The 143,185-nt window shown below is 33.5% G+C and overlaps 11 protein-coding genes and 1 long non-coding RNA gene across 19 annotated transcripts; 4 read left to right on the top strand and 8 right to left on the bottom strand.

The window, feature by feature from the left end:
* Positions 1–2,775: 2,775 nt before the first annotated feature.
* On the bottom strand, positions 2,776–4,940 carry LOC115993807 (desiccation-related protein PCC13-62-like). The gene is made up of 3 exons (XM_031117781.1): positions 4,621–4,940; positions 4,109–4,334; positions 2,776–3,147 (listed from the first exon to the last, which is right to left on the bottom strand). Exons 1-3 carry the CDS (start codon positions 4,938–4,940, stop codon positions 2,776–2,778), a joined length of 918 nt encoding a protein of 305 aa, XP_030973641.1.
* A 19,238-nt stretch (positions 4,941–24,178) lies between these two features.
* On the bottom strand, positions 24,179–30,608 carry LOC115995048 (condensin-2 complex subunit D3). Its single transcript, XM_031119458.1, has 9 exons — positions 28,904–30,608; positions 27,589–28,332; positions 26,713–27,189; positions 26,248–26,339; positions 26,013–26,100; positions 25,796–25,910; positions 25,574–25,700; positions 25,320–25,494; positions 24,179–24,973 (listed from the first exon to the last, which is right to left on the bottom strand). Exons 1-9 carry the CDS (start codon positions 30,440–30,442, stop codon positions 24,263–24,265), a joined length of 4,068 nt encoding a protein of 1,355 aa, XP_030975318.1. The 5' UTR covers positions 30,443–30,608; the 3' UTR covers positions 24,179–24,262.
* A 2,803-nt stretch (positions 30,609–33,411) lies between these two features.
* LOC115950612 lies at positions 33,412–40,736 on the bottom strand. Of its 2 annotated transcripts, none has more exons than XM_031067820.1 (6): positions 40,412–40,736; positions 39,124–39,278; positions 36,301–36,332; positions 34,593–34,618; positions 34,407–34,485; positions 33,412–34,126 (listed from the first exon to the last, which is right to left on the bottom strand). In XM_031067820.1, exons 1-6 carry the CDS (start codon positions 40,536–40,538, stop codon positions 33,769–33,771), a joined length of 777 nt encoding a protein of 258 aa, XP_030923680.1. In that variant the 5' UTR covers positions 40,539–40,736; the 3' UTR covers positions 33,412–33,768. The 2 variants fall into 2 exon arrangements, with proteins under 2 accessions (XP_030923680.1, XP_030923681.1); XM_031067821.1 differs by having other exon boundaries at positions 33,412–34,072.
* A 12,585-nt stretch (positions 40,737–53,321) lies between these two features.
* On the top strand, positions 53,322–56,594 carry LOC115994876 (translationally-controlled tumor protein homolog). Its single transcript, XM_031119186.1, has 5 exons — positions 53,322–53,457; positions 55,219–55,292; positions 55,591–55,719; positions 55,811–55,968; positions 56,243–56,594. Exons 1-5 carry the CDS (start codon positions 53,430–53,432, stop codon positions 56,358–56,360), a joined length of 507 nt encoding a protein of 168 aa, XP_030975046.1. The 5' UTR covers positions 53,322–53,429; the 3' UTR covers positions 56,361–56,594.
* A 2,011-nt stretch (positions 56,595–58,605) lies between these two features.
* LOC115993840 (universal stress protein PHOS32-like) lies at positions 58,606–61,077 on the bottom strand. The gene is made up of 4 exons (XM_031117814.1): positions 60,794–61,077; positions 60,093–60,187; positions 59,395–59,516; positions 58,606–58,746 (listed from the first exon to the last, which is right to left on the bottom strand). The coding sequence occupies exons 1-4, from the start codon at positions 60,969–60,971 to the stop codon at positions 58,665–58,667; spliced, it is 477 nt and encodes a 158-aa protein (XP_030973674.1). The 5' UTR covers positions 60,972–61,077; the 3' UTR covers positions 58,606–58,664.
* Positions 61,078–66,386: 5,309 nt separating this feature from the next.
* On the bottom strand, positions 66,387–69,626 carry LOC115993978 (universal stress protein PHOS34-like). Of its 2 annotated transcripts, none has more exons than XM_031117981.1 (4): positions 69,371–69,626; positions 68,556–68,650; positions 67,964–68,085; positions 66,387–66,473 (listed from the first exon to the last, which is right to left on the bottom strand). In XM_031117981.1, exons 1-4 carry the CDS (start codon positions 69,552–69,554, stop codon positions 66,410–66,412), a joined length of 465 nt encoding a protein of 154 aa, XP_030973841.1. In that variant the 5' UTR covers positions 69,555–69,626; the 3' UTR covers positions 66,387–66,409. The 2 variants fall into 2 exon arrangements, with proteins under 2 accessions (XP_030973841.1, XP_030973840.1); XM_031117980.1 differs by lacking the exon at positions 66,387–66,473 and adding an exon at positions 67,524–67,690.
* A 5,144-nt stretch (positions 69,627–74,770) lies between these two features.
* Positions 74,771–77,620, top strand: LOC115994144. The gene is made up of 2 exons (XR_004093129.1): positions 74,771–75,240; positions 77,250–77,620. It is a non-coding gene; the product is annotated as an uncharacterized LOC115994144 (long non-coding RNA).
* A 12,726-nt stretch (positions 77,621–90,346) lies between these two features.
* On the top strand, positions 90,347–102,545 carry LOC115994039 (kinesin-like protein KIN-13A). 2 transcript variants are annotated; one of them, XM_031118049.1, is made up of 14 exons: positions 90,347–90,595; positions 90,692–90,766; positions 90,923–91,175; positions 91,747–91,968; positions 92,832–93,020; positions 93,719–93,823; positions 94,017–94,094; positions 94,319–94,400; positions 96,109–96,271; positions 97,090–97,419; positions 100,675–100,893; positions 100,994–101,597; positions 101,707–101,772; positions 102,186–102,545. In XM_031118049.1, the coding sequence occupies exons 3-14, from the start codon at positions 90,963–90,965 to the stop codon at positions 102,366–102,368; spliced, it is 2,454 nt and encodes an 817-aa protein (XP_030973909.1). In that variant the 5' UTR covers positions 90,347–90,595; positions 90,692–90,766; positions 90,923–90,962; the 3' UTR covers positions 102,369–102,545. The 2 variants fall into 2 exon arrangements, with proteins under 2 accessions (XP_030973909.1, XP_030973908.1); XM_031118048.1 differs by having other exon boundaries at positions 90,909–91,175.
* A 2,229-nt stretch (positions 102,546–104,774) lies between these two features.
* On the bottom strand, positions 104,775–110,571 carry LOC115994895 (ubiquitin-like-specific protease ESD4). Its single transcript, XM_031119231.1, has 9 exons — positions 109,224–110,571; positions 108,970–109,046; positions 108,796–108,889; positions 108,610–108,708; positions 108,352–108,444; positions 108,134–108,253; positions 106,080–106,183; positions 105,867–105,939; positions 104,775–105,482 (listed from the first exon to the last, which is right to left on the bottom strand). The coding sequence occupies exons 1-9, from the start codon at positions 110,034–110,036 to the stop codon at positions 105,420–105,422; spliced, it is 1,536 nt and encodes a 511-aa protein (XP_030975091.1). The 5' UTR covers positions 110,037–110,571; the 3' UTR covers positions 104,775–105,419.
* Positions 110,572–112,441: 1,870 nt separating this feature from the next.
* Positions 112,442–120,509, bottom strand: LOC115950823 (ABC transporter C family member 14-like). Its single transcript, XM_031068077.1, has 11 exons — positions 118,401–120,509; positions 117,385–117,705; positions 116,924–117,010; positions 115,851–116,462; positions 115,560–115,724; positions 114,967–115,261; positions 114,371–114,585; positions 113,824–114,129; positions 113,559–113,622; positions 113,220–113,459; positions 112,442–112,764 (listed from the first exon to the last, which is right to left on the bottom strand). Exons 1-11 carry the CDS (start codon positions 120,504–120,506, stop codon positions 112,664–112,666), a joined length of 4,512 nt encoding a protein of 1,503 aa, XP_030923937.1. The 5' UTR covers positions 120,507–120,509; the 3' UTR covers positions 112,442–112,663.
* Positions 120,510–122,704: 2,195 nt separating this feature from the next.
* Positions 122,705–130,148, bottom strand: LOC115994741. Of its 2 annotated transcripts, XM_031118976.1 has the most exons (13): positions 129,712–130,148; positions 127,838–128,021; positions 127,622–127,690; positions 127,429–127,527; positions 126,833–126,912; positions 125,901–126,738; positions 124,794–125,488; positions 124,040–124,124; positions 123,874–123,925; positions 123,702–123,751; positions 123,407–123,454; positions 123,117–123,304; positions 122,705–123,024 (listed from the first exon to the last, which is right to left on the bottom strand). In XM_031118976.1, the coding sequence occupies exons 1-12, from the start codon at positions 130,002–130,004 to the stop codon at positions 123,128–123,130; spliced, it is 2,670 nt and encodes an 889-aa protein (XP_030974836.1). In that variant the 5' UTR covers positions 130,005–130,148; the 3' UTR covers positions 122,705–123,024; positions 123,117–123,127. The 2 variants fall into 2 exon arrangements, with proteins under 2 accessions (XP_030974836.1, XP_030974837.1); XM_031118977.1 differs by lacking the exon at positions 129,712–130,148 and having other exon boundaries at positions 127,429–127,517; positions 127,838–127,861.
* Positions 130,149–132,462: 2,314 nt separating this feature from the next.
* LOC115995476 (pentatricopeptide repeat-containing protein At3g06920) lies at positions 132,463–138,390 on the top strand. Of its 4 annotated transcripts, none has more exons than XM_031120055.1 (6): positions 132,463–132,795; positions 133,670–133,738; positions 134,243–136,981; positions 137,257–137,361; positions 137,453–137,518; positions 137,913–138,390. In XM_031120055.1, the coding sequence occupies exons 2-3, from the start codon at positions 133,714–133,716 to the stop codon at positions 136,915–136,917; spliced, it is 2,700 nt and encodes an 899-aa protein (XP_030975915.1). In that variant the 5' UTR covers positions 132,463–132,795; positions 133,670–133,713; the 3' UTR covers positions 136,918–136,981; positions 137,257–137,361; positions 137,453–137,518; positions 137,913–138,390. The 4 variants fall into 4 exon arrangements, with proteins under 4 accessions (XP_030975915.1, XP_030975916.1, XP_030975917.1 ...); XM_031120056.1 differs by having other exon boundaries at positions 137,250–137,361; XM_031120057.1 differs by having other exon boundaries at positions 133,696–133,738; positions 134,243–137,361.
* Positions 138,391–143,185: the final 4,795 nt, after the last annotated feature.

Below are 143,185 nucleotides of genomic sequence, written 5' to 3'. Positions count from 1 at the left end.
AACTCCTTAATAATAGGGGGAGTTATGGGATGAATAACCGTTTACATCGACCTATATAAACACTTCGACTCCTATAAAGAAGGGTAAGTTCATTCTAGACAACATTCCTAGAATCTTGAAATTTCAAATTTCCTGAAGAAAGAAACTAACTCCATCATCGGAGGATTTGTGGCCAGTCACCCCGGTCTCCTCTGACTTTTGTCAATTCTTTTTTAGGTCAAACACATCATCTTAATCCGCATCATCCAACCTATTGATTTTGTGAGAAACATCACTAGATATATAAAAAGATTATTCTAAAGGCCGTCAAGTGGTTCACAAGTTGCACAAGTGTTGAGTAAAGTTTGTTCAAGCAAATTGTGACCGGAAACAAAATTTGCTCTTAGTTCATTATTCTTGAAGAAGTTGCTGTGTTTGTACACCATAGGGTTTTGTGACCAAGCATCTTCTTGATCTTCATCGTTGGGATAAACTGAAGAACTTTGCAGCTAACAACCTTTTCTAGTTGGTGATTGAAGTCGCGTATTGGGATCCGCGCAATTGGTTAGTCACGAACTTGGGAGCCATGCATCGAAAAAAGAAATTGTCACTACAAAACAAGTCCATTTGGGTATTGGGGTAAAGGTTCAACTGTAGGTTAGTATAAAGTACTGGGATTCCTTTACTTGTAACCGCTTGTTGTGATAATAGTGGAATTTCGAGAGTGGTGACCTGAAAATCACCCGGTGGGGTTTTTGCTATTAGGTTTTCTCCATTTGTAAACAAATCACCGTGTTATTTATTTTCTGCTGCATACTTAGTTTATTGGTGATTTGTTTGTGCTACCACATGTTTGCATGTTAATTAACTTAATTAATTCACTTGGCTAAGTTAATTGGTTAATTTATCACAAGAAGTCAATTCGTTTTTGGCCTATCATAGTGACTCCATACCACTTACCCAAAAAGAGAGGTGCCCTAAAAAGGTACTTGAATCTCTTTTTTTGAGGGAAGTGGTCTCTCATAGTGGCGACTCCACCAGGGACACTTCAAATCTCTCTTTTTGTGAGGCACTTTCGGGGTCTCTCACACCTATTATAGGCTCGTAATAAAAGTAAACTATCCCGAGTTAGTCTAATTTTGTCCAAAGATTTTCTAGTACATGAACCATGGATTGAGTTTATTGTAAAAAACCAAGTTCAGTACGTAGCAAAGATGTTGACTTTATTTTCTTTTTTGTCACTTTGAATCACTCAACAACTTAAACAAATGACATATTTTGAGTATAGACTAGAGACATATGAAGGTTATTTAGTACATCATGTTGCCCTAGAGTTTGGCCACATGCATTCTATCTTTCCATTATTGGAAAGAGTTATTTTAGATGGGGTTATTTTCTCTCTCTCTCTCTCTCTCTCTCTCTCTCTATATATATATATATATATATATACCAAACCTAAAAACACTCTTTGAGTAATGAATTGAATATACTTGTTAAGGATTCAAATAATTAAAAACTCTTTTTGGTTTTATTAATGAAATTGTCAACTTTGCATTTCGATATATATATTTTTGCCAATCAAACACAATACATTCTTGCCAATCAAACATATTATTAGGAGGGGATGTATGTAAAGAAGTAGAGGGACGGCAATGGGAACACAAACAAATCAAGTTATTATATAGTTAAGCCTCTGAGATCAACTACTTCACCAATTCTCCTAATGTGATTGTGTGTAATGTATTTGGGAAAGGTGGTTTCCCAGTTGAATGTTCTTGAGAAACCTGTTGTAAATGTTGGTGATGACAAAGATGAGATATGATCTCTCAGATGCTTTCCTATAATTATTTCTAAAGTCAACACTCCAAAACTAAAAACATGACACTTCTCATTAACTTCCATTGTATATGCAAGCTTTGCCAGGGAAAAGAATTGACCAAGGTCATAGGAGCACCATTATTAGTAATAAAAATATATCAATGTTCTTAACATCACTTGAACTTGGTCCAAGCATATGAAAATTGTAAAATATATTAATGTTCTTAATATCATCTGTTTTTTTTTTTTTTTAGCTGAATATTCTGAATATCATATGTTAGGAATATCATATTGCCGAACCATGAGCTATGCCACTCTACCTTAAAACCAATTAGTGATGAGGAAAACACACTTAAATCTTTTATGGCATTCGACATCACGCCACGTGGGCCCATTTTTAGAGTGATTGTAGGGAGTCAAATTGTGGTCTCCCCAACAATCCCTCCCTCACAATGACACTCCCGTGACTCAAACCCATGACCTTGGCTTTGATACAATTTGTCGGACCGTGAGCTATGCGATTCCACCTCAAAACCAATTGGTGATGAGGAAGACACACTCAAATCTTTTATGGCATTCGACATCACGCCTTGCGATCTTGTTTTTAGAGTAGTTGTAGAGAGTCAAATTGTGGTCTCCCAACACATATGTTTGGATCCATTCATGGGACATGTGCTAGATTCTAGTTTAATTTAATTATCTATAGAATCAATGATATATTTCATATTATACATATGATATACTACTACACGGCACTTTTTAATCATTTTTAGAAAGAAACATAACGGGTGATGGTTAGTTTAGTTGGCTATATATAGACTAAATACAAACGAAATGAGTGGTTAGTTTATTTGTCTATAAACAAAATATAGGAGGAACGTGGTTTTATTCATTATAAATGCAACGGGCACATAGCTTAAACAATGAACTAGAAAACACCGAAGCTCGGTTTCTTGTAATAAAGTTGTGTGCATATAATTAATGTAGATGAGATTTGGCAATGCGACCATTGCCTCCTTTTGGATAGAATCCACCGGGTTTTTTCTCATCACCAGAGCCATACACAATCCTCAATATCTCTTCCGCGGTCCTGTCAAATGCAACAGAGTCTATATTTCCAGCAAGCACGTTTCCATTGATCTTTCCCTCAGCACCTTCAGGTATAGGAACCACAAGGCCTTCATCTTTGTGACCTTGATGTCCAAGCCTATCTCTTAGTTCTGAAAAGCGATTTGTAAACTCTCCCACAGTTATTCCATATGGTGACACTATCTCCTTTGCATGCTCATATAGGTATGCTCGAATAACAGCATCTTGGCCTGATTCCACGCCTAAAAGGCCTGCAACAAGCTGAACATATACAAGTCCACATTGTTAGAATAATGGTTTGATAATTTTTGGACAAGTAGTAATTTATTATAATATTAAAGTAAGTGTTGTGAATGTACTCTTGTTTCCGTGCTCTATCGATCTACTTCTCAAATAATAAAAAGGGTTGGGTTTACATTAAATTTGGTGTAACTTTTACCAACGTTACACTACTCAATAACTATATATATTAAATGTAAATTTTGAAAAATCCACTGTTTAATAACTTGAATTACATTGTCTCTTTTTATCTTATATGTATGCAAAACATAAAGATGATCAGAGATTAATTATCATCTCATTTATGAAATGCTTAAAATTCAATTCTTTTTTAACTTCAAAAATAGTTTGAAAAAAATGATACTGCTAATTAAAAAGTAAATTATATCTAGTTGATACCAAATTTGGCTTGTACGTTAAAAATATAGAAAACATATATAATTCAATGATAGGATTTTTAAAATTTTAATATAATAAAAAAATTATTAGGTGAGTTATATGAAGTATAACTTGATTATGGACCATTAAAAAAATTACAAATTTCATTTGTCAAGCTTTATTACTGTTTGTGTGTTCTAATAAGTATTACTGTTTCCTAAAAAAAAAAAAAGTGATGTTTATGCCACATTAGTTGTGTGTGTTAGAGTTTCAGTCCTTATAACCCTAGGCTACTACTACAAAGATTAAGCCATTTTGTAGTAGTACTTTATTTATGTAATATATTATAAGCATATTTAAAGATAAGTATTACTGTATCCTCCAAAAAAAAAAAACAAAACCTTTATCATTTCTTAGCATAAAAAAATATTTTATTCTACAAAAAAAAATGGTAGTATATAACTGTGTATATATATATACACACACATGCGCATAGAAGCAATAGATTATTGATACTATCTATTTTGTAGAACATTACTATGGATCAAGTTTAAATCTTGATTACCCTTCTAGAACTAGGGGCTTTGAGTTTTGGAATTGTTCCAACATAGCCAGTAAGTCCAACATAAGGAATAAGGTAAGATGCAAGGAGGAAGTGAACTCCACTGTAATAAGGATCAAAAGGTGGGGACAACTTTTTCCCTATTGCAGCATCAACTGTTTTTGCAAATGATTCTTTACTTAAATCTAATAATGGTCTTGGAAATCCTTTAACGACTTTTTGAATGGCCCTGCATCAAGAATTTAGTAGTTAGTACCATGATAACTTTGATTATCAAAAAAGTACCATGACAATTGTTTTTTAAAATTTATAGCTATGATAGGATTTAAAATCTATAGTATCTACATTATGATAATTATGATAATTGTTTATCATTATGTTAAGATATCAATGTGCTTCTATTCAAAATAGGTGGTATTCAAACCCAATTCCCTTATTTGAGGCCGAAAATATTTATCAATCAAACTAACAGTAACCCATTAGCCATTAAACCCAAAAGAAATTAAAAGAGAAACCTCAAGTGTCCAACTTCTTGGTAAGCAAATTGCAGGATAACATCTTGGGTAAAATGATCTAAATTTGCCTTTTTAGCACCAAGGGGTGTTGGGCCTCCCTTGGTTAGATTTGGAGCAACTTTATCTAAGCCATAACCCAAAGCGCCATACAAAAAGAATTCAGCTTCAAAGAATTCTAAATTTAGAGGAAATTCCAGAAGATCCACGTCTGCTTTTGCAAAACGTATATGGGTGAATTCAGAAGAATAAATTTTGGGGAGGAAGAAGAGGGAGATTAGTAAAGTGGTGATGGTGGCTGTGCTAGTAGCAGTTAGTGCCATCGTTTTTTTTTTTTTTTTTGGGAAGGCTATTTTTGCTAGCTAGTGGTAGATATGTTTTTTTTTTTCTTTTGTTTTTTTGATGCTAATGTTTGTATTTATATATAATCTCTAGATAGTTATATTTAGCAAAATTCCACATGGCTAAGTAATATTATTGCTTATATTTAGAATAATTCTACATGGCTATCTTACTTATCTACAATCGTATTATTCTAGGAATAATACGATTGTAGATAAGTTAGATTGATGCTGATCATGCTATTGTTTATATTTAGAATAATATGACATTGTCTTTGCATGGTTAGGTGACTGTTGAATGGGGGGTGATTTGAAAAGGTAAAACTAATTCAGTATTATTTGAGTTGTGAACTTATGATTTATTGATGCTAATGTGGACTTTGTAAGAATCAACTCTAAAAGCTAAATCAGCCCTTGCATCATATATAAAGAATACATAATTTCATAAAGGACGTGTATATTCTAGATGCAAATCCTATTAGTAGTAATCTGTTAAAAAAAGAGAGAAAGATGAATTCAAATCCTATTAGTAACAATTTGTTAAAAAAGAGAGAGAGAGAGAGAGAGAGAGATGGATTCAAATCCTATCAGTAACAATTTGTTAAAAAATAAAGAAAAAGATGGATTCAAATTCTATCAGTAACAATTAGTAACTTTCAGGTTCCATACATGATTTGATGGAACAAGTAGGTTCTCCCTTACAGTATAAGTCTAATAATAACCAATTCTACCATATTCAATCAAACCTACTAGATAATAGATTTTGATCTTTTATTTTATTGTTAATTTATGATTTCTTTTAAATGGAACTTAATGGACTTTAGAAATTTGTTCCCATCTTATTGGGACTTAGAGAAATGGACTTTAGAAATAAAAATTCTTAATAATGTAGTATCAGATACAAATAGTTTCTCAAAAAAAAAAAAAGATACAGATATACAATGGGAGTGTAATTGAGCCCTAGGTAAAGGCTTTATAATAATGTGAGAAAAAAAAGAGAGGAAGCGATCGACTCCTAAGGTAACGCTCCATTTATAAATTATAAGCTCGAAAGCCTCGAATATATATTTTGTTATAAAGAATGTAATTACTAAATTAGTAATTACATTCTTTATAACAAAATATATAAAGAATGTAATTACTAAATGACGGAACAAGGAGTAATACTAATTAGGCATTTGTAATTAATTAATTTATAACTCAAATGACGGAACAAGGAGAATACAAAATGCAGTCCGCTGCTAATGCAATTACTGGTAGTGTTTGTCTTTTCTTTTTTTCTTTTTTCTTTTTTTTTTAATAATTATTTCCTTCTCTCTATTAATCTTTGTCTGTATTTTATTTTCTTAGCAAAAACATACAAGCAGTTAAAAGTAATTTAGTTTATTAACTAAACAAACAAACTTTTTTTTTTTTTTTTTTTTGCCAAAAGTTTCAAATCTAGTCCTATTTATGTAAAAAAAAAAAAAAAAAAAAAAAAACAAAGGTGAATTCATCAATGAAACAATCATAGTCCTGTTAGTTGTGGCTGTTAAGAGAAAATTTTTCCTTTCAATTAGGACTTAGAATTTTTGTTTTTATTTTATGGGAATTAGGACTTAGAATTAGTGTATACTTTATTAAAATAAAGAAAAGGAATTAGTGTATGCTAAGGGATCATTTAGGACTCACAACCAAATGAAATTCAAATGCTTCAAATGTGAACACCCATTTCGAGAACAAACCTAAGCGAGAGGACAAAATGGGCTTCTATCCTTTTCAGCCAAATTAATTAACATTTTGCCCTTCTTTCCAAACTAAATAGGGAAATGCCCCTCTTTTGAAACTCAACTTTCTCAAAATCGAGTTAAAAAAAAAAAAAAATTTCTGGAGCCCTATAATGACGTTTTTTAAGGACCTATAGTGACATTTTAAGAACCTATAGTGACGTTTTGTAACTTGATATCCAGGAAATCAAGTTACAAAACGTCACTATAGGTCCTTAAAAACGTCACTATAAATCCTTGAAAACGTCACTATAAGGCTTAACTCGATTTTGAAAAAGTCGAGTTTCAAAAGAAGGACATTTCCCTATTTAGTTTGGGAAGAAGGGCAAAAAGCTAATTAATTTGGCTGAAAAGGGCAAAAGCCCATTTTGTCCCTGAGCGAGAAGACCATAACTTCCAATAATCCTCTTAATGAATTATCCGTATATATATATATATATATATATAGAGAGAGAGAGAGAGAGAGAGAGAGAGAGAGAGAGAGAGAGAGAAGAGAGAGAGAGAGAGAGAGAGAGAGAGAGAGAGAGAGAGAGTTGCACTTTGCCAACTGATTACCAATGTTCCAACTTTGACTAAGAGTAGGACCCTAATGAGGGAAGAAGTGCATGAAGTAATAAAAAAAAAAAAAAACAATTTATTTCTTCAAATATCTTGTATTAATAGGCTATTACTTCACAAAACTTATTACACTAAATTGTAAATAATTGATAAAAATAATTTGGTTCAAATGATTGCAACAATATCTTTGTTGTAATAGATAATTACTTTATATTTGTTATTGTAATATATTATAAAATAATTAATATCAAGTAATTGCAATGATACGTTCCAATTTTGTGTTTGTCATTGTTATAAATTGTAAAATAATTTATATCAAGTTATTGCAATGATAACTTAATTGCAATAATCTATCAACTCAATATTTTCATTACAATAGATTGCAAAAATAACTAGGATTAAATCGACACAATGCTCCACTAATTTCTTTTTTAGAGAAATCATGGCCAAGAGGTTGACAAGAACCTCTTTGTAAACATGCTCTTCTTATCATTAGGATGAAAAGATTAGACATTTTCTCATAGCCTAAGATCTAAAAGATTTTTCAAGTGCAATACGAATTTTCTTAAAAGATGAATATTGCAATATAAGTGATTTCCTTTTAAAAAAATTGTTCATAGTGCTAGCAAAAAAATAAAGGGTAAACTATAAGTTCATTCAATATATTAAACTTAAGCATTCAATCACTTCATTAATCATGTTCAATAAAGTATTTAGGTATTACGTTAGTGCATATGATACATAACTTCAACAAATTCAGTTAAAGACTAAAGTAAGCACTAACAGACTAACAATTTGAAAATGTACATTTTTTAGAATATATATATATATATATATATATATCAATTTTAAAATTTGCCTTTGAAACACAATTTTGAAAATCACAATTAAATATTTGAATTGGGCTTTTGGGCTAATTTGTATTTTTTTTTGGGCAATTTTTGACAAGTGGTATGTCCACAACATTTTCACCACAAATCCTAAATGGTAAATTGTTACTAGTTCTAGTGTGCGTTTGGCATTGGCATAAAAAACCAACTTTTTTGACTATTTAGCTTATTTTTGGTACTATTCATGAATTCAACTGTACTATTTCAATTACTTTTTAGGCTTTTAGGCTTTTAGCTTTATTTACAGTACTTTCAGCAAAAAGTTACAGTTTTAGCTAAATAAGCTATTATCAAACAGACACCTAATTTGAACATACTACTAAAATTACCTTTTTGGCCACTAGTAACCGTTAGTAATAACCTACCACTTAGTTTTTTTTTTTTTTTTTTTTTTTTTTTGAATCAGCCACTTAGGATTTATTTGTAAAAGTGTTGTGAAGCTTTTATTTTTAATGGGCTCAAATTTTTATCTTGGGATGTTCACTTTTTTTTACAGTGGTCAAGATTTTTTTTTAGAATGGTCAACAACCTATATTAATTTAAAAAATATTTTTTTTAAGGTATATATAAAATAAAAAATAAAAAAATTCAAATAAATAACAAGTAGATCCACCCCTTACCCTCAATATTGCGAGAAACTCACCCTTAGGTAATCTCTAATTAAGTACATTTTTACATGATCTCAAAACAAGAAAAATAAAAATACATTTTTACATGTGCTTCTGTTGCATCATTTGTTTTGCTCAATTTCTTGTCTTCTTTTCTCTTGCTGTATTGGATAATTTCTCCGGGAAGAGAGGATTCAAAGCTTCATTTGAGATTGTGATCTCTTTGAAGAACTTCGGCTACTAACTACACGTGCTATCTTTTGCCACTTTTCTCAGTCCACGAACCCAAAGGCCAAAGCAATTATCTAGTGTACTATATGCAACCATATGATTTCACGGTTTGGGGTGCAAAAGGTGTTGTCGTTAGTAACTGGCCGTCTGGCCCAAAGCCATATGTGTACCGTACTAGCGTCGAGGTTAAATTCAGGGTTTAATTGTTCATGCGATATGCCTACTTATATAGCATGTACTATGAGTCAATGGGGTCAAAAGCTAAGTCCAGGCCGTGCACGTACGTGAAAACACTCATGTTATGCGTGAAGTTTCTTAGGATAAAATTAATTTGTGTAAGTTTGAAGTAATTATCCAGGCAAAATATACTTCCTCAAAAAAAAAAAAATCCAGGCAAAATATTAATCAAGCCAATTACAAAATGCCACATCAAAATTTAGTGTCAAATTTTAAATTTTTATGTCATTAAATTAAATAAATCAAGTGTTGATATGTGTCATCCTAGATGTTATCATATTGGCAAATTAAAACTTGCCACAAGTCACTCATTTGGCCCCATAAGATTGAGATAAATATCCTAATTAAATTGGAATGATAATAGTTGATAATTATCTCTATTAAAATAAATAAAAATAAAGATAGTTATCTACAAGTAATAAGTTTTAGTGAGACTCTTTAACTTTATACCAATTAGAATCTACTACTTATCTTCAATGAGATCAATTTAGAGTGAGACTCATCCTTTCAACCATTATAGATAGAGAGCATACATTCTCTCATTCTACACAATTTTTTCAGAAACCCATTTGTGGCAGGATCTTCTACATTGTAAATTCTTTTCTTTTTTTGCTATTTCACAACTAAGAATTTATTTTTTTAGATTTATTACTTTGTCGAAGAGTGAGGAAAATAGAAGACAAGCCAAAAGAAGCACAAAACGATAATCTTTTTGCTATTTGGAGCTATGATGGGAAAATGGTATATGAAAACATAATTAAAGCTACAGTTTAATCCGATTCCAAATATTGTATTGGAGTAAGAGGATATGGAAGTGTTTACAAAACTAATTTGCCAACAGGTCAAGTTGTTGCTGTTAAGAAACTTCACCCACTACATGATGGCGAGACTAACAATCACAAAACCTTCATAAGCGAGATTCATGCCTTAACAGAAATAAGACATCAAAATAAGGTTTTCGTTTACATCCACAACACTCACTTTTGGTATATGAGTTCTTGGAAGGAGGAAGCTTGGTGAAGTTACTCAATAGTGAGGAAGGAGTAAAAAGCATTTGAGTGGAATAAGAGGCCAACATCATCAAAGATGCGGCAAATGTTTTATCTTATATGCACCATGATTGCTTGCCTCCTATAATTCACCATGATATATCAAGCAAGAATATTCTATTGGATCTAGAATATGAGGCTCACATCTCTAATTTTGGCACCACTAAGCTTTTGAAGCTTGATTCTTCCAATTGAACTTCACTTGCAAGTACCTTTGGATACATGGCTCCAGGTTAGTTTCTTTCTTGTTGTCTATAGTCTTTCAAAATAGAAGTTTTCAATTTGTTATTTTGTCGTCTATCATAAAAATTGGAACTGTGGGGTGATGTGTAATTAGAATCTCCAACTTGCTGACAGGATAAGTCAATGATTATCTCAAAGAGGTTGAAACCATTGCGTAGGGAGCACCCAATATCATAGTATAAATAACTAGCTAAATACTCTTTCACCCTCATTTGTACCATTATTTTACACACACACACACACATATATATATATATATAACTCCACAATTTTGATGTGAAAATATCCCCACTTTTAAAATATCTATATTTTAACACATACAAAGTAGATGTGAAAATATCCCCACTTTTAAAATGTCTATATTTTAACACATACAAAGTAGATGTGAAAAAAAAATCGAAATAGCTGATATATGAGAATCAAAGTGAGAAGAACATCCATAGTAGAAGCCCACATGGACACCGAACAGCCAATTGCCATAGTTATACGACCTACGCCCCACTACTAAGGCTTTTTAGCTATTTCATGTTATTACATTTTAAAGTTCGTACTTGTTAATCGTTATAGGTCTCTGTACTCACAGGGTAAGCAATTTAACTTTATTAAAACCGTAGGGTTAGTCTAAAGTTAGTAAAAGACTAATTATTATTTATTATACCATTATTAGGTTCATAGTAAAAATTAATTTATATAGAAGAAATTTAGGATATGTTTGGTAACTGTTTTTTCCTCTTATTTTCTGTTTCTAAAAACAATTTTATATTTTTGAGACTAAAAAACTTGTTTGGTAACCCAAAAAGAACAAAAAATAAAAATTATTCTCAAAACTCAATTTGTTAAGAAACTGAAAACAGTAAAGCTGTTTTCAGCTTCTAATTTTCAAAAATCAATGAAAATACATATTTAATTTAATAAATATATCTTAATTATTTCATGAGTTAGCATTAGAGTTCAAATCCTAGTAACAACATATTTTAGTATTTTCTATTTTTTTTCAAAAAAAAAAATTCAACTAACCAAACATGTTTTTTATTTCAAAAAATACAAGAATTTTTTTTCTTTATATTCCCAAAAACAAGTTTTTGAAAATAGAAAACAAAAATTGTTACCAAACACAACCTTAATCACTCAATGATTTTTTTTTTTTTGTTCAGAATGTAGACCTTTAAATAATTCCAACATATTCTTAATTGTCGCATAATACAAATTTTGCTACATTTTTACTATATAATAGGAAAGTTATTAGGTTGCATAAATAATAAAACCACGTTCCTCCTATATTTAGTCTATAGACATGTAAAGCTATCTGACGCTTCAGAAGCAGAACAAGTCCAGTCCAGCAAGCCCAAGTAGAGCAAGTCTAGCAACCAGCAAACCCAAGTTCAATCTGTCACAAGGAAGAGCAGGTACGACTTGTAGTTTAGGGATTAGAGCATCAATTAAACTGTGTAGCTTAGTAGAATGTTAGTAGCTCAGTTAATTACATTTAAGCACACGTGTCTCTAATCTATTGGTCATTAGGAATCCTGTTAAGCCACTGTTTTAGCGCCTAAATTCTGTTAGAGGCAGTTATGATATGATTAATTGTATAAGAGTCCTAATCACTTGTAATCTATTCGGTGAGGAATATTCATTTTTCAATACATCATATTCTCTCAAAGATTCTCTTCAGAATTTTCTCAGAAATTCACTTTCTTCTTCAAGACAAATGAAAATGGAGCGGTTTTTAGTCAATCTGGCCAGGCTAGGGTAGGTGTGGTAATTTGAGACCATGAAGGTAGGGTGGTAGCAACTTTAAGCAAACAAGTTCAACAGCCACTAGGACCTTGGGAAATTGAGGCCAAAGCTATGGAGGTTGGGGTTTCATTTGCTTGGGATGTTGGTACAGGGGAAGTGATCCTTGAATGTGACTCCAAGATCGTGTTTGATGCTCTCTTATTAGGTTTATGCACATCACATATGATTATCTCAAATATTTTAGCTGGGGTACATCATCAGCTCTAGGATTTTAGAGTAGCTCAAGTATCCCATGTGAGGCGTCAAGGTAATAAGGCAGCACATATTTTGGTTAAACATGCCTTTTGTAACCTGGATAGAAACTAATTCATTGCTAATTGAGTCAGCTATTACTCATGATGTACTAAATTTATTTTTGTTAATAAAATTACAAGTTTCCTATTAAAAAAAATAAAAATAAATAAAAGTCTATAGACAAATAAACTAACCACTCATTTTGTTTGTATTTAGTCCATAGACAACTAAACTAACCATTACCCACTATGTTTCTTTGTGAAAATGATTAAAAAGTGACGTGTAGTAGTATATCATCTGTAATATGTAATATATCGTTGATTCTATAGATAATTAAATTAAACGAGAATCTAGCACGTCCCCATTGCCGTTTAATATGGTAGTATTGCATAATATATCGCCCAAACAATGCAACAAGTTTCTCAAGAACTTTTAACTGGGAAACCACCTTTGCCAAATACATTACACACAATCACATTAGGAGAACTGGAGAAGTAGTTGATCTCGGAAGCTTAACTATCTAATAACTTGTTTTGTTTGTGTTCCTATGGCCATTTCTCTAGTTCTTCACATACATCCCCTCCTAGTAAACCATTTATCTTGTTTTACTGTATTTATTATGTTTGATTGGCAAGAATGTATACATCGAAATGCAAAGTTGAGAATTTCACTAATAAAAGCAAAAAGAGTTTTTATTTGAATCCTTAACAAGTATATTCAATACATTACTCAAGAGTGTGTATGTATATGTGTGTGTCTATATATATATATATATAGAGAGAGAGAGAGAGAGAGAGAGAGAGAGAGAGAGAGAGAGAGAGAGTAAAAATAACCCCATCCAAAATAACTCTTTTCCAGTAATAGAAAAATAGAACGCATGGCCAAACTCTAGGGCACATGATGTACTAAATAACCTTCATCTGTCTCAAGTCTATACTCAAAATATGTCATTTGTTAAAGTTGTTGTGTAATTCAAAGTGACAAAAAAGAAAAGAGAAAATAAATTCTATGTCTTTGCTACTGAACTTGGTTTTTTTGCTCCATTTGTTTCGATGGAAAACCTTGTGTAAAGATAGTTTTTCATATTTTCTAGTGTTTGGTAGTATAAAAAAAGATGAGTCAAAGGAAAACTATCTTTGGTCAACATAAAAAGTATGGCTTATTTTTAGAGATTGTTTTCCATTAAATTTTTTTGGAAAACAACTATATCTCACACAAGCTAAATAAGGGAGGTTAGGAGGTTGTTTTTCAACTCATTTAAAGTTGCTACCAAACATTAGAAAATGAGATAGTTTTATAGAAAATACTTCTTGGAAAATGACTCATTTTCTAGAAAACGTCATTGCTGAGACAAACAGAGCGTTAAATGAACTCAATCCATGGTTTATATACTAGAAAATCTTTGGTCAATGGTAGACTAACTCGGGATGAGTTTACTTTTATTACAAGCCTATGATAGGTTTTGGTTTAGGCTTTTAAGGCCCTGATATGGTTTGGGCCACTTGGACCATGATATCACTAATGGTCCATTTGGTTGGAGATGAAATAAGGAGGATAGAAAAGAAATGAGAGAAAATGGGTGGGAGGGGTGTTTGGTTGGGAGGGGGAGGGAATTTTGTTGGGGCTAGGTGTTTTTCCTTGGGTCCACCAAAATTCTATCTCTTTAATTTTGAGAGAAAATAGGAGAGAAAAGATAGCGTCCTTGAGGCAAAATTTCTCCAGAGTTTTAATATTTTCATAAATGCAATTTCCATTTAAATAGTTGTTAAGAAAACTTGTGTTGTAGCAGGAGATAGTAGAAGTTGAGTGCAACCAAGCAAATCCAATATTTGCAATGGAGAGTGTTTCGTCTGAACTTGACCTTAAGGGGATATGTGTTGGTCATCAATGGTAGCTCTAGGAATTTTTTTAAGGGGGTCAATAGTGGTCAAGTTAGGAATTTTTCATGGGGAACAAGTAAAAAAAATTAAATAATTTTTTTTTTTATATTTATAGTTTCCATAATGTATACATTTAACAATAATCTAAAATAGTATTCTAAATATAATTTAGTATAAATATATATCAGTAAGACAACAACCATAGAATGTATAAACAAATATAATTAAATAACTAATCATATACGTAGTTAGTCTCTTGGAATATGACTAATGGTAAATGTGAAACTAAAAATAAAAATTAGTAACTGACATTATTTTTTTAAAGCATTCAAGGCAATGATGCACATATATGCAAGTATATTTCTATATTCTTTAACATTTTTATATTGATTTATTTTCTCATTTTGTCTTAAGGAATCAAATTACATGTTTAAATTTTAAGTCTTTAAATTATATTCTAAATTTTATTGTAATTGACTACATATTAATTATTTTAGAGTAAACTACGTATTTGGTCTCTATCATTTACACCATATTTCAATTTGGTCTCTAACCTTTCAATTGTGCTATGGATATAACTTATTTCTCACAACAAATTTCACAATTATTGAAGTAGTTGACTGTATAATGTGGACACAACTAATACTCACAAACCCACCACTCACAATCGACCACATCAATTGTCTATAACATTGTTGTGCAAAAAATTCTAAAAACTCTAGTCTCTCCACTAACATTTTTCTCTTCCATCTCTTGACTTTTTTACGATTTCAAACTTTTGATTCAATTGTCTATAACATTATTGTGCAAAAAAGTCTAAAAACCCTAGTCTCCACTAACATTTTTCTCTTCCATCTCTTGACTTTTTTACAATTTCAAACTTTTGATATTTTTTCTATAAACCCACATTTCTACTGCTTCGAATAATAGACAAAGATATGATGAATTCTATATTATTTTTTAAAAGCATTCAAGGCAATGACGCACATATACGCAAGTATATTTCTATATTCTTTAACATTTTTATATTCATTTATTTTCTCATTTTATACTAAGGAATCAAATTACATGTTTAAATTTTATGTCTTTAAATTATATTCTTAATTTTATTGTAATTGATTACATATCAATTATTTTAGAGTAAACTACGTATCTCTATCCTTTACATCATATTTGAATTTGGTCTCTAACCTTTCAACTGTGTTAATTTGGTCCCAAACTTTTCAATACCGTTTTAATTAGACTCTTACGTTATCTTTTGGATGGAAATTGATGACGTGGTTAACAGCCAAAAAATAAAATTAGTTTCCATTAATGTGGCAATAAGCTAAATTTTTATTTTGGCTATTTGCCACATCAACAATTTACATCTAAAAGATAACGACAAAAACAAAATTGACACGATATTGAAAGGTTAGGAACCAAATTGATACAATTGAAAGGTTAATAGGAATCAAATTGAAATATGGTGTAAATGTTAGGAACCAAATACTTTCTTTTTTAGAGAGTTTCAACATATGGCGTCCGCTCCTGATAATAGTTCTTTATCATCAGACTAAGACACCAATCGGTTTTTGATATAGGCAAGGATTGAACCCCAGATCTCTTATTCAACCCTCAGAAACTTTACAAATTAAGCTAACTGGAACCCACTTATATTATTTATTTTGATTACATGATATATATAGGCTAGTGCAATTATTCAAGTTTTTTAGGATAGGACCTATAAAATGGATATTAGAGGTGCTAAATTTAAGAGTATTTGCATTAGTTTATGCAAATGTTTTTGTCTATTTTAATATAAGAACTTATTTTTTCTAATTATGCTAAAATAGAAACATAATAGGTATTGTAGGGACTGGAATTAACCTAAAGCCCAAAAGATATGAACCAAGGCCCAACAAGCCCACAACAATAAATTTGTTAGAGAGAGGGTCTAAGAAATGAAGACTTAGTGAGTTAAATGTGAATCACAATGAGTTGGTTTAGGGTTGGAACTATGGACAAGTATAATTTGAAGAGAAAAATGTTCCTCGGTCAAGTCCGAGGAAAGTATGTTCTTATGTATATATATTTCAGACTTGTACATATATTCAGAGTTCTTAGTTACATGCAATTCTTTCCTTTTTCCTTCTTTTTCAGATGATCCCCCTATAAAGGAATCCTTTTTCCTTTTATACTCCTTCTCCTCTTTCATCTTAGCCTTCCACTTGTTGATCAAATAACCCATCTTCCTGATACTTGTCCCATCAGAACTTTCTTGAAATCTTTGTGTGCAGCTGTAAGGCTAGAAGTCACTGTTCAGGCATCACCTCCATATTAATGCGGCCAGTTGGTTAGGTGCAGAACATTCAATGTAGTGGTAGCAGCTTTCATCCCAGATATTTCTCAATTCTTTGTTGACTCACCTCTTTAAAGCTTATCCTCCCAAGCATGGTTGCCCACTGTCCAATACCTGTTGGATGGTCGGACTTCAAATTTCCACTTTGTTTCTCAAGGAAGTTTGGCTCCTCAGACAACATCACCTACTTGTTGTGACCAGCCCTCGTCCTCAGCCAAATAACCTACTTGCCCTTATTAATACTTGTTTGTCCTTGGGCTCTTTGGCATCCTCGAGTGTGGCTCATGGCCCAATACCCTTATCTGAGTATCTTATCTCCATAAGTATTAGTTTCGTTTTCCATAGACTAAGTACAAAAGAAAAGGTGTTAAATGATTTATGCTACCCGATAACTTATCTCTTATATATGAAGTAAAAATGCAGCAAAAAATTTTGTATTATTCTACAATAAAGCATATAGGTCTATATATACGTATAAACTCGCTACAATTTTTTTATATGAATTGTTTATTTCCGTTGGCCTTAATATATGGTATAAGAGCAACCACATCAGTTAGTATAAAATTTTCCTTCTATTTTACACTAAAAGCCTACTTTTTCTATTTTACACACCCATTTTTACAAAACACCCACATCAGTTTATTTATTCTACCCTCTATTTTATTTAATAATCATTTTTCTCACTTTTTTTTATTAATTTATCTCAAACTCTCTCTCTCCACTCATGAGACTCCTATTCCAGACTCCTTTGAAACTCCTCTCTATTCCAACAAGCTCACGAAACTCCTCTCTATTCCAACAAACTCACTCCTCTCTGAAACTCCTTTCTATTCCAAACTCCTCTCTGAAATTCCGATCCAAGCATGGTGCCGATCTATTCCATCTGAACTCCGATCCAAGCACTCCAATCCAAGCACGCCGATCCAAGCACGCCGATCCAAGCACTCCGATCCAAGCATGCCGATCCAAGCACTCTGATCCAACCATGTCGATCCGCCACAAGCGGCAATCTACAAGCGCCAATCCACTCTCTCTGTCTCTGTTGGTGTGTCCGTGTGTGGGTGTGTTTGGTTTTGTGGTATCTGTGGTTGATTTTGTTGTTGATTTTGTGGTTGATTTTTGATTTTGTGTATGTGGGAGTGTGTGTGAAGAAGCAGATGATGGCATTGGTTTTGCAGATGCATATATGCATAGATAGTTATTATAGCTCTTGTGCATTTATGCATAATTTTACACCCACTGATGTGGGTGTTTTTTTGGTCAAAATGTATAAAATGAGTTGTTTTTTGTATTTTGCAAGACTATCCATGGACTGATGCAGTTGCTCTAAGTAATAACTAATCCTAAACTAAAAATAGCGGAAAAGTCCTATAAAAAAAAATAGCAGAAAAGTCTCTTTTTTTTTTTTTTTTTTACAGTAAAACGATAGAATATAGCGGAAAAGTAGGCAAAAAGTAGACCCAAAAAAAAAAAGCATTTAGCTAGTCCATAGGTTCACAACCCTAATTATTTGTCAATCCAAAACATCAATTTTTCTGATAGAACAAAATGACCAATGGAAAACAAACTACAGACAGCAACAAAGAAATTAACTTGGACCCATGTACACAAAGGTGCCAGCAAGTGAAGTCCAGGGACTCCAGCTGGATGAATTTGACTTCAAAAGCCTAGCAGTGTCCAAATCAAAGTGTGAGCCTCGTACTCTTGATCCAATAGAACATATATTCTTACTAGATCATAGTGCATATAAGCAGGGACGGAATCATGACTTGGAGTTGGGGGGCAATTTTGCTACTGTCTGCGTGCGACAACTCCAAGTGTTTTTTTTTTTTTTTTCCTTTTCTTTTCTTTTTTGTCTTTAATGGGTAAAATTTATTGATTAGACTTTATTTTTTTTTAGCTTTATTATTGGCAATTTTTGTTGTAGAGCTAATTGTTTTGGGCTTGAATATTTTGTTTTAGATGTAAAAGTTTTTTTATGGCCTTTAAAAGGAGGAAAAATGTTAGAGCAACAAATTTATTTACAAATTACTGATATAGTGAGTGGTTATTAGTAAATATAAATGTGATATAAGTGGTGGGCTCAAATATGAAAGAGTAATAATTTGTACCTCATTGGTTTGTAAAAATGTTATAGAAAAGTTTGTGATTGCAGTATTACTTTCAGGGGAAAAAAAATGATATTGTTAAGAGGGACAAAGTATAATTTTATAGAACAAAATTTCTAAAACTAGTACCTATACATATACTAGTAATTTTTAATAATAAAAAAATTGGGGGAGCCATTGCCCCCCACAACCTAAGTGTGCCTCTGTCCCTGCATATAAAATAAAGCATTTGCCACACCTTTTATGATGTTGACTCTCTTAATCCAATCAAATGTCTTTGTTCCTTCTCACTGTTTAGTAAATTCACCAAGCCTCCTCCTTCCAAAAACTCATAAACCAAAAGAGAGACTTTAGATGTGAACAAAAACCATACAACTTCACAATGTTACGATGTCTTATTTCTGTTGAGGCACGAATCTCGCTCATGAAGGCTTTTTGATTGGATTTCTCATCGTCAAGTAGTGGTGAAGTTTCTTCACAGGAATAACTTGACTTTGCTGGTAAGACAGCTTTGTAAACACTTCCATATCCTCCCACTCCAATGGAATATTTGTAATTGAATTCCTCTATAGCTTCAATGATCTTTTACACCATTTTCCCATCATAATTCCATATTGTAAAAAGATTATTATTATTATGTGCTTCTCTTGGCTTGTCTTCTATTTTCTATACCCTTGGGCAAAAAAGAAGTGAAACTCCTACAATGACAAATATGATAAACAATGTACCAAAAGTGAGAGTAAAATCATTACTAAAAATCAGTTGCTCCTCTTCAATAGAGGATTAGGAATCAATTTTGAGCAAGCCTTCAAATTAATAGCAATACCACATAAGTCTCTTTTATTTTGCAGTGCTACAATTGGAGTCGTGCGAAAGGCTTTGATGTTAGGAATAGGACCCTAACTCATTGTAGGATCTATTAATGGATGCCAAGCTTGCAATATCATCGAATGTGGATAGGATGGAACTAGAGTGATTCAATTTCATTCCTCCAAGCTTTTGTGGTACCTCCCTACCAGCAAATTTTGACTAACATCAAGAACTTGAAGAGACTGCAGGCTTCCTATATTAGAAGGAATACTTCCATCGAGTATTTTCTGCTCAAATTCAAGAACATTAATCTTGAGCACTCTCCAAGTTGTTTGGGCATCAAGCCACTGAGATTGTTTGCTATCAAGTTACAATGGTCTAAAACGGATAGCATTCCAATTTCTGAATGAATGTTACTTGAAAGTTGGTTATTGTTCAAAAAAAGTTTGAGCAATGACTTATAGCACCCCATTTCTTTGGAATCTTTCCAATTAGAAGAATTAAAGAGAGGTCATAGACACCTAGCATTGTTGCATTGCCAAGTTCAGGTGGTATCCTACCAAAAATCTTTGTTAGATTAAGATAGATTGACCCTGGTTAATCAATTCAATTACACCCAAGTTGATTAATTAGGTCAAATTATATGCAAATCATAAAGGCACCAACAAATCACCAAATAAACTAAATGCAGCAGAAATTAAATAGATACGGTGATTTGTTGATAAATGGGGAAAACCTCTTGCAAGGCGAAAACCCCATCAGTGAATTTAAGGTCACTACTCCCAAAAATCCACTAATCACTTATCAAGCAATTACAAGTATGAGGAATCTTACCACTACCCTAGCCTATCTCAAAATATCAACCTACAATTGAACCTTCACTTCAATACCCAATTGAATTTGATATTGTAGTAGCCTTCTTTCCTTTATTGTATAAATCTCCAATCTATGACTAACTCCTTTGCACGAATCCCAGTACGTGACTAACTCCAGTAACTTGAATGATTGTTGTTGGCTGCAAACTTCTTCACTTCATCAATAATAAAGATCAAGAAGCACTTAGTTATAAAACCCAAAAGCATACAAACGCAATAGCTTCACACATAATATATGAGTTCTAGGTATCTGTTTTCTTGTGTGATGACTTTTAAAATAAGCTTTATATATGATTAGGGTTGTGAGAAAAGAAACCCTAATCAAACAAGTCATCATAGGCCGAATTTCAGACCTGAAAATTCTAAAATTGTAGATCTCAATAGATTGAGCTAGTGTCGAACTTCTTCGTTAATTCTTGATAACAATATCTGCCGAGCTTCTGTCAAGACTTAATGAAAAACTTTTCTTCACTTGTTTCTTAGATCAATCTTCATATCTTTAATGAAACCACTTAATATGTTTGAACAACATACTTCTTGGTACATTAAACCCAACTTAGATCTACCCAATTACAAGTAAAGTGTGTTTTATCAAAAGATTAGTCAATTACATAGAAAATATGATCCTAACATTCTTGTTATAGATTTTTAGGTTTGTCAAATTATGGCTAGGGTTGTCCACGGGTCGGGTTTGTGCCCAACCCGGACTCGCCTCGAATGCATCGAGTGGGGAAAAGTTTAACCCTCAACCAACCCGGTTCGAGTTTCAGGTCTGCCGGTTCGGGTCGTATCAATTTCGGGTCCATATTGGTCAGTTTTGGGTTTGTCGGAGTGGAGCAAAATCTGGCCGGATTTTGGCCAAAATATCGCTGGATCACTTTAGATTTGGTTGGATCTAACAAGATCTGGCCGATATTTCCCTATATCTATAAAGATCAGGCTGAGATCTTGATGGATCTAGCCGAAATCTGCCTATATCGTCAGACTTAAGGGTTTGGAATTACCGGTTTTGGTCGAGTTTGTGATTTCGGACGAGGGAAGAACAGCTCATCGGGCGGGTTGGATTTGTCGGTTTCTCAGACAACCAACCCGCAACTCGAACCAATGGTCTTGGGTGCTTGCACCGGCAACTCGCGTCCGACCGTAACCAAGCTTTGATTGGGCGGTTTCAGGTGAAGATGATCGGGTTCCGGGCTGTTTCTCAAGTCCGGGTGGGTTGTGGACAGCCCTAATTATTGCACTGCCCCACTTTGATGAAAGTTCACCGTACAAATTATTACTACTCAAATCAATATAATTTAGGTTGAGGTAGATTTCAAAATCTTCAGCTATATTTCCTATCAGCTGGTTTCCATCAAGCCGAACCTGAAAGAGGCTACTCTAGTTTTTCAAACTTTTTGGGATAGGACCTGTAAACTGGTTATTAGTGGCACTAAAGTAAACAAGTGTTCCTGATTGGCATATTTGTGGAGGTAACTGGCCTATAAAATTGTTGTTAGATAGTTGCAAATTTGTCAAACTGCTAAAATTATTCGTTTCGACTAAAACAGAACCAGTTAGGTTATTCATCATTAAACTCAATTTGATGAGATTGGTACGTGGTCCGAATTGATCCATAAAGTTTGTTTTCATTAAGTTGAAGTTCAGACAAGGCAGCTAAGTTTCCTATGGAAGCAAGAATTGAACCACTTAGTTCGTTCATCAACAAATTTAAAGTGGTGAGCTTGATCAAATTTCCAATAGTTAAATTAAAGTGGTGAGCTAGATCAAATTTCCAATAGTGGTTGAAATTGGTCCAGAAAGTTTGTTTTCAAAAAGTTGAAGTTCAGACGAAGCAGCTACGTTTCCTATTGGAAGTGGGAATTGAACCACTTAGTTCGTTCTTGAACAAAATTAAAGTGGTAAGCTTAGTCAAATTTCCTATTGTGGTTGGAATGGTCCAAAAAGTTTGTTTAAGATCAGACAATGAAGTCATCTTTCCTTCCGATGGAAGCAAGTAAAAAATAAAAAATAAATAAAAAAAGTCTAGACCTCTATGGTAGTTGTCAAGTGTCCTAATTACACCCAACACTTTAAATTAGCGTTTCACAGGGAGATGTGAGTTGATAGTCGGAGGTAGGGACCAAATTAATAAAAAATAAAAAATAAATAGTTGCTATCAAAATGTAGAAACCAAATTAATTGTGATTCTAAAATGTAAAAGGACTAAATAGTATTTGGCATATTATTAAAAAAAATTAAAAAAGTATAAGGGAACTGTGGAAAACATTAATCATCTGTATTATCACTTTTGATATAAACCTTTGGATATTTGTCCAGAGTTGTTCTGGCACTTTCTGATTTCCTTCTCTGTGTCTTGATCATGGCTTGACAATTCATGGATTGGAGTAGAGTCCTATCACTGTCTGTCGTTTCACAATTCTTTTTGCTACATTATTCTGCAATTGAATACATCACCTGATTCTCAAAAAAAAAAAATACATCACCTGTATACAATTAAACTATTAAACGAAACAAACTGGCTAAACCTAAGGAAAATTAGGATTATTTTGGATTAATTGGCGTCTGTCCTTTCAAAGAGAGGAAGGATTGTGTGTTGGGACCATTGCGCTAAATTTTGAAAGGCAATGACCTTTGGATTAATTGGCATGTCTATAATGTTGTTTAAACAATATTAACAAATACCCCCTTAATTACACTCTCTCACCAAGGTCAAACACATTATCTAACCCAAAATATCACTACAAAAAAGGCCTAAATCTTGTAGTGATAGTGGGGCTTTGAGCAATGGGAAAGAGTTACACTTACACTCAAGAAAAGTTAATAAATTGTATTGATAGATTATATACAATTATTAAAAAGTAATACTAGGACTACAATTTTTGTCACAACTTGCTCACATGGCAAGTCGTAAGTGGTGGAATTATTGTAAGGTTTTTAAGTTTATTGTAAGGTTTCTCTACAAGAACTTGAATCCAAGCACATCAAACTATCAAAGCATCATATCCACAGCTAATGATTGTATCATGGTAATTCTCTATCAGAATTCCTATCTATGCATTTACTTAAATTCATCAAAAAAAAAAAGAGCTTAAAAGGTGAATCTCAAGTCACAAAACAACTATTATTTAAACCAAGGAGCGATAATAAGAGCAGGTGCATTGGCCTTCAGGCTCTAAAAGCAGTGACTAGACAATGTCATAGATCAAGGTGCAACTTAACTACTTATTCAGCAAAAAAAAAAAAAAAGAAGGTGCAACTTAACTGCCTATAAAAGTTTAAAACATAACGTTCTCCCTCAACAAAATGCAAGAGAAATGAATTAAATTAAATTGGCTGATTCGGTCTACAAACTGGCACTTTTGCCTGGGAAAACAAAATTTCATGGCTTTGAAGTAGAAGGAATCAAGGCATGAATATTTTCTGTAAAATAAAAAATAATATATATATATATATATATATATTACTTGAATTGAATAGGAGAAAAGGCATTTACTCTTTTTTCTTCTTTTTTTTTACACAAAAAGGCATTTACTCTTGTATTCTAATACAACCGTAGCATTAATTATTAAAGGACATACACACCTACAGCATACAAAAATGTTATCTTTCCTTTTTGAAAAAAAAAATAGTATATTTACATTGAAGTATAGATGAAGCTTTAGACCAATAGGGCATCAGTTTTCTTCATCGGAGTCAAAAGAATGTCTCTTACTCAAAGATTTCAATACATTTAATGGTCGATCACATTGGGAAGTACTTGCACCATTACAAGACTTGAGCTTAGGCACACTTAAGGAACTGAGTGGCGGTGTAGATGCCCCCTTGTTGACTTCCCTTAGCACAGAACGAGCTGTGGCTGCAGCTGCTGCATCCGCCATTGCTGAAGCCAATTTTGAATTGCCATTTGACTTGTTGGTGAACTTATTATGTGCATGTTTTCCACTAGCAACCTTAGAAACATCAGGCGATTTATTGCTGCTTGATTTTTGCATTTTGGCAACAGCCTCAGTCGCTGTTGATTTTGTCTTTGCTGAATCATACTTTTGCATGTCATAGATGAGCTCTTTCTGAAGCTGCTTATCGGCAACCAATATGTCATCAATCTCATTCTTGTAGTCCTTGAGAAGGATTCTAAGGCATTCCATGAGGGAGCCTATGAGGGGGCTATTCTTGCTTTCTAATAGCCGTTTCAGCTCTATAAAGATGGGGATGGTATTTTGGATAAGGCCCTTTCTGACTGCTTGAGTCATAGCCCTTCCTCTAGCAGCAGCTGCGGATCCTCCTCCACTATCTCCGCCTTCTTCATCAATTTCTGCTGAGTCAGATGATGATCCACGGTTGGTTGGGATGCGTATCTCTTTGCAGGCAAGAATTTGGAAAGCATCCTGCTCCTCAATTAGAATGCAGTTTATACATTAGAACTTATGAGTAACAGAAACCAACAGAGACGATTAGTTTAGTAGGGAACTCTGGAAAAACAAGATACACAACATGAAAGTTGAACAATTGTTATAAATATTTTAATAGAGAAGGAGCACTTGGTTTACATATTCACTATTAGGTAAGATGATGGCTGTGACCTTCTGTATTAATATTTGTTCACTAACTGCAACAATTATAAAGGAGCTAAACCCCCTTGATGAGCTTGATATTAACTGGTTAAGAAATCTTTCACGTATAGGAGCACATTAATATATTCCAAGAGAGCTCACCCACAAAACACTAATTTACCTGCAGAACAGACTGTCCAGTAATATCTTCTGTATCAAGCATACCATCGGATGCTGCAGCAAGAATCTCTGCACATAACTTTGCAAAGGTGGCCAACAGGTGCTCTGGAGCCATTTGTTTCAGCAAAGAAACATAAATGTGCATTCTTTTAGATCTCGAATTCTCATCACTACCCCTGGAAACACATGCAGTAGTTTTAAATCTGCATTTCAATTTCAGATCTGTTCTTTCTGAATATGGTGGGGCATACCAACCTGATGGAAAAAAGCCGGCTCTCCACTCGTGAGCCCTGAGAGTCAGTATGACCATTGTGGGCATGACAATCATTCAGAATGAAAATGGCTTCCACAAAACTGTTATAAGCAAGAAGAGGTGCCTTCACTGCAAACAAATTAAACTTTAGAGTCAACACCCAACAAGCATGCATTACCAACTTCAAAGGCTGAAAATATGATTGCTTGTGAGAACCTAGTCACCTTTTAAAATACTCCCAAAAAGGTAATCAGCGAGTTGTCTTATCTTTTCTGATTCGTCAACAAGTGAGAAAAGAAATCTGAGGAATAGCACTCCTCTCCATTTCACATAGTCTCTCTGATTATGAGAAAAATGTCAATATTCTCCCTGGTTAGTAATTATCAAAAGGGAAATAAATGAGAAGTATCAGAAATAACAGAACACCATAACAAATTGTACCTGTAATAATCTTGAGAGCAAGATAAATGTCTGCCTTCTCACAAGTTCACATGGATCACAAAGACACTTCGTGATCTTTGCTATATAACTGTTGACTTCAAAACAATTTGTTAGAAACTTAGCATAAGAAACAGTTAATCAAAATTGATCCTTTCATCTCCTCTCAAAAGCTAGTTTAAATATCAGATACTGTTCAAATGGTATATCGTTTCTGTTAATTGTTTACAGGCCTTACCAATCAACCAGAGCAGTATACCGAACGCAAAAATCTGCCATCATTACAACAAGATTGTTGCGTAGAGCAGCACAATCACTCTTTTCAAGCTCCTGGAACAAGACATGCAAAGTTCAGATTTTGTTTCAGTTATTCAGGGGGAGTGACAAATGATTACTACAGGAAACACAAATATATATCCTCCAATTGATATCTTCAAATACACACACATATAACAAGTATCTAGGGAATAATACTATATGCATCAGTTGTGCCTAATAAAATCTTTGAATCAAAATTAACTTAATTATACAAAAATAGAGTTTCTATAAGCTAAAATTTCTTACAGATACAGAGAGAACCCTGTCACAAAGAGAATGGCTTTAGGTGAACAAAATCTTGTACCAAGGACAGCTTCTTAATGAGTTTTCAAGAAAATAATTCTAAAACCATTGGAATTGAATGATGCCAAGTCAATGACCAAACCTGTACAAAAAGAGGAATATAATTCTTTGCAAGTTTTCCATCAACAAGGCAAATCTTCCCCATTGTCAGCCAAGCTTGAATGTATAAAGGAGGAGCCGTTTGCTTTAGAGAAACTGAAGGGCCTGGCAATTTGTTCAATTTGGGATCAGAATTGCCTGAAGTGATTATGGTGTGTAATAGCGGAGTAATGGCGCTCACATCAACAGACGGACAAACAATAACCAAAGATCCAATTGTATAAACTGCTGTGACTGCTTTTGATAACAACCTGGCTGCTTTCTTGCCCTTTCTACTAGGTGGGGTAAAAAAGCGACCATCTTGTTTTGCTTCTGAAACCTCTAAAACATACTTTTCTAAGATGTGAGAAGCTTTAGAGAGAAGCTGGTCTACCCATCTTATAACAAGTGAATCAGCCTCCTCAGGATTTGAAGCCTTCTGCTTGCACAATGTCCTAAGTGCTTTTACATGAGCATTAACCTGCCATCACATGTACCAATTAAGTACACATGCAGGTGCAAATATTAAAGAGAAACAAAGGGAAAAACACATACTTAAACAAATAGTCTAATTGTAACCCAATATTCAACCTTAAAAGAAACACTACAAGCAAGTATATGTCATCAATCCATATGTGCAATTTGTGAGCCAAAACATACGATCAACACCTAAGTTCTATAAAAAGCTATTGAGTTTTGATCAGTGTGAATCGGGAAATTCATCGGAGTTCTTTTACCATCAAGCTGTACTGATGGCAAACTACTATATTGACCAATAAAACATTTTAGACAACAAAAGAAAAGGATCCTTACTGCAACAAAATGCACACACACACACATAAGTAACTGAATACACTAAATGAAATCAAGTGGTAGATACCTCAGTTGAATGCATGTTGAACTCTTCAATTCGTTTAAGCAAGTTATGAGCCAAATCTGCTGCAGGTTCTGGAGGCAGCTCCGTAGAAACATTAGAGATTGTTTGCAAGAGGAAAACACGATCCCCAGCCCAAGCAACAGAATTGGATTCTATACCCTCTTCCTCTGCATGTGCATCTCCTTGCGCAAGTGGAATTTTAACCTCCCCTCTTACTCCATGCTTGTCAAAGAGCTGCCAATGATGATGGAGGAACTCCCAGTCCACTGCTTTTGAAAGATATGCTGACACCTCAGATAGAAGAAACCAAGCACCCGGTGGTGCTGTCCACTTCTCTATCGGCATAGATTGCCTCAACCAGAGAGACTCAGATGTCTTAATAATATTCTGAAGTGCCAAAACAATTTTGTGCTTAAGCCGTTTCTTCTTACCCAAGCTTGCACAAATTTTCTTTACCCAAGGTGTCACCTCCCCATTACAAATTCCTCTCAAAAGACCCAACACTCCTTCAGGAAATAAAAACTCCATTTCTCTTTCTGAACTTTTAGCTTTGAGACATGAATCGCTTAAAACAGATCCATTTTGAAAAAAACCAGTCGAAGCAGCTCCAGATATTCGGTCCAGTACCAATTCTAGAAACAAGTTCTCGCACTCTTCTTGAATACTGGATTCATTATCAGTTATTAAACGTGGAACTGAATGAAGCCACTCAGTAGTAACACTTTCATCTGAGAATTTTCTGAAAGCCTATAACATCAATGCAGATTCCACCATAAGTTCAATATATGCTTGCTAAGAGGTATACTAGCAGATGCAAGGTAAAAAAAAAAAAAACCAAAAAAAATGTAATTAATGAGGTGCAAGCATAGTTACATAGACATAACCAGGAATCCAGATTATAAAAATTAGGAAAATATTATTTCACATTATATAGAAAAACGATCAAAGAATCCCCTTGAAGCCAAGGACACCCAGATTTTTGCCTTGAGTATTCATAATTCAATTAGCAACCACCATAATTACAATAGACATATCCCAACAACCTAAATAATCATCACTAACGTAACAATTACTTTAAGCTAATCCAAAATAGTACTTGAATAAGATATTTGTGTTCAAGGTTGACAGTACAGGAGGTCTATTCTAAAAAAGTACACAAGTTGGCATGGCAGGTAAGTAAAAGTGTCCAAAAGCACAAATTGCCACAACTGTGTGTGTATGCGATGGCACAAACCAATTAGATATCATATACTAATCATAACAAAAATGACATTATTCAAATCAGAAAACGGCAGATGAAGCAAAGCAGTGAATGAACCTCAGAAAGAGCTGAAATCGCGGCTTTCCTTATGCTAACAAGAGGATCGGAACAAGCCATGCCAATGGTCTTGAGCACAACTTCATCAAAGGCACCACCTAGAAGGGCTGTCAACTTGGTAATCAGAAGAAATGTAGCCTTCCTCACTGCTGCCTTCTCATCCATACACCTTTTTCTCAAAAGGCCATTGATATCAGCTTCCACTCTTCGCTCTTCTGCCACATTGCCAAACCCCATAACTTCTTTCAACACGTCCCGACTCCTATCTTCACCAGCCAGAAACCCTACCAGCTGTGCCAAATTCGACAAAGCACGAGCACGGATTCCACCAATAGTATCCGAACAACGCTGTATCAAAGCCTCCATACACCTCAAACCCCATTCACTCTTCACTTCACCATCCAATTCCACACCCAATGGATCCTTCAATGACATCATGAGCATCAAAATAAGATCAACCCCCAAGAGCCTAAGGCTAGCCTTTCCTTGTGTCATCTTCAACACATACTCCACAAACCCAATTTGATCATTGAATTCCATCACTTTAACAATCTCCATGATCGACTCCACAGCTAAAGCCCTCAGCTCAGTCTTCTCCGGGGCCTTCTGCACCAAGTACCTTGGAAGATTCACAACTGCTTTCTTCACTCCATCTGAACTTTTTGCTACTCCCATCATCCTATGCATCACAAATTCCAAACCAAACGTCCGTGCCAACGATTTAGACCTAAGAATCAACGGTGACAAAGACTTCAACACTTCAGCAGCAGTATCCGCCTGCTCTCCATGCTCAGGCCTCAACACCTCACTCAAAACCCGCGAACACAAATCAGTTATTCTGTTATAACTAACAGAATTGCCACACACTTCAGCTGCCATTACCGGAATCTCAACAACCGTTTGTACCAAAGACTTCAAACTGTCAGGAAACCTATCCAAATGAATCAAACCCATGACTGATTCCAACTTTTCAAGCACTGTGAACAACTTCCCAACATCAAATTCACTCTCTTCAGACTCACCCTCATCGACACCCAAACTTTTCGCATTATTCCTAGATCCCCTGCCTCGCCCTCGGCCACCACTGCCACCCTTTCTCTTCCGATTAGCCACAACATTGTGAGAGCCCTCACCAGTCTCAGACGTGCCCCGGGGCCGAGGCTTGAGATACCGGCGAATAGAGCGAAGGAGAGAGAGAAACGACATTGGAGTGAACAGAGTGAAAACAGGGGAGTTTGGTGAGAGAAGCAGAGAGAGGTAGACATTAGAGGCCAAGAGGGACAAATGGGTGGGACCCAAGTCCATTGTAGAGGAGATAGGAAGGACGAGATGGGTTGGAGACAAGGATTTCGACGACAGGTCTTCGAAGAAACTGTCAAGGGGTTCGGAATCATTGGAATTGGTGGCGCGGCGAAGAAGGGTTTGTAGGTCTAAGAGAGTGGATTCAGAGAGGTATTGGGGGTTTGGATTTGTGGGGTTATCGAAGAAATGGCGGATCTCTTCGAGTTCTGCGAGAATTCGAGATATGGCTTCCTCCATGGATGAGAAGCAGAGGAGATCTTGAGGCCAGTGACCAATGTGACGATTTTGTTATCTGCTTTTGGTTTTTTTGGTTTTTTTATTTATTATTATTTTTTTTTCACAGAAAAGATTTGAATTTTGGCATTCCCGCTTAAGGGGTTCTTTACGACTGTGTTTGGCTACGGTTGAAGGAAGAGGAAGGAAAAGAAATGAAAACACTTTTCTGAGGTTTGGAAATAGGGAGAAAAGAAATAGAGAGGAAATGGAAAGAAGAATGTATGCTTTTACTTTTATGCCCACACATGAATTTGAGAGAGGGGTGAAAGTGATGGGCAAAAATGTAATTTTGGGTACATGAAAGGTCAAATGAGTGGACCTCATTATTTTCTTCCCAAAATGAGAGGGGATGTATGGAATAAGGGTGAGTTTGGTTCAGCTTTTTGTAAAAGTACGTAATGAAAAAGTGTATTTTTAAAAAACTGAGTGTTTAGTAAAAACTGTTAAAAAATACTTTTTGAAAAAACTGAGTGTTTGGCTAGCACTTATAAAAGTGGAGATTTAAGTTATAAATTACCAAAAATGACAAGATATATATATAAGTGAATTTTTTGTTTTAATTATCTCTCTTAATGCAAGTTATAGGCACAACATTTTTACAAAAATTTCACAATAAAGTCTATATGACAAGTTGTTAATGGTAGATAAGAAAAATAATAATATCATTAGTAGGTTCAAATGAGAACCAATAACAAATTACTGTGTAAAATTTATTATGAGAAGTGTTACGTTCACAACATTTTTTGCAATATTTTCACAATAAAATTTATGTGGAAAGTTGTTACTAGTTCTAATTTGAACCCACAACTAAAATTATTTTTTTACTAACCAATATTAACTAATAACAATCTGTTATTTAAAATTTATTGTAAAAATATTACAGTAGCATTTCTCAATTAGGATTTTTTATTTTTTATATTATTTTCCTTTCTTCATTTCACTTTCAACCATACGTTTTATTTCTTTTTCTTTTTCTTTTCTTTTTTTTCTCCTCCACACACGGTCCACTATCTCTACCCCCTCTTTTACTCTCCTTTTCTCACTCATTCTCCCTCATTCAGAACGTTCTAGGAGCTCTTTCTTTCTCCAGCTCCCTCTCTCTTTTTTTTTTTTTTTTTTTTTTACTTGATTCCAAAACTCTCTCTGTGATAAGAAAATTTTCCTTTTCTCCCTCATTCAAGAACATTCCAAGGAGCTCTCATCTTCGTGCTGTTGCTCATCTTCGTCCCCAACCCAGTCCAGATGGGTCAGCTGGCTTCTGTCCTTTGTCTCTTTTTTTTTTTTTTTTTGGTTATGATTTGATTAATTTTAAAATTGTGTTTTTGAGTTTGTATTCTGATAATCTGATTATGCTTGAGTTTAGAGATGTTTGAGAGAAAAATTGTTGTGTTTGTAGTGTTTGTTCTGTAGCAGAGAGATGAGATGAAGGGCGTGAGGTTAGGCGTTGAGAGAATTGATTAATTTCATGGGTATTTCCGTAATTCCATCATCAGCAACAATAACCCATCAAACATGCAGTGCACGTTTTCATTTATGGACCCTCAGAGGTCCATAAATTTTCCACATTTAGTCCGCGTTTTTGGGCTTAACCAAATGCAATTTTAGGCCTGGCTTTTTTCAAAAAGCCCTTTTTGGGCTCAAAACGTGAAAACAAACGGGCACTAGGTCTCTCACAAAAGTGAATTCCATTGTGATAGGTGTTAGTTATTACCAAAATTGGCAGATTGCAAAATGAGGCCGCACACTAATTGCAAAAAATAAAATTGTTTTTCCAATTGGGGTATGTTTTTGTAAATAAAAACTTTTTTTCATACAATTATTGCGAATTAATATATGTATATATATATATATATATATATATATAAGCCAAAGACCTTATAGCTGAATTGGTACCTCCCTATACACAAAATGTTTGGGGGTCTAAGAGGAAAAGGGTTCGAGCTGCGGGGTTAGCAACATGTTGTAATTATTTCTCAAAATATATGAAAAAAGTTTGAAAAGTTTGGCTCCCTCTATCTTATTACATGTTTGGTTTTCACACAAGTAATTTGGGTAAGGGAAAAACAACAATGTTTGTTCCTTCTACAAATTCTGTCTAGAGTCTTGTCTTTAGAAGTGGTTTGAAGCAGTCTTCTATGAAAAACCAAAAGAAAAGTCATTCAGTGTTTTGTACTTTGCTCTTAATCTAATTCAATTAAGGGACAGAGAAGCAGCGAATTAGGCTTGACAATCTCTAGAATCTGAATAGGGTGCTACGCACTCACTCTGGTTTTTCTCAGAAAGTGTTATCTGGGCACAGGTTTGGAAAATCTACACTAGTTGTGCATGCTACGCCCCTGTACATGTCAGTCAAACTTCTTTTGCTTCTTCCAGATGAGATTCTTTCATTACTACCACAACTGATTACAGCTGAAATAAGAATGTGCATTTGAATTAGCTTTTTCTTTTTTCTTTTTCGCTTATCATGTCTTTTAAAAACCTCACTTTTTTTTTATGTACAATTGTACTTCTGCCCACTTTTACCGATTCAGCAAAAAGTTAATCCAAACGCAGTGTTCTGTTCAATTATTAAGAAGTTAAGAAGTGTTTCGACTGCTAATTTTGTTTTCAGTAGAATGACACAACAAAAAGAGCATCATGCCCTCCTGTCCCAACCTGATGGTAATTAGCCTGTAGAAGAGCTCATTCTGAGAGCCCAATGGCCTCAGACCAAAGAATTCTAACCAGAAATGACCTGCTTTTGAGAAATTCTACTTTATAGCTGTACGCTTCAGTGCATATTATGCTACCAGCACACAAACAGATCCCAAACAATGACACCAAAAGAGAACATATATTAGTCAAGGAGGAAGAATTACCTCTATTGATAGGTAACACATACATGATCGCTTTAATCAAATCTGAGATCAGATTGAGTTGGCAGCTGCGGCAAAACCTTGACAAATTCTTTCACATGTATATTTATGCAATTCAGCATCAAATAAGTTAATACTAACCTCAGAAACTGTGCATAAAATTAAATAGCTAAATGACACCAAATAAACAATCTATAGCTTTCAATGGCACAACTAAGCTACAAGTCCTGACTCCTGAGCATAATAGTGAGGTTCTTAAATCTAAAAGGTGTTAAAAGTTATTTAAGTCTGGTGCGTATAGTAAAAATATATATATTTTACTGCACTCATAATTTTGGCATATAGAACTCCACACTGTGCAACTTCTTAGACATATGCCTCCATCACAGACTGCTCAGCCCGTGGGCATGATCAGTCCTGCAGGCAGCTTAATCATGCATCTGAAGATGGATCTCTGCAATCAGGGAAAAAGCGCTCATTCTTAATTCTTTCCAAAAGAAGCTCATAAGCAGTAAAATCTGCTTGTGCTTGGAGGTCCTGTTCAGTCAAATTAGCCAAATGTTCAGGGTTGGAGTTCCTGGTCTCTTCTAGTGATGATGCTGTCTCCCCTGCTGGAAGCCGACCCCGCAATCGATTTGATCTCCTCCTGTTGGGTGACATGGAAGCACGCACCACTGGTGATGGTGAATTGCTCAGTGGCTGCATCCAGTGAAAGCTCTGATAAACTTGATCATTGCTGTGTTGATTAGCAAAACCAATCGAAGTATCAACAGATGTTTGAGCATGAGTCCTATAAGGATGAGGTTCAGGCAGGGATAATATTAAAAGATGCGCTGAAAATGAATCAATTGAAATTTTTAGAATCAAAAAGGAGGTATTGAACGATATCATGATCTCCCTTGAAGTTATCACATATTAACCAAAAAGACCCATCACTCATATAAGTTTGAACAAACTAATATCAAGTTTTAAATTGAGCAATTAGCACAATATTTTCAGATTAATATAACAAAATAAGGTCAGGGGAGATTGCTTATTTCCATGAAGGTATCAAAATTATCAAAGCTTACCGATGATCAAGAATAACTGGATCAGCAACCAAATCAATATTTGGAAAACCATTACCATGACGTCCCATTGCATTTGGATCTAAATCAACAAAGATTTGATTGTCAGAGATAAAATAAAAAATAAAAAATAAATCTCCATCCAACACAGAAAAAGAAAAGGGGAAAAAAACAAATCAAAGAACTTACTCCATGGTGATGGCAATCCCACTACCCTGTGAAATTAAAAGAATGAGATAAATAAAGTAATCTTTTGGGCCTGAAGGCAAAGTTGAGGTACTAAGCAGAGAACATAAGAAAATTAACAATGTTAGTTGGACACAGAAAAGAGGAGAAATGAAAGCCTCATCCACAAGAAAGCAGACAACCAAGGGAAGAGAAAGATTGAGGAACAGTGACACAAAGAAAACTAGTTGCAGTTAGATATGATTATTTCAAAATGAATGCATTGAAGCACAACCACCAACCACTATTCAAAGAAGCAGGTTCACAGATACAAGTAAATGGGTGATTGGTCAAAGAAACATGCATTAAGTAGTGTAATGGCAAACAATAAGGCTAGCGACAAGGACAATTAGACATGGGAGTTCCAAGGGGATTTTATATATATATATATATATATATATATAAGTATTAAGTGGTTTAATGGAGTTTCAAGAGGCATATATCAATCATATACCATAATCAACTTTTTCTAGATCATATGAAGGGTGTTTTAATACAGAACCTAATCATGCAAAAATATACATAAAAAAAAGAATAAAGAACATTATTGCTCAAGTTCAAGTTCAAAGCAGATATTTTAAAATTAGCCATGGTGGGTAAGAGTTATACAGGCCTAAATGGTAGGTATCCAGGAGAGCTCCAACTGAGTATGTCCCGGTCTACAGGTGATATACAAGCATTGCAGCCAGTGATACATTTGATTTGTATGCTTTACTACGATCTCATATTTTGTTACACTTTAAGTATTGAGTGAGCATACAAAATGTTTATTTGGGCTTTTTACAAAAAAGGAAAAAAGAAAGACGTGACCAACAATTTGAGTTTGGGATTTCAAAATCGCGTATCCCCTACCAAAATATCACTGTAGGAAGTATGAATGATCATAAATTTAATACCATAATTAATTAGCTTCTATTGAGAAGAAGTAGATAAATATAACTCACACTTCTTTGGCAGGGTCTCTATTGCTGGGCTTTATTGTCATTATTTTTTTGTTAGAGTTAATGGATATAAAATGCTATCACTAATAAAATTAATGGGAAAGTTATGTGTACATTAAACGTTGGGTAATAATTCTGTCTTTAGACAGAGTATATGGATATAATACGCTATAACTCTTAAGGGTCTGTTTGGATACCGCTTATTGCTGAAAACTGAAAACTAAAAAGATTGTAGCAAAATAATTTTTAAATGTGTGAATAGTGCTGTGGGACTCAGTTTTAAAGTTGTTTTTGCTGGAAAAAGTACTTGTAGGTCCTATGAACAGTATATCAGACCCACCATTTTTTAGCAAAACGCTAGAACGCACGGAAAACGTGCATTCCAAACGCACACTAAAATTCAAGGGAGAGTCCAGTGTATGTCCCCATTGTGAAGGTTGACACATGAGCACAACATTTATCTTATTAAACATGATAATGCCTCTAGCCTAATTCAACAGATACACGTCCAAATTTGTAACATGGGATTGACCATATTTGATAAATGCATGCATCATGTGTGATAGTATAGTAGCCAACGCATTTTCTATATTAATAATTTAATATTGCTCATAAGGAGAAATGCAGCATTTAAAAGAGATTCTAACGTACGTATATCATATATTCAAATCTAAATTGTAAACAGAAGCAGAAAACAAGTCAACAGCTCACACGCCAGAGATAATACATACCATCCAAGAGGGCACTGAATTCCATTTGCTGGCTGAAACATCCAGAAACATAATAACAATGAGAAAGATGGCCAGAAAGAAAAACCAACAATTGTATTTTATACAAAAAATACATTGCAGAAACAATATTATGATGAAAAAAATGGTAAGGGTCATATAAAACAAAGAATTGAAACCAAGATTTTGCAAAAGTATACTCAATGTAATTCTTAATTGTGGGCTTCCAAAAAAATTAATTATAGAAAAAAAAAATGAACAAAGCTATTGCTAATTTTCTTCCCTTGCATTTTGGTTAAGAATTTTAGACTTTAACGCGATACCTAAAAGTGTGGATGCACACCCCACACATGCATTCATGTTCCATGCACCCACACCAACACCCAGCCACTCACACACACAAAAAGAGATGCATATCCTTTTTAATACCTATATAAGAAAGAATGAGATAACAATCAATCAAAGAGTTGTAAAGCAAAGACTCTCACATGAAATGGCAAATTAATTTAATTCGTGCATAGTGGATCAACTGTGAAAGTTTTCATTTGAAGTCACTATGATTGTTATGGAATTTAACTTGTTAGAGGGTCGCAAAGGAATGGATGCTACATCAAACATGAGAATTGAACAGTCGAGAATTGAAGTCACTATGATTCATGTCAGGTTGATCAATTATGAATGTTATTCTTATACTCACACACTCAATAGAAAACCACAAAGTGATGAAGAAAAACCATCAACTTTATTGTCCTTAAAAGCATATGATTAATTGCTTCAGCTAAAAATTGTATAATGAAAACCAAAAAGTCATTTCCATTATTGAACTATACACTGGAAATCCAAATCTTGAGTAATCATTGATTTAAACACCATTAGAAGTGTTGCATTATATTAAATTTGTTATATAAGATCAATCAGCCCGGTCTTAACTTATAATCAGTACACCGACCAATGTATTAAATACTAATGATAATAACTACCAAGTTTGACATTTTTAATGTATGCATATATAATTCAAAAACGGCTATTACAGGAAGAAGGCCAACCTGAACTTAATGTGGGTTTGAGAAGTTAAGTTGACAAACTTCAAATAATATGGGTTTTGATTGAGAGCGTATTAGTTTTAATATATGCAGATTTATTTCTTATTTATTTTGTTTTAAGAAGTTAAATGATCATCAAATAAGAATATTCCAATTTGGATAAGTATAAGATTGCCAGAAATCAAATCATGTTAAAAATAAAGACATTAATTTAATGAGATGTTAGATTTTAGCACAAGCCACCCAGTTTAAAATGCATGATTAGGCACAAAAGGCAAGAAACTCTAAAAGTAACCTTGCCATGAGGTTCCTAAGGCACTATCTAATGACTTTTCCTAGACAATAAGAAGATAAGCCAAGAACCTCACAATATAGCCATCCCACAAGGGTCTTAAGGCCCTTTCTAATGACTCACCTAGTCATTCAGCATCTAGAGCGCCTACTCACCTTTGACAAAACTAATTTGTTGCTAATACATTCATATTCTAGCTCTTTATGATCAACCAGCACTAAAGGAATGTACAAAAATGAAAACCAGAGAGGTGAAAAAGAAAACATTAAATTTAAGATTTGATGTATTTATAAATGTCATCCATTCAATTCTAGTTAAGCCTTTTTTGACTACTTTTATGAATCCATTACTATGTAATCCCCACATCTATGTCATTTATAATTTAGTATATTAATGAAGATTGTTAATAGATATTATAGAATGGAAGCATGCCAATTTCATGCTTCATAGAAGATCAAAATTAGCATAGCTCAAGATCATTAGCAATTTCATAGGATGAAGCTTGGCTTATTACTTTTTCTTTTCTTTTTTTAAATGCTCAGCATTTGGTATGTTGTTGAATAGAGTTTTAACTAGAATGGCTTTAAATGAAATGGGTGGTTTTAGACAAAATAATTGATTTTGATTGATCAACAATACGAAATATACCTCATAAAGAAGATCCAATTAAAAATCCACTGACTTTCCACACAAAGAAAACTTCTTACATTTTTTTCATTACATTACAATTGACATTAGCTCTTATACAACTGAAAAACAGGCTGTGAAAGAAAAAAATTGTCAGAGTTCATTCTATTTTTTTTCTTTATATTAGCATATTAATAAGGGTATTTTTGTAATCATGATATAAATCCTGATATAATATATGCTAAGGTGGGGGCCTAACTCATTACACCCTAAACCTGTTCTTTTCATGGTTCACAGCTCAACTTAATATCAGAGCACCCCAATCCAACCCTAAGACCCACTGAAAGAGTTTACGATGATAAGGTGTGCTGACTTTAGCGTCCTTACAATGACGTCAGCACCCACGGGGTCACCAAAATCTGTTGACCACACCATCTGACTTGCCGGAATCCCCTGGTATTAGTGGTGATGTTTCCCAATTTTTTTGAGGCAAGCAGTATGCTTTTTAATTTTCCAATGTTTTTTCTATTTCTCTGCACCAACTCTAACAGAAATCAATATATGTCATTCACTTCTTAATCCTCAAAACAAAATCAAGATGAGCAGAAAATGACATTCATGTGTCCCCCATTGGTTTTACATCCAAAATCATCAATCATTCTATCTACTCTACTGAGCCCAAAAAGCAATGTCTAAACAAGAGGTTGGAAGAAGAATTTACAACCTTACTAAAGAAAGACAAAGGTATAATGACAAGCATTAATTAAAATTTTATAATACCATGACCAGCTGTTCTTATATATATATATATATATATATAAATAAAATTAAAAAAACATAAACCAATGAGGACCTCGGTTTTACCATATCAAACTCATCAGCAACTTCATCATTAGTCTCCTGATCTATGGTTTGTTCCGGACCTTCATCCCCAAAACACCGCCACACACCAGATTCAACTTCACGACAATTAGGGCATTGCATAGCACCTTTTACATTGAAAGCAGAACCAATGCAATCTGAAGAAAAGGAGTCAGTAAACATCAATAAATTAAGAAAGCCCCATATACAGGTAATATTATTTGACAGCTTGTGAGTAAAAATTTTACCTTTTATATCAAATAATAATATAAATCTGCCTTAACAATGTACTTAATTAAAGTCCTTGCCCTTGGGTTGGCACGGCTTGCCAAACTTGGGCATTTTAACAGCCAAAGAGAAGTTCCACCAACTCAAATATGTTATAGAAATGTTCATTTCAACTATTTATATGAAAGTAGCATCTAATAATGATGGCTGAAAGTGTGTGAACAAGAACTAATTATGAAGGATGAGAAAATTTAACAAAAAAGAAGGGAAGGGGGGGAGGGGCACCTTGAGAATTAGAAACTGGGGGGGTTGGGGGGAGGGGAAGTATTCAATCCTCTTCTCCAAGAATAATTACCATAACATAAATTAGAGACACGTTATAATATAAAGCAGAGAAGCAAAGAGGAAGACAGAGGTAGTGAAGAGAGCTCAGTATAATCTGGATATAAATCCACATATTATTGAAGTGACCAAAATTCTCAATAATGTTTTTTAACATTTCTTTGTGAATTGCAGTCTTATTCAACAATGATAATAGCAAGGATGAGAGGCTTCAATAGCCCTTTAGAGTAAAAAGTGAACTCTAATTACTAGTTTCCTTATGAGTTACCCCAGAAAAAAAAAAAAAAAAAAAAAAAAAAACATTCACCCTCAAAGAAAATACCATACACCCTCTTCTGATTGTCTTTACATATCTGTATGCATGTGTATGCACACGCGTGCGCGCGTGTGTACATATATTGATATATACATACATATACGCGTACGTACATACATGCAAACATATGTAAACACTCATACCCATATACATTCATACGTGTGTATTTATTTGTATACACAAAGACATCCCACAAATAATAGCACAGTCATTTTGGAACAGCCAATTGATCAAACAGCTCAAAGACATGGCTAGAGAACAGAACAGGAACTCAAACCTCAAAAAATCTCTCCCCCATCACTCACTCCCATTACCCAAAAACCATTCCATACCATCTCCACGCGAAACACAAACACAAACAACAACAACAACGACAATAATAATAAAAATTCATGTTTGGCTCACCGAGATGAAACACATGAGAGCAGCGAAGTTTCACTGCGGTTCTCTCAGAGAAATCAGACACCTCATCCAAACAAACAGTGCACCTGACAATCGAGGACGAGGACTCTCCACTAGCATTGTTAGCCATTGTTTCTCGCACAAGAATTCTCTAACTGTGAAATCAGAGAGCGAATAAGCTAAAGATGAAGATGAAGATGAAGAAGAAGATGAAGGGCCAGGTGTATTTAAATGCTGAGTCATTCTCAGTTTCTCCGAGAAAGAGAGAGAAACAAAAATTAAGAAAGCAAGTATGGTGGCACGGTCGTGTTTCTGCGATTCCAGAAATGGTAAGTCAATTATGTTTTTTGAATCTATCTGACGTCTACGACTACGTCTATATCCTCCCGCTACTTCATTCACTTGACTAGGCTCTACTGCGGTCGAGTCTATTGGAGTTCAAAAAAACCCCAATCCATATACTGTCCTCCACGTGGCAACTTTTTAGCTGGCAATTACTTTTTAAGTTTTACTGCATTTGGATTTTTTTTTTTTTTCCTTCTTTGTCTAACTTTTTTTTTTTTTTTTTTTTATAATTTGGATATAAATTGTAATTTTGTCAATAAATCAATCCATACGATATTTGATCAATCGAGACTAGAATCGAGCAATGAACCAAGCTAACTCGATTGATTAATGTGTCTGTTTAGCATCAACTCATAAGCCCAGTTTTTAGGTTTTTATCTTTTTTTTAGCTTTCTTGTATAATTTTTTAAAATCTTACTTTTTAATTTTTTTTAAGGTATAAATATATTTTAACACAATTTCAATAAAATGTTGTTAACAAAAAGTTAGATCACCCAAAAAAAAAAAAAACAAAAAGCTAGATAAATTATTTTCAAATGAGCACAATTGTTTCTTCAATTGCCTCTTAACAGCATTCTAACAAGTTTCTCTCGATCTGAGTCCAACTTTGCTTGACCAAACATATATATACAAAATTTGATGTAAGGTTTTTCCCACTTTCAAACCTTTATACATAATATATTATACAACCTATATATATATGCAACATGATGAATATAATTATAGTGTCATAAATTATAGGCAAATATCAAATTGTTGTTGCTCCATCATGACATGTTTCCTTAACAAGTTGTGCAAAAAAATGTAAAAGAAATCAATGTTGGATTTTGGATCATTAGCAATTCATGTGAAAATTGAAAGAAAAATGTTTTCATAAGATTTCTCTTTTTTGTTTGGTTTGGTTCTTGATCTAGCACAAACTTTTTCTAGTTTTTTTTTTCATAATTTATCAAGGTGTCAAAATGCTCATGACTATTATATGAACCTACCACTTGCCACTTTTATTGTATGTCAACCAAAGGCAGTGATTCAGCCAACCCAAAGGGATTTAAAAACTTCAAATGAAACCCTAACCAGCCCCCCAAAAAAAAATTTATACATTGAATTTTTCTATAAAAAAAAATATTGTTTGGACCCTTTAAAATAAAATTTTGAACATCCTGACTCTAAATTTTGTTTAAACCTAGCTAAAATAAGCTTGAATATGATTATCTTAATGCTATTTTCATAATATTTTCACAATAATTTTACAATAAATGTTAAATGACAAGTTGTAACTACTTTTTATCTAAACCCATAACTAACATCACTTTTTTAGATACCTTTAAGAACTTGCCACCTAGATTTTGTTGTAAAAATGTTGTATCAATATAACTAATCTTAAAATTGCTCATTCGTTAAAAAAAAAAATGAAATAAATAAACCTTCTTTTCGGACTCTGGCTTACTTTGTTGTTGACGACAAAATAAAATTGTTTTGACCTACTCTTTTTTTCTTCATTGGCAAAAGCAAAAAATTACACCGCTTGCACAACCAATCGATCCATATCTAAATATGCAATTCTTTCCTCATTCCCTCAATCTTTCTTTCTCTCTTCTATGTTTTCTTTCTGTCTAATCAAGTTGTTTGATAAGTGCTTTATAGATTTCCAAATCAAAGAAGTATTTTAGACTTTTAGTGGTCACTCCAATTCCAAGAGAATAACCATGTGTATGGTTAAAAAGACATACACTTCAAATGCAAAAACTTATATCAATTACTATTTTTTTTCCTTATGTTTACTTCCAATACTACTCCTAGATGTGCTATTATTCTTCTTTTGTCATATATTTTTATTTAATTGATATTACATATAAATATAATATATTATTATTAATTTGACAAAAATATATGATTAGTTATTTAATTATATTTATTTATGCATTCAATGGTTGTTGTCTTACTGATCTTTAAACTATACAAAAAAATTTAACTATTTTATTTTTTTACTGCCCACAACAAATTTCTAACTCCGACACTATTGAGTCATTGACTCCCCAATAAAAAATTATGGAGTCGCCATAGACGTCAACCACAAATATGTTACATAATCAATTATGAAAAAAATGGAAAATGGTAGAAATTAACACTAATTTTATTATAAGGGTTCGATTAACGAATGTCTAAATATAGTGGTTAAGGTTCACTTGTTATTAAGTTGTAATTTATGGAAAATTCTTAAGTACTTTCAGAATTCTTGAAACTCCTTGAAACAACTGCTTTGCATGTTGGGGCCAGTTTGAGAACATGTTGGACTGTAGTGGATAAGAACTTCTATCATTGCCATTTTTGTTAAAATCTAGGACCACGCACTTTAACATAATTTAAATACATAACAATCAGTGATTGGATTGGAAAATTCTTAGGTATTCCTAGAGTACGGAGAAATGGTACTCTTTCCTCTCACATTCATGGTGGACCCCACCATAAATGTAAGAGGAGGGAGTACTATTCTTCGTACTCCAGGAATACCTAAGAATTACTCGATTAGATTACTTATAAGCAATTTAATAAATATGCAAGTTATGTGAAAGTGTGCCATTAGTTTTTAAAACTATTTTCCATATCCTTGTGACATAAATAACGCAAACCTGTCAATCATTAAAATTATTTTACTTCCGAATTATTGTATAATATAATTACTAATATTCTTAATGTTGTTTAGTACTGGTTACTTTTGACTTGAGCACCTTTTTCTATTTTTAATTCCTTTACCTAGTAATGCTTACACTATAGACTAAGTTTTTTTTTTTTTTTTTTTTGAAACCTATAGACTAAGTTTTTAATCAAGCAACTTAACTCATATTTTGAAGTATTGTATAATTACTCATACTCTTAACCCTATTTAGTAATAGAGATTTCTGAGTGCTTTTTTTAATTTTTAATTCCTTTACCTAGGAATGCTTAGACTATAGACTAATTTTAACCCCATTAGTAGAGTCAATATTTTAAGGTTTCTCTTCACTATAATTAACCAAGGAAGAGTCTGCCAAAATTTATGGGAAATGTTGGATCATGCTAGTTTGTGAAATAGTGAGAGCTTATATATTTTCAATTGGATAAAATTTAGTTATAAAATTGGTTATAATTTAAGATTACAACATTACTCAATATCTTTTTATTAAAGGTGAATTTTGACAAATCCACTATTGAATTACATTTTCTTCTTATATTCTCCATACTTGCTAAATTTCTATAAAATTAAAGATCAATAGTTATGTCATCAATAAATTGTTTAAATTACAAATTTTTGTAGTTTAAAATCATGTATAAAATATAATCTAATAGATTATATAGTAAATAATATCTGATTGGTACAAAATTTGACATATATTTTAAAGATGTAAAGAATATACAATCTAACGATTAAATTTTCGAAATATGTAGTAATATTAATGAAATTGAGTAAGGTTATAACCTAAAATTACAACCAATTTTGTAGCTAAACTTTGTCATTTTCAATTTATTTAGTATTTCAGACTTTTTAAACCTTTATTTTTTTAAATGCAAATATATCTTTTTTCTGAGTTATCTTTTTAAACCCAATAAACTAATAAAAATAAACTTTTACAAATTGGCACTAGTATTCATTTATGTTTTATGAGTAAAAAAAAGTATTTCTAAACTTTGGTGTCTATACTTTCTTTTATATCAAGGTTTTGGTTCTTGTTGGGCAATACATAAAATTTTGAGTTATGTTCTTTTTAGCATGTAGGCAAACCAAAATTCTAAATGCATTTTTTTTTATTTTTGGTGCCCGAGATACTTTTTTTTTTTTTTTTTTGAGATATAATTTCAACCTATAGTATCCATTTCTAATAATTGTCTTTTATCATTAGATCAAAATACCAATTGATTTTTGACGTTTGAGATACTGATTGTGAGAGGCTCAAGCATAACATTTTCTTGCAGATTAAGAAAAAAACAAAGAGAGAGAGAGAGACGAGAGCATAGTTTGCAGATAAAATTCCACAAGAGAACTTTTTTTTTTTTTTTTTGAGACGATATAGACAGAAGACATGGGGATGGGATAAGAGAGAGTGGGAAGACAAGACTTACAACACTAACACTTATAAAAAGGCCTAATCTTTGTAAATACTAGCGAAACTTATAAACTGAAAACTCACTCACTAATTGACCGATGTGGTACTTGCAGATAACCGATGTGGTACTTTAGACTATCCACAAGAGAACTATTGAATATAAAAATGTAATGATGAATGAATATGGCAGTATCAAGTGAACAACGCATGGGTGAAATGCAATGATGATTGAATATAAAAATGTCTGAGATACTGATTGTGAGAGGGTCGAGCATATCATTTTCTTGCAGATTAAGAAAAAACGAAGAGAGAGAGAGAGAGAGACTCGAGCATAGTTTGCAAATAAAATTCCACAAGAGAACTATTAAATATAAAAACGTAAGGGAAATAATGATGAATGAATATGGCTATATCAAGTGAACAACTCACGGGTGGATGGCAAGCAAACCACGTATGTCAAGTCAATTACAGTTTTGGTCATGCTTCCAAAGATTCATTGGAATTCAACCACACCTATCTGGCAATAATAATTAATTAATAGCTTACCACCATTGAAATTTGTAAGCTACTAAAGTAGACTTATAAAATTAAGAATAGGCACTAATCAAAGGTGAAATTTAATACAAGACAAACATCGACAGACAACCTTAACATATATATATATATATATATATATTTTTTTTTTTTTGCTAAACGACAACCTTAACATATTTAATATTGAATGTTTAGAAGTGAGCATAATTTACTGATTAATTAATTCCTTTTTCAATTGTCTTGTTTAAAACCTCCAACTTTGTAAGGAAACATATTTAATGCATTGTCTTCCAAAAATTTTTAAAACTACTATCTTTAATATAAATTAATGTAGATTAAGACCCCTCTAAAATTTATAAGATATTTTATATAAATGATTTGTGAAACCTTGGTTATAATATCCGACTCCTCTATTATTCATAGAATAATACTATTCTTACAAACTATTTTACCACATTTTTATAAATCGTTGATGTGGTCAGCTTCGTATTAGTTTTTATCTTGGTTCACCATTAACAATATTTTTTCATTTACTAATAATTACTCACCATATTAGTAGTTTGTAAATTTTTTTAAAAAATATTTGTATCTCTAGCATTATTCTTTTTTATATGTACTAGCTAGTCCCAAACCCTTTGCGCATGTGAAAAGTCAATAATTTTTAAAGGACAAAACTTATGTATAGTACTTTAAGTGTTGTTCTTTAGGTTCATTTCTTAAGATTCAATCGTGTGGCTACTTAATTAAAAAATACACTTCCATCTCATGAGAAAAAATCCACATATGGCTACCTAAGTACTGTACCTGAGTCTTACTCTTGTTTAAATATATAAAATACATATTTAATTAAAAAATTTAAATTATATAACTAATATAATAGAATATGTCTAACTTAATTAAAAAAAAAATTATAGAAAATATCAATTAATTTAATTTGAATTTGTTGAGTATTGGATTATTGGATTACTTCATTAAAATATACAAATAGTGAGTTTTAACTAATTTAAGCTAACATCGTGTAGCTCAGCATTGTTTGTAAAAGAAGTTAACAAAAAGCCAAAAACTTTAATTTTATGTAGACGTTATAAACTATAAAGTAGAATATAGATTGGTATGATATCTTTATAATTTTCATGATATATAATTATATATATATATATATAGAACAACATGACACTTAGTTATTAGGATACACACAATGGAGTGTGTATTGTCCCGGTCAAAACAAAATGCAACAAAAGATTGGAATAAGTATCATAAAGTAACTCCACTTCATATCGTTGTTATCCTATATTAACTTAAAAGTCTGAAATGTTTGCACGTCAAGAGTAGTTTATCTTAACTTGCCAACATCTTCTAGTGTTTTTAATAGAAACAATGACCTGTTTTCCAATTATCGAACTAAAACAAAAACAAAAACAAAAACAAAGAAAAGCAAAACATTTGCTTCCTGGGAGATATATCTAATACCTAGGATGGATGAATACTAATATAGTAATATGTGCAATTTCATCGAGTTGTCATACAAAAGGAGGGGGGGGGGGGGGGGGGGGGGAGGGAATCTTTAATAAACAAAGAAACGAACAAAAAAAATTAAGAAATGTGCAATGCCAATTACCAAGCATGAACATTGCATGTGCCAACCCCTGACAAGCCATAAGGCAAAATCAAACAACTACCTTTAACTAAAAAAAGTAATTGAATTAAGAAATCAAACACCTTTTTCCACTTAATCTTGACCGTCAAGGGATTAGACTCGTTGAAAAAAGTCCCTTTCATGTATACCATGATCTGAATTCAAGTTTAAACCTAATCTATTTATAAATTTTACAAATGAGTTTGAACATATAAAAGTCAAAATTTTACAAAATCACTGCCCTCAATCTAAATAATTTCTAAAATATTCATTTGCATAGCTATAGTAATTGTGTAAATTTTCCCAATCAACCCCAAAATACACTCACATTAGTTTATGTATCATGAATAAAAATACATATGTGCTATAGTAATTGTATAAATTTACAAAAACACATTTGTGCTATAGTAATTTTGTAAATTTATGTAGTTATCGTAGCATAAATGTATTTTTATACAATGATATACATAGATTGGTGTGGGTGTATTTGGGGTCTCATTCTATTTTACAACTGATGCATGCAAATGCTATTATAATCAAATCAATGTTAAATTGTACGGAAGGGGCTCAAAATTTTTGAAAAAGGAGACCCAAATATAAAACTGTAAATTTTTTTTTTTTCTTAAGACTAGGGGGCCACTAGTTTTGTCCATGATTCATGTTATTGGCGAAACTTGAGGATCCTACAATAAAGGGTTTTCTAATAAATAATTTAAAAAAAGAAAAGAAAAATGCTTATAATAGAAGTTGAATGAACCAAGAGCACATGTAGGTAAGAAAATGCATGAAGTCGATAGCATGGAAAAATCAGGGGGGTACATAATATTAGGCTATTAGCGTGGAAAAAAGGGCTGCATTAATTATTTAAACATAACGTAAGTCGTACTCGCTATTCACAAATCACATGCAAGTTTCACCAATTGGAAGGTGAAATTTTTTAAATGAAGGCTAATTGGCATTTATGAGAACTTGGAGTTGGAGGTGGGAAGGAGAAAGAATCAAAGAACAACGAGAGATTCTCAAATAACTTTGGAACTAATCTTCACTCCATTTAGGTTTGCTTGGCTGATTTCCTTAATGCAAGTGAGGACTCTCAACCTCAGTGTGAATAAAATATGATAAAATAAAGTCAAAAAGGAAAAAAATAATGTTAAAAGTTAAAAAAAAAAAAAAGTATTCATGATCTAGTTGATCTCATCACCTATGACTTCATTAGTTCAAATTTCACTTAGATTGATGACGTTCTTAATTCAAATTTCACCTGGACTACTTGTATCTATCTTGGTAATTGTGGATTGAGATTTAATGCAATAATTAAAAGAGTTGATGAAAAGGGTTGGGAATCTTGGAATCAAAAATAAAATTTTTAACTTTCAATTTTGATAGTATCAAAAGTGTTATTGTATACTTGTGCTTGTGCAAGACAATTCAATACTCATTCTAGTTTATGTCAACTGTCAAGAACTTCTTTCTAAAAAAAAAAAATGTCAAGAACTCATTAGTAATTGACTAGTAAACTACATAAGTAAACTAGTAAAGTCAATAAGGTTTGGTCATTCTTCCAAATATTCAACTAAACCTATTTATAGCAATAATTAATTAATGACTTATCCTCATTTTTTTTTATAGGAGACTTATCATCATTGAAATCAACAATAGTAGTTTGTAATTCCCTAACAATAGATTCTATATGACACCACTCACAAGTCAACTCAATATAGTTTCTCAAAAAAATAAAAAGTCAACTCAATATAATATAAGCACCCACATACAACCGTAACCTTAATATGTAATGAATATGTTGTGAAGTCGGGGCAATTAGCTACATAGTTATTAATTAATTTCATTTTTATTTATCTTGTTTCGAACATTCAAGACATCATCGATGCATTGTCTCTTGAATAGATTTTTTTATTTGTATTTTTTTGAGAAGATCTTTTTAATTGATATGGATGTTTACAAAAGTACTGCTTTTTTTTTTTTTTTTTTAATGTGATCTCAAATAAAAGGATAAAAAAGAAGAGTAAAAACTTTTTAAATTAAATCAACTGTAAGTTCTAAAATTATTAAAATTGCTTTCATTTATTTATTTTTTAAACGAAAATTATATTTAATTTGAAACATCCAATAGCATAAATGGCCAACAAAAGAATGGACCTAAATATGTGTGAAGCATGCATACAATAAGCAAGTCTTTCATATGTCTACGTTTTGATTCTTTTGAATCCATGATTAAAGTTTTAATCACATTCTTTGATTCTTTTTTTTCTCATAAAAAAAAAATCACATAGCTAAAAATATTGTAGTTTAGTGACATAGTCTACTCTCCCTTATTAAAAGTACTAGGGTTCAAATCCTCCCTTCCACATTATATAATAAAAATGATATAAATTTTTTTTACTAAAATAAACACCAATTATGTTTTAATAATTATTTACTTTTATAATTAAGAGTCTTATAGCTCAATTAATATCTCTAAGTATTTCCAAGAAAGAAAGACGTAAGTGTTCAAATCCCCCTCCTTTAATGTAACCATCAAATTTATCACAAAAAAAAAAAAAAAAAAAAAAACCAACTACCATTACTAGTGCTATTACTACACTTTATTACATTCACTTGAGGCCCCACAAAACTACAATGGATGAATGTCCTATAAGGTGAACCACACTTGAAATTGCAATTCATCTTGCTCAGCAGGCATAGCTTGGAGTGGGAGTATAGCGTGGGTAACGTAAGGGAAGTGGCCGCCAAAGAGGAAGCTAAACTGGCCTATTAAGTGCCCAGGGTGGCTTGATGCATTTAGGGTCCTTAGACGAAAACTAAATTGAGTTTTTTTTTTTTTTTTAATTATAAATTTAAATATGACTTTAAAAAAATTAAATATAACTTAAACTCTATTATCTTGTTTTATAAGCAAAATTACTAATTAAACACATGGATTTTTTTTTTTTTTTTTTTTATAGAAAGTCTATAGATACAAAAAATTTGAAAAACATTTTGTATCTGTTAATGTGGCAGATTGATAGTGGTAAGTAAAAATATGATGTTAGTGGTGGAGTTTGATGAGAACTAATAAAAATTTTCCAACTCAACTGTTGTGAAAAATGTTGTGAAATTTTTTGTATTGCGTTTTTTTTAAGAAGAGTTACATTCACAAAATTTTCACAATAAATCATAGGTGTTAAGTTGTTGCTAGTTCTAATTTGAACCTACTACTGAAATTATTTTTTTGCTCTAATAAAAATTTATGGATGTAGCATCTCTCTCTCTCTCTCTCGTTTTTTATTTGATAAAAAAATATTATTTTATTTATTAGCTAATATTTAGACTTAATTAATACTATTAGGATGAAAGCAATAACGTTATTGGTTAAAATTTAGGGGCCTTTTCTACTTACGGGCTTTACGCAACCACCTCATTCGCCTATACTGTTGAGTCACCCCTAAGCACAGCTAATCTTTATTGTGTACGTTTGGGTACCTCTTAATTTCGGTAGCTTATTCACATAGTGTTTATAAACATAAATATTTTATGGTACTTTTATGTTCAATGTGTGACAAAAACTAAAGTTGGCTTATTTCCCAAAAAAAAAAAATTAAACTATTTGCACACACCAAAAAAAAAAAAAAAAAAAAAAAACTGAGTCAAAAACAAAAAGGAATTTTTTTTTTTTTTTTTTGCCTTTTCCCCAAACAAACTCCAAAATGTTTTTTTTTTTTAATGTCAATTCCTCAATGGATTATCACAACCCTCTACCTCCTTTACCTAATTGCGGTAAGTAGTATATAAAATTTACAATAACATTGACTACTTATATGAGTATCCCACAACTTTGAGCCATCTAAATTTTGAACCAACTTAAATGGTTGGAGATTCAAGTTTAAAATTTCAACATAATCTATACTATTATTTAAGGGCTTTCCATGTTTGAGCTGGATGATTTTTTTTTTTTTTTTTTTTTTTTTTTGTTCCAAAATATCCTTACAACCTATGTTTAACTTGGTGAAAATGTTTCTTTAACTTCCACGTACAATGTTGCCTACAAAATAAGATCATTTTTCTATTGGTTTTCAAAATTCAATCTGAAATACAAATTTATTTTGTCATTAATTAGAATTTTTTTTTTCACAAATTTTTTAGCAAACCCATTAACTCCTAAAGTGAAGTTGTCATTCACCCTTTTTAATTTTTTTTTTTTTTAAACCCCACGTTTTAGGGTATTGGATATAAACAAAAATTAAAAAAAAATATTATCCTTATTTTCCTATCTTTATCACTACTTTGGATAACTGTTCCCCCTCCCCCCCCAATATTTCTCTTCATCTCTGAACGCTGCAATTGAAAAGATGGGATTGGTCATGTGATTACATGTAAGAACGTATTATGCAGTTTTATTATTAATATAAAGTTTATAAAGAATATCCAATTTTGTTCTATGATCTCACGTTTTGATTTAATGTGGTTCTTAGGAATGTTTGCTTGATTTGGTAATTTATAGCTTTGGTGTGATTCGGTTGGGAAATTATTGTGTACTCCCGGAGTACTATAAATACGTACTCCCTCCTTTCACATGAATGGTGAGTCCCACTAATTAATTTCATGGTGAGACCTATCATTCATGTGAGAGAATGAAGTACGCATTTATGGTACTGTGAGAGTACCTAATAATTTTCTGATTCGGTTAGTGGGACCCACCATTCATGTGAAAGGAAGAAGTACGTATTGATGATACTCTAGGAGTACCTAATAATTTTTTGATTCGGTCTTATATTATTATTTTTTCTAAAAATTGGGTTAATGTGTTTATGCGTATCATTTAAAAAAATATTTTTAATGTAATTGCAAGAGAAGGGCAAACATTAATTAATGATGTGGAACTATGTATTTATTTAGAGCAAACATCAATTATTATTTTTGTATTATTGTTAATGTAATTGTTTCCTGTTGATTTAATGAAGATTCGAAAGTCATACTCTTTCATTATTATTTTTTTCTTTTTTTTCTTTTTTGGAGAAAAGTACTCTTTCATTCTAATAACTATTTTCCGTTAATGTATATTGATCTTTTATGTTTTAGTTTTTTTATTTAAAAAAAAAAATCAACTATCTTCTAATACGTTACTTTGCCTTTTCTTCATTATTTCTAAAAGCTTATGTATTACATTTGCTTTTCTTTGCTGCAAAGAGGGAACCTACATCAAATTACATTTGCTTTTATTTTTATGAGTTGTCATTCAGTATTTACTTTCCTGTATTTGGCTTATATTTGATTTTTTTACTTTGTTATCATCATTCTTTCAATATCATTATTATTTTTTTCTTTTTTTGTCTTCTCTTTTTTTATTTGGTCGGTTTGATGAGTGTTTAATATTTTCTTTTATTGTTTCACTTTGGTGCGAATTCTTTTTCAAAGAGTGGGAATGACATTTATTTTTCTCTCTTTTTTTTTTTATGGTTATTGAGTTTGACTAATTATTTTACAGGCTTTTTTGTGATTGAAAAATATGGTAATCTCAAATTATAATGAATGTAAATTATTAACTTTTACCTAAAAAATAGAAGAGTTTCTAAGCACAATCTCACGCATGCTCAGAGGCTATTTAATATAATTGGGATCACTACTACACAATCCATCGAAATTTTCAACCCTGATGGCCTATTTGAATTGAGGAGAAGTAAATAGAATTGGCTAGAAATTAGCATAATTTTCGGTGCCTACTCTACCCTACTCTCTTTCAATCCAAACAGGCTCTAAAAAGGTTGCGTTTTACCCTAACAAATGGGCCGAGCTATGTGAGTTTGACCTAATTAGATATGAGTTGAGAATATTTGGTCAAACTAAAATGAATTTCAAAACCCATATAACATTTACTCTATCTTTTGTTGATTTTTGGCCCAAGAATAAAGAAAAATGTCACTTTACAATCCTATCTATCTCCCGGTTCACTTCCAGATATTCATTTAGAAGTTGCCAAGCCCAAAATCACTGATGGAAAGCTTTCTTCGAAAACCACATATGCTAAGCCCAAGTTAACCACTTCCTGGATTGCCAACAAAGCCCACATACAAAACCATCTTTGATGAAAATACATCCTTTCTTAAAGTCAAAAAGAAAATTTCACTAAAATGGGCTGAGATCACATCAAAACCAAATTAGCCCAATTAAAATCCCCAAGGCCCAATCAAAGAAAAAGGACCCATTGGTCATTATTCATAAAGACAAGTCCTTTCCTCGTAAATATAAAACGCCGAAAGTCCAACACAGCCACTTCGTCCTCGGCCAAACCCTCGGCCTATAAATACTTATTGTCCTCAGCGCTCACAACCCCTCCCTCTCTCTCTAGGTTGCTCGCTCTTTGTGTGTGTGTCTCTCTCTCTCTCTCTCTCAACTCCTTGTTTGGAACGATCCGAGAGTTTGAGCAAACATGTTGGTTTACCAGGACCTCCTCACAGGTACTCTCTCCTCACTATCTTTTACTTTTACTTCTCCGATGATTTAGATCTGTGTTTAGTAAGTGAAGCTGTATTGTTTAAATTATGTTTTCTTATTATGTGCTATAGATTTTAGATCTAGTACTTAGTTGTTGTTTTTTAATATTGGTGGTATAAGATTGTGGATCTAGAACTTAATTTTTAGTTACTGTTTCACTGTTAACATGCTAAACTGACTGATCCACACTATGTTTAAATAATTCTTGTTCCTAGTTATTGTATTTAGGTGAATTTGCTAATAAAATCATGCCCTTTTTGTATTCTATGCATGTTTAATGTTTTCCTTGGACTGATAATGATTGTGTATGCATGACTGGTTGGATTTGTGGGTTTTTTTTTTTTTTTTTTTTTTTTTTCTATGATAGATTAATCTAGGGTTTAATTGCAGCCTAAGAAGTAAGAAGTATTAGCACTCTAAGTCAGGAAAAAATATTTTTAAAAAAAATTCTTTGGATAGTCATGTATTTTCAAAACTTAGAATAAATATAAAATATGTATTTAAATAAACAAAGGGAAAATTGCACTTATCTTTGAAGCAAATAATAGGAAGTGAGGAAAGCAAGGTACAGCTTCTTGATTGGATCTTGGTTTACTACCGCAAGGATCCAGTCAATTATTTTACACAAAACTTGCGATATTCAACTCGTCAGTATCACTCGCCTGAACTTGACCTTTTTTGTGATAGTTCGGGCCCTTTTATTACTGGCACATCCATATATTTTTCCAAGATATTTTCACTTTGGTCCTGTTATTTTAACTTTTTAGTTTGTGAAATATGATTTGAGTAATATATTTGTAACATTAGCAAACGCACTCTGTCCCAAAACCGTCTTTTTGACCAATGTTCTGAGGCAATTTCTTCGTTTGCGATAGTAACAATGAAATTCTAGTTTGTATATTTTTATATTCTAGGATTTCCCAACTTACTCAACCAATGGTCATATTTTCACTGGCCCTCTGGTTATGGGCACATTAGTTGGGTACATAATACAATATTATCAAATATCAAAAGGCATAATACAATACTGTGTGGTACCATCAAATTATGTAGCACATTATGGCTTTCATATGATATTTGTTTGGCTGCAACATTATAATAGGATGATTTGCAAACTAAATAAAAATAGGGTATTTGATGGGTATCAAATTTACTGGAAGTACAAAGACCTTTCAACTTATGTTTGAAAAACTATAAAACTGGGAATTTGTTCATGAGAACTTTCATCATAGGATTTAATGCATTAAATCAAACAAGGGATGGTAAATGCTTAACTTTGTCAATTTATGTTACTGAGTTTAATGGAGTGTAGTTTATTTTGGAAAGTAAGGGAGTTTCATGTGCAATTTTCCCATAAATAAGACTTACATAATGGTATATGTTAATTAGTTGATTGTTGTATATCTATCAAAAAAAAATTTTGATTGTTGTATAGTGTCCTAATTTTTCAAGAATTTTTGTGTTAGTGGGATAGGTTGCAAATGCTCTCATAATTTAGGATGGATGGTTACCCATTGAATTGGGGGTGAACATTGCAAATTAACATCGAATTAAAGTGTTGATTGCAAAAGTTTTGGAGTTTGGGGTGTCCATTGCTAATTTGTCTATAGTTTAGGGTGGATGATTCTGATTAACAAAAGGATTGGTGACTAATGAAATGCTAAATTTATTTCAGTCATCGTCGCTGGTTGTCTGACTGTCTAAAATTTGTTCATTTATATCAGGTGATGAGCTGCTCTCGGACTCGTTTCCATACAAGGAAATTCAGAATGGAATTCTGTGGGAAGTTGAGGGAAAGGTTAGTTTTTTCTCAAGCTTTACTTGGAATTTCTTGAAACCAAATGTCACTGCTTTTTATGCTAGTAAAGCTTCTAATATGACTGTTTCAATTATCCTTCTATGATGTTATATAATTCTAAAACTAAATGGGAATGATGCTGTGGGCTTGATTTGGACGTTTCAAGATCGTTAGTTATTCGTTGATTGTAGTTTGCTATATTTTTGGATTTACTCAATAATTATGTCATATTCAATAATATGTGTTTGTAGAGAGTGGGATTCAATTTATTAATGATTTTAATGTCTTTTTCATGCAGTGGGTTGTTCAAGGTGCTGTTGATGTAGACATTGGTGCAAACCCTTCTGCTGAAGGTGGAGAAGATGATGAGGGTGTTGATGACCAGGCTGTTAAGGTTGTTGACATTGTTGACACCTTTAGGCTTCAGGTTAGTCATGCCCACTAGTCCATGTCATATCATTATTTTTGTTTGTTTCCTTGCTAAACAGCTTCTGACATTTATTATCACATGCTTACAGGAGCAACCTTCTTTTGATAAGAAGCAATTTGTCACATTCATGAAGAGATACATCAAGTTGTTGACACCCAAGCTTGAAGGGGAGCAACAAGATATCTTTAAGAAGAACATTGAGGGAGCAACCAAGTTCCTGCTTTCGAAGCTCAGTGACCTCCAATTGTAAGTGTTTTTTCTGTTTGATGCTCTTAATCATTGTCATTGACTTATTCCCACTTCATGTCTCATTACGCCTTTTGTTTTCCCCTTGTGTGATTTATGTTAACCCATATGCAATTTTGGTTTGTCTCAACTTTTTCTGTATGTAACCTTAAAGATGGCTTGTCTCAAGTTTATAACTTAATGTTATAAACTTTTTGCTTATGTTAATGTATGCATTTTATGGGCAAAAGTTAAATAGCTCAAAAGATGCTTAACAACTTGGGAACTTTTGCAGTTTCGTGGGGGAGAGCATGCATGATGATGGCGGTCTTGTATTTGCCTATTACAAGGAAGGTGCCACTGACCCAACATTTTTGTACTTCGCCCATGGTCTGAAGGAGATCAAGTGCTAAAAAGTAGTGTTGCGGGCTTCGAAGCAGTTGTTTCTGTAACCGTAGTTTCTATTACTGTTGGTTTTCTATTTTTTGCCGTTTGTTCTGTTGACATTAAGGCCTCATGCCTATTGTTTTCTTCTGGTTTTAATGGGTATTTTCTTATTATAATGTGACTTTCTGATTTAGTGGGTATTTATGTTTCAATTCAGTTGAAGAAACAAATAAGTTATAGGAGTGTCTTAAAGATTTTTTTTTTTTTTTTTTTTTTGGCTGAATAGGAGTGTCTTATTTAAAGATTGATTGGTTCGTTACCTGTCCTATCATCTTTGCATATGATGATCTTTCTCTATATAACGTCATTACCAGGGTAACTGTAGGTTAAGGAGGTTTGTTGGCAAATTTGTTGCCCGCTGGGATAGTATATAATAATATTTTAAAGAACTCGACTGCCAAATTCGTAAAATATTGAACTAAACTTCAATTTGTTGATTAAGAGTTGATTAGAGATGGTTAGTTATAATTTTTATTCATTGAATTTGATTCATAGTTGAAGTAGCATATTAATTTACCAATTGTCTTAAAAGTTTAAACTATTAGGATATGGTAAATTTAATCATTTAATTAATACTTTTAACACTCCTCCTCATGTGTATTCAAGATTTTATGTTTTGATACTATGTTAAATTACTTATTGTCCTAAAAGTTTAAACTGTTGGGATATGATAAATTTATTTATTTATATTGTTAATAATAGTAAATTTAGTTATTTACCCAATACTTTTAACAATGTCTGTCAAGATTGGTTTATAAAGACATTGAACAGATCTATTCTTGGCCTTTGCATAAAGTGGTTAAAATTTGTCTTATCTTGTCACTTCAAACCTATTACAAGTGTGGATATATCATATATATTTTTTTTTATCACTTTAAACATATCTTTTATGACCATGAACCAAGCTATAGAGTAGAACCATTTTCGTTAGTAAGAGCCTACGAGGGTTGGTATGCTGCGCAGTAGCCTATGTGTATTCTGTAGTAGTATTGCTGGAGAAAAACTGTATTTCTCGGTTCTCTTGATTAATTTTTGAAATGTGTAAATTTAATTTTATAGTTTGAAATTAGAGAATCTTGTGACATTTTCAATAAAATAGTTAGTAGCAGTAGAGGAGTTTTAAGTGGTCACTATGTTCATATTTCTTTTCTTTTCTTTCTGAGCTAGCTTAAAAATCCTAATGCCTACTAAACACCACCTCAAACCCACCCCCAAGCTCTCATGGCAATGGCAAGGGAAGATATCGCTTCGCCCATGGAAAACCCCCAAGCTCTTGGCATGGCAAATATGGCTTCGTCAAATTTGGTGGTATAGTGCCACTTTCTGTCAGCGTCTGTTGTTAATCCGTTGGACTAAAAAATGGAGGACAAAAAAATGTTGTTCTTTGATGAGTTAGCAGCAATATGATATATTATAACGGAAGGGGCATCAAAGTTTATACAATGGTAGCAATTGATTTATTGTCTTTGTGACTCTTCATGTGTGTTTTAAGGCCTTCTCATTCTGTGAGGCAGTGAAGTAATTAAAACATATTGGCCATGCCTATATCTACTACTTAAACTACTCCCAATTTCCTAACAAAAAAGTTTGTCTCAAGTGGCTGCCTATATTTTACAAGGCAATTGCTTTGGTATTTCATGTTTGCATGACCGTTCAACGCTTTTGGTGACTACTGAATAAAGGACAATGATCAATTGATTGCCGAGTTGTATAGATTGAAAATAGGTCTTCACTAGGCACTTCGACACTTTGTACCATAATTACACACATACAAAGAGAATAGACAATTTAATCTAATATAAGTAGATGGATTTATTGCATGAAATCTGCACCAAAATTGCAGGAAATAAGGTGCACCACCGGGGTGTTTGGTCTAGTGGTTATGATCTCTCACTTCTAAGGGTTTGGGAGGTAGATGTCCCAAGTTTGAGTCCTACAATGGGAAGCACTTAGGAAATAACTCTATGCTCTCAGCTCATACTCACTAGCATCCTCAATGGGGTTGGGTGCACAGTTATAACTCATCCAGATCTCTTGCTCTAACAAGCTTGGGCCTAGCAGGTAGGGTGTTACTATAATCACACCTAAGTGAAAAATGCCAACTCAAGTCACTCCCTTTACCCATTTTTTATTCATAAAAAAAAATATATATTAAAAATAAAAAAGGCACACAAAACCTTACAAATGGAATTGTAACAAGAGTGACAAGAATTCAATATAATATATGTGAAATTAGTAAATATTTGTTATTAGGTAGCCTAAATACTGGTTCAGTGCTGGAGCTTCTTAATAATTATCACATTACAGCGACCATGATGAGCACAGTAATCACTGACACTGCCTAGAACCGCCCTGCAAAGAGAAAAGGATTTGCATCACATAGACTGAATAGAATTTGCATCTCTTAGACTTGTGCATGAATGGAGGCAGGGCCAATTCTGCCCTCCATATGGAATTACTCATTAAGCTATATTCATAGGGAATGGATTTTTCAGTCTTTTATTATTTTCTTTTTCGTTTTATTTTCTGGGTAATGGAGTGGAGTCATGGTTATTATTATTAAGGGAAGTGACACCAAAGTCTGCTATACAATGAATGGAGATTTCATCTTTACATAACCTATGAAATGTCGACAAGATGCAATCCGTGCCAAATTGCTAGATTAAACAATGCCACCGATATTGTTCTCAATATATATATGATGTTAGCAGCCAATAATGATTTCATTTCCCAGTTGAATGAATGTATGTAAACTTTTATACCCGCACTTTGTAAGCTAACTCCTTGTACTTAAAACAATACTTCAAATACCAACATGAAATGTTCAATAGTTGACCCAATGAGCTCTAGATGCAGAAAGAGGGTTTGGACTTTGAGTTCCATGTGGAATCAATTTTAAAACTTATGAAAGGCATTGCTTTGCACCAAATTAGCACAAAAAACTAGAAATGTACATTATAGTCATAATGTAATTGGTAACTGGGTGCTATAGAATTGTACCTTTTAATTGCTCCATAACCACGATTGCCCATTACCAAAATAGATGCATGGTGTTTATCTATAGCCTCACACAAAACATTCCGGGGATCTCCTTGACTCACTTCAGTTGACACATCATCAACCTGCACAGAAATTTTAATTCATTAATTCTATAAGCTATAACAATAATTCTTACCATAATGCAAAACTTCCTTCTAGAAGGTCTGGCTCGCATATAGGTTCCAATTCTCCAATAATACTATGTCAATTATTTAGTATCTAGAAATATCATTTTGAGTGTAATTATGCAGGCCTTGCATACAATTAGTGCCATTTACAAAGGTTAGCAGCAACATGACACTCACTCAACCATGTAAGTCACATCCGGCTCAATAACATTGATCTTTTATTTTTATTTCTTTTTGTTTAGCGGATATTATAATTCTTATACATAAATCTTACACACTAATGTATTATTAATCACAAAAAAATTAATTCAAAAAATTTATTATATTATATTATTAAAGTGATACTAATCATATTAATTGTCAGTGACTAGTTTTTTTTTTTTAATAATATTTTTAGTAGTTTTAGCATTTTCTTATTTATTTATTATGCACACGAAATTGTCCCCAAATTGAGAAAAAGGAAAGATTTGAATAAATGAGTTCTACTTTATAAGATGTGATCCTAATCGATTGTAGATATGTGATTGTTACCGATTTACTGCTGCAGATGTCCTTAGCCTTCTGAATGGTAATAGCGGCTGACTTCTTCAAATCTGAGTCCAAAACCTTTACAAATTCAGAGGATCCTGTTAAAGAGAACGTCAAAGATTGAATTCAGTTATTGTACAAAAACAACTTGTAAGTTGTAATTCTTGATATTTGTAATTTGTTCAACCCTAGAAAATATAAAGCAAAAGAAATCCAAAAACAATTAGAGCACGTAGCAAAACAATCAACATCTATACATGGTTCCAACTCATTGACCCGAATTGTAGTGCTCACATGTAAATTAGCTAACCACAAAGCAAAAAAATCATAGAATGATGTTACGTCAATTTTGTCAATACCAGTTTTTTTAAGGCATCAATACCATAATTGAAAGGAAATTAATTTAATTAATAAGGCAACACCCACCCTAAGATAATGTTTAAAATTATGCTCAAACGCTTATGAATATTAATAAGTCGTAAATTTAACATGTTTAATAAGATTCTAAAGATTTGTAATTCAATAGACACTTTTTTATATTTCCATCATAGATGTCCAGAGTTCAAATCTTTCTCCACATTGTAACAATCAAATTATCAAAAATAAATTAAAAAAAAAAAAAAAAAAAACTTATCATTTTATTGTGTTTTTGTTAGCAGCAAGTATTGATTGATGAAAATCACTAAAATTTGAATAAACTTTACCAACTTCAGCCATTCCTAGGTAAGAAGCCGGCGAACCTATAGCATGAACGATAATGAGCTTGAATTTATGGTTCTCCTTAGAAACAAAAAAATGGTCTAATGCCCACTTCAAAGCAAGGAAGCTATGTTCACTTTCATCCACAGCCACCAAAATCACTGGCTTCTGAGTCTCTGCCATTGTTGCACAAACAACAATTTAAAGTTTAAACTACCCTCTCCTTCTCTTCCTCTTCTAGGTTGACAAATGTGAAAGAATTCTTGTTGAAGTGCTTTGCATGCCTTGAGAATTGTATTTATTTCCAGTTCTAACTATTCTTTAGTACTTCTATAACTGAACACCCTATTCTTCCGAGAAAGTTTATAGACTAAATGATATTTACGATGATAAATGGTGGAAAAAAAAAGTGATGTACTTTTCTATAATTAAACACCCTGATCTTAAAAGAAAGTTTGTTGACTCAATGATATTTGTGACGATAAGTGGTAGAAAAAAAGTGATGGGTCAACGTAGAAGTGGTAATCTAACAATCACACATATCATTAGATTGAGACCAAAGTTGTGGCAAATGGCATGGTTATAAAAGAACTATATTCTTTAACATAACAAGAGTGGGAACAACATTTTGTATCATTGTATAATGTGAGATGGTTTTCACGGTGGTGATTTATGAAGGAGATGAGGTTGTGGGGGAAGTAGGATGTACCTGATAAGAACTTCTTGTGTTTCTTGTTAATATGTTCGCAATTGCCGGGAGACAGTTGGCCTCTGACTCGGTTAATGTAAGAAATGGACGGTTTGTGGATAGGCTAGGACCATAATTTATTGAACAAATTTTTCCACTCAAGTGGTGAGTTGTGAATAGTGGAGATGTGAACATACTGACTTACATGAACCTAATACCATCTTTTTATCTATTACTCATAACTCGCTACATGGAAAATTGTGGTAAAAGTTGTGCAATAAGTTATGGCCCTAATATTTTCTTTGAGGGAAAATTGTGCGGAGTCTATTAGTTTGCTAATCTGGGAGAAATTATAAGATCCACATGGTGGATAAATGATGTGGTCCACCATTCCACTAAAAAACTTCCACATGTTAAAAATTATTAGTTAGAAATTTTTTTTAAACAGAAATTAATTACTGACTCAGCAATTTTAAATAAGTGGAATGGTGGACAAATGATGTGGTCCACCAGAGGACTCTATAATTTCTCCTAATCTGGACCCCCCTCCCCCTTTATATATGTTATTTTATAAAATTAACATTTCTTTGGGGCATAATTTTCCAAAAGCTCCACTCAAATTCATTACTTTTGTGAAAATATTGCTTAAAAATTCTTAAGTAGTTATAATTCAATTATAAAAAAAATATAAATAGATTATTAAAAATTTATAATAAAAAAAACTCCACTCAAAGTCATTACTTTTGTAAAAATAATACTTGAAAATTTTTAAATGATTCTAATACAATTATACTTACAACACATGGATTAAGAAAATTTATTGTTAAATCCAAAATAAAATACTTATTTGGTATGATTAATAAATATTGTCTAAGGAGTTTTATTTTTTGTCAATAAAGTTCCAATAATGCTCCTTTTGGAATGTGTGTTTAATATGCTTAACTTTTATTATTTTCTTGAGTAATCAAATTTTTTTTCTTCAATTTATTGTTATTTTTCTCGTTTTGTAGTATTTTTGTTATTTTTTTGGGATAGGACAGTGTGCAAAGGTACATGAGATATCAATTGAAAAAAAAAATCAATTGTTTTTAGAGATTAATTAGAATAATTGTTTTCTAAATGATTCTTCATTTGTGTATAAGTTTGTTATTTTTGGTCAAATATTTATTATCTATACTACTATCTAAGAGGTTTCCTCTATTTAGACTCCTACTTTTGGATGCCCAAAGTAAAATTACTAATTTAAAAAGTCTTAAATTTTTTATTTATTAAAAATAAAAAAAATTTCATCCACGTTTCTCTCCCTCCTCCACATATTGTAAAACTCCTAGTATTTAAAAAAAAGGTTAAAAAACAAAAACAAAAATTCCAGCCATAAACACACATTTGTCATTTTATCCAATTCAAAAGAGTTATCAAAATCTATCCAATCTTTCATTAAAAAAAAAAAAAAAAAATCTATCCAATCTATACTATTATGGGTCTGTTTGGTATCCACTTATTTTGCTGAAATTGAAAATTTTTTACCGAAAATACTATAGATAAAAGTAAAAGTTAGCTGAAATAGTACAATAAGACCCATAAATAGTACAAAATGGGGCTCATAAATAGTAGCAAAGCTAAGTAATAAAATAAACTGGCTTTTTAATTTGAAGCCAAACACACACTATTTAAGGGGCTTCCCTTGTTTGGACTTCTAATTTTAGATGCCCAAAGTAAAATTACTAATTTAAAAAATCCTAAATTTTAGATATATATATATATATATACATACATATATATATATATATATATATATATAAACAGGTTTTCCACATTTCGCTCCCTCCTCCACATATCGTAAAGCTCCATCTATTTATAAAAACACAAAAAACAAAAATCCTGCCACAAGTCTCTACTTTAAAAGTGTTATCAAAATTTATCTTAAAAAAGAAAAAGAAAAAATCAAGTTTCAACATTATCTCATTCTCAAAAAAAAAAATTCAACATATACACTTATATTAGGTTAAAGTAGAATTTCTATTTTGTATATATAAAAAAAAGTTTCAACATTATAACACAATTGGATAGGATAAATTTTAAAATAAATATATAAACTTCCCACCTGAAATTTAATCTGCCAAAAACAGTTTGAACCTACGCCTTTTCAATTACCCAATTAATTAATTAATTTTTTATACAAAAGATTAGAAAACCAAATTCAAAACTTTTTAAGAGATAAACTTATACAATTATCTTTCTCTTTTTCTTCTCAATCAAAAAACTTATACAATTATCATAAAAATTAGATAGGTTTCCCTATAATAAAAAAGTTAGGTATCCCAAAAAAAAAACCTCCCCACCCAGCCTTTTTTTTTTTTAATTCAAATTTTGTGAAGAACTCATATTCAACAACCGTATCACCACTTTAAAAATATAACCATTATCACCACGCTTCTTTAATTTTCTTTTATTTCTATACAAATTTTAGATTCAAAGAATCAAGGTTAAGCGGTTAAGCCACAAATACATGTCTTCACCTTTCTTCCTCTCTCAATTAAAAAAAAAAATCTCCCTGAGGAATTTTGAAGAACAAGATCTATACTACACAATAATTTGTTCAAGTACTTTTCTTCATATCATAAATAAAATCTCCACTCTTCATATTATTTTTTACTTTTAATTAATTACTTCAAACCATTACTATACGTCTATTACTAATCACATTTAACCCTTGATTTACTCTTATTTTGCCTTATTTTGTAGTCCATTTGAGCGAACATGTGGTCATCTCTCAAAATATGAGATGCCATATAAATGCATCCTACCAACTAGTGAGTACCACTGGTTTTATTTTACATTCTTTTAATCACCTAATTTCTTATTTTTATTAGCACATTCTTTTAATCATCTAATTTCTTATTTTTATTTGCTTCGTATTCAGTGGGAAATGGTTTGTAATAAGGATTGTCTTAAATTTCTTCGAAACTATGTATTTCTTTTGGCATAATTAAGATGCACTTTTGTATATTTGTTGTTAATTTGTCACACATATTTGATTTTAGTTTTGAAACATTTTTCCCTTTTAGTTATCAGGTTTTGCTTCTTGGAATTAAATAAAATAATAAAATTAGCATAAATATTTTCTCTTCTAAATAATTATTTTTACATTCTATTTCCCTTGGTGGAAATAATCTTCCCAATGGTATTAATGATTCCCTTAAAAAATAGAAGTCTCTAACCATGCTTGTAAGTGCGTGCTTAGAGGCTAGTATATGTTAAGTATCTAGTATATTCAATAGTTTGTAATTATTGTGAGAGGTAAATAAATTAATATTTTTAAAAAATAAATAAATTTTCAAAAGTTTAAGAAGTTAAAAGTTTCAATAAAGTAAAAATTATCTCATTACAAGCTAAACATATATATAAGATACTATCTGATATATGACTTATTTAGTTTTATATGAAAGGATAGTATCTACACAAACTCATGATATTAAAAAAATCTAAGAAAGAAATTGAATTAAGAATTTCCCTATAATCTAGTTTAGCTATCTCTCACAAAATACTAAAAAACATTACTCTCATTTTCAAGCAAATAGCAAACACGTATATAACTACATGTCTGTATATATATTTGTGAGTTTTATACCATTTCATCTTAGTCCTATAGGTTAGCCCCACAAGGAAGGATTTTGGGGTTTTAGATTGGTTTTGGGCATTTGGGGTTTTAGATTGGGGGCACAGAGCTCAACTAAACCCAAAATAGAAATGAAAAACCATATATATAAAGATAAATTTTCTCTCTCTCTCTCTCTCTCTCTCTCACACACACACACACACACACACACATATATATATATATAAGGTTAGATTCAAGTTACATCTGATATAACTCTAAGTAATGTTACACCATCTAATATTTGCAGTTGAGAGTTTTAAATAGTGTGTGTATATATAGCATCCGGTTAATGTGTGCCCTAAGGGCACACATTAATAAATCCACTTTTAAAAAAGTTTTATTGAGAAAGTTGTCAAAACCTTTTCAATTCCCGATAAACTTTTTTCAAAATTGGTTTACTATTGTGTGCTTTTAGAGCACACATTAGTAAAATCCATATATATATATATAGAGCTACTCAAACCCACCCGGGCTTGAAATAGTGAGGCCATGGAAACCCCCAAGTTTTCATGGTAAAGGGAGGTACCTGTACCACTTTGCCCAACATGGGTGGTGGTTATATTCAAATTTTTGTGCCAAGGGTTTCTTGTTTATGAAAATTTGTGGCTTCATTGACTAGAACAATGTGTATACTTCTACTTAAAAAAAATTATAAAAAAAAAAAAAAAAAAAAAACCAATGTGTATACTTTCTGTCAAACATCTATTGTTAATCCGTTGGGCTAAAAATTAGAAAGGAAAAAAAAATGTTGTTTTTAGATGAGTTAACAGCAATATGATATATTATACAACGGAAGGGACATTGTAACAGTTAATAGTGTAAATTACAAATTTTAAGTCTAATAAAAGAAACAAGATTCTCAAAAAAAAAAAAAAAAAAAAAAAGTCTAAAAGAAACAAGGTAAAAATGTAAAATTGACACTCTAACTTTCACATTTTTTCATTTCAGTCCTCTAACTTTCAATTTTGTCAATTCAGTCCTCTAACTTTCAATTTTTGTCAATTCAATGCTCAGTTACTGCTGCCGTTAAACCCACTAAAACGACGCGGTTTCACATGTGGTTTTTATTTTTTATTTTTTTAATTTATATTGGGAATTAAAAGAAAAATCTAAAAAAAAAAAAAAAATTAAGGGGACGACGTCGTTGTTCCCATTCCCCGGCAAACAAAACACGACCATCTTTCACGCGAACAATCACCGTTTCCTTAGTGACTCCAGGCATGTCCACCCTGACATAAAAGCCAGCCTTCACCTTTATAGCTCCAAATGATTCTACAGGCCCCTTGGTTTGGTATGGGTGTGAGAGTGCCTGTAAACGTCCTGGCTCATCTGGACCCTAGAGAAATGCAAAAATTATCGTTATTAAATGCAAAACCAACAAATGAAACCCCCAAAAAAAAAAAAAAAACCCTCTAAAATAGATTAGAGCAAGATATAAATTAATGGAAGTCTATGAAGATTGATTAGACCATATTAAGCAAAAGAGAAATAAATTTAGAGACCATTTTCAAAAGCTTCATGCGATGTAACAATGATAGTGTCCACAAGAGGAGGGGAAGCTCTTTCTCGCTCTTCCCCTCCCCCTTTGTTTTGTTTTGATTCAGGGGAGTCATCATTCCCCTTAATGTTCTTTTTTTTTTCTTTTTTTTTTTTTTCAGAATTTTCTTTTAATTCCGAATTTAAAAAAAAATAAAAAAATAAAATAAAATAAACAGCGTCGTTTTAGTGGATTTAATGGCAGTAATAACGACAACAGTAACAAAGCCTTGAATTGACAAAAATTGAAAGTTAGAGGACTGAATTGACAAAACTGAAAGTTAGAGAACTGAAATGAAAAAATGTGAAAGTTAGAGGGTTAGTTTTGCATTTTTGCCAAAAAACAATTTTGAGGCAAGGCAGTGCATCAAAGTTTCTACAATGGTAGCAATTGATTTATTGTCTTTGTGACTCTTCAATGTCTTCATGTGTTTTAAGGCCTTCTCATTCTGTGAAGATAATTAAAACATATTGGCTTTATCTACTTCCTAAACTACTTACAATTTCCTAACAAATAGAAAAAGGTATGTATCAAGTGGTTGCCAATATTTTACAAGGCAATTGCTTTGGTAGTTCATGTTTGCATGACCGTTTGACACTTTTGGCGACCTTGGATCTATTGATTGCTGAATTTTATAGATTGAAAATAGGTCTTCACTGGATATTTCGACACTTTGTACCATAATTACACACATAAAAGGTACACATACAAAGAGAATAGACAATTTAATCTAATATAAGTAGATGGATTTATTGCATGATATCTGCACCAAAATAGCAAAAAAGAAGTACTCAAAAATTACAAATAGAATATTCTCAAAAGAAAAAAAAAAAAAAATTACGGATAGAATTCTAACAAGAGTGAAAAGAATTCAACAGAATACATGTGAAATTAGTAATATTTGTTATTAGGTAGCCTCAAAAATGGTTCAGCGCTGGGGCTTGGGATTCTTAATAATTATTACGTTGCAGCGACAATGGTGAGCACAGTAGTCACTCACACTGCCTAGAACCGCCCTGCAAAGAGGATAGAATTTGCATCACATATGGAATATTTTTTTTGGTAAACTCCTAGTACTAAAAACAATACACTTCAAATACCATCATGAAAAGTTAAATAGTTGTACCCAATGAGCTCTAGATGCAGAAAGAGGGTTTGGACTTTGTATCCTTGTGGAATCAATATTAAAACTTATGAAAAGCATTGCTTTGCACCAAATAGCACAAAAACTATACACACACACATTATAGTCACAATGTAATTGGTAACTGGGTGCTATAGAATTGCACCTTTTGACTGCTCCATAACCATGACTGCCCAGTACCAAAATAGATGCACGGTGTTTATCTACAGCCTCACACAAAACATTCCGGGGATCTCCTTGACTCACTTCAGTTGACACATCATCAATCTGCACAGCAATTTTTATTCATTAAATCTTTAAGCTATAGTAATACTTCTTACCATAATGCAAAACTTCATTCTAGAGGGTCAGGCCGGCCTATAGGTTCCAGTTCTCCAATAATACAATGTCAATTATTTTAGTATCTAGAAAGACCATCTTGAGTGTAATTATGCAGGCCTTGCATACAATTAGTGCCACTTGCAAAGGTTAGCAGCAACATTACACTCACTCAACCATGTAAGTCACAGCTGACTCAATAACATATTGATTTATTATTTTTACTTCTTTTTGTTAAGCGGGTACTATAATTCTTATTCCATAAATCTTACATATTTTTAGTAACTTCAACATTTCCTTTTTTATTTACTATGCACACGAATTTGGCCCCAAATTGAGAAAAGGGAAAGATTTGAATCAATGAGCTCTGCTTTATAAGATGCAGTCCTAATCGATTGTACTATATATGTGATTGTTACCGATTTACTGCTGCAGATCTCCTTAGCCTTCTGAATGGTACTAGCGGCTGACCTCTTCAAATTTTCTTCCACAGCCTTTAAAGATTCAGAGGATCCTATTAAAGAGAACATCAAAGATTGAATTTAATTGTTGTACAAAAAGAACTTGTAACTTGTAACTCTTTGATATTTGTAATTTGTTCAACCCTGGAAAATATAATGCAAAAGAAATCCAAAAACAATTACAGAACGTAGCAAAACAATCAACATCTATACATGGTTCCAACACATTGAGCCAAATTGTAGTGCTCACGTGTAAATTAGCAAACCACAAAGCAAAAAAAATCATAGAATGATGTAACGTCAACTTTGTCAATACCAGTTTTTTTTTTTTTAAAGACATCATGTAGCTCGTAAATTTAACCTGTTTAATAAGATTATAAAGATTTGTAGTTCAATTGACATTTTTTTATATGTACATCATAGTCTCATAGACGTTTAGAGTTCAAATATTTATCCACATTTTAACAATCAAATTATCAAAAATAAATTTTTTTTTAAAAAAAACTTATAATTTTAGTGTGTTTTTGTTAGCAACAAGTATTGAATTCCAATTACAAATATGAAACACTACAAATGATGCTTCTAATAAACGAAACCAAGAAATTGATTGATGAAAATCAATAGACTTTGAATCACCATCTTCTCTTCTCACATGAAATTAAATAATGAAAATCCTATTACACAAAAAGAATGAACAATATTGCTTCTATAGTCTTTTAATGGGGCTTCCTAATAAACAAAACCAAGAAACACACAAAATGGAAACGGATTACCTTTACCAATTTGAACCAGTCCTAGGTAAGGAGCTGGCGAAACTACAGCATGAACGATAATGAGCTTGAAATTATGGTCCTCCGTAGGAGCAAAAAAATTATCCAATACCCACTTCAAAGCATGAAAGCTATGGTCACTTTCATCCACAGCCACCAAAATCACTTGCTTCTGAGTCTCTGTCATTGTTGCACAAACAAGAAGTTAAACTACCTCTCTCCTTCTCTTCCTTTTCTAGGTTGGAAAATGTGAATGAATTCTTGTTAAAGTGCTTTGCATGCCTTGAGAACTGTATTTATTTCCAATTCTAAGGGTCCGTTTGGCATCCACATATTTTGCTAAACTGAAAACTTTTTGTTAAAATTATTATAAACAAAAGTAAAAGTTAGCTAAAATAGTATAGTGTGACCCATGAATAGTATCAAAAGTGCAATAAGACCTATGAATAATAGCAAAATAAGCTAAATAGTAAAATAAATTGACAAAAATAATATTTGCCAAACAGACACTAACTATTATTAAGTACTTCTAGAATTGAACACCCTATTCTTAAGAGAAAGAAAGTTTGTGTACACTTTTTATGTAACTTCTTTATATTTGTGACAATGAATGATAAAGAAATAGTAATGAGTCAATATAAAAGTAACAGTCTAATAATCAGTCGCACATATTATCAGATTGAGACCAAAATTATGGCAAATGACATGATTATAAAAGAACGGTATTATTTAACATGACAAGAGTGGGAGCAACATTTTGTATCATAGTATCATGTGAGATGGTTTTGACGATGGAGATTTATGAAGGAGATGGGTTTGTAGGGGGAGTAGGATGTAAGATAAGAACTTCTTGTGTTTCTTATTAATACGTTCGCAATTGCCGTGAGACAGTTGGCCTTTGACTCGGTTAATGTAAAAAATGGACGGTTTGTGGATAGGGTATAGCAATTGAGGAACTTTTAATCGGAAAAAAAAAAAATTAATAAACTGTAGTTTCTCTAAAAAAATAACAAAATTACAAATAAAGTATAACAATTTCATAAAAGCTCCACTCAAATTTATTACTTTTGTGAAAATAATGCATGTAAATTCTTAAATAGTTATAATACAATTAAAAAAAGATTATAAGTAGATTATGCAAATTTTATAATAAAAAGACTCCACTCAAATACGTTACTATTGAAAAAAATAATATATAAAAATTTTTAAATGGTTCTAATTCAATTATATTTACGGCACATGGCAAAAGAAAATTTATTGTTGAATTCAAAATAAAGTACTTATTTGGTATGAGTAATAAATATGTCTAAGGAGTTTTAGTTTTTGTCAATAATGTTCCAATAATGCTCTTTTTGGAATGTGTGTTTAAAATTTTACAATATGCTTAAATTTTATAATTTTCTTGAGTAATCAAATATTGTTTTCTTTAATTTATTGTTATTTTTCTTGTTTTGTAGTACTTTTGTTATTTTTAGGATAGGAGAGAGTGCAAAGGTACATGAAATATGACAACATTTAGTTACAAAATTAATTGTAGCCTAAAGTTATAACCTTGCTCAATATCATTAACATTACTACATATTTCGAAAATCTAATTGCTGGATTGCATGTTCTTTACGTTCTTAATACACATGTCAAATTTTGTATCAATAGGATATTATTTACTACATAATCTATAAAATTATATTTTATGCATAATTTTACATTACAAAAACTTGCAATTTAAATATTTTATTGATGACATAGCTATTGACTTTTAATTTTTTAGAAATTTTACAAGAATGGAGGATATAAGAAGAAAATGCAATCCAATGGTGGATTTGTCAAAATTCACCTCCAATAAAAAGATATTGAGTAAGGTTATAGTTTTAGGCTACAACCAATTTTGTAATTAAACTTTGTCCCATGAAATATCAATTGAAAAAAAAATCAATTGTTTTTTTAGAGATTAATCAAAATAATTGTTTCCTAAATGATTCTTCACTTGTGTATAAGTTTATTATTTGGGTTAAATATTTATTATTTATACTACTATTTAAAGGACTTCTCCTGTTTAGACTCATACTCTTTTGGATGCCCAAAGTAAAAATACTAATTTAAAAACTCCTAAAGTTTAAATTAAAAAAAAAAAAAAAGTTTTCATCCATGTTTCTCTCCCAACCCTCCTCCACATATTGTAAAACTCCCAGTATTGAAAAAAAAAATTAAAAACTAAAAATCTAGCCACAAACACACTTTTGTTCACAATTCTCCACTTTAAAAGAGTTATCAAAATCTATCCAAATTTTACTACTATTTAAGGGGCTTGCCTTGTTTGGACTCCTACTTTTAGATGCCAAAAGTAAAATTACTAATTTAAATATTCCTGAATTTTAGATTAAAAAAAAAAAAAAGTTTTACATCCATGTTTCTCTCCCTCCTCCACATATTGTAAAACTCTTAGTATTAAAAAAAACAAAACAAAACAAAAAAGAGTAATGCTAGAGTACAAACTTTTTTACAAAAAGAATTTACAAACTGTTAAAGTGATAAGTGGTTATTAGTAAATAAAAAAAATGATGCTAATGGTGGGCGTAGATGAAAACCAATAAGAAGTAAGTCATATTAATAGTCTGTGACTATAGCGTTACTCAACAAAAAAATTAACCAGCCACAAACACAGGGTTTATCACTTTATCCACAAGTCTACACTTTAAAAGAGTTATCAAAATCTATCCAAAAAAAAAAAAAAAAGACATCAAGTTTCAACATTATCTCCATCTCAGAAAAAGTTTCAACATTATCAACAAAATTGGATTGGACAAATTAAAAAAATAATAATAATAAAAAAAAGAAAAAAAAAGAGAGAGTTAACTTCCCACCTGAAATTTAATAGGCTAAAAACGTTTTGAACCTATGCCTTTTCAATTACCCAATTAATTAATTAATTTTTTTTCACAAAAGATTAGAAAACCAAATTCAAAATTTTTAAGAGATAAACTTATAAAATTATCTTCTTCTTTTTTCTTTTTAATCAAAAAACTTATACAATTGTCACAAAAAAATTAGATAGGTTTACCTTATAAAAATAAAGGTTTATACCAAAAAAAAAAAAAACCTCCCCACCAGGCCTTTTTTTTTTTTTTTTTTTTTTTTGAAAATCAAATTTTATAAACAATACAATTTTGTGGACAACTCCATGTTCAATAACCGTTATCACCTCCTCAAAAATATAACCGTTATCACCACTCTTCTTTAATTTGGAGAACTTTGAAGAGCAAGATCTATACTACATAATAATTTTTTTAGATACTTTTTTTCATATCATAAATAAAATTTCCACCCTTCATATTATTTTTACTTTTAATTAATTACTTCAAACAATTGCTACTATTGTTACTATATGTCTATTACTAATCACATTTAACCTTAAATTTCTTCTAAACTATGTATTTCTTTTGGCGTAATTAAGATGCTCTTTTGTATATTTATTGTTAATTTGTCATACATATTTGATTTTAGTTTTAAAACATATTTCCCTTTTAGTTATCAAGTTTTGCTTATTGGAAAAAAATAAAATAATAAAATTAACATAGCCTTTTCTTTTATAATTAATTATTTTTACATTCTATTTCCTTTGGTGGTAATAATCTTCCTAATGGTATCAAGGATTTCCCTAAAAAATAGAAAAGTCTTTAAGTATGTGCATATATGTGAAATATCTAGCATATTAGTACAAGTAAATAAATTCATATTTTTAATAAATAAAAAGTCAAAAGTTTAAGAAGTTTTTTTTTTTTTTTTTTTTTTTTTTTTTGAGAAATAATTACAATATGCTGCTAACCTTATAACTCGAATCATTTCCCCCCTAGACCCCCAAGTACTTTGTACATGGGGAGGTGTCAATTCAGCTACAAGGCCTTTAGCAAAAGTTTAAGAAGTTAAAAGTTTCACTAAAGTAAAAATTATCTCATTACAATCTAAAAATGTATATAAGATACTATATGATATATGACTTATTTAATTTTATATGAAAGGATAGTATCTACACAAACTCATGGTATTAAAAAATCTAAGAAAGAAATTGAATTAAGAATTTTCCTATAATTTAGTGTATCTATCTCTCACAAAATATTTTTTTTATAAAAAAAATACTATCTTTTCAAGCAAATAACAAACACATATATAACTACATGTGTGTTACGTGTGTATATATATTTGTGAGTTTTATACAATTTCATTTTAGTCCTAAAGGTCAGCCCCACAAGAAAATATTTCTGGGGTTTAAGATTGGTTTTTGGGTATTTGGGGTTTTGGATTAGGGGCACTATCGAGCTCAACCAAACCCAAAATAGAAATGAAAAGACAATATATATTGTACAATTGTTGATACATGTTATGGATGATAAAAATTGTATTAATTGTGAGCTTATATGAAAGTGATATAACTAAAATTACAATTTGTTATCTTAATAAGTTTGTGAAAATAGTTGTCTTTAGTATTGATAATGATAAACTTTTTATTTGGAAAAAACGTGCTCATAATGAACTAAAATATTTTTTTTTTGAGAGAGTTTTTAACCTATAACATCCGCTCCTGATAATTGCTCTTTATCATCAGACTAAGACACCAATCAGTTTTTGGTGTAGGCGGGGATTGAACCCGGAATTGAACCCCAATTCTCTTATACAACCATCAGAGACTTTACCAGTTGAGTTAACTAAAACCCACTAATGAACTAAAATATTAATATTGTGCAGATTTCCATTATATCCATAATATAATCTTATATTTTCAATTCATAAAAAGATTTAAGAACGTTTCAAAGGCATATATTAGTGGGTAGTTATGTTTGTATATATCCCTCTCATTTAATAGATTTAAAAACGGAGGAAGTAATATCATCTTATGCAATATACTTTTTCCAAGACAAGAGCCCTTGCTCTTAAAAGCCCCAGAATCTAAGGGCCCATTTCGCCAGCCTATTTACTTTTACATAATCTTCAGTCTTCACAACCCAACCAACAGAAACCAATATCAAAATGAGAAATTTGAGGTTAGATTCAAAATATCTTGCAATAACTTCTGGGCCTGTTTCGCAAGCCTACTCAAACACAAAACTACAAATTTTAAACAACATAACACACCTGTTTCGCAAGCCTACTCAAACACAAAACTACAAATTTTAAACAACATAACACACATTATCATACATTTTTTCACTCATATATATATTAAAAACAGGTCATTCTACCGTACCCTCTATTTTTTGTGGGGGTACGATACCCACCCATATCTGAACCATTGACTTGGTGTTGTTATCATCTTAGCTGTTAATTTAATTTTAGTAGAAACCGGTTACTGGCAAAGCAAGTCAGTGTATATAAACTAAAAAAAAAAAAATTCTGATGGTCTCTCTCAGTTTTTTTTCTCACGCGTTCTCCGATTTTTCTTCCTCTCTCGCGTTCTTCGCTTCCTCTTGCGTTCTCTGGTAAAGTTTTCTTTCTAAAGGATCATAATCGTTTTGATATTGTTAAAGGTAAGTATCAAAAGGATAAAACCCTATTTTGACTGCTATTGTTTTGTTTCCCTTTTTTCTTTATTAGTTTCTTGTGGGTATTGTGTATGGGGTGGGTGGGGAAGAGTCCTCAAATCTTCTTCTGGTCTGTTTGGATAGCATGGGAATTCGTTTAGGATTTGGATTTGGGTGGATAACTTAAAAAGAGAAGAATTTGTATTTGACCCAAATCCATCCTGGAATTCAAGTTCCAAATCTAGTGATTTCAAATCCCTCACTAACCGTGGAGTTTGGGAAATCCTTCCACAACGCTCGCGTCTTCACTGCCTCAAGCTGCGACAACAATGTTAAAGCCGCAACCACCATGGTGTTCAGGTTTGTCTCTCTTAGCCTATCTAAGTTCGTTTTGGGTTGGTCTGTATTTCTGTTTTTGTTTGTATTTGAGTTGTGTGGGTTTCGTTTGGATTTTCTATGTGGGTCTGTATCTACTGGTAAGCATGGGTTGGTTTAGTTTTTTTAAGAAATTGTTGAAGATATTTTTTTAGAGTTCCAAGTTGGTCTAATTGAAATGCAATGAATTGTTTGATGAAATGCCTCTATGAGCTATGTATTTTAACGCATGATAACTTTTTGGATGACAGTGGTGATAACTTTTTAACTAGTTTAACATAAGATGTTTACTTTTTGTATAGCTACATTGATTTCAAAGTTTGTCCTGTTGGTAGATTTGTATCAATGCCTAGTTTGTGATGAAAGAAGACTGCCTAGTGCTAATTATGTAATTGATTCCTTTTGTTTCCATAGAACAGGCAGAACCTTTTTTTTTTCATGTCTAATAAGCATTTTGATGGCTTTGCTTAACCCTGGAATAGCTTTGAAATATATTTGTAATGTTGAGTAGATAACATCAATTCATCTCAATCCAACATCTTCTTTTTCTTTTCTTAGTAGTTCTTTCATAGTTTTTCTCCCTTATATTAATCGCAATGTGTGGGATGCTTATGCCAAGGTATGGTCCCAAATTATGACTCTTTTTTCGCTTAAATTATGATTGGGTATTCTTTGTATTTGCAATTTTGGAACTGGTTGTTTTGTTTTTTGGGTTATGTTATACTACCTGGGTTGGTTTTATTTTCCTTTTGTTATACTGTTAAGGGAGTGCCATTGGCCATTGCACTGGGGCATTGAATTTTTCTAATTATATTTTTACATACTGTGGTAATATCCGTGAATTTAAGATTCAGTTACTTTGTTTGTTGGGTTTCTCAACTTGTTTGTTTGCTTTGATGTGTACTATTCTGATTGTAGGGGTTGTAAGGGTAGTCAAAAACATTGTAGCTGTAAAATTTAAAATACAAAATTTTGTTACTGATGTGTTAGTCTAAGTTTTTATGAAATTGAATTTCTGTGGATTCCTTGCCTGACTAACAATGTTGAAAATGCAAGTTCTGCAAAAAGTAGATTTCAAATGTAAATAATTTAAGTGGTTACAATGTGCTGGCCTTTCAGTTTGGAAAGCCTGACAACTATTTGCAAAGTGCAAACAAGTTCTAAAACTGTTAGAATTTTATGTTAAACTGTGGTCTTTTGTGAGAACAATATTTATTGAGATTTGCTATTATAAATTAGTAGATTTCAATAGTTTTGTTTCAAATGTGCTAACTCACTGCTTGTCTTTTTTTTTTTTAATAGAAAATTTCAAAAGTTTGTGCTTATAAAAACAAAGTTATTGACAATTGGGAGGTCATTAAGATCTTGTTTGGACCTATTGTTCCTTTTACCTGTTGTTTTGGCCTTAACTTACACAGTACTATTGTTTTGGGTAAAGGATTAAATTCTAAATGTTGTATTTTAATATATTCACATCTTGCAGCTTCTTGTCAATTTTCTTGTAGTTGAATATTGCTAGTGGCTTTTGCTTTGATGTAATTGGCTTTGTAATTAGGCAGTCTTTTATTTCCATAAAATCCAATCATTTCTTAGGGGAAAAATGAAAAAATGAATTTGTTGTTTTTCATTTCTACATATGCATTTGGTTCATAGTCATGATGCAAGGGTCCATTGTGAGCCTATCTTATTAATTTTTGGATGTATCAATTTGAAGAAATATCACTTTCTGACGATATAATCTATGCCTTCAACAATTTGAGTCCTGTTAACTATACTTTTGGACTATATATTTTATTGAGCCGATTTAATTATATAACAGTACAAATCATACTTATATATATATATATATAAACAATAGTGCAAGAATTATTATACTTTGGGTTCTTTCTTAAGTCAAATAAGAGGAACTAAGTGTGGTTAAACTTAGTTTACTTGCTTAAGTTTGTGTTTTTATTTTTAATTTGTGCCCTTATTCCTATTGTCATGTTTATCAGATACACATACACCTCTACTATGTCATGGGTGCTGGCAATGACAAGCATGAGAATTATCATTGCTTCGAGTTATTAGAGTGCCATGAATATGTTAGCATCAACCATCAGAAGTGTGTTGTACTTGGAGATTTGAGAATTGTAACTCTTTTTTAGGGATTGAATACCTTACTTTGTATGTTTTGATTTCATCATATTGATGTGTAAATATGTAAATGCAGCAAAACATGTTGTACCTTTGGTTCTTTAATTAATTTCTAACACATGATTACATTGATCAATATAATACAAATAATGTTAATATTCAATGTAATACAGATATAATTTGTCCTCTCCATTGATAGTGATTACAATGGATGCAGTTTGCAGATAAATGTTAATTGATATACCTAGACTAATCTCATGGATGCTATGATGATATGCAAGTTTTGATCAGGTGTGTGAGTGACTATATGTTAATTTGCATCATTTGCATCTTTTAGAGGAATTGGTGGGATTTAAGGGTATTTCGTGATTTAATAAATAAATAAAATCATTATAATGTGGAAAATTGTTAGACCTCGAAAGTGACGTGACAAAGTATTATAAGGTTAACTAATAATCAAACGTCTTTAGTTTTTTCAGATTACTAATCACTAACTCGTGTGATGCACTGAATGTGATGCATTCAATAGTTAGCGATTAAATATTTTCAATGTTATAGTTAGTTAAAAATGAATGAAATTCAATATTTAGTTCAAAAATGTTACTAAAATTAAAATGTAGAAAGTTTAAGAAAAATAATAATTGGGAAAATTATTTTATTGATCTTAAATCCAAATCCAAATTTAGGTATCCAAACAACGGAATTTCAAATCCTTCATTATACAAAAAGGCCCAAACAAGGAATTTAAAAATTAATGGATTTTGTAAGTTCCGTAGTCCTTTTGTATCAAATTTAACATTGAATTTGTAGAGGTGGGAACTTTAGTCCAAATAACCAAGCATAGATGGGAATTTTAACTAGTGAGATAAATTATACAACGTTGGTAATTTTAACAAGTTTGATCCTCAAGTAAGCTTCCAAGGACAAAGTTCATATCTCTTATCTGTGTACATTTCAGGCATTAAAGACAGGCTTATTTCTACCAAATTTTCTCATCCACATTAATGAAAGAGGTTATAGCTTAAATAGGGTTTCTTAATACATCCTAACCTTCCTCAACGTGGATGGAAGTTAGAAGGTTCAGACTTAATTTTTACAACTACCATCAGAAGTTACGAACTTAGTGGGAAGTTAGAGCGATGAATAAGAATTTCGCTTCTACTTCAGAATAGTAGAAGGTGGTCCGAATCATAAGCTTTTGGATATAGATTTACTCTAAAAATTTATAAGTGTTTGGCGATCGTCCAGGTGACTCCATGTTGGACGACCTTTTTGCACTTGGATGACCTTTCTGGTCTTGGACAACACTATAGACGAATTGGAGATAATCTAATTTTTGGTTCACTATCATATATAAATAATAAAAATATAAACATCATGAAAATAACCTTAACTATGTTATTTTATAGGGAGGTATGTCTCTGAATGGATTTTTTTTTTTTTTTTTTCATTTAACATTAGACTTCTAAGAATTTCGTTAATTGCCCAGTTTCAAAACAAAGTGGAAAAATAGCATCTCGAGTTTGTAAAACTCAAGTTCTGGGCAGAAATCAAGTTTCTAAAACTTGAGTTCTAGGCAGAAATCGAGTTTCTAATACTCGAGATCCTGAGCTATATGCATCTGACATGGACTGTTTTCCACGTGGAGCCACGTTGAAATCGAGTTTCTAAAACTTGATTTGTGATAATATACTTCTACGTCCCGACCAGAACATACAAATCCCATCAGCAAATCCCATCGGTGGAGACAAGCGCAGATTTGATAATATACTCTCGCACCTAAACATACAAATCCAAACCTGAGACAAGCGCAGACATCACCATCGGCGAAGACTCCAAAACACTTTCACACCTAAACATACAAACCCATCGGCGGAGACAAGCACAGACATCAGAAAACCCATCGGCAAACCCATCGACGGAGACAAGCGCATCTCATCGGCGGCAGAAAACTCTCGTCTCCTCTCATTGGCAACCTCACTCGTGTTTCACTTCTTATTCCTCACGATCTTCTGAGTTCTTCATGCAGATCAAAACTAGATCGTCCAATTGCCCAGTCAGATTTGTTCTTCCTCTGTTCTTCGTCGCTGTTCTTCATCATCAGATCGTTCCTCTCTTCGTCGTCATATCGTTGGTTCTTCTTCAGGTCTGTTCTTCGTCGTAGATCATTGGTTCTTTCTTCAGTTCTATTGTTCTTTCTTCAATTTTGCTTTTTAGAACTCGAGTCTTAAAAACTCGAGATCTATGTGACATTTTCTATCTAGCTCGTCCAACACAAGACTCGCAAAGCGAGTCTCTGAGACTCGAGTTTTAATATGGATCTCGAGTTTCTAAAACTCGAGATGTTAGTTTTCTTATTTGTTTCTAACGCATGTTAACTTACTACATTGTAAACCCTTACACAGTTAATCTGCAAATATCCCCCCTCTGAATGTGATGGAAGCTACTAAGGGAGATACGTAGGAAGTTAATTGCTATATTTAAATATTTGTGGAAGAAACCAAGATAATTCCAGCTGATTTTTTTTTGTGAACAAAAGTAATTATTGTGGTTGGGCTAATTTCATGGGATGCTTTTTTTTTTTTTTGGTTTTCAATTTTAGATCTAAATTTTTAAATAACTTAAAAAAATTACTATTGTGATGAGCAGTTATTAGTAAGTAAAAAAGTGACCTCAGTGATAAGCCTAAATGTAAAATTATGGTCAGATGTGATATTGGTAGTGCTTACTGTGACGATTGAATTGTCAATTGTAAGGAAAAAAATAGGGTACCATTGAATGTGATAAAAGTACGGTCATAAATAATGTGGGTATTGCCCAATGTAATAATGGAACAGTCAAATTTGAGAATAAAAAAATAGGGTACCTCTAAATGTGACAAAAATAGAGTTAGATGCGATGTTGGTACTACTTAATGTGACAATGGAACTATCAAATGTGAGAAAAATGTAAGGGAACCATCAAATGTGAGAAAAGAACTATCACATATGATGTTGGAACTGCACAATGTGAGGATGAAACCGTCAAATGTAAGAAAAAAAAAGTAAGGGAACCACCAAATGTGAGAAAAGAACTGTCACATGTGATGTTAGAACTGCACAATGTGAGGATGAAACCGTCAAATGTGAGAAAAAAAAGTAAGGAAACCACCAAATGTGAAAAAAGAACTGTCACATTTGATGTTGGAACTGCACAATGTGAGTATGGAACCATCAAATGTGAGAAAAAAGTAAGGGAACCACCAAATGTGAGAAAAGAATTGTCACATGTGATATTGAAACTGCACAATATGAGGATAAAATCGTCAAATGTGAAAAAAAAAAGTAAGGGAACCACCCAACGTGAGAAAGGAACTGTCACATATGATATTGGAACTACACAATGTGAAGATAGAACCGTAAAGTGTGAGAAAAAAGTAAGAGAACCACCCAATGTGACAAAAGAACTATCATATGTGATGTTGGAACTGCATAATGTGAGGATGAAACTGTCAAATGTGAGAAAAAAAGTAATGGAACCACCAAATGTGATAAAAGAACTGACACATGTGATGTTGGAACTGCATAATGTGAGGATGGAACCGTCAAATATGTGAAAAAAGTAAGGGAACCACCCAATGTGACAAAAGAACTGTCACATGTGATGTTAGAACTGCACAATGTGAGGATCGAACCGTCAAATGTGAGAAAAAAGTAAGGGAACCACCAAATGTGAGAAAAGAACTGTCACATGTGATGTTGAAACTGCACAATGTGAGGATAAAACCGTCAAATGTGATAAAAAAATAACCTGGTGTATCAGGTTACCTACTAGTGGGTACCGTACCCCCCCTTTTTTTGGGGGGGTACCGTAGAATTACTCATCAAAAACACTCAAACAACATTACTCGAACTAACTCACCAAACAGGCCCATTCCCAAGATACATAAATCCACAACATTCTTGGCATCACTGAAAATGCATAAATCCATGGATAGAATTGCTACTAGTTGATAATTTTGTGTTTTTTTTTTTAACTAATCGGACAAAGGTTCCACTCTAATTCAAATGGGTCCATTTTACAATTTAAATTAAATATACAAGTCTAAACGTACATTATACTGTTAAATATAAAAAAATCATGATTGTAAAAGGGTCCGGATAATGTGTGCCCTAAGGGCACACATTAAACCATCCATTTTTGGAAACATTTTCTCGGGAATTGAAAAAGTTGTCAATACTTTTTCAATTTCTGAGAAATTTTTTTTCAAAAATGGTTAATTATTGTGTGCTCTTAAGGCACACATTAACCCATCCATTTTTCAAAACATTTTTTCAGGAATTAAAAAAACTGTCAATACTTTTTCAATTTCCAAGAAATTTTTTTTCAAAAATAGTTAATTATTGTGTGCCCTAAGGGCACACATTAGCAAAATCCATTGTAAAATAGACTCCCTCCTTTTCTATCTTAGAAGGAAGATAAATAATTAAACATCATTTAATTAGGAGGCCACTGATAAAAAAAAATGTGCATTTTGGAACCAACATTCATGTATTTTTTTTTTTATGAAATGTAATTATTTATTTTGTTTCTACTTATAGCAAGTTATTATAATTTGACTTTCTAAGCATAGACTTTATAGTTTATACGAATATGCTACCTAAAGATTATGAACGTGTGGAATTTGCAACGCATACCATACATCATGTGCGTTGTAAAGAGCAAATTTTCCCGTACAAGTTTTCTTTGCTTGTGAAGATTACGAATTTACAACTCAGAGGGCTTGGCGGTTCATGGATTTCATGTTTTCTAAGATAGCGACGGAAGCAAGGATATCTTAAAGGGTGTAGCTAGGTGAAAATATATAAATATAATTAAAATTTTGAGCTTTGGCTCTCAAAATTTAAGATATTTAAAACTCAAAAAGTATAAAACTTTCAAAGGAGCAAAAATTACATCATAAAATTAAAATAATGCTATGAGTATATTGAAGAGATAATGTAAATATCCAATTCATCCTCAATTAAAATTAAGTATTCAATATCATACGAAAATTTTTCAATAGACTTCATACAGTCTTATAGGAAACTTCTTATATTTCATTAGAAATTTTAATGTTGAAAAGACCAAAATAAAATTTGAATTAAGATGATCCCTATATGTTGTTACTTGAGTCCGGTCCTTCAAGCAAAAGTTTCAAATTCTGAGTTTTGACAAAATCCTTAAATCAAGTTTGTAGGTCCTTATGTAGGCCACTAGGCCCACAACTCTTGGGTAATACAGCCGCCTCACACAACTGCTAACTAATCACTTTGAAGTTTGAATTAATGACTCCAATCAACCCCACCCAAAAAACAAAAAAGGGGGGAAAGTTTTTTTTTTTTTTTTTGGTAGGAAAAGGGGGGAAAGTTAAAAGACGCATTAGGGTATTAGTAATATTTTTTTAAAAAAATAATGGGAAAAAAAAAGGTAGTTGATTTTTTTCGCAACTTTTTATATTTTTTATAAAAACTGTGCTAAATTTTTTATAAAATAGTCCATTAATAGATGAGAAAATAATAAATGAGAGATATTATATCCATAACATTTTCACAAAAAATTATAGACGGTAAGTTGTTATTAATTATTACTGACTGGACAAAAAAGTAATTTCAGTGATGGATTTAAATTAGAATCAATAACAACTTATCATCTATGATTTATTGTGATAATATTGTGAACGTAGTATTTCTCTTAATAAATGTTTTAAAAACATCTAGTTAATGGGACCCAAAAAAAAAAAAAAAATTCAATAACTCACCGCCCATTGGAAGATTTTATAGGCTCCTAATGTAATGTAATGTAATGAGGTTGAGTTGGTAGGATAAGTGGGCAAGGGGTCTACAGGAGCCACATTGTCAATTTTGATTACCAAGAATGCGGTGTACACGTAAAATTTAGAAAGGAATTTGGTCAAGAAATGATGATACTTTAATTCAAATTACCTCTTCAAATTGTTTTGTCTCTCAACCTCACATGCTTTAAGTTAAAGCAAGACTTTCTTCAAAAGAAGTGCACTGCAAGGTATAATATATAGGTTAGGCCGAATTGTAAAGTGGGGGATTTTTTCAGAGGACCCACGTTGAGATCCACCAGCTAATTCTCCTTTCTTGTTGGCCCACAATGACACAACAACACACCCTTAATCAAAAGTTGTTTTAGTGACAGTTTGGCATTGATGCAGTACTAGTACACAAAGTTTTAATGGTAAACTTTAATGGTAGGCTTTTGGGTTTGGCGATATAAAATTATAGGAGATTTGAGTTTTAATGATAAAACTCTGGCCAAAATGCAAAAACATCTCTCAAGGTTTGGGTCAATCACTCAATTGCAAAAATGAGATTTTAATTCTTACTTATAACTCTATGAATGTTTTTATATCCGCCAAATTAACTATTGGGATTAACTTTTATTATTAGCTCTTATGATTGGAAAAATCATGTGATTACATTAACAAGACTCACCAACTGATTTGTGATACTAGTCACGTAATAATCATGTGATTTTTCCATTCATAGAAACTAACAAAAGTTAGTCTTAGAGATCAATTTAGCAGATATGAAAATTTCAAAAAGAATTAACCCAAGAGAATGTTTTTGCAACTTGCTCAAATTTCAAGGATGTTTTTGCATTTAGGCTTTAAATTTTCGTAGTAAGAGCTTTTACTGTATAGAGTTTTGATTGAAAAACACCTTAGTATTTTCAGTGTTTGACAAAGTAGAGTTTAATAGTACTTAAATTTTGGACTTATAAAGCATAAACAATGAATTCCGGATTTTTTTTTCCCCTTAAAAAGTTCTAACAACTTTAGAGACCCCTTAAAACTCATTAGCAAAATTTACAAACGTTTGGGAATTTCAAGTAAAAGAGCTTTGACCCCAAGCTTAAAACACTTTTCAATCCCTCTAAAAGCAAAGCCAAAGAAATCCTTAATCAATTAGATGAAAAATGAATAAAATAGTATACCCTAACCCTACACAGTAAACAAACGTATTCTTAATGATGTATCCTATCGTTTGCTTTATGATTTCCACGTAAAGTAAGGAGCGGAAACTGAGGAATTCAAAAAATTATAAACTATAAAGGAAGTCTTTTGGGATTTTTTTTTATTTCAACATAAAGCCCACCTAGAAAAATACAACTTTATAGTTTTTTCGTATAACATCGTTGTCATCATCCTTTTTATCATTATCTTAATTATGCTTCATTATGCCCAAAGTTACTCTGAATATTACATTTATACCAATGAGTTGCACAAAGCTAGTGACCGAAGAAGATACCTTTCTCGGTAAATTGACAGGAACAACTAAAAATTGTTTGCCCATGCTTATTGGTAAATTTTTGAGTTCTCCAGTTTGAGATGGGGCTCCTACTTGACCCTCCAGCATTCAATCTATTCAGGACTAAAGTACATTTGGTACAAAGATCTAGTATTTGTCTTCCTTATCTTTTATGTTTCTTTTCATTTTCATAGTTACTTGCAAATTGAGGAAATAGGCCCTCACTCGATAGCAATAGGTAACTAAGAACACCCATCCAAACTTTAGAGCTTTAAGTTGGCAATAGGTAACTATTACTTTTTGAACTTGACAATTAGTTAGTTTCTTTTTGAGAGAGAATGGTATGGTAATGAGTTTTAATCTCCACTAAAGGATTAGTTAGTGGATGATGTGATAGTTTCTTATTAAATCAAAAAGAGATGTTCAGTTAAAATACTACTGGAGGTAAGTCAAATCCTTTCCAACTCAGTTTTGTCGGGTTGAGAAATTCTTAGTCCATCGCATTTGTACAAACCAATTCAACCCAACCCATATAAATCAAATTGGGTTGGTTCAGTGTACATACATGTTTCATGATTTGTAAAAAAAAAAAATTACTATCAATTTGAACCTGACCTAATCTAAGGCTCAAAATAAAATTTCAAGTTAACTAACCCACCAAACCACAAAAAACCAAAATGATGCATTAGATTGGGTTGGGTTGGGATGATTTGTCAAGTTGATAGGTTAAATGCACACCCTAACTTTAGGAGCATTTGCTTAACTACAGTACCTTGAACTTTAAAGTTATTACAATTTGTTTGTCAACAAAATTGATAAATAGGTTTCGGACGTAACTCGTAAGAAGTAACATAATAAAAATACATTTAATTTTCATACTTGAAGCTAGTTCACTTCTATTTATAGTTGTAGTAGTAGTTGCTATGCTCTCTCTCTCTCATGGGTGGACTTTTTTGAGTCATTTTAAAAAATACAACGGATATTTGTATTTCTATATCAATTCATTATTTTTATTAAAAGTTTGGAACAATTAAAAAGCTAACATTTAGAATTCCCATCCCAACTTTAACTTGACAATGTTTTCCAATTTTAAGGAAAGAGAAAAGACTGCCGGGGGAGGGGGGTGAACTCTATCAAAATTTGCCACATGTTTGACAAATTCGCTAAAAAGCCTTTAATTATCTCTTTGAGAGCTATAAGCCTATAGGCTATAACCCGAATCAAGCTCTACGCCATTCAGGTTACTAAGCTTTTACACCAATCCATGAATTTCCATGTTGTTCTTAAGGAAAAAAAATGCAAATTTAAAGAGTTTTACCGTAATTATATTTCTCACAAATTTGACAAAGAAAGAATATATTGTTCTAATAATAGGTTACTCAGCTTGCCTTTTACACCCATCCATGAATTTCCATGTTGTTCTTAAGGAAAAAAAATGCAAATTTAAAGAGTTTTACCGTAATTATATTTCTCACAAATTTGACAAAGAAATAATATATTGTTCTAATAATAGGTTACTCAGCTTGCCTTTTACACCCATCCATGAATTTCCATGTTGTTCTTAAGGAAAAAAAATGCAAATTTAAAGAGTTTTACCATAATTATATTTCTCACAAATTTGACAAAGAAATAATATATTATTATAATAATAAAGAATAATCATCACAAATATTATATATTGAAATTCTAATATATTTATTATTAAAAAAAATAAAGAAAATCTACATTTTATTAATAGTGTACATTAGGAAAACAATATTATATTAAAAAAATGAAGTACACTCTCACGTATTATTGCCTTTTGGAAAGATTCTAATAACCAAATCATAGATAGGAAGCAGGACGGTACCGTTGTCTGCAATTCTGCACGTAGAATAATGCTTTTTGTAATTAAAATTGATTATACCTTAGAGACCATTGCTCGTGCTCACATAATTTTCAGAGCCAACAGTAAATTACCTATTAGCCAATTATAGGCAATTACCAAGCCCACGTCTTGCATTTGGAGCTACCTTGCGCGTGTGCAACATGACTGCCAAGGTCGCATGGGTGTCACATGCAATGTGTTCCTCTTCAGTAGAACATCCTCAGCAATTGCAGCAATCTCTCCTATTTATGACATCACAGATTCAGAATCCAAAGCCAATGCTATCCATTTGGATGATGAATCCTAAAACTATAATACAAAATTAGAATGTGACAAACAAATGCTGAGCAAATCTAGCAATAGCTTATTTTTAGTTTTTACTTTATTTATCTAATGGAAATAATATAACCCGTAGAGAGAGATCTAATCCCAACTCTCTCTCTCTTGCACACAATGTTTTTTTACAACTTTTCTTTAATCTTTGAAATTATACCTTGTGATTGGTGTTAATAAAAACAATATTAATAATAGGGTAATGTGAAAAGAGGCATTTTAATGGGTATTTTTAGAGTAATTATTAAAAAACTATTTTTGGAAAATGTTGACATAATTTTTATGAAAAATATAAAAAAATCGTCAAAAAATATAATTGTTTTGTCATTTTTTCATAAAATATTTTTAAAAATAGTTCTTAAATTAATACTTTTAGAGCAGCTGTTAACTTTTCTTATGTGAAAATAATGTTATTTTATTAACAGCGTTTTACCTTAGCCTTTTTATATATATATATATATATATATATATATATAAATTCTACTCTAATATAATCTAAGTGTATATGTGTGTGAAACTTCCTTCTAGAGACTTGAACCCCAGTCTTTGCCCCCCACACTCTACAAACACTTATATTTGTAGAGTGATCATCGCATCAATGGTGTACAGGGTTACCTTAGCCATTGTTAAAAAGCCAAGACCTTATAGTTGCATTACATGTCTTATTTATTAAAGAGAATTAGACTTCAAATCTCGCTCCTCATGTAATAATATAACTATTAAAAAAAATAGTTGTGAAAAAAATTATTTATGTAATATTTTCTTTTAAAAGTAAATACCAAAGTGAATTACTTTTTTTTTTTGTTATTTTTAATTGTAACCAAACATTTCCTAATATTCTAAATAAATATTTTTCTTTGGAGTGAGTTATTATGAAGATACAAACCCACACGAGCTATTTGGTGATTAGGTTGTCCACTTGTCTTAATCCGCGGAAATATTTGTCTCTTTAGCCAAACAATTCTTTGCTGTCATGGAGATTTTCAAATATGGAAAAGGTTTTGTTAGATACTGAAAGAGCCGTGTGTTTAAGAGTGACGTGCAATATACATGATCAAGTGGACTTTAGATATTTGTTTCTTTCTTTTTATTACTACATATATCTGTATGCATCAAAACATTTTCCTTTAAAAGATTTTCTTTTGAGTAATACTACAACCATAAATTATTTTACAATATTTTTATAAATTATAAATATAAAAAAATTTTATTGGTTATGATCTGAGCACACCACTTATATTATTTTTTTTACCTAATAATACCCCTCGACATATCATAACGTCTCGCTTCATTGCCGTCTGGGCATTGTCGCTTCCTTTAATTGGCAGGCAAATCAAAATGCAGAGCTTCTTTCAGAATATTGACAATGACTTGTCACCGAGGAAGTAGGAGATATTTATAGGGCTCAGAATTCCATTAATGCTTTTCATTTTGTTTTGGTGAAAATTGATTTCTGCTTTTTTATTTTATTTTATTATAATTTGACATTTGCAATAATGTGAATGTGAATGAGGATTTGATCTTGAGTTTTTCTTAGAAATGATTCTAAAAAAAAAAAAAAAAAAATATCTTATAATACTTTATTCTCTCTCTTTTGGGTGTGTATATTTAGAATAACAGAATAAGTAAGTTTTAGTGAAAATTATTTTTTTTGTGTGGCCAAATATGTGTATATTTAGAATCACAGAATAATTTTTTTATTTTTTTATTTTTTTGAGAAGGAATGGCGGAATAAGTAAGTTTTAGTGGAAAATACCTTTTTTGTGGTCAACAAAAAATAAGTCCAATATAGCATAAACATTTTTTTTTTTTTGGCTCTAAAATATAATTATATTTTAGCATAATTTAAGTGTATATGTGTAAAACTTCTTTTTAGAAACAATGAATATTTTAAGCACTATAAATAACTTCCAACAGTAACTTATCTCTTTTCACATTCTTTATTCTCCCATAGATTGATTCATAGAGCCATAAACAAGCTAAGTATTAAAAGTGAAGAACATTGTCTCATTTTTTAAAGCAACAAATATTTCCATGATATTATATACTACTAAATAGGCAACCACAAATATTCTACACACTACCCAAAAAAAAAAATTCCAACAGTAACTTCTCAGTCTTCGCATTCTTTATTTCTTCATAGATTGACTGTTAAACTTGTAAATGAGTTGAGCTAAGCTGGGTGTTAAAATTTATGATTGTTTATTTAAGTTTATTTTGAACATGAATCGAGATTGTTCACATGCTCAAGAGCTTGTTCACCATCAGAGATTAAACTAGGATTTAAACTTAAGGTGGCAATGTACAAACATTTTTTTTTTTTTTTTTTTAAATGTAAACTAGTCAATGCTACTAAAAAATATCAAGTTTCAACTGGCTTGGGCCAAACGGTGCAACCACGGGTATTCATATGGCCACACTCACCCCCACCTCATAGGAATGACAACGGGGCAAGTATGAGGCAAGTTTTCTATTCTCCACCCCCACCCCATTCTCACTTCAAGGTGAGTTTTTTCCCGCCTTGTTCTAGCGGATAACTGCGACCGCGGGTATTCATACAGCCACACTCAATACATATCACACACTAAAGCAGGTGAGTCTAATCCCTCATGTCCTTGCACACAGCTACTCATAGTATTTTTTTACTATTAGAGTGCGTTTGGATAAGACCAGTTATATTTTTTTTTTAAACTAAATTTTATAAAAGTATAATCATACTTAGAAAAAACTAGAGTTTTAAAAAATTATATATAAACTAACAAAGAAAAGAAATGAATATTCTAAATGGATTATAATAAATAAATAAAAGGGAAATGTTAATAGATACCCTAAGAATATTTGTTAGTAAACTATTTTAGAAAAATTTTGATGAAAAAAGGAAAAGAAGCCATTAATATTTTAACACTTTTTTTTTTTTTTTTTCCATAAAAGTAGTGTTAAAATTTTCCTAAAATGGTTTGTTAATAATTGTTTTAAGGGCACTCGTTAACAGGACTTATAAATAAACAAAACTAAAAAAAAAAAATGATAAAAAAGACAACCAGGTTTTAGCGGTGACCAAACAGAACCTTGCATTTGTAACTCTATCTTTTTGCACTTGATACGATACAATTTGGATACCTATCCAATTTTAAACAAATATCCACCCAATGCATTGCACACAATCACAATCCCACCAATAATCGTTTCACATTTCACTTCCTGACCCAAACTGACCCACCCGGCCGCCCCCCTTTACAATTGGCCCATGTTGAAGCCTGACTCTGAACTGGAGCTACTCGTCGTCACACTCACACACTCAACGGAGAGGAAACGACACACCCGAAAATTATCAATAACCCGAGGGCATATTAGTCTTTCTATCCACCAAGTTTAAAATATCCGTTTATTACTTAAAAAATAGAAAATTGAAAATAATCTACCAATTATAATTGACAACATTTCTCTTTCACACAAAGTAATAAATTTATTTCAACAACAACAACAAGAAGGCTTTGTACTCATTTCATTTCACAGAAAGACGCACACACAGAGATAAAGAAGGAAAGAGACATTGAACCTTTCCATTACGATCAAATTAGGGTTTTGCTTTCTTCATTTCTTCGCTTCGGATCTGATCGCAACCTTATCAAATTCTCAACCCACAGATCGATTCGATCGCGTATTCGTATATTCACTCCCAAAAAAAAAAAAAAAAAAAAAACTGGTACGTACGCTTCAAGTTTTTTTCTTACTCTATTTTTGTTAATTCTGTACAAGTTTTAAAGCTCCGAGTTGAAAATCTGGTTTCATTGAGTTGCAGATTCCTTGGATTTGAGTCACATTTTTCAGTAATCACTTTTCATGTTCCACTTTGAATTCGAATTTTCCCCTCCTTGTGAGTACCTCTTTGTTTCTTGAATTTTTTTTTTTTTTTTGATAAATGTAATTTCAGATCACTGTCTTTATAAGAGTTCCTTGTCCTGGATTTGAAATTGTGTTGCGATTTAAAAATAAATAAATAAATTTTTTGTGTGAAGCGGTTGTTCGATAGATCTTGAAAATTGGCTCCTCAAAGGCGATCGCAGCGCCACATGGGTGGCCAGATGCAGCAGAGCAATGCTGCTGCAGCGGCGGCCACGACGGCTTTGTACGATCACGCCGGTGCGGGAGGCAGTGGTGGCAGTGACGCCGGCAGCGATGCGGTCATGGCACGGTGGCTTCAGTCCGCAGGGTTGCAGCATCTGGCCTCTCCCTTGGCCTCTACCGGCATCGATCACCGCCTCCTCCCCAATCTCCTCATGCAGGTAAGTAACCCCATTTTCTTTGACTGGTGTCTATGTTTTAGCTTATTGATCGCTATATGTCTGGTTAATTGGTCGATCAACTTGAAAATTGAGTTTGGATGGTCGTTTTGATCACCCTTTTAGGTGTTAGCATTTGGAGAAATAAGTACATTACTACATGGTTGCGTTTCTGGTCATTTCTATCACCCATTTTGGCTTTTCCTACTAGGGTTTATGACAGTTTAATTTCCCTTTTGTTATTGCTCAAAAACATAATGCGTATATTTTGCTGCTCATTAAACTGCATAGCCCGTCACGGGCCAATGCCCCTTTGCCTGTAGGTTTTACTGGCTAGAGGTGAGTCCCAAGGGTGAAGGGCCCTTCTTTAGAAAGGTTCCTACAATATCAAACACACACTCACATAATGCATATATTTGGGTATGGTACCTTTTATCATTTGTTATGTGTATTGACCTGCAAAGTCTTTTTTCTTGTGGGATCAATGGTGGTACTGTCAAATGTTGTTTCTTCTATGTACTTGAATGTGATTAAAGTTTGAGAATTGACAAGGAAGCATATGATATTGTCAAAGGGCTATGGAGCACAGTCTGCTGAAGAGAAACAGAGGCTTTTTAAGTTGATGAGAAACCTCAATTTTAATGGGGAGTCTGGGTCTGATCCATATACGCCTACCACCCAATCCTCAGGAGGAGTGGCTGTATCAGAGGGGTTTTATTCTCCAGAGTTCAGGGGTGATTTTGGAGCTGGGCTTTTGGATCTTCATGCTATGGATGATACAGAGCTTTTATCTGAGGTGTGTCCCTGTATAAGTTGTTGTGTCCAACTGGGCAGGAAACTTTTACTTATACATTAACTGGTTATATGAAATGTGTTATGATAAAATCAGTGTATTTTTTACTTTAGTGCCTACTGTTAAAAGGACTAGGGTTGAAAACCATGGAATGACTATAGGTCATGTTGATTAAAATTGTCTTTCCACTTTTTATGTTATTTCCATACAGTAATATATGCTCATCTTACTGTCCATTTATTTGTGAAGGAGAAAACCAGTAAGAAAGAAGAATTTAGACTATTTTGGGGTTTAAGCATTTTAGCTTATTATAATTATACTATTCATATGTAAGGGTAGTCCTGCAGTTAGTATGAGTTATTTGACCTTCTTGGGCTGAGAATATTTTCTTAGCTTTATCAATAATTTTAAGAAATATGAGTCAATTGGGATGTCAAATATGTTTCATAATTATTGTAATTGTAGGGAATAGCGCTTCGTGGCTTTATTAATAATTTTTGGGTAGGATTTGCTCAAGATTTTTTGTATCTGCAGATATTTTTTATGTTTTGTTGAAAATCATGGATGGGAGAAGCCATAAACTTCATTGAATTCAGAATTATTATGCTGAAGAAGAATGATACTCTGTTTTTCTTTTCATTTCAGATACTTGTTAGTTTTATCTCTCTGGTTATTATATTATCTGCCAATCACATTATGATCTTTATATCAATTTTTTAAGGGATTTAATTCTAGACTCTTTTACATTTCATTTGTAGTTTATTTTTTTTGTCTCATAGGAAGTTTAGGTTTATTTTTTCTGTGCTGAAAATATGTTTTTTATTTTTTCCTTTTCTAATAGATTGTCGTTTTGTTTCCATCATCAGCATGTTATTTCAGAACCTTTTGAGCCATCGCCCTTTATGCCTGGTGGTCCAAGAACATTTGATGATGATTTTGGTGTGACAAGTGGTGGACAGCTAAGAGGGCAATCAGATGCAGATGCATCAGTTCCATTACCTATAAATGAAAAAGAGACAACAAAGGAAAACAATGTGGCAAAGATAAAAGTTGTGGTATGTTGGTGATACGAGTAGCAGGTTGCTCTGTTTGTCTCTGCCTCTCTGCATATGTTGTGTGCCAAAAGGCAACTTTGATTATTAGATCATCATTTACAGAGGGAGTATGATAATTGTACAAGGGATTTTGGCTCCGTTTATTTAATATGTAAATTAGTTATTGCACATGGCTGACCCTAACTAGTCTATTGAGGATTCATAATCGACCCCAAATTTTTTGACTAGAATTGATTGTTGATGTTGTATGTCGGTATGTCCAATATATTCCCTTTTATATCTATTATGCAAGAAAACAAATTTTTAGGTACCTCCTGGGTGATATTGGCTCTCTATAGAAACACTCTTCATAAAAAGTTTTCCCTATCTAATATAAGTAGTAGTTTGTCTACACATTTGCATACAATATTATTTAAAATTAGGATCCAGACACCTAGGTTTGAACAAGTGTGGTAATTGTTAGATATTTTTTTTTTTGAGGCCTTGCAAAATTATCTATGTATTAATAAATGTGTATCACATACTGATACGCGGTCCCTTCTTTTTGATATATACTGCTAACGATGTTGCCTTCCGTTTTTTCTTTTGGTTGACCATGTAGTTCTTGCATATGCATGCAATTTGCATAAAGGGGATATTTTGTAATATTATCTTTTTCCAGTAGTCCTGAAATCGTTGTATTATAATGCATAACTTAGGTACGAAAAAGACCTCTGAACAAGAAGGAGCTTTCTCGGAAGGAGGAGGACATAGTAAATGTTTATGACAGTTCTTATTTGACTGTCCATGAGCCCAAACTGAAGGTATTTTTCTCCATTATCACAAAGCACCACTATATTTTAGTTTTTATTTTTTGTTTTGGATAAGTACCTTTATATTTTAGTTTTTGCTGAAATTGATTTTGAAATTGTATTGATGCTGTTGATGAGTTTTCTTTTCCCCTCTCTTTTGTCTCATGTGTTTAGCAAAAATTTTCTTTTTCTTTTGCTGTTAAAGGTGGACTTGACTGCATATGTGGAGAAGCATGAGTTTTGTTTTGATGCTGTTCTCAATGAGCATGTCACCAATGATGAGGTAATGGTTCTGATACTACAGATTGAAGTTTCCACCTACTGCTGCTCTGGTATACTTGACTGTAGAATTTTTCTTAATATCTTGATAAAATATTTCTCTGATGTTTATGATATTGTTATGCTTGGTTTTGATGGTAGAGGCATTTTTTGTTTAATGTAAGACTGATTATTTGATTGTTGATATTTGGATCAAAATATGACTTCTTTGCATGTTATTTGAGACAGGTTTACCGGGTTACTGTTGAACCAATCATTCCTACCATATTTGAGCGAGCAAAGGCTACATGTTTTGCTTATGGTCAGACAGGTGTGTTGAGATTCTGATCTCTCTTTCCATGACAAAAAGCTTATTATGTTATCATCTGTTATCTATAAATTCTGCTGAATTACATGATATGTTCAGAATGTCAGAAATCTGAATGCATAACAATGTCTTCATAAAGTAAATTTTGATGTTGTAAACCAAAATTTCAGTAGAGCGAGAATAAGCAGGATTTTATTTTTGGGCAATTTGTGAAGGAAGTGGTAAAATATTTTACATCCAGCAAAAAAATCCGTTTGAAACAGTTGGGCCTTCATATCTAACTTGGGGTTCCCCACTTTTTTTTTTTTTTTTTAATTTTATTTTAAATTTTTGGCTGAAACAATTGGAGCCCTTTAGACTTATAAAAGAAAAAGAAAAAAAAAAAGAAAAAAAGCCCTGTCAAAGGGGAAATCGAAGTAACAGATTTCAGTTTAATCATTTCATAACTAGGTGTAAATAGCAATGCTTAAGGAAAATTTTAAAGAATATATTTTTAAATTATATTCTATTGCAAATTAGAATTTAGTGCCAAAAGCATTGTCTCAATGGCACGCTGCCCTGTCTCCCTCATGGGGAGAACCTGGGTTCAAATCCCCCATCCCCACTTATTGTAAGGGAAAAAAAAAGGTGTCTTCAAGAGATGGTTGTTTAAGATTTGGAAGAGAAGTTGTAAAAGGTGGTAAGCTGCAAACACCAAAATTGGAAACCTTGAAATGCTTCACACTTTGTTTGTTCTGCATTTTAAAGTTTATACAGTGGAAAAGAAAAATAAATGAAAATGTTTCCCATGGTCAATGGAAAACAATTTCAATAAAGAGGAAAACGCTTTTCTGTTTCTTAAAAGCAGAAAACATTTTTTGCAATGCTGCATAATTAACAAACACCACAATAAACTCAAAAAAAAAAAAAAATCCCAATGGTAACTTTTGTTTCTTTGCCCCCTTTCTCCCGAGATTGACTTATGACCAACTTTTGAGTTGGCTTTTTTTCTAAATGTCCTTTTTAACTTAAACCAACTGCTTCCCCACTTAATTTTCTGTGTAGATTTCAATTGAGTGTCTATTTTTCCTTTTGAGGTTCTCAAATGGCTAATAAAACCTGTCAGATTTCAATTGAGTGTCTATTTTTCTTTTTGAGGTTCTCAAATGGCTAAAAAAACCTGTCAGGGTGTTGCCTAGTGGTTGGAGGCTTGGGATGAGTTGTAGACCCAGATATCCTGGGTTCAATCCCCACTAGGAGTTCTCATGGATTACTTGATACATGGTTTTGGTGGGTGGGGTCGTGTATTCGTAGTTTCCTATTTGGGGTTTGTTTTCGTGAATGAAAGTTTTGTTCATAAAATTATTTGGAATTATGATTTTCCGAGCTAGCCAAACTACATAAAATGTTATTTGGCTCATTTTTAGGAGCCCACCAAATCGATAAAAATGAGCCAAGTTTCCAGAAAGCAAGTCATTTTACAAAGAAACGTTTTTCCATCAAAAGGAATAGATCGTTAATTCTGGTTGTGTTGGAAGCTATTTGTTTGTTCACAGCACTGAATTAATTATGGTTGGAGCATCATGAACAATTATTAACATTCTATATCTATCTATCTAATCCTAACCTATTGTAGAAATTTTTTGGTCTGTTCTTTCTTGCTAATGCTGGTGGTTTGGACCAAGGTCTACTAGTTTGAATTATTGAAATTACCAAAATATCGTTATTTCAGGTAGTGGTAAGACCTTCACAATGCAACCATTGCCTCTCAGGGCTGCAGAAGACCTTGTTAGATTGTTACATCAGCCATTCTACCGTAATCAGAGATTCAAATTGTGGCTTAGCTATTTCGAGATATATGGTGGAAAACTCTTTGATCTTCTGACTGATAGAAAGTTAGTATATTTTATGGCATTTTTTCTTTTCATTTATTATTTTGTTTTTTTTTTTTTTTTTGGGCTTCAGAACTTTTATGTTTTTGATTTAATAGAGTAATTATGGGAGATTTACAGTAATGTGTGTATCAAATGTCCTTGTTTTGCAAATTTAACTGTTTTCTTTAGGATTTGTTTGGATTGAAGGGGAGAGAGGGGGGGTAGAGTAGAGTTGGCCGGAAATTAGCCTAATTTCCAGCCGACTCTACTCTACTCCCCCTCCTTCCCCCTCAATCCAAACAAGCCATTAGTGTGCCTATTTACTTGCAAAAGCTGAAGGTGTATGACTTGGTTAAGGGCATTTGTGTGAAGGATTCATTTTTTTTTTAGTCTTATTAGGAGTTTGTGGACAATCATGTTGCATTGCTTCCAAGCATCTCTAATCACCATAATTACCAACAAGCATCATGTGTTGTGCTTCAAGTTCTTATTTTCTTTTTGTAAATGTGTATGTTACTTGTTTTTGTTAATGTTCAATACTTGCAACTATATGCTACTTGGAGTGTTGGATCTGGATGATGAATTATTTTGAAATTTCATCTTGAGTACCTACAAGCATAGTGCTTCCCATGTTAAGCATTCATGGTTTTTTTTTTGGTTGGATTGAAATGCACGTATCATATATGTGAAATTATAAGCACATACGTATCTTGCTATCAAAATTAAGCACGTATGTATCTAATATTAATGTATCCATTTGCTGCACTGTGGATAGCATACATGTTAACAGTCATGCATCTATTTGTTGCTAAATGATTGAGTTCATTGTTGCCCAATAGGAAACTCTTTATGAGGGAAGACTCGAGGCAACAAGTTTGCATTGTCGGACTGCAAGAATTTGAAGTTTTAGATGTACAAATTGTTAAAGAGTTTATTGAGAGGGGAAATGCTGCAAGAAGCACTGGGTCCACTGGTGCCAATGAGGAATCTTCTAGGTCACATGCTATCTTACAACTCGTTGTTAAGAAGCATGGTGAGATAAAAGATGCCAAACGTGGCAATGATGGAAATGAGTCTAAAACTGGGAAAGTTGTTGGGAAGATTTCTTTCATTGATCTTGCTGGTAGTGAAAGAGGTGCTGACACTACTGACAATGACCGACAGACAAGGTAATGTATGTGGATCTCTGCTTCCCTAGAAATTGGGCAGAGATCCAATTCTTCCATAATCTTTGTGCATAAACATATAAAATATATATTTTTCTGCTTCTACCTCATTCTTTGAAGGGAGTAATTGTTTTGGCTTCTTTAATAATGTCGGTATTTTTTATATATACTTAAATACACTTTTGGCCCTTGCTGTTTTTGTATTGGCCCTTTATGTTTCTCAATTTTCATTTTGTCCCTTCATGTGTGATTCAATTTTCATTTTGGACCTTTACGTTTCATTTTGTTCCATCTAATTCTTGTCGACATTTGTTGTATATCATATTTACAGTTTAAAGCTCATGTCATAAGAAGTGATAGAGAATTCCATTTTTTTGATAAAATTGATGTAAGAAAGAGCCCAACTATTGGAGAAACTAAATTAGCTCAGATGGAAGATTGTATAAACCAGAGGCTAGGCAAGGGCTTTTAAAGCATTGAGAAGTGTAGGATTATGTAGTCAATTAGGTAAAATTGGTGTGGCTACTAATAGAATCTGAGTGTTTTATATTCTTTCAGGTCTGAAACAGGTTTGCTTAGATTTAATTTGGGATTTGAATTAGGATGTCCTTACCCTATCAAATTTGAAACCTGGTGGATGCTGCTGTTTTTACAGTTATCCTGTATCTTTGGCAATGCTAGATCACTGGGTGGATAAACATATTTCGGAGTCACATAATTCTTTTGTTGGTGGCAGACAGATTTTGGATTCAGTGCTTATTGCTAATGAATGTTTAGACAGTAGATTGAAGTGTCATACACCGGGGGTGGTGTGTAAGTTAGACATTGAGAAAGCGTATGATCATGTGAATTGGGACTCTTTGTTTTATCTGTTGGAGAGGATGGGCTTTGGGGATAGATGGAGGAGATGGCTAAAGATTTGTGTCTCTACCGTTTGCTTCTCTGTCCTAATTAATGAATCTTCTGTTGGTTTCTTTGGTAGCTCTAGAGGCCTTAGACAAGGTGATCATTTGTCTCCCCTTCACTTTCTTTTGATTATGGAGGTTTTAAGTCGTATCCTGAAGAAAACTGAGGAAGGTGGTTTCATTCAGGGTTTTCTAGCGGGTCCTATTAACTCTACCGATATCCGTGTTTCTCATCTGTTATTTGCTGATGACCATTCTTTTCTGTGATGCCTCTAGAGAGCAGATTCTTACTATCAGATTGGTTTTGACTTGTTTTCAAGCCTTTACTGGTTTGAAGGTGAATGTGGGGAAAAGTGAAATTGTCCCTATTGGGGAGGTGCGTAACATTCAGTCTTTGGCTAATATTCTCCAATGCAGGGTGGGTAGTTTGCCTATGATTTACTTGGGTATGCCTTTGGGAACTTTGTATAAAACAGCCTCTATTTGGAATCCGATCCTTGAGAAGATGGAAAAGAAACTTTGAGGTTGGAAGCGGCTTTATTTGTCAAAGGGTGGTAGACTCACCTTGTTGAAAAGTACTCTTTCGAGCCTTCCAACTTATTACCTTTCCCTTTTTACTATCCCTAAAGCTGTGGCAACTAGATAGGAACGCATTCAGAGGAACTTCTTGTGGGGTTCATCAGTTGAGTGTTTCAAATACCTTTTGGTGGCTTGGGAAAAGGTTTGCTTACCGTGTGAGTTGGGTGGTTTGGGAATTCGGAATTTGGTGTCTTTTAATCAGGCCCTATTAGGGAAATGGCTTTGGAGGTTTGGCCATGAAACCACTCATCTATGGTGAAGGGTCATTGCCATGAAATATGGGGAGAGAAAAGGGGGTTGGTGCACTAGAGCTTGTAGTAGAGCCCATGGTTGTGGGTTATGGCGGAGTATTAGTGAAGGGTGGGAAAATTTTGCTAAGCATTTTTCTTTTGTAGTGGGGGATGGTTCTTGTATTCTTTTTTGGCATGATAAGTGGACTGGGGATGTTCCTCTTAAAATTCTTTATCCTTAGTTATTTTTGTGTTTAGCCAATAAGGAGGCTTGCATTTCTGATGTGTTTAAGCCCTTCAATGGGCGATAATGATAGAGTGTGGAGTTTATGATTTTATAGGGAATTTAATGATTGGGAGTTAGCGGCTTCCTACTCCCTCCTTCATTTCATCCAAACCCGAATTCCTAGGGGTGGAGGGTGTGATAAGTTTCGTTGGGATCTTAATGGAAGTGGGAAGTTTGAGACTCGGTCTTTTTATCATAAGATTCGAAATGCAACTCCTTCCACCTTCTCTTGGAAGGGCATTTGGAAAGTTAAGGTTCCTAAAAGGGTGGCTTTTTTTATGTGGTCAGCAGCTCATGGTTAGATTCTAACTTTGGATAACCTTATGATTCGTGGTTGCCTTTTGGCGAATCGTTGTTGTATGTGCTGTTGTAATGCGGAATCTGTAGATCACCTATTACTTTCTTGCCCAATAGCTCATTCGTTGTGGATGTATATGATTTGGTTGTTTGAGATTGATTGGGTCATGCCAGGTTCAGTTGTGGACTTATTGTTTTGTTGGTATCATTGGCTTGGAAAGCATAGTTCTGATATTTGGAATCTGGTTCCAAGCTGTTTAATGTGGACTATTTGGACCAAACGGAATCGGCGGTCTTCTGAGGATGAGGGGAAAGCTGTGGTTTAGTTAGTAGAGTTTTGCCAGCAGACCCTCTTTGATTGGTCTCGATGTTGGGGTCTATCGGATTGTTTTACCGTTATGGATTTTCTTTCATCCATTAGAATAGATTAGGGGCTACTTCTGTATTTTAGTTCATCTTTTTCATTTGTTCACTACTGTGAACTCTTTGTTGTTTTTCTTGCTTTTCTTTTTTCTTAATATTATTCTTCTCTTACTTATCCAAAAAAAAAAAAAAAATGCTAGATCACTGGGTGGGTAGAAACCCTGCCCAAGCTCAAATTTAAGATCTTATCTGGCAATGACCAACTAATCTTGGCGGGTATGAGGTGCTGGACTCAGGGTGTTGGTCTAGTCATTGGAGGTGTCAGTTCTTCACTTATAATGTGTTTATCTACTGCACTGCGTACTGGGTGATAATTTGGCCTCTGTTTTCTCATTTCAATCAATTTGACTAAATTTGAGTGACTGGTCTCACATTTGACCCTAAAGTTTGCCTCTAATTTTGCTGACTTTGCAATACTGTGTTGTTTTCATAGGGTTGATGTAAACAGGTTTTTTCCTAGTTAGACATTACTTCTTCTCTCTTTTATTTTATTTTATTTTTTTTAATGCAATTTTCTGAATTTTTTGTGGCATTTCAGGATTGAGGGAGCAGAAATTAACAAGAGTCTTTTGGCTCTCAAGGAATGCATTCGTGCTCTGGACAATGACCAGATCCATATTCCTTTTCGTGGGAGCAAACTTACAGAGGTGCTTCGTGACTCCTTTGTTGGCAATTCAAGGACTGTTATGATCTCTTGCATTTCCCCAAATGCAGGTTCATGTGAGCATACCCTCAATACTTTGCGATATGCAGACCGGTATGCCTTTTACCATTATGAGTTTAAATTGAAATACCTCAGTTTCGAGGGACTGTTATCTTTTGCAACTTTGATTGAAGTATGACTTTTAAATGAATAGGGTTAAAAGTCTCTCCAAAAGTGGAAATGCGAGAAAGGATCAGGCTATAAATTTATTACCATCAATTAATAAAGATGTTTTACCAGCATCATCTTTGCCGGTGTCTGTTGAATCAGAGGATGTTTTTGAACAGCGTCAGGAGGTGAAAGTAGCTGATACGGGTAGAAGGGTTTTGGAAAAGGAAAATCTCTCATACAATCCTACTGTGGATTATAGTAAACAGCCCTCCAGTTTCTCATCAAGTTACCCCTTAAATGGGCGAGAGGAAAAAGGGGTGCCTTCTGGCTCAATGGATAGGGAGAGATACGAAATAAAAAATTCTTATGGCGATTCTACTATTCCAAAGACATACTCCTCTTATCCCCAAAACTTAGTTGATACAGAAGAGAAAGTGCAAAAAGTGTCACCACCTCGCAGAAAAGTGTCTAGGGAAGAAAAATCAGAGAAGCTGGGGAATTGGCTGAGAAAAGATTCTAGTGGATCGGATATTTCCACCACAAGCACCAAGCAGCAGAATACAGTCAATTACAACACAAATAATGTTGGATCCCGGCAATATGAACCTGAACCTCCACCTGATGGAAATATTAATGCTATACTTGAGGTTGGTTATCTATTAGCCCTGTTCTCTGTTCTTTCAAACAAATTTGTAATTGTATTAGAGGTTCCTTTGTGCCTAATGTTTATCTCATATGATAATTTGACTGCTTTAGGAAGAAGAGGCCTTGATCGCTGCTCATAGAAAAGAAATCGAGGACACAATGGAGATTGTCCGTGAAGTAAGTGAAAAATTTATTAGTTGACAGTTTCTAACTTTGGAGTTGCTTTAATTATATAGGTTAATTACTGCTTAGGTCTTTTTTATACTTTTAATTTCTTAGTCGCCACAGCATATGAATTGCTTCACTCGGATTTTTTTCAGTCTAATTATGTATAGTTTTCTGATATGATTAGAATCATTACATTTTTGACTTTATATGAACCTCAGAAAAAGGAGTATTTTTCTGAATCATTTTATTATTAGTTCTTCTACCATACCGCCTATGAAACTCAAGTAAACTAAGGTGTGAAATTCCCCAAAATTGGTTTCAGTTACATATCTTCAACTCATTTTGGAATTATGTGTTTTATGCCTAAAATGTTTTCCACTGATCTGAGTCTGGAATTGATCCTGTATGTTTCTGGATTCTAGGAAATGAAGCTGCTGGCAGAAGTGGACCAACCAGGCAGCCTTATAGACAACTATGTGACCCAATTGAGCTTTGTGCTTTCTCGCAAGGCAGCAGGTCTGGTTAGTCTTCAATCTCGCCTTACAAGGTTTCAACACCGGTTGAAAGAACAGGAGATACTTAGTCGGAAAAGAGTACCTCGCTAAGGCACCTTTTTTGTATCTTTGAACATATCCTGTCATGTAATTTCCTTCTCTCATATTTTTGCAGTGTTCTTTTGCCAATGTTGAACGGTTCTGTGTATTCAATGTATATGGACCTTCTCTGGTTATAATATATAGTTTTTGTCTTCCTCTCACAGTTATTAAAAAAAAAAAAAAAAAGAAGACAAAAGATATAAGGCACTGCACGGCTAAACTAAATCTGAGGGCTATAGTTGGTGTTGCATCTGAACTCTTGGCTTGAACATTGGGGTTTCATGTCTGTAATCAAAGATTGTAGTGTTGTCAATTGTATTGTTTAGATGAGTCTGATGTGTTTCCCAGATTTCAAGGGTTTGTGGACTTCGGCTGTTGTTTAAAAGGTGACTGGGAATTTATTTACAATTTATATTCAGGAAAAGAAAAGAAGAGGAAAAAAAAAAAAAAGATGAAAAAGATACTCTCTCCATTATTTCCTTAATTTTCTGAATTTTCCTTCCCTACAACCTTTTTTTTTTTCTTTTTCTTTTTCTGTTTTTGAATTATTCTCACCACCTACTTCCGTGTTTGTTATGTAGCTTTCTGGTTTCTGGTTGAAGATTGGTCCTGATATAATTGGTTCGTAATATTGATTCAGGATGATTATTTGATTAAGGCTCTACTTGATTTACCGATTTACATATTAGTTGGTGTTTTATACTCTATTATGATAATTATATTGAAAAGCTTACAGTGAAGTGTGGACTAGGATGGGGTTTAAAGTTTAATGACGAAATTTACTGAGTACTTTTTTTTTTTTTTTTGAGAAACTTATTTAGTACTTTTTAGAGTAATACTTTAGACCCCATGAATTTCACATATAGTTGCTGAAGGTACTAAAAAATCAACCCCGTAATAAAGGATATGGCATTAAAAAATAATATACATAATAGAACTCCAAGGATATGTGGCATTAATTAAGAAATAATGTACTCGTGTAGATTGCTGAGTTTTGATGTAAAATGCACACGAAATTGTTTGCGTAACGTGTACGTACACGGTTCATGAGACTCCTCTCTCATGGTAAGAGTAAAAAGTCTCACAAGTGAAGATCCCAATAAATAATCTGCTGAATTTTTTTTTTTAACCAATAATCTACTTAAAATTTTGGCTATGCATGCACCATGTGGGGCTTCCAATATTGGCTGCTGAAGTTGTATAACAATTCTATTAAAAAAAAACAAAAACAAAACAAAATTGTATAGCACCGATTTATAATTTTTCCTTCAGAAACAGTAATGAATTTCCTCTCATGGAAACTAATCTATCAAAATCATTATTACTACTTTTCTGGGACGTGGTGGCCCTCAATTATTGGCTGCCCAAGTTCTGTAGCAACAAATTCTTGTTTTCTTCAACCAAAAATTAAAAATTCTTGCAAAAATCAAATCAACTAGTTACAATTTGATATTGGTGTGTTTATCTATATTTTTGTGCTTCTAAGAGCATTCACATTGTTTCTTTTATAATACAAAAGTTATGAAATTTACACAATTTTGCCCCAAAACTACTCACATTTAGTGGGTGTATAAATGTGCATATTTACACATTTGCTATAGTAACAGTGTAAATATACACGATTATGTAGCTTTTCATTTTATTTTTTATTCTTTTCTTCTTCCATATGTTCTCTCTCTCTCTCTCTCTCTCTCTCTTCCTTGTTTCAGCTGATACACGTTGACCACCACAAGTGAAAAAGAGGGAACTCGGAATCATCGCCAAACAGACCTATTGGTGGATCGGGTTGCTTTGGTTTTCTGGATCTAGTTGTGGAAGGATTTGGGTCGAGTTGATCTGTGCAACATGTTGGTCTATGTAATGGGGTGGATCTAGTTGTGGAGGATGATAGAGAGAGACTTGGGTTTGGAAAGGAAGTAAAGAATGGTTGTGAAAGAGGAAAGAGAGTCTTGGGTTTGGAAAGGAAGAAGAGGCTGGTTAAGAAGGAGAGAGTCTTGGGTTTGGGAGGAAGAAAAGGCTGGTTGTGGAGGAGGAGAGTATGTTCAGAGAGTGACAAAAATGTGGTTTTTGTTTTGTTTGAGGAGAGAGATGACTTGGAAAATAACAAAAAAAAATAGATAAAAAAATAGTATTTTAATGAAATGTAATATAATATAAATGTTCTGATATTGAGTGTTTTAAAAAGTGAGAATATAAAATGAAAAAAGTAAGTTTTTATATTAAAATAGACGTAATGTTCTAAGCTTTATGTATGTCTACAAGTCAACAGAGATGACCAGGATAACTAAATGCAATTGAACTCTACCAATTAGTTTACCTGAAGTAGTTTTTAGCGTCCACGGCGAATATCACCTCCAAACCGTGCTGGGAAAACCAGAAAAGTATCTATTTATTAAAACGGTACAAGGGGAGACATTGAGCAAAGATTGCATAGAAAATCCATTAACACGAATTATCTTTAGTACCAGAAACAATGGAAACCCTATTTATTAAAACAGTACAAGCACTCATCACTCATCAGAATACACCAAACAAGGCTTTTCATTTTCTTGAGCACCAGAAACTTATGATTACAATTATAAAATCGACTCCAATACTCAAAATAGGCACAAAAATAATGACTTTGAACACTAGGCATGATGGATACAAAAAGATCAAAAAAGAAAAGGGAAAAGAGGTTAAGAAACTATTGGCTTCCAAACTAATCCAAAAAACCTCAGATGTTAAAAGTAAAAATTATCACCTCATAACCTAGCACTTTAAACTAACCCTTCAAAACGATTGGCTTACTCTTGTATAGTATATACAAGCTACGTCTCCTGTCTTGTACACTACCAGTGATATGCCAGTCCCCAGTCAACTCACCAGAATCATCTTGATCATTCGATTAAACAAACTGGAACTCCTGCATGGTTATCACCCAAATCCTGACCAAAGCGAAGGTATCTTTTCTTGAGTATTGACAAAGGATGCCAATTTCATAATTACCATCTAACGATGGAAAAGTGCAATTTTCAAAAGGGCAAGCATATTTCAAAACCAGCAGGTTGACATTTTCAATTAGTCGGCTCTCAATCTAAGAATCTCCTTTGCAGTCCTCTGCCGAAAGTAGGGCATGTGTTCCTATAAGGGAAAGAAACAAAGATTCAATTGTAATCAATAAATGATGTAAGCTAACTGGTGCAAGCAACTGTACAAAATTATACAGGAGCAGGAATTATGCTCACTGGGTTCATGGTTGTAAGGGATCTGTTTTGTATGCTTCATTGCCAAGAAAAAAGAGAGTAACTTATTTTCACTGTAGCACTATCCCTTTTAGAGTTTCACCCCCCCCCTTTTTCTCACTTTCTCTCTCTTCAATTGATGCAGTTAAGGACTAGGAATTTGTTATATATAATTACAGTTAAGGACTGAGAAATGATAAACTAATAAATCAAGGGAAACAGACATGCACAATTATAAAGCTATATCGCCATTCAAGAGAAGCATTTTTCCAATGTGTCTTACCTGGCTGAAACAGAGGCCAAGACCTCTGCTGTAAAAGTCTGCATATTTGATCATAAACATGCCACAGTCAAACCTGTGTATGACAATCATTCAGGGGAAAAAAACAGTTCAATAAGAAGCACTTTCTGCTTATTGTAATAAGTTTATAAAACCTTTATATTGGTGATAATTGAAATACAATGCATGACTAGCATAAAATTTATGAACACCCACCCATTCTTCTGTTCAGGAAGGTCCTCGACAAATTCTTGTTTCCAAGAACTTAAATCGATGTCTTTTCCACTTTTGTCTTTCACTTCATCTACAAAATATCTAGCCTGGACAAGTCAATGATAAACATTAGCTGCAAATCTCAATCAGTTGAACAAACTTTAAAGAGGTGCAACCATCAAGGTGCAAGATACAACTAAAACTATAGAGAAGGGAATAACTGAGAGGTGCACACCTCCGGGAGTTAATTTACAATACAAAGTCCTAAAAAATTATATATTTGATTATGCAATAGGCCAAAACTCGTAACAATATCAAGCTTCCTTTACCATTAATCAGTCTGTACATGCCCTAGTAAAACCTTTAAGGATGAGACACAATGTAATATTAGGGATATTTTTTATTATTTTTTTTGATAGGTAATAATAATATTATTAAAACAAACTAAAAAATAGACAAAAGCCAATACAAGGTGTTCATGATGGTGAACACAAGGAAAAGCAATAAACAAAATAAACAGCAAACAACTAAAAGGAAAAACTTAAAACGCAATACTAAGGGAAGAAATAAACTCTAAGATAGTGGAGCATTCCGAGAAGCCCCAACACCTAGACCAATCAAATAAAGTCTTCTAGCACAGAGCTTGTAAATGAACCAAGGATTTCTCAGTGTCCTCAAAAGAGCGCCGATATATTTCCATCCAAATAATCCACATCAAATAGCCGGGAATCATATTCCATATGTCTGAATTAAATTTTCCTAGCCAAAAACTCCAACAATACACCAAGCTTTCCACAGAGCCTGGCATGACCCAATGTATCTCAAAGATCTGAAGCATGTAAACCCACAAAGAGTGAGCTACCGGACAATGGAGGAGAAGATGATCCACGGTTTCCTCATTCCGATGGCACATACAACACCTATTCACCAAAATGCTCCCCTTAAGCTTAAGATTATCCAAAGTAAGGATCTGCCCATGAACCTCTGTCCACACAAAAAAAGCCACCCTCCTAGGGATCTTAGCTTTCCAAACACCCTTCCACGGAAAATTGGAATCAGCTGCACCCCTAATGATATTGTAATAGGATCGGGTATCAAACATGCCATTCCCTTTGAGACACCAATGAGAGGTGTCATTCCCACCACCCCTAGGGATTCGAGATTGAATGAACTCAAGGAAAGATAAGGCAGCCCCTAATTCCCTTTCATGAAAGTTCCTATGAAATCTCAAATTCCAGATTCTTTCATTACCACCCTCTTGGTAGCATAGAACATCAGAAATGTAAGCTTCCTTGTCGTTAGAACACACATACAACTGAGGATAAAGCCTATTAAGCGTGTTATCTCCACCTCTTAGTGTCTCCATCCCCACCCCACCCCACCCCCCACAAAAAAAAAAAAAAAAAAAAAAAAAAAAAAAAAAAAGAGGAATTGTTCCTATTAGAAATTCATAAATAATTATTTTTTATTCTTTCAATAGCTTTTTTTTTTTAATAAATGCATTACTCTTTCAATTGCTACACCATGGTTTTAGTTCAATAATTAAAAACAAAGGGAATGGATATCCCATCATTTGAAATTTCACAATTCAGACAAGTATATAAGTTCCCATAAATTTCTGGAGTGCCAACAATGACAACAATTTTCAAGTTGGTGTGGCAGTAGTCAAGGTGATGATGGTGTGACATGCAGGTGATGATCATGGAGGTAGCAACAGAGATGGCAAGTGTTGGCGGGCAGTGGCAGGATGGTAGTGGTAGACAGTGGCATTGTTGATGCCAGGACAATAATGGTGAACTTGGTGGTATTGTCTCCTTGATTTCACTATTTTTTTTATGAATTAATCAAAATATTTAATAGCCTATTTGATTAGTTGGTAATTTGGCTGGACAGTAGCTTAGTCAAAAGGAATCTCCATAAAGCTATTTCACTCACTGCCCAAAGGGGAAAAAAGGATTGCAGTTAGGAATCAATTTCCAGATGCTGGACTCTATGTAGTCAATGACTAATTTGCATGCAAAATGTATAGCTGAAGAGGTAATGGCCAAAAAGCATACCAGTACTCTCAGCACTTGGGTATCTTTCCCTCCGAGCGAATCAAGATATTGTAACTTCTCGTCTTTCATATTGATAACTGCCAAGCACCAATGTATCTCTTTGTGGATAGGGACAAATATCTGATCATAATAACAAACCAATTTAAAATTCAAAGCAATGGCCAATCAAACAAAAATCATATGGAGGAAAACAAAAGGAGGGTGCACAATCAATTTACTTTGTCACACTCAATGAGGCCATATCCCAATTTTCTTTGGCTAGTCCATCTTCTGACAGATTTATAGTCATAGCCACCCTTTCCACTTATTATCTGAGCAATAACAATCAGATTAAGAAAAACAAAAAGGCATGAATAGTAGCACCAAAGAATGTGAAATGGGCTAAAATTATTCCTAGCAGAATTAGTAACAACATAAAGGTGGAAGGACCTAACTTTACCAAGGTTGAAGAAAAAAGTAGTATTACAAAAACCAACCTTTTTGTAGAAAAAGGTGTTGAAGAAATGGCATTTCAAGAACTTCTGTGGCTCCCGCTTTTCCCTCTCTTTCAGCAACTCAAGGTACACATTTATGACCTGCAAGAGAAGGCGCCTATGTATCAAGAAACTACACTTCCAGACATGCTATTGACACAAATGTATAAATTCAATACCAATAATTACCTCATCATTCAACCATGCACCTGGTCTAAGGCACAGTAAAAGTTCTCCTGTGATCTCAATATTTGAGTTGTCATGAGTAACTAAGACCTTCCTCCTGTAGCAGGACACCCTATTAATGTTATACTAACAAATACACCCATTTCTATTACTAATAATATGTGTATTGAATCATACCGATTGGTATTAAATGCACGTTCAACCTCAGTCTTTTCCTCCTTCGAAAGAGGGACAAAAGGTTCTTGAGGTACAGCCTGAAAATATATAAATATAATAAAATGATAGAAACCTTTAGAAATACTATTTGATCAGCATTTCAAAGCACATTCTAACTTTTACATCGCAAACCAACAAAGCTACTGAACAACCAAAAAAGCACCTAAATAACTATTTTCTATAACAATTCCTAGAGTAAGTGAAAAGAATTTCACCTCCACCGGTTTCTTGGCTGGCCGCAACGTTTGAAGAAAGCTCCGTTGCTTCTCTTTAAGCTCAATCTGGAAGTTCAGGTTCTTCAATTTCGAACTCCGACTCTCAGCAGCCTCAAGCAACTTCTTGTATGCAGAAACATTATTCAAATCCACCACCTCTTGATTCAGAGACAATGAATCCAACATCTTCTCTGCATTGTCCATCCTCAAATTCCCATTTGCCAAGTAGCCCGAAACCTGCGAAGATGAGGAAGGCAAGTGCTGCTGCTGCACCCCACGTTCCATAACCTTATTGGAATTATCCAAATCCAATACTTCCACATTGGTCACAACCTCAACTTCCTCTGTACTCGAATCTTCGGATACTCCAGCCTGCTCATTATCCGAATCCACTTCAATCACTTCCTTTTCCTTCTCTTTTGTAAAGTACCGAAACGTTCGCATTGCGCTCTCCTTAGCCTTATTGTAATTGTGACTCAAAATGTTACCCATTTCATCAAACACGTCCAGTTTTTTCAAAATCCCACTGGTCCTCAACTCCGATTTTCGATTCAAACCAGTCGAAATCCCGTAATTCACTATCCTACAAGGGGCGTGTACTTCTCTGCCTAACCGTGGAGTCACTGCCGGGTACCGAGAAAGCCTCGCAACACTGCTATTCGACGAAACCACTGGTCGCTCAGGGCTCTGGTGCATAGGTGAGAATCTGAGTCTCTTTGAAACGTGAAAATCGGAAGAATTCTGATATGGGATTGCGCGATTGAAGCTCAAAAACTCGTCCTCACGCTTACGATTGCTCGTTCTGGCACCCATTGATAATACTTAAACCCTAGAAATCGAAAACCCATTTAAGAAAATCCATTTTCGGAGTGACCCATCATCTCAATTTTGAAAAATTTTAGGGTTTTGGTGAAGGGGGAAATAGATGAGTGTGTGGTACCGTATAGTCAAAGTTAAAACCCTAGAAAACGACGCCAATTTTGGGTTCGGAAAATTAGGGTTTTGACGGGAGCTAAAATTGTGGAAGATTTGGAGCAACAAAGCGTGAATTTTGAGAAATTCAAGGGTCAAATTCGGAATTAAAAAAAGAAGAAAAGAAAATAGAAGTTTAATCAAATCAGGGCTTGGAAGGAAAATATAAAAGCTTCAGGAAGAAAGAAAGAGAGAGAGGGGAAGAGAAGTGGGTTTTCCTTTCTGTCTCGGAAAAGAAAGAAATTTAAGAGAGAAAGGAAAGGCAATGATGGCCTCGTACTCGTACTTTTTCCGATTGATGATGTTGTAAAATAAAAATGGAACTTACTAGAAAGGCTTCAGGTTCAGGCAGAGGCATGTACCTTCCTTAATTGTTCTTTGAAGCTGCTCGGGTTTTATAGGTGGGTCCCATTTTTTTTCCTAACATATTGGCTTGCTGACTCTGATACACTTTTTAATTCTGTCTCTCTTTAGTTGCTTTTGTGTTGTTCTTTTTTTTTTTTCTTCAACTTTCTCTCTTTTTATTTACCCAAAAAAAAAAAAAAAAAAAAACTCTCCTTTTAGCCACATACTCACCAACAATTTTTATTTATTTCTTGATTCTAATGTTTACTTTGACTTTTTTTGTAAAAGTAGACAGATTTAAAATTCATAAAAAATTCCAACCATTCAAGTTAAGATTTTTTATTTTTTATTCGTTTTTGTTTTGATATCATGGGAATATCAGAATCAATGATCTTAGCTTTATTTGACATGGTTGTCAACTCATCTTGTTATTATATTTTAAGAGAAATGGTTCTCAATTGATCCTATTATCTTTCAGGGTTAGCAATTTTTCATACTAGTTAGAAAACAATTCTAATTATTAAAATTGGTCTTTATCTTTCTTGACCTAATAAAAGATTAAGCACTCCTAGTTAGTTGACAACCTTACTTGAACAGATCTATTCTAGAGCTCGTACCCCTGTGTCCTTTGATCACAAGTACTCTTGGTTGGGAAAGCATAATCTAATTGGTTGAGGTCTTGAGAGAAATGTAAATGTAAATGTTTTTTTATTTTTAAATGGAAAGAGGGAAATGTAATCAGTTGGTTTTAATTCTGCAAAATATAGTGTTAATTACTTTACAAGAGATTTGCTTCAATCCCATCACAAAAAAAGAAAAAGAAAAGAAAAGAAAAAAGAAGAGTGAGATTTGCTTCGAATTCTTTTCACAAATTATTATTATCCAATTACTAATCATAATTACTTTCTCCCTTCTATTTTTTATTTCTCAAAAGGAAGGTGATGAGTAGTAAGTAATTGTGAATTTATGTCATTATGTTGATCTAATTACAACTAGGATTTTTTTTAAAAATTTACAGTTAGTAAGATTTGGAAAAAGTCAATAGTTTTGTATCTCAATTGATTTCTTTGTCAATAGTCTAAATACTTAATTCCTCCCTATTGTAACTATCAAATTATTATAAATAAAAATTTTGAAAATTTTTTATTTTATGAGATCAGCTAATAAATCATCTTCTCATAATATGTGAGTCTCACAAAATTTTGTAGCCCACCAAATATGAGAAGTGCACTTCACATTCATAAAACAGTTATTTGAACCCTATTTTTTTTTTTTTGGAGAAAAAATGTTGGGCCTAATTTAGCTTAAACCTGTTCTCTAAAGAAAAATAAAAACCCTTAAACCTAGTTCTTAACGAAGCAGATCAATGACAGGGAAGAAAAAAAAATGCATGTCATTTTCTCTCTTTTTAACAACCAATTTTCAACATTATCAATAATTCCAATTTTACCTACATCATCATAGAGTTTCCACAACACACCAAACTAATAATAATAATAATTCGGGCTTAGAGCTTGTCAAGATTAATTGTTCTTTGTCCAATTTGAAATACGGAAAGATTCCCATTTTTCGTAATATATCCATCTTGATTCTTGAATCACCATTGCTTTTCTCCCAAGATAAGAATAGTGGCAACAATCACTTCCTTATCAGCTTCAAACCACCATTTTCTTTTGCTCCTTATTCATGCGACAATTTAAATGTAGACCATCCAATTAAGATAAGCACGAAACGAATGTTAAAATAAGCATGGCTAATACCTAATAACCATCCAATTTATTGCCATTGACAAATGTTCTGGTTATCAAAGAAGCTGTGTGATTGAAGAAGCAGGAACCAGCAGCAAGAGCCAAGAGCTATGTAGGAAATGCCAATCTCATTTATATGGAAGTTTCTCAAGTTACATTTTTTAATCATCTTATAAGAAAGTTACTTGGTAACCAAATATAGTTTCGGCATGTCCATGATCTAAACCAAATAAGAAACATCAAAAACTTGCATATGGGGAATCTACTAAAATAAACTACATAAAAAGAACCAGATGTTTGGTCACAGATTACGGCCTCCAATCTTGGTAGCTTATTGGAAAATTACTATATGGATACAGCAATGGAATGAGTTGTTCATAATCCAGATGATCTGTTGGCATACTCCTGAACCAATGCCCCAAACAGTGAGGACCTTTCAAGCAAACGAGATGGTTTATCAAATTCCTTTGCTCGTCCTGTCAATGAAGTAAAAATCCACCAAGTTAATCCACAAAAATAAAAAGAGAGGAGGATAGGGGGTTTGAATTTGGGAATTAGCCTCTCCAAAAGTTGAGTATAAGGTTGTCTATCAACCACCTTCCTAGACCTTGCAGAAGTGAGAGCCTTGTGCATTGGTTCTATCTTTTGGTTACAATATGAGTATATTGATCTGTAGCTAGGCATAGTTACACTATTAGGTCAATGATTTGCTAGGGGCTGAGGCAATGTTTGTGCACTTAAGGAGATACAGAGGAACAATTTTAGCTAAAAAGTTCAAGAAGTCTTAAAATCTATTAGACCATTTGCTCAATGTTGATAACTCTTTAGGGCATTCACATTGATGGTTGTAAAACCACGTAATGGCCAAAGCTTTTAGAATCTATGAAATGGTCAATGAAGTAGCACATAATGACTAATGTGAAGCACATACCAGCATCTATAACCAACACTCTATCACAGTCCATGACTGTGGGTATCCTGTGAGCAATACTGATGATTGTACAGTCTGCAAAATCCTCCCGGATGATCTTTTGAATTATAGCATCGGTTTGTGAATCAACAGAAGCTGTGGCCTCATCCATGAACAAGATTCGGCTACACTTCAGCATGACCCTTCCCAAGCAGAGGAGCTGTCTTTGTCCTACACTCCAGTTGTCTCCACTATCAGCCACTAAAAAATACAGAAGGGCAAAAACTGTTAGCCAACATGAAACTTTTGTTTAAGTTTGACAGCATGAAGTAGTGGCAAGAGAGAGTGAGTGTGAAAGACCTGAAGCATCTAGTTTATCTGGCTTTGCAACAACCACATCTTTCAGCTGGCAGCGCTCAAGGCTCTACAGGAATAGAGAATTACAATTATTAATTTTTACAAACTTTAACAATACAGCTAAAAATTGCTAGAGCTCCATATATGTGCAAATATGCATACTGTTATGTAATTTCTCTATCTTTCACTCTAATTGTTACCTTTAGTCCCATAACCCATGGCTGATTCAAACAAACACAAGTTCAAGTACAGATGATGGAGTATATACCTTCCAAATTTCTTCATCTGAATATAAACCAATTGGGTCTATATTGCTTCGAACCGTTCCTTGGAGAAGGACAGGATCTTGAGGAATGATCCCAAACCGAGACCTAAGATCATGAAGACCCAGCATGCAGATATCAATCCCATCAATTATAATTTTTCCACCAGAGGGCTCTACCAGCCTGAAAAACACTTGGATCAGAGTTGACTTCCCGCTGCCTGTACGGCCAACAACACCAATCTTTTCTCCTCCTTGAATGCTCAGAGTCATGCCTTTGAGGACTAGAGGAGTATTAGGCCGATATCTAACCTGCTCGCCAAGTTTCCAAACAACATTTGAATCTAAAAAGGATTATAAGGAAAAGAACAAAAAGAGAAGTTTTTATTACATAACATGAAAGTTCTTTATTAAGTTTTCACTTTTATTTTGAGTGATGAATTCTATCAAGTTATATTTTGTAATTGGTTGGTATTAATAGTGAAGTGTTTGGTGCTTACTATACAATCATATAATAACTACATGCCTCCTATGTATATCGACAAAAAGTAACCTGCAAGTTCTTCAACTCTATGTTGCCATGGCTGGGCCAATTCTGAGAGGGAAGACAATTTGTGATATGCCATGCAGGTTCTGATGGAATGTTTGTAAACTGCTTTATTCTTTCAACTGAAACCATCCGGTTCTCAACAAGGCAACTTATATATATGGTCCAAAAGAGGACGCCATTCAGTGGCAGGCCATAGGAAAGAGATAGACCAATGTACTCTGTCGCATTAGCAGAACTATATTAGTAGGCTTACCCACCAAAACAACATGATAAAGAAACTACTTGTTAGCTTTTGAAAAGAAAAGGCCACAGGTTCTGACTTGTCAATGATAAGACTTAGAAATTCATCAACCATCATGCAATAAAGTGGCACCTGACAGGTACAATACAAATTAGCCAAGTTCATACATGCTCATACAAAGCACCATGTATAGTGTGAATTGTGTGATCGCCTAAGAACTTAACTTGAGTACTCTGGATTTGCATATCAATGAGAGTGCAGAAATGGGAAGGTGAGACAAGATTTACAAATATTTGAAAGCCAAACAAATAAGGAAGTAGCTGATGGTCATAAAGGAAGAAATGAAAATGGACAATACCTGGCTTGATTATATTGCTTGGCAACAAGACCATTAACATGGTGGCAATACAAAGGAAAATGCTTCCAATTAGTTCCAAACGAAAACCCAACCACTCATTTGATCCATTGTTGTGAAAATCCATTCTCAGATTTGCATTGACCCTGTCAATATTTTCCTGACAAAAAATCCCTTGCTTCCTAAAACTGCGGATAGTCATAACACCAGTGATGGTCTCTGAGAAGTGATGAATAATTGGGGCTTTTGTAATGGAATCAAGGCGTGTCAATTCACGAGAGGATGCAAGGTAAAAACCCTGCATTCCAGAGATAAAGGATGTGTTAAACTGTGCTGACTGTTCTCTTGCTTGTTATACAGAGTCTGGATTTTCAATGCACCAGAATTCTCTACCACTAGTGTGGAAAATATGTCATATCAATTCTGGAACCAAGTTTATACAATTTGATAGAACTTAGGAAAAATCCTTGGAAGCTGATGTAAACAAAGCCAAGGAACAAACTGTGTGATACTTAATGGATGTATAAATCATTAGGTTTTGGATCTTAAAATTATTGCAATAGAAGATGAAAGTAACAAGTTAAGAGCTATCTTACCCGGTACCAGATATTCAACCAGACCAGTGGAATTATGAGGAAAACTGTTGGCCAAGCATACTGGCATGTAATGATGATAATGCTAAGCAATGTGAAGTACATTACAATTGCCATGCCCAGAAATAACGGAATGAAAAGATCAACATTGGCTTGATCGGTTGATGCCTGAAATTAGAAGCATTGTCAATTAAAAAATTACTAGCCAAAAATTTTACTTGTTCCTTTTTCTCCACTGACCAAAATGTTTTCATCAAAGACTAACTATAACAAAGTTAAGGCATCAAAACTCACACGACTAAGAATCCTTCCTGAAGGAGTGGTATCAAAGAATGACATTGGAGCATGCAGAATGCTATGGAGAAGTTGATTGAAGAAGCTCTGAGCTGTTTTCAGACCCAAAAAAGCAAAAACGAATGCTCTGACCATCACCAATACACATGAAACAGCTACAATGATTGAGTAGACATTAATGAACAGAGAAGGGCTAAAAACGTGATCTTCAGAAGTTTCATATGCAAGCCAGTAGTCACTAGACATCAGAGATGACTGCCACAGTAGAGTCAGAAGTAGTACAGTTACCACTCCCCACCACCCATATGCTTCAGTGCAATATTGCCTGTACACATCAAAGCTGACACGGCCAGTTTCTCTCTCCTCATCTTCAATGAGCCTTGAAGTACCATTGGATTGGTCTGCAGGGCTGTTTTCACTGTTGGGCTCCTCTTGTCTTGGAGAGTTGTGGGGTGATTTTGGTGTTTCTTGAATATTTTTACCAGATGTGTTACCCTTTACAACAAGATCCATGGAAGTTTCATGGGCAGCTACAAGTGCACTGAAATCCATGCCAGATTCTAGAAGTTCTTCGTACATCCCAGATTGCACAATCATCCCATCTCGCATGACCTTTTCATTATGTATAACAAAATTATAGGAAGGCACTAAATAAAATTAACATATCTTCTGCAATGAAGGCAGTGACTTGTGTAATAATGCAACTCTAAAGATATTTTAATACAAAATTTAAGCTTCATAGGATCAAAGGCAGGGATGTATGAGTGGAAACTTTGAACCATTATTGTTCATGACTCAAAAAGTTGAGCGCCATTATAAGCCAATCAGGTGCAGATGATTTTATTTGTTTTAACAGTAATGTGAATCAATTAAGAGATTGTGTTCATAACCTGAACCTTGTTGAATAATAAGAATCTATATTGCTAATGCATGTGCTGAAGGATTGTTAACTGCACCCATGTCAAGTGTATATGAACCTTACTTGATCAATATGTTACAAATAACGGGAAGTTACCATGAAATTTGAAACATTGCATTTGTATAAGGAACCATGGGAAAGATCATCTACTTACAAATATAAGATTGGCATTATGCAAGAAGTCAACTTGATGGGTTACGAGTAAAATGGTCTTATCTTTGAGAGCTCCATGAACACATTCCTGAAACAAATCGTTGATGTTAGGATCCCCGAATTCTTTGCAATGAAATTCAGAACTTCATTATAAATGTTAATATCATTTTGGAGTGATTTACATAACATTTTGCCTGGTGTTTTATTGGCTGAAGAGCAAGAGCTCATGAATACCAAAACAAAATATGTAATGTTTGATAACCTTTTTCCCTGGTTGGATTGATGCTACTTAATTTTAATTGAAAAAAACACTTGACTGCTAGTTGTAGTACTAGAAAGAAAAGCCCTCATGAAGAGGGTCACCAGCATATCGAGAGAGCAGCAGGTGCTACATGCAATTTGACAATAAACAGACATAGAGAGCACCACATGTTTCAAAAATTTATTAAATTTTGTTTCAACCTTAAATATTTCTGAACCAGTCTGAGCATCAACAGCACTAAATATATCGTCAAGAAGATAGATATCACAGTCCTGATAAATGGCTCTAGCAAGTTGTATGCGTTGCTTCTGGCCACCACTCAGGTTGATCCCTCGCTCTCCAATCTCAGTCTGGTCTCCAAACTCCATAACTTCCAAGTCCTTCTCCAAGCAACAAACTCTAATCACTTCCTTGTATCTCTCTGTGTTCATTGGCGAACCAAAGAGTATATTTTCTTGGATTGTCCCATTTCGGATCCATGAAGTTTGTGCAACATAGGCTGTTGTCCCACAAAGTCTGACCTGTAGGAGAAAAATAACAGCCAAAGTACATGTCAACATCAGTATAGATGAAAGAATTTTATGTTACATTGTAGCATCTACAAGCATGTGTATGAATGGGATGCCTCATTTCTCAGCATGGCCACATGGAATAGGAGACGAACTTTTGGACGTTTGAGGACATTGAATACCCCATGCTGGTGCTGAAGCGTAATTTCCTGAATACTCTATATGAATGAATGGTGGCTTTGAGTGGCCATTCCTTTTCTAGTGTTTTAGATTTTATGGATAGCTGTACATTTCTTTAATTTTGCTGACTGCTGGTATACTAGGTGCTTTTGTTGTTTTTATTTCTTTTCATATCAATAAAGCTGACTTACTTATCAAAAAAAAAAAAAAAGGGCATGGCCACATGGAATATGCGTATACAACTGCAGGATGCTTCATGCTTCCGCAGCATGATGTTTACAAAAGATGGATTACAGGTATGTGTGATTATTAGAGCCCCTTATCTGGAGAAGCAGAAAAAACCAAGCATTGCTGTTTAATTCATAAGAATACTAGCAAAAATAGTAGTTGGAATTAGTAAATTAGTCATGGTCTATGCATATGTTAATATGGAATAGCCATCATAGGCCCCAAACAACCAATTCTAACTGTAGAAGAGATTTTGCACGTCTTAACCTCATTTGATATATGTTATGAAAAAGACATACCTTTCCTCTGATTTTGTGCATTTCACCAAGAATTGCAGCCAACAATGAAGACTTCCCGGATCCAACAGTCCCAACAATTGCAGCAAGCTCCCCTTTCTTGATCTCCAGATTCAAATTTTTTAAAACCTCCTCACCACCTTCATCATCCCATGAGAAAACCCCATCTTTTACCTCCACAGCAATGCTACCATCAAAACCTGCCTCTCTCTCCATTGAAGCCTCATCCAGTTCCCTACTTTTCATGAATCCATCCAACCTCCCAAGGGAGATCATTGCTTGTGAAATTGAGATAAGAGACTGTGGGAAGTTGCGAATTGGCTCCTGCAGTATTTTAAAAATAGTTGTAGCTGTGAAAACAGTTCCAGCATCAAGAGGAATGCCCCAAAAAATTGCAACTGCAAATGCAAGAGCTGCTAATACAATTGGAGTACTCCAGAGCACGACCATGTTACAGGAGACTGAGTACATGAATTTGCCAATCCACCCAAACTCTGATTCACGAAAAGATTGTATTCTTTTACCAAAGTACTCCTCCCACGCTTGGAACTTGATCACACGCATATTATTGAGCATCTCATTTGTGGCCTTCATCCTTGAATCACGGTTTCTCATCACATTGTACTGGAAAATGTTGTTCTTTCTAGTGCGCATCAATACAAAAGCCAAAACTACAACAACTCCAATCAATGCTGCAATCATACACACACCAAGATAGCCATAAAGAAGTGCCAAAGCAACACCAAGTTGTAATGGCATCAACCATATGGCATGAAGCTGCATCATCATATCAGATAGCTGTTGAGCATCAACAGCCATGTAATTAACAATCTGGCCAACCCCATGAGCCTGCCGTGAGGAACATGATAATCTGAGCCCCTTCTTGTATAATGAGGTGATGAGGCTGGATCGAATGAGCATTCCTAGTTTCTGAGACTGGAAATTAAATTGGTGGGAACTAAGGACTTCAACTGTTTTTGCTATCAGGAGGATCAATACTAGATAGTATCCTTCATATGGGGAGCTTCTTTTCCCAGAGGTGAAGTCAACAAAACTTTGGATGAGGACTGGGCCAATGTACATGACTGCCAGCTTAACTATTGATAGAAAACCAGTGAAAGCAATACCTTTCCAGAAGCACCTAAGTAATGTGGTGCGAACTGGATGGTTAGAGTTTTCTTCTGGCTTAGGCCAATTCATTTCAAAGAGCTCCGACATCCTTTCAGCCCGAAGATCGGGTGGAAGTGAAGGAACTTCATCAATTTTAAGAGGGGATTGGTATCCCTTATTTAGTAATGGATTCATCCAAAGCCACGCCCCTCTAGAGAACAAAGAAGCTGAAGCATAGCCACTCACATTGGAACTTGTTGAAATTGATTCATACAAGTGTGTTCCTGAATTCACACCTGATTCTGATGGTCTAATCACACTAATCCCAGATGATCCTCGCAAGGCCACAATAAATAAAAACATGGATAATGGAAGGCTAACCAAGGAAAATATGTCATCCATTCTCAAAATAAGATCCAAGTTGCCTTTATAAATAGATATGAACCTAGTGATTGCTGAAACAGCTACTAAGCATGTAAGAAAAAAATTTGCCATCCAATAAATTCTAAGGAACATAGGATGCATAATAGCTTCAAATTTCTTCTCATGTGCAAGCAGGATGATAATTGCTACATGGGTTACTGCTTGAGCTATCCGAAAAATAATTTCTATAGGCTTCAATGGTGAATGAACACTTGGAGTGAAGGATAAGATAAATAGGACTGTGTCAAGTATTGCAAGCAGAGTTGTAACCAAAATAGATAATTTGTACCACATGGTGATTCTGCAATGAGATTCACTCCCCAGAAGTGGTTTACTGATGGAGGAACTGGATTCTCCATTGGAGCTGAATCTAGAATAGAGCTTTTGGATTGATACCACCATAAGGGTAAGCATGAACATGAAATCAATGGATGAAAACAGGACTCTTTGAGGACATGGAGATAAAAAGATGAATGTCAACCATTGAACGAAAACTAAAACAGGAGATGAATCATCTAGGGAACCAACAATGGAACTTGAACATGAAAGGGATGTGAACTTTGTAGCAGAAGACATTTTTCAAAGAAAAAAAAAACACCCCAAATTTGATGCTCAGTCACTGACCTTCTTCAACCTGCTTCAAGAAGTACATATATAACTTCTGTATTTCTTTACTAACACAGTTTTTGGAAAGTGGAATTCATGAACCCAAATGACACCCGTTGAAATAGAAAGAAATACAAGAAAATAAGCAAAGAATGTGAAATTTTTATGAAGGAAATCATGAACAGACAAAATCGGTTTACCCTTTATTGCATGGAGATCTGTGTCTCAACAAACTTAGTTGAAGCACCAAGCAGGTGAAGTGTCGAAGTTGTTTTTATGTGAGATTTGGCAACAGATCAAGAAAGTTACAAATGATTCATGCAAGATGAGATTTAAGTATAGACTGAAAAGTTAATGGCCTTTCCAAGAAGAAAAATAGAAAAAAAAAAGATTTGTAGATTACATTGGTAATGGTTCAAAATCTTATAAGAACAAGGAAAAACTTACATAAAGATTCTTAAACGTTGTATTATATATTTTTCAATTCAATTCAATTCAATACGTGGTTATATTAAACTATGCAACATGAATTGTGTTATTTTTTTTCCTAAAAAAAATTTGGGATACCATGGGGAAGCGGTTTGGCGGCCTTGCCATGTGCAGTTGTTAATTTTTTGCATGGCATATAGTATGAACCATGATGTACATGCAGACAAGGTACTAAATGTAGTATAAGAATATTTTATGAAATGCTGATGCATAGAACTGAGATAGACTTCATTTTTTTTTTTGATAATATGGTTGACAACAATAAAGAGCAAGAGAACAAAAAAAAATAACAAAGGGACTCTTTTTTTTCTTTTTCTTTTTCCAAATTATATTTCTTAGTTCTTCATTATTTCCTGTCAAACATTAAAGAATCTGAAATCTAAGAACACTAAAGATTTAGTTTTACTTTTTTTTGTCTTTCTGATGCAAGGATTTACTTAGATATACACTCATCATTTCACATGTTATTTGACTTATGGCGCTATTGGTAATCTTGAAATTGATTACTATCTAATAAGTCAGAAGCAAACCATGCACTACAAAGTGTCTTCGTCTGCTTTAACTGATGAATTTTTGTCTTAAGGGAATTTGGATGGAAATGGAAGTCAATGAAATTGAGAGGAAGAGGCGGGCTCTCTCTCTCTCTCTCTCTCTCTCTCTTAAAATGTCGATTCAACACCGAATACATGAAATAAGAGTACAAAATGAGGACCACAAGGTATCAAAAAAAAGACCACAAAAAAATGGGCATAAGCAAGACCTCAGTGCTTAATAATCAATTTATTGGGTAGTAATATGTAAGGACCACAAATGGAATTTGAGTCTTCACAGTCGAGCTCTGCCATATATTAGATAATATTTGCTTCGTTCATAAGGTGATTCCACATTGACTCTTCTTGGAACTTGTCATTTAATAACACGAGAAGATAATGATTATTTTTACTAAAAAAAAGACAGTCCTAGAGAGCTTGCACACACTGACGTGTTCAAGTAACCACAACCGGGATTCCAGAAAGCTGTATGTGCATCTAGAATTGATTTGCATCTGTTGGAGAACGAGCATAGCATTAAACATAACATGTAAATATTTAATGTAATCAGATCCAGCCACAATACCGTAAATCAGCAATCAGATCGTTCAACTTGGGTTGTTTAACTTAATTACTCAAGCCGTAAGTATAACTTTTTAAAACTTCACTTAAGGTTTTTACAGCTTTTTAAAACTTTACTTAGGTTTTACAGCGTTTTAAAACTCCACTTTTTTTCTAAGTACGATACAAGTATACACCTGTATTTTTACCAATTTCAGTAACAGAAAGTTAATCTAAACGCGGGGTCAGTATGATACAAGCTTGATATGAATTGTGCTCACATTTCCACCAAATTTATCTACTCACAAATGAATGATCAGATTATAGTTCTTTCACCTTGAGTCTACTTTTTGTTTCCTTTTTTGGTTGAGATTTGAGAACTCGAATAAAAAATATTCAACAATTTTTTTTTTTTTTTTTGCTGAATAAAATTATTCAACATTGGTTCAGTCACATGCAGCAGCGGCAGTTTTTTAAAGAGTGTGAGTTTCAGACATATTCCCGGACACTAGGTATCTCTGTAACAATACCAGCTGACAGCCTTAAACAAATATTAAACTAAGAAATACTATTTTGACTGTTAAAGGATGATTTGATTATTTGTATTATATCTACAAAATACAAAGTAATATATTGATTTCAACCAGCAGCCTAATTCTATAACGCGGTTAATCATGCCTGTGCTGCCCAAAACTTCAAAATGTAATACACAGATATCTTCTGCCCACTAGAACAACATTTTGCTTAACAAAAAAGTGGTAAACGTAAACAAATCTAGACTTTTTTTTTTTTTAAAGAACAAAACTAGACATTGAGGATCACTAAACCTGCATAAAGTAACATTAGCAAAGTCATTTCCAATTCTTGTCCTTGCACAACGAAGAGACTCATCTAGTTGTGATTTTCATCTGAAACAATTAAAAATACAAAATTAGCAATTTGACCTTGAGTGAAGCATTTACATTATCACAGTTCAGATTAAACTACCCAGGTCATCTACCTTGTTACATTTCAGACAAGCTGCACAACAGCAGCCACACGTAAGGTCCCATTTTGGAGAAGATCAGCAAGCTCATCAAATAAAAGCGCTGTTCGCCAACCCCATCCCTTTGGAGCTTTTGGTAAAAGAGTGCCTGTTTGTTTGAAGCTTCCAAACACCATGACTTCCCGCTTTGATGGACAAATCAACTTAACAATGAAATGCATAAGAAACACAGAATTAGAATGTGAAAGTCATACAATTTATGTAAGACAAGCAGTGATTAAATTGACGGCAGTTTACTTGGATACCTGATAACGGGCAGTAACCTTTTCACGAGAGTCCACATACATATGAACCTGAAAGCAAATGGTTAAAGACTTAGTCTGGAGCTCTGCAAAGCACTAATTAACAACTTCGTTTATGGTCTATATCAATCAAGACACTGACAAAATCTTTGGTGGCATTTGAGATTCACATTACCAATAGAACACAATAACAAAGGCGTGATTTTTTCTTTTTCTTTTTTTGAGGAGAAGAAGAAATATTTTTCATTATTGCTATGAAAAACCATCTATTGCTCTGATAACCAGGAATATGGCTGACCTTTCTATGGGAATCCATTATCTCTGCTTTTCGACGGTGAAGAAATAAACCTAAATAGATAATATGAATTGCACTCAGTTAAGGCAACGAAATTTCTTATAACACTGATATTATAATAAAATAAAGAGTATCGAATTTCCATGGTATATCTTTACACAGCTTTAAACATTACCAAGTGTTCGCCGTCCCTGAGGGTCCTCATCATTAAAAGCCTGAACGCTAACCTAAAAATTCAAAGAGGGAAATAAATTCTGTATCAGATCATTGCAAATAGATAAAGCCTCATCATATATCTCAAGCTTATATATACACAAAAAAATTAGTAGATATTTTAACACCTTCCATAAAGAACCAGCATAAAAGACTTCAGGAGAGTGCTTGACTTGGCCATCACTGAGCCTGTGAACATCCTCAAATTGCACCCTGTAAATCCAGTAGAGAATTAACACAACACATATTTGAGACTTTCTTAAGTTTAGCAGTCAACAATAAGAGGGAGTAGAGGACGTTGGACAGCTGCTAAAGCTCATTGCCAAAGAGAAAACTGCTATATATTAGCAGTAGACCAAACTAACTTAACAATCCAATCTGACCAACTTGAGATGGAGACATGAGAGCAAGAAGAATCATGGAACAGCACCCTAAAAGGCCTAAAAGGGATAATAAGACTCTGCTTTGCTGAGTCTAATAAGGCTCAGGTGTGGAGCCTTCCCATGGACCAAAACTGCTCAAAAGTAGAACACCATAGAAACTTCACTGACTTTATCATAAACTTTGACCTCTCTACGCTAAAAAAGAATTGGGAATAGTGGAAATCAGTTCACGTTCCACTTTCAAAGTCAGTCAAAACCAATTAATAGATTGTAGTTAACAAAACTTGATCAGCAAAAGATTCAACAGCAATACCTATTATCCTCAAAATATGAGAATTACGTAACCAAATAGGAGGTGAAAATAAGTTATGCCGGTAACTGTATCCACAAGATCACAATTTCTGCAGTATGTAGAAGACACTCCCTCTGACATCTTTTAAAATATAAAACTACCATACAAAGCACGTCCATAGCAACTGAAAGCAAAATTATGACTTACCCGAAGCGAAAAGGAGGAAAGTGACTTAAAGGTGTTTTCATATCCAAAGATATAGATGAACTGTCTGCATTTTCCCACTCAACCCCAACAGCATTCTCTGGTGACTCAAGCATCTGCATTGGGATACTGCTTGTACTTGGCCCTGCAACGGAAGTTCCAGACATTCTGCTCTGCGTATTGATTTCGTACCCCCTCTCTGTTTGATCTTCATGAACATTAGTTACGTTACTCCCTCCTTGGCTTAGGCCAACCAAAGCTGTCAACCCATCTCCAGAAAGATCTCCACTGTGGTCAGGTCTTGCCTCTGAATCATCATTAGCAGGAGACTGCTGGCAGTTTCTGTTGCCCATGCCAAAAGGGACACGTGAAAAGACAAAACGTGTTGGAGGCCAAGCAGTTGCAGGCACAAATGTAGTTCCACGTCCAATACCTGCAAGCCCATCAATAGGCCCCCTAACATGCACACGTACTGGTCTAAAGAGGCCATTTGCTTCACCTTGAGCAGATTCAGCAACATATACATTCCCCATGTTTCCAAGAGAAGTATTTTGATCATGCTCTTGCATGTAATATGCCGTGCTAGTGCCTCCATGTGAAAAACCATATGGCTGCCTACAATTGCATGCCATACTTGTGAGGCAGCAACTTCTGCATGTATCAGCACCAATTTCTTGTACCCTTTGGCTTAAAAGTATCTACACAATAGACATATATTAAAGAAAATATAAATTTGTTAAACAAAAGCACAGAAACAATGTGTAATCATAAATGCTTGTATCGGGAAAAGATGTCCAAACTTCCAGTGGTGGGAAATTGCAGAGAGGCATTGTAGCCACTCTGCTAGCTCCCATAGTGGTCCTCCTAAACTGAATCAGCCAATCCATACAAAAATTATGGCATCCTCAATTTCTTTTGAAAATCCCATACATGAGTAAATGACTAGGAGAATCACCATTGTAAAAAATTAGGTCACACCATGTTTGTGTGTCACATCCAAAGGGGCAACACTGTCACAGGAAGCATGGACTCTTCAAATTCCCCAATGTCATAAGCATTTTTATAAGGCACTGGGTATAGAAAATTAAAGAACAAGACCCAGAATCAGACCTGTAGCCAAAGACCGTCATTTACAGCTTTGCAAGGAAAACCCAATTCTTCAAGTTGCTTTCTCACATTTAAAAGGGCCTCAAAAGACATGTTGCTATATAAAAGAGAACCCCCTTCAAATATATTAACGAATGCATCATATTCCTCCCCACGGACCCCAAAATTTCCTTTAGCATAACCCTTTAGTTGTCTCTTGCCCACAACCCTGCCACCCCATGAAAGAGAAGGCATGCCACATCTTCCCCAATCATTCATCATGAGCCCATTACTGGAAGAGTTCATTGAAGAGCAATTCCTTGATTGATCCCTGGCATGCCAGCTATTGTTATTCAGATGGTAGCAAGAGCCTTCTTCAGATGGCCCTTCCATAGCCATTCCAGTGGTCCCCAGTCCACCTGCTCTAACACCTGTTGACACTTCAACAAAGGAGCATGAAGTTCTATATCCATCTATATCTGCCAATGAGGGACTCAATGATGAAGGCCCTTCCACGTTGCAGGGGTAACTTGGCTCCATATTCAAATGAGAGTATGCAGCCTCTTGCACCTGTTGGCTAGAATTGGAAACTCCTGTTTGACAATCAACCACACAATCTGCAAGCTCTACCAGAAGATTATGAGCAGCATCATGGCCTTCAACGTCATCTTTTAAACTCAAGTGTCCTAGTTCAGATTCCAACATTTTATTAGCGCAGCTATCCATAAAAATTTTTCCCTGTTCTTGAGGAGAGTCAGAGTGACTATCCGTTCCAGTCTCAGAACCACAACTCCCTTGTTCAGAATGTTCTGCCTTGCAATGGGCAACTTTGTCAAGGAATGTGCATAATGCCAGTTCAAACCTTGAAAAAAATAAAAAATAAAAAAGCTGTTATCCATCTTTAAAGAAACTCAAGCTGAGAGACACAAACCTCAGAGGTTGTCAATACCCCTTACCGTTTCTCTTCACTAGGTACCCACAATTCATCTGAGGTTAACAATGCATGCAAGGTTTGTGAAGAAAGTTTAGGAAGCACCTATGCATGACAGGAAAATGCAGATAGTAAGTTAGACTGAACCAAAACCAGAAACATTTACTAAACTGTGAAGTTGCAATCCAAATCATATGAATAGATTTTCAATCATGCTTTCAGATGTGGACAAAGAAAAAAAAAGTTTTTCGAATAAAATAGGTAGAAAAGAATTCCTGCGGTTCAAACAAACAAAAACAAAAATGAAAGTTGCATAGGAGCAGATAAATGTCCTAGATTCCTCAAAAAAAAAAAAATCTTAAAATTAAAAGAGTGTATCACATGATGTGAACACAAGAGATGCATTCTTTATCAAATTTCAACTTCATGTTTAATGACACTTAATGTCAGCCCAAAAGATTTTTTCAAAGACAAAGTATACTTCCTTGTCTTCCCTTCCCACATCCACCAGTTTCATATTTGTTAATATTGTCACATGTTGTCCCCGGTTAAAAGGAGACAAAAAGGTATAGCTACCCAAAACTCACATGCTGCAACAGCATAGTTATCTTTATTTCATACCTCTTTCAACTCCATGGCACCACTTTGACAAAGGTAGCCCCAGCAAGCATTTCTCACCCGCTCTCCATGTATGCCATAGTCTTGGCTCTCTGCAAAAACCTGAATTACAGGTCAATAATGTCAATAATTCAAAGAGGCTGATAGCATATAGTTGTATTAGGTAGTAAAAAGAGGCTGCATGAGCATCTTGAACCTGATATGCTAAGAAGTTGGAAGTCCATAATTCGGATATAATAAAGTCTGTGCATATTGCACACAAATCCTGCACGGAAAAACATCAACTTTTAACCAAAATGCACTGCTTTCAAAAGAAAAGGATTAAAGTAGAATGATCCACCCAGAATGCGGAATCTTTGGTATGCAATGAGGAGGAAAGATTCAGTACTGCCCATTATAAAGAACATACTACCTGAAGGTCAAGGAAGGAAGCAGCAGCTAGGACTCGAAATGCATTATTATCAGTAAGCTTAGGATGGTGTCCATACAGATATGCCAAAGCCGTTGCAATTGCTTCGCCATTAACATTTTTATCATCTACATGCAAGGTCACAATTGGAGCATTGGCTTCTTTCCAATGACCATGAAGCATATTCCTACCAGAAACATGAGATGTCAGAATATGAAGTCGTCAAGCGTAACTTGTAAGCATTAGGACTTAATAGACCACTATAAATAAAATAAATCAGAAAAATTTCAGTAAGTGAAATTATTTTCCCCTAAATTCTCATCAATATGCAAACTGGTGCATTTTTCCTTTTTACTAAATTCATAAAGGGGAGGTGGATAATGAAATACTGAATTCTTCAAAGGTGTGTGAATACTTCAGTCTTCTACTGGATGCTAATTGCCAGAACAACAAGCCATAATTCCTGGAATCATCCCACTAAATCCATTTCTTTTCTACAACCTATTTATCCTTGTTTCTTCTCTTTCATCTAATTTTCTTTTACACCATTTCACAAGCATTACATCCAAAAACATAGTCATACTTATAGAAGCCGCCGGTACCACGGGTTAATTACAATTTACCCACCTACCTAAGGTTTGGGTCAAATTCGATTCACCAACCTATGGTTTAATAAGTTTCCACTTTCCTACCTAAGTTTTAATTTTGTTTGCTTTTTATACATGAATTTAATGTATTCAGATTGTAATAAGTTGCCAAGAGCCTTGTAGCTCAAGGACATTATCTGATCTCTCTAATTAGGAGGAATTCGAAATTAAAAAAAAAAAAAAATTGTAATAAGTTTTCTAGACCTAATTTTCAAAGAATGTGATTTAAACATGCGACTCTTAGTGATTTTGAGCTAATTTTGCACAGCAATGTGACCTTAGGTAGGTTTAGATATAAATGCAACTTTTTAAACCATAAATTGGCAAATCAAATTTGGCTCGAACTACAAGTAGGTAAAATGTGATTAGCCTTCTACTCAATTGAAAAGCATAGAGAATGCTAAAACTTAATAAATTAATGATTGCAATATCAATTTAGAATGAAAAGCAAACACAATTTGTATGCAATTGCAGTATAGTAACACAGCTTTAGATTGTTCGCTTAATTTCTATCTAGCTAGGCTAAAATACTTCTTTTTAAAAGTAATAATTTTCTTAGAGCTACGCTAAAATACCATTTACACTTCTTCTAAACCGATCCTGTCCCGTTAATATGAAAACTTGCATTTTTAAAGCCACAAGTATTACAACAATATCATCGTAACCTTTTGCCAACATCCATTAGAATTTTACCATCGAACCACACATAAACGACGCCATCTTGGACATAAAAAATAGAAGAAAAACATCATTTTTAGGCGGTTTAACAACGAAAATGTGATGGAACATAACAAAATGGGCACATCGTCATCATTACAATAGTTTAGCATACGTAAATTGCAAGTCTTGAAAGCCACGGGACCCGATTAGAAGTGACCCCAAACTTAAAGGGTATAAAGTGCATTTCAACCAAATAGCTAAACTCTCAAACCATTCAATAGCAACAATCCACACACACACACACACATATATCAATAAAAAATTAAAATTGTCTAGAATAAATTGAATAATAGAATTACAATTCAACTCAAATTAACAAAAAATCTAAAAGTTGCACTCATTTGTCTCAAATTACCAAAAGGCCAACCATATTCACTTAAATTACGATCAACATGGTGGAGAGAGTTGGGAACCTAAAAAGTTTTCACTCACATTTGTCTTTCCAATTTCAAGAAATTTACAAGCACCGAATCGAATTGCCATAAGAAATTGCAAAAATTACAATCAGACCTGAAGTAGGAGCTGCGAGAGAGGATCAGACGGTGGAGGCGGTAGGTGGAGCCCATGGCGTTGACGACGATATCGGAGAACGAGCCGGAGTTGAAGCCCTCCATCTGAATATGGTCGCAGAGGGAGGTGAGGTTGCAATCCAGTGCGCGGAGCTCCACGCTGCTCCGGTCGTTGTCGGAGTGCTGCTGCTGCGACTGCGACTGCGATTGTGAGTGAGTGTGGGAGTGCGAGGGCGGGATCGTCATTTTCATCTGGGGCCCGTAGGACCGGCTTTTCGGGTACTGGGGCTCCATTCGGGTTGGGATTTTGGTTTTGAAGAAGGGAAGGGAGGGAAATGGAAGTGAGTGTTGGTGGTGGTGGTGGTTTTTGGTTTTGGATCAGAGAGTCATCGGTGAAGGAAGAAAGTCTTTAAACAGTTGAGAATTTAATTGGTTACGTGTGTATGGGGCTGTTAACTTTTTATATGCGTCTGGAAAGCATAAATGCTTTGCAGATAAACGGTGCGTTTTGATAGGATATTTTTGGATTGTTTTTGAATTTTTCTAAGTTTTTTTTGAAGAGGAATTTTTTTTTTTTTTTCTAAGTTTTGGATCAAAGAAAAATTATCTTTTAATTTCCTTTATTTAGCTTATTGTGAGATGGAGTTGTTTTCTATCTCATGCCAAACTAAATAAGGAATGTCAAATGATAGATTTTCAATCTATTTTAAGGTTGTTATCAAATATAGAAAAATTTGATACTTTTTTGCAATTTTTTTTTTTGAAATAATATTTATTTTTCATAAATATTAATGTCAAACAAACGAAGACTAACTAATCACTTTTTTTTTTTTTTTTTTTTTTTTTTATGTTTTGCAAAATTATAGACTACACTTCCATATATAAGGCAATTGCCTAGGAGCCTGTTTGAATGAAGGGGAGAATGAGGAGGAGTGGAAGAGAGTAGAGTAAAGTTGGTTAAAAATAAACTAATTTTGGGCTAAATCTACTCTACTCCCTTTCCCTTCCCCTTAATCCAAACGGATTATAAATCCCCAAGTAATTTTGTCTTATAATATATAATATTGTACTTGTATAGTAATTTTAAGTAAACTATTTCTATCTATACATAATAAAAAAGTAATAAAATAAATCTATTTCTTTTTCTATTTTGATTTCTGTTAAAATAAATACAGTGGATTTCTGTTAAAATAATTGATAAAGTCTCTTATTGTTGAAATTTTAAGCTTCCACAAGATACAAATTTGTCATTGACTGGTCGTTTTGTGAAATCCAAACGTAAGTTGGACAATTCTAAGAGAAATTCCAATGCCACACCCAAAATCACAACTTTACCTACAACTTATCCACGTGGTGAGTTGTGATTAGTGGAGGGGTGATGGTTGGTCTATGTGAGGACACTCCTCCACCAACCACAACTCACCACATAGACAAGTTGTGATTGGTGGAGGGTTGACGATGGGTCTATGTGGGGACACTCTTCCACCAACCATAACTCACCACTTAAAACAAGTTGTGGGTAAAGTTGTGGTTTTGGGTGTAACACCATAATTTTTCAATTCTAGACTAAGATACCTAAAATATAGGAATAAAATTAAAACATTTAGCAAATAGCAAATGTTTTGCACAGGAGAAAAATACACAGGGGAATGGAACTGAAACATTTTCAAAAACTCATGTTTTCAATTGAATTTTTTTTTTAAAAAGTAATATTAAAGGTGTGTTTTGATACTACTTATTTTGTTGAAAACTAAAAAATACTGTAGCAAAATAATTTTAAAATGTGTAAATAGTACTGTGGACTCAGTTTTAAAGTTTTTTTTTTCTTCTAAATAAAGTACTTGTGGGTCCCGTGAACAGTGCATGGGACCCACTGGAAAAGCAAAAAAAAAACGCTCTTCTCTTCTTGTACGGGACCCACAGTGCACGTTCTAAAAAAAAAAAAAAAAAGCCAAAACGCCAAAACACAAACGCTGGCCTTTATCAACTATATCCAAACGGGTACTAAATTTGAAACCACACCCCAAAAAAAAAAGTTTTAGATAATTAAAAGCCTAAGCCCAAAGTTTTGCACAGAAGAAAAATACACAAGGGAATGGAATTGAAACATTTTCAAAAATTCATGTTTTCAATTGATTTTTTTTAAAAAATAATATTAAATTTGAAACCACACAAAAAAAGAAGTTTTAGATAATTAGAAAAACACACAAGGGAATGGAACTGAAATATTTTCAAAAATTCATGTTTTAAATTGATTTTAAAAAATAATATTAAATTTGAAACCATATAAAAAAAAAAAAAAAAAAAGATAATTAAAAGTCTAAACCTAAAAAGGCTTAGGCTTTTTGGGTGACCCAATTCCCAAAAGGCCTAAGCTCAATTAGTATGTATTTAATTATGTTATATAAACTATTAATTTTTTTTATTGTTATTCAATGTGGGACTTCCTTCTCAAGTATTAGGAGGTCAAGTATAGCATTGCTAAGTTGGATTATTCAATTGTTGTCTTCCTTCTCTGGGTTTCTTCACGCAATCTTTTATTTTTTATTTTTTTAGCTTAAAGAATGTTTGCATATATGAATTTTGGGAGTTTTTTCAAAATAACACTGATTTTTAAACAATGTCATTAGTTACACGTTTTCAAAATTATTTAGGAAATTAAAACACATCGAGTGCAATAAACCCGAAACGTTCTTTTAAATTGAAATTGAGCCTTACAGACTCGCAGTGTGGAAACAGATTTGTGTGGGTGTTGAGGTTTCGGTGATTTCGGCGAGGAATGCTAACTAACGAATATGTTTGAAAAATGGTGTCATATGGCAATTTAGGCCTGGGTTTTGATTTTAAGGGCCGGGGTTTATCTTGGCCCAAAAAGAGCCCATGACATAACGAGTTGAAACGGCGTCGTTGGCCTCTGAAGTGAAAATTTTACACGTTTCCAGTTCCAGTTGCTCAGTCTCAACTCTCAAGTCTCACTGTTCGGACTTTGGTTTTGGCTCTACTCTCTCTCTCTCTCTCTGTCGCAGAGTTCCGAGTAAACCCGAACTTTCCGGCTCTTCTCTAATTCATCTCCAAAGTTTTCCTGGTATGTAATATCTGAAAATTAACTCTATCATTTCACTGTATATTTAATCCAACATTTTCGATTTCTAAGATCAAATTTTTGAATCGAAACTATTCCCAATTTCGTGTAGTGAATAATAATATCTAATAAATTTAACTATCTAATGCCCGAGTGAAATAGTTAACGCCTTGTTTGGTTGCTGGGAAAAAAACCGTATACTATTAAGCTCTTTAAAAAGGATTTCTGCATTTGGAATATAGTATTTATTTTATTAAATGAAATTGAAGTTCTTTACTCTCAAATTTGTCCTAAGTTTGATCAATGTATGCTAGAAATTGTAGAGGAAGCTCCTTTATAGGCTATTCTATGTGCTATGCAATTTTAATGGCTTTTTATTTAGAAAAAGTTCTCATTTTGATGAATAAAATGACTAGATTTTATTAGCCTTTGTATGTCTTTAATTTTTTTTTTAAGATATGGAAATCTTGCTTAATCATTTACTTTTAAAAATACAAATAATATGTCATAGCCTTGTCTTTAAATATTTTTTTTATTTTTATTTTTTTTTGTTGAAGATTCTTGCATTGTGTTAAGTTGATGAATGTCTATTGCTATCAGTGTATATATGTTAAAATTTAAGCGCGCGCGCACACACACACATATATATTGTTGGCTTGAGATTGAGCTCTAGCTCAGATGGCATCTCATCTCACTGTAAGAACAAGGTGAAGGGTGAGGGCATGGGTTCAATACCCAATAGGTGTGTGTGTGTGTGTGTAATTACCAATCAGGAAAAACAAATTTATAAGTAATTTTTTTAGGGATTCACTTATTGTGTGTGCTCTTCTTGGTATCTCTCTATGAAATGACCTTTTTTTTTTTTTTTCAAATATAGATTTGTACTAATAAAGGGTATCACAGAGGGCGAGACATGCAGACATGAAGATGCTCTTAAGGAACCGAGGTAATTTTCTTTTTGCATGTGCATGTGTGTGTGTGGGGTTCGATATCTAGTAGTTGGGTTTTTTAAGGGATTCTCTTGATATGTTTTTTCAAAGTTTGTTGTCTGCTATAAGCATGTTTATTTGTTTCTTTCAATTACTTCTTTATCAATAATGCAGTGGGCTGAATGGTTAAAAAATATCTTAGCAGTTAAGTTTCAAACTTAGGTAAACAAGGTGGAGATTATAGCTATTTGGGCATCTTGTAGGTGGTGTTGGTTATAATAGGATGGGGGAAGATATCATGACATATAATGGGTCAAATTTTGCATCAGCTAACTAACCATAGAGTTCTTCCTAATGGTTGTTTGGCCGCTTACCCTTGCATGTCCAATCTGGGATGTAGAGCAAAATTATAAATAGGGGAGATATTGTGTTGCAGTTTCCCATTTATCATATTCTTTTTCAATTTTTTTTCCTCCCATATTCATATGACTTGACAATTAGCTTTGTTTTTGGTGGTGCAGGATTAATCTATCAAATTGATTTGAAGTGCAGTCACATTTACACCTCTTTTAAAAAGTTCTCATCATTGTATAATGGGCCTTCTGAGGTGGATGGGAAAGTTGTTCCCTTTCTGGATGGGGCTAATAGAGAAAGTTCAAGAAAAGTTGAGGGTGTGAGACAGGTACTGGATAATGTGTGCCATATATTGGAAAGTGGACCATGGGGACCAGCCCTTGAGGATGCTCTATCTTTGTTGGACGAAAAACCAAAACCAGAACTAGTTATTGGAGTCTTAAGGAGGCTGAAGGATGTCAATGTAGCAGTAAATTATTTTCGGTGGGCTGAGAGAAAAACCGACCAAGCACATTCTCCTGAAGCATACAATTCACTTCTCATGGTTATGGCTAGGGGTAGAAAGTTTGATTGCTTGGAAGAGATTCTTGAAGAAATGAGTATTGCAGGATTCGGTCCATCTAATAACGTGTGTATAGAGTTAGTTGTAAGCTGTGTCAAGTCTCAAAATCTTAGAGAAGCTTTTGATCTAATACAAACCATGAGGAAGTTTAAATTCCGTCCCGCATTTTCGGCTTATACAACTCTGATTGGTGCTTTATCTGCAGTTCATGAATCCGAACGTATGCTCACTCTTTTTCACCAAATGCAGGAGCTAGGTTATGAAGTAAGTGTGCATTTATTTACAACTCTTATTCGTGTATTTGCCAGGGAGGGCCGGGTTGATGCTGCTCTTTCCCTGCTGGATGAGATGAAGAGCAACTCTTTTGATGCTGACATTGTTCTGTATAATGTTTGCATAGATTCTTTTGGTAAGATTGGGAAGGTGGATATGGCCTGGAAATTCTTTCATGAGATGAAATCTCATGGCTTGATGCCTGACGATGTGACATATACTAGCATGATAGGGGTTCTCTGCAAAGCTGATAGACTGGATGAAGCTGTGGAGCTATTCGAACAGCTGGATAGCAGCAGGAAAGTCCCTTGTGTATATGCTTATAACACCATGATCATGGGTTATGGCTCAGCTGGAAAGTTTGATGAAGCGTATAGTTTACTTGAGAGGCAAAAACAAAAGGGGTGCATTCCGAATGTGATTGCATATAATTGCATTCTCACTTGCCTTGGAAAGAAGGGGAGAGTGGAAGAGGCATTACGGATCTTTGAGGAGATGAAGAAAGATGCAGTACCAAACCTTCCAACCTATAATATTCTAATAGACATGCTTTGCAGGGCAGGGAAACTTGAGGCTGCTTTGGGTGTTCGGGATGCCATGCAAGAAGCTGGCTTGTTTCCTAATGTTATGACTGTCAACATAATGATAGATCGACTCTGCAAAGCTCAAAAACTGGATGGGGCTTGTTCTATATTTGAAGGAATGGATCACAAAGTTTGCACCCCAGATGCTGTTACATTTTGTTCTCTTATAGAAGGCCTGGGCAGACATGGTAGAGTGGATGATGCCTATAGGCTATATGAAAAGATGCTAGATTCTAATCAGATTCCAAACGCTGTCGTTTATACATCACTTATCAGTAACTTTTTCAAGTGTGGCAGGAAGGAGGATGGTCACAAGATATACAAAGAAATGATTCATCAGGGCTGTTCTCCTGACCTGATGCTTCTTAATACCTACATGGATTGTATTTTCAAAGCTGGTGAGACTGAGAAAGGAAGGGCTTTGTTTAAGGAAATAAAGGCTCAAGGATTCATTCCAGATGTTCGGAGCTATTCAATCCTAATTCATGGCCTTGTCAAAGCAGGTTTTGCAAATGAAACATATGAGGTATTCTACTCAATGAAGGATCAAGGCTGCATTCTGGACACCCGCGCTTACAACACTGTTATTGATGGATTCTGCAAGTCTGGTAAGGTTAACAAAGCTTATCAACTGTTGGAGGAAATGAAGACAAAGGGTCACCAACCCACTGTTGTTACCTATGGCTCTGTCATCGATGGGCTTGCTAAGATTGACAGGCTTGATGAAGCATACATGCTCTTTGAAGAAGCAAAGTCTAAAGGAATAGAGTTAAATGTGGTGATATATAGTAGTCTTATTGATGGGTTCGGGAAGGTGGGTAGAATTGATGAAGCATACCTAATCATGGAAGAGTTGATGCAGAAGGGTTTGACCCCTAATGTATACACTTGGAATTGCTTGCTTGATGCACTTGTGAAAGCGGAGGAAATTAATGAAGCTCTTGTCTGCTTTCAGTCACTGAAAGACTTGAAATGTACCCCCAACCAAGTAACTTACAGCATTCTCATAAATGGTCTCTGTAGGGTTAGAAAATTTAATAAGGCCTTCGTGTTCTGGCAAGAGATGCAGAAGCAAGGGTTGAAGCCCAACACAATCACGTACACAACCATGATCTCAGGACTTGCAAAGGCTGGAAACATAGTAGACGCTAGTGGGCTTTTTGAGAGGTTTAAGGCAAGTGGTGGTATACCGGATTCTGCTAGTTATAATGCTATGATAGAAGGGCTAAGCAATTGTAATAGAGCAATGGATGCATATGTACTTTTTGAGGAAACTCGGTTGAAAGGTTGTAATATTCATACCAAAACTTGTGTCGTTCTTCTAGATGCATTGCATAAGGCTGACTGCCTTGAGCAAGCAGCAATTGTGGGTGCAGTGTTGAGGGAAACAGCAAAGTCTCAACATGCTTCAAGATCTTGGTAATGTCAGGTTGTAGATTTTGTAACTTACTGGAGGTTTCAGTTTATGTGGTTCGCTCAGTAAGAAGGTATGCCATAATTTTTTCTTTCTCATCTTATTGATGAAGAAATTTGTGGAAAAGAGAGAGTCCTGTTCATGAATACTCTTCCTTGCATCAATTCCTTTATTAGGCTGAAGTTTCTACCCTAATCCCTTATTTGATCAGTAGCTATTGAAATTATAAGATGTGAAAAACAAATCTTTGTTTGCAACAAGGCTTACACAGGCAGCAGGGTGGCCTTTCCATAAGTCCAAATTCATATTTGATTCAAATACAATGCCTTTACTGGTTGAAGTTTTCAGGTGTTCAAAACATAGGATGGTAAAATGTAACAGGAATCTGCTGGCCTGCATAACTGTGTTCAAAACATAGGATGGTAAAATGGTATTTAAGTTAGAAGTAGCAAGGTATGTTTCATATTTAACTTGGTTAACTCCATTTAGATTTCTTATTTATAATGATGTTCACATGTTTTTTATTTTGCTATCTTCTATCCAGCAACAGTGGACATGCTTTGGTTTTGTGGAATTTGAATCTGCCAGTTTGATGCAAAGTGCTATTGAGGTATTTACTTTTCTGTTTTATATTCTTTGCCACCTAATTTGTTGTTATCTTGTATATTGGGGATTAACCTTTTAATCAACAATAACTTACCTGCCTAAATTACCATTGTACAGTCTAAGCTTCATTCTCACATTTTTCACCAAGCAAGGACACACAAAACTTCATCCTCTGTTTTTTGTATGGCTGTCATGATTAACTTTTTGTACTTTGTGGATATGTGTGGTGCGCATGTTAACTTAATGCTGTGAAGTAACTTATGATTTTTTGTCTCATGGATTCGATTATTTTATGTAATGAGAGCCTGGAGTCTTTGAGTGCCTGCTGGATGGGCCATGGCTACCTTTGTGCTGTTTTTTTCATATGGTTGGAATTCATGGTCTGCTGTTTCTTGCAGCTAGCAATGACTGAGGGAGGTTTTCAGGACGGGCTGTTTATTGAAATGATAGCTTTAGGGGCGGTTGAAACTTCATTGGTGGGAATTTTAGCAGAGGCCGGGGCTATGGGAGAAATGACTTTTAGAGGCGAGGTGATTTCTCAAATCAAACTCGTGGTAATGATGGACGGAATGAAGAAACTGGCCACAGGGTCTACCAAAATGGTGGATGGAAAAGCCACACACCAAGCCAATCAAGGCAGCATGAGCTAGGCTATGACTGCTCCTTTTGCTCCAGTTTTGTTGAGAATAGTACCTTTGTCTTTTGATCACATAGGAAGTTTATTCAAACAGCGGCATTCTAGGGTTTTTTTTTTTTTTTGGCTCAAGAGTTTTTAACTTTTTGGTAGTTTTATTTTTATTTTAGTTTCTCGGTCAAATTGGAAAATTTGTAACTACATTATTTTTGGAATAATTTTGTGCACTAGCTAATTACACACTTTCTCTGCACAGCTTTTTATAACAAAAGAAGTTTACAAGATGATTTACAAGCTTCAGCTAAAGCTCAAAGAAGTGGTACTATAAGTAGATTAACATTTTTGACCATTGGTGATATCTCAGTACAATTTATCGTAGTATACCTTAAACGATCATGATCAATGTATATTCATTATTTTGAACTTGTATAAGTAGATTCAACATTTTTAACCATTTGCCTGTCTCTATGTATTTTTTGGAAGTTAGAAAAAAAAAAAGTTTTAAATTTTTACTTTTTTTTTTTTTTTTTTTTTTTTTTTTCATTTTACGTTGTGCCAAACACTGAAAAATATTTTATACAACATTTTCATGTACACTACCAAGCATTGTAAAATGAAAATATTTTTTTGCAAATGTTTTACATGTAAAATATTTTACCTTTGCAAATATTTTACATCGAAATAAACAGAACAAAGCATTAGTGTCATTTTTTGGCACATGGATAGACAGTGAAGCCCCTTATTCAAGGTTGTTTGGCATAGGAGAGACATGCAATATGCAATAATGAACCTTAGCCGCAAAGGTCAAAATGCCTGATCGTTAAGTCTTACATTCTTATCTACTTTCTGATGTGAGCCCACCCTCTAACGGTTTCTCAAGTATGCTCTAAATTCGTGTATCAATACTGTCAGAAGGAACTTATGATTGAATTGTGCAGGGTCTGTTACCTTGTCGCTATTTCTCCAAGATTCTTAATGGCCTTAGAATTGATGCTTTATGTCTTCAGGCGTGAGAGTTGTGTATCAAACATGGTTTAGTATGCTTACTAATGATATCAGGACCTGCAGATTGCTTATACCGCTTCATGATTTATGTGGACCTATGAGCATGGACTGCTTGTGCGGTCTGACAATGCTTCAATTCGTTTAGTGTTCTGGTAACTAAGCAAGACGCACAATTCATTTATGGATTGCATGGGAGCGCAACTCTGAATCTCCTTCTTGGATACCATGGAGCCTCTTTTGATGGATGCATACACGTGTTTTCATTGAATTCTCTTCAGTCCCCTTGACCTTCTTGAGGTAATCTCGTGTTGTATGCTTTTTTGACCGAGTATAATTGATGTTTTGGCCAATTACTGGTCTAACTATTCACACTACCTATCTATACACATGGTGGAAAGTAAAAGAGACAGGAAATTGTTAAAGTAAGTTTTACATCATATTGTTGGCATGTGATATAGTGTTCTCTTCTCTAACCAACATGGGATGCCTGTAGGGGTGTGCAGAAAATCCACCGACCTGCCAAACCCGACCCGACCCGTCGGGTTGGGTCGGTTTTTAAGGCTTGGTGGGTTGGGTTGGGTTACAAAATTTTTTTTATGGCGGGTCGGGTTGGGTTTGGGTCATAAAATTACAAACCCGCCAAACCCAACCCGACCCACCCATATTTAATATATATTTAAAATATATTTTATATTTAATAATTTTTTTAAATCAATTGTAGGGCACTTTTATATATATATATATATATATATATATTTATTTAATTTAAAAAAAAAATAGCTGTAGAGCCGCATTTCCTTAGTTCCTCCTACTAATACTAATTTAATATATATATATATATATATAATATTATATAATTAATAAATTTTTTTAAATAGCCAGTTCTTCCTATCCTATATAAAAGCCAATTAGTTCACACAAATCCTAATAAATTACTATTGTTGTTTAGTCATTAGTGTTGTTTGCCTTTAAGGAGTTACATTGATACTAATCTTTAGGTTTTTTTTAATATATTAATATTTTTTTTCTACTAAATTTAATAATAATAATAATAATAAAAATTTGTCAAACCCATGGGTTCAACTCGACCCATGTGGGTTGGGTTGGGTTGGACTTATGTGACGGGTTAGGTTGGGTTGAATTATTTTTGACCCACCATGGTGGGTTGGGTCAAAAAATCCCCTCAACCTGACCCAACCCGATCCATGCACACTCCTAGATGCCTGGTTATTTTTTGGGCTGTCCTACAAACTGACTTAAATTTCAACTGTCATACCAGCACATGTAGTCCTTCATGTCATTCATGGATTATCTTATAGAACAGGAAACAACTACCTGTGAATAAGTTCAGGTTTTAGTTCAGTTCCTTCTTGCTCAATCTTTGAGTTAGGGATGGCAATGGGGCGGGGCGGGGCCGAAGGATGAGATCTTCGCCCCCGCCTCGCATGGATTTTTCTTGCCCCATCCCCGCCCCGCCCCGCATGATGGGGAAAATTTCTTGCCCCATCCCCGCCCCTTAAGGCCCCGCGAAGACCCGCGAAGCCCCGTCCTACACCGTAAAACTTTATTTCTTGTTAATTTTCCCTACAACTATTACCTTTTTTTCAAATTAAAATGACATGTTTCAATAATAAAAATATACTTGAAATTATAAATAAATTTATCCTATCAAATCAAACTAATTTTTAGCAAAAACTAAATAATATTATCTAAATGTTTAACAAGACAATATCACAACAAAAATCTCATAACATGATAAAATAAAATTTTAACAAGCTTAAAGAAATAATGTTGTTAAGCAGCCAAATGCCCACACAAAATTACAAAAACAATGACACAAACACATATTTAGAGCCACAGACCCGTAACTCATTAAAAAAAAAAATATTATGTTCATGATGAAAAGTAAGTTGAGAAAGACCGTATGAATCATGAATGAAATCATCAATTCAATAGTATATAAATTTGTTTCCAATAAAGACAAAAAAGAAGAAGTTAAAATTGGTACCTTATTTCTAACTTTGCTAGAGAGAAAAAAGAGGTAGAACCACGTTAGGTAGAATAAAATAAACTGATGATATTTTTGTTTAAATAGTAGGGTTTTAGGGTACAATAAAATTACAATTTAACGTTATTAATGCGGGGCGGGGCAATGGGGGGCGGGGCGGGTCTAAAAAGTGTAAACCCATCCCTGCCCCGCCCTGTGGTGTGGGTCTAAAATCTCGCCCCATCCCCGCCCCACCACCTTTGCGGGGCGGGGAAAACCCGCACGGGGTGAAGCAGGGAGGGGCGGGTCAAGCGGGGCGGGGAAAAATTGCCATCCCTACTTTGAGTGGCTGTTGTGGATATCCAAGTCCTCTTTTCCCATAACATCCTGGATAAAGCATCCATTGCGTGATTCAAGTTTTAGCTTTGGGCTAGGAGGCCTTAACTCGAGTCAAAGGCAGTCATGTTATTTTTCTTAGTGACTTGGGTGATAAGATGGTCATGCTAAGGCAGTCATGCTTTCGAAGAAAAGGTAACCAGCAATCTCGAAGAAAAGTTTTGGAGTTCAAAGTAGTTCACATTTCTTTTGTTGGGCTTAAATCCTGGTTAATATTTGATTTTTAATTTCGTTTAAAGTTACCATAACTTTTAAATAGAGTTTTGTAATGTAGCTTTGTGTTAAAATATATTTCCCTCTCTTGTGTGCGTATTTGTTTCTATAAAATAAAAAAAGTGAGCTTTGTGCATTGAGTACAACTTTTTTCATATTCAACACACACACACAAAAAAAACTTGGAAACAATTTCAATCAAGTCAATTAAAAATGGTTAGTACTTAATACGTATAGCTATTTTTACCCCAAAAAAATAATGAGTCATGCATCAAAGACAAAATTTTAAAAAACTATTAGTAAATTATCTTAAGGTTGATAAGAGCAATTCAAAAAAAATAAAATAAAAAGTAGATAACAAGTTTTTTGATACAACCACAGCTTCTAAAACACCAGTTTTATTATATAGTATAAGTATATGATTTGGGACTCATGTTGTTCAAGAGCACCACTAAAGGCAAGCCAAACTAATAAAAGAAAGCAAACTTCATACAATGTTTTAGGCTTTTACAATTTAGAACCCAAAATATTGTGTTTTAAATCTTTCTGTATAATTTATTTTGGTTAAAATTTAAATAACTTATACATTGGATGATGCTTATAGATATTACTCCCAAATCCACATTATATTTTTAGAACTTAAAGCTTTTTTTCTTTTCTTTTCTTTTTTTCATTTTGATCTTAATTTTTTTTTTTTATACATCAATAACTAGGAGTGGGGATTTGAACCAAAAATATCTCTCTTGGAAACATCAAGAGGTAATAGTTGAGCTATAAGACTTTTAGTCATATTTAATTTCTTTTTTATTCTGGCCATATTAATTTTTGTTAGTAATTTAACCTGTTTCTATACTCTTAGGGTCCGTTTGGATTGAGCTTATTTTTGCTGAAACTGAAAACTGAAACTGAAAATACTGTAGCAAAATAATTTTTAAATGTGTGAATAGTGTTGTGGGACCCATTTTTAATGAAAAAGTTGCTAAATAATGAAATTTGTGGGTCCGTAAACAGTACACAAGTGCACTGTTTACTGTGCAAAAGTCAACAAATGCGGGCTGAACCAAAAAAAAAAAAAAAAAGAGAAAACCGCATAACAAAAACGCAGACGCCACAATAATTTGAATCCAAACGGGCACTTAATTACACTTTATATCTTTTTTTTCTTTTTTTTTTAAACCAATTACACTTTATATCTTAAACTTTAATTTTCCATCTAAGATAATGGCAAAATTGATAACAATGTGCAAATTAGTATAACATTAGAATTTAGGATGATAAAATATAATTTTTCAAAAATAAAAATACGCTGGAACATCAAAACCTACCGTATACCTTAGTCCTCTGCCCAAAAAAATAGAGAGGGAGATATTGGATGAGATTGAGAATAAGATAAAGATCGAGACCGACCAAAAAGAACATGGATCAAGATCAGGGCC

This window comes from Quercus lobata, chromosome 6 (assembly GCF_001633185.2).
Source record: "Quercus lobata isolate SW786 chromosome 6, ValleyOak3.0 Primary Assembly, whole genome shotgun sequence".
In the NCBI taxonomy this organism is placed as follows: domain Eukaryota; kingdom Viridiplantae; phylum Streptophyta; class Magnoliopsida; order Fagales; family Fagaceae; genus Quercus; species Quercus lobata.
The sequence above is the reverse complement of the archived record's forward strand: the minus strand, read 5'-3'. Positions and strand labels throughout refer to the sequence as shown.

Bases quoted from the DNA above. Each gene is read 5' to 3' on its own strand.
- LOC115993807 (XM_031117781.1), bottom strand. From the start codon at position 4,940: ATGGCACTAACTGCTACTAGCACAGCCACCATCACCACTTTACTAATC. The intron at 4,335-4,620 runs GTTTCTCTTTTA...TTCTTGATGCAG, and splicing joins CAAGAAGTTGGACACTTGAG to GGCCATTCAAAAAGTCGTTA. The intron at 3,148-4,108 runs GTAATCAAGATT...GTATATGTTCAG, and splicing joins AAGCCCCTAGTTCTAGAAGG to CTTGTTGCAGGCCTTTTAGG.
- LOC115994741 (XM_031118976.1), bottom strand. From the start codon at position 130,004: ATGGAGCCCCAGTACCCGAAAAGCCGGTCCTACGGGCCCCAGATGAAA. The intron at 125,489-125,900 runs GTCTGATTCTGG...TCTATTGTGTAG, and splicing joins ATGACGGTCTTTGGCTACAG to ATACTTTTAAGCCAAAGGGT. The intron at 123,752-123,873 runs GTAATGTTTAAA...TTATCTATTTAG, and splicing joins TCAGGGACGGCGAACACTTG to GTTTATTTCTTCACCGTCGA.
- LOC115950612 (XM_031067820.1), bottom strand. From the start codon at position 40,538: ATGGCTAACAATGCTAGTGGAGAGTCCTCGTCCTCGATTGTCAGGTGC. The intron at 39,279-40,411 runs GTGAGCCAAACA...CCTTTTCTTCAG, and splicing joins CTCTCATGTGTTTCATCTCG to ATTGCATTGGTTCTGCTTTC. The intron at 34,486-34,592 runs GTAAGTTCTTTG...TTGTTGATTTAG, and splicing joins GGGATTGCCATCACCATGGA to ATCCAAATGCAATGGGACGT.
- LOC115994895 (XM_031119231.1), bottom strand. From the start codon at position 110,036: ATGGGTGCCAGAACGAGCAATCGTAAGCGTGAGGACGAGTTTTTGAGC. The intron at 109,047-109,223 runs GTGAAATTCTTT...ATATATTTTCAG, and splicing joins CAGCCAAGAAACCGGTGGAG to GCTGTACCTCAAGAACCTTT. The intron at 106,184-108,133 runs GTATGCTTTTTG...TGACTTGTCCAG, and splicing joins CCCAAGTGCTGAGAGTACTG to GCTAGATATTTTGTAGATGA.
- LOC115950823 (XM_031068077.1), bottom strand. From the start codon at position 120,506: ATGTCTTCTGCTACAAAGTTCACATCCCTTTCATGTTCAAGTTCCATT. The intron at 116,463-116,923 runs GTAAGTAGATGA...CATAATGAAAAG, and splicing joins ATAATGCCAATCTTATATTT to GTCATGCGAGATGGGATGAT. The intron at 115,725-115,850 runs GTGAGTTTTGAT...TTCTAATTTCAG, and splicing joins CAGGAAGGATTCTTAGTCGT to GCATCAACCGATCAAGCCAA.
- LOC115995048 (XM_031119458.1), bottom strand. From the start codon at position 30,442: ATGGAGGAAGCCATATCTCGAATTCTCGCAGAACTCGAAGAGATCCGC. The intron at 26,340-26,712 runs GTTTGGTCATTG...GTCTTGTTCCAG, and splicing joins ATATTCCTCTTTTTGTACAG to GAGCTTGAAAAGAGTGATTG. The intron at 25,911-26,012 runs GTACAATTTGTT...TCTCATAATCAG, and splicing joins TGCTCTCAAGATTATTACAG to AGAGACTATGTGAAATGGAG.
- LOC115993840 (XM_031117814.1), bottom strand. From the start codon at position 60,971: ATGGCAGAGACTCAGAAGCCAGTGATTTTGGTGGCTGTGGATGAAAGT. The intron at 60,188-60,793 runs GTAAAGTTTATT...TCTCTTTAACAG, and splicing joins CCTAGGAATGGCTGAAGTTG to GATCCTCTGAATTTGTAAAG. The intron at 58,747-59,394 runs GTACAATTCTAT...TTCTCTTTGCAG, and splicing joins GGTTATGGAGCAATTAAAAG to GGCGGTTCTAGGCAGTGTCA.
- LOC115995476 (XM_031120057.1), top strand. From the start codon at position 133,714: ATGAAGATGCTCTTAAGGAACCGAG. The intron at 133,739-134,242 runs GTAATTTTCTTT...TTGGTGGTGCAG, and splicing joins GATGCTCTTAAGGAACCGAG to GATTAATCTATCAAATTGAT.
- LOC115994876 (XM_031119186.1), top strand. From the start codon at position 53,430: ATGTTGGTTTACCAGGACCTCCTCACAG. The intron at 55,720-55,810 runs GTTAGTCATGCC...ACATGCTTACAG, and splicing joins TTGACACCTTTAGGCTTCAG to GAGCAACCTTCTTTTGATAA. The intron at 55,969-56,242 runs GTAAGTGTTTTT...GAACTTTTGCAG, and splicing joins AAGCTCAGTGACCTCCAATT to TTTCGTGGGGGAGAGCATGC.
- LOC115994039 (XM_031118049.1), top strand. From the start codon at position 90,963: ATGGGTGGCCAGATGCAGCAGAGCAATGCTGCTGCAGCGGCGGCCACG. The intron at 93,021-93,718 runs GTATGTTGGTGA...TGCATAACTTAG, and splicing joins TGGCAAAGATAAAAGTTGTG to GTACGAAAAAGACCTCTGAA. The intron at 94,095-94,318 runs GTAATGGTTCTG...TATTTGAGACAG, and splicing joins AGCATGTCACCAATGATGAG to GTTTACCGGGTTACTGTTGA.
- LOC115993978 (XM_031117980.1), bottom strand. From the start codon at position 69,554: ATGACAGAGACTCAGAAGCAAGTGATTTTGGTGGCTGTGGATGAAAGT. The intron at 68,651-69,370 runs GTAATCCGTTTC...TCTCTTTAATAG, and splicing joins ACTGGTTCAAATTGGTAAAG to GATCCTCTGAATCTTTAAAG. The intron at 68,086-68,555 runs GTAACAATCACA...ATTGCTGTGCAG, and splicing joins AGATCTGCAGCAGTAAATCG to ATTGATGATGTGTCAACTGA.